This window comes from Saccopteryx bilineata, chromosome 5 (assembly GCF_036850765.1).
Source record: "Saccopteryx bilineata isolate mSacBil1 chromosome 5, mSacBil1_pri_phased_curated, whole genome shotgun sequence".
NCBI classification, from domain to species: Eukaryota; Metazoa; Chordata; class Mammalia; order Chiroptera; family Emballonuridae; genus Saccopteryx; species Saccopteryx bilineata.
The window spans coordinates 122,913,498-123,057,676 of record NC_089494.1 but is presented as its reverse complement, the minus strand read 5'-3'; the positions used below and the strand labels follow the sequence as shown (position 1 = coordinate 123,057,676).

Below are 144,179 nucleotides of genomic sequence, written 5' to 3'. Positions count from 1 at the left end.
CAGCTCCAGGCCTAGCGATGCAGCAAAATCAGACAGCCCTGTCAGGTCAAGAGGGCTGCTCCTGCCTGGCCCTCTACCCCACCCCCGGGAGTCCCAGTGGCCCTCCTCTGAGTCAGTGGTAAGTCAGCGGTGAATCAGAGTGCCCGCAGCCCGAGTTAGGGACCTGGGGACCCAGGAGGGATTGGAGAGGGGAGAGGAGGTGGGGCCGCCTGGAGGTAGGCAGAGAGAAGGCAGAAGCCAGAGCCCAGAGCCCAGATGTGCGGCCTGCAGATCAGCTCTGTCCTGTCTTATGTTTTCGGTACAAGTGCTTGAGAAGGTGTAAAGCCAGTAACCATAGCCACCATCACAGCTACCTGGCCCGTGCAGGTTTGCATTTGATTTGAACAGACAGTAATGAAACAATGGAGCCAAGAGTTGGTGGGCCATCATCTTTATCCTAGCTTGCACCTGGTGGGCAAGAAATACACAGTGGGGGCCCTGGCCGGTTGGCTCAGCGGTAGAGCATTGGCCTGGCATGCGGGGGACCCGGGTTCGATTCCCGGTCAGGGCACATAGGAGAAGCGCCCATTTGCTTCTCCACCCCCCCCTCCTTCCTCTCTGTCTCTCTCTTCCCCTCCTGCAGCCGAGGCTCCATTGGAGCAAAGATGGCCCGGGCGCTGGGGATAGCTCCTTGGCCTCAGCCCCAGGCGCTAGAGTGGCTCTGGTCGCGGCAGAGCGACGCCCCTGGAGGGGCAGAACATCGCCCCCTGGTGGGCAGAGCGTCGCCCCTGGTGGGCGTGCCGGGTGGATCCCGGTCAGGCACATGCGGGAGTCTGTCTGACTGTCTCTCCCTGTTTCCAGCTTCAGAAAAAAAAAAAAAAGAAAGAAAGAAATACACAGTGGGAAAACACTTTCCATTCAGGGCTCCCAAAGTCACTAACTTATCTGAATTTCCTAGAATCAAAGTTTTCTACCTCACCAGCCTTATTCACCTCTGTTCCCCATCACCTTCTCCCTGCACAAACTCTGCACAAACTGGCTTCTCCTTCAGCACTCCGCCATCTTGGCTGCTTCTCCTCTCCTCCACGTGGCCTTTCTCTGCTCTCCTCCAGCATGGGCTCCTCTGCCCCATTTTATAGTGTAGAAATCAAAACCTTTAATCCAATATACAAACAAGGAAGTATCTGATACAAAGTCACTTAGGGTGGGAAAGGCTTAGTCTTAAAACTAAGCCTTAGGGTATAATAACCCTGCCTGCTTACAGCCTGTCTCCCACACCCAATGCAAACTATAAGCGAGCAAACCTATATATCATTTTTACAAACTTATTTGACCAACAGAAGGGTTTTTCCTTTTTGGAACTGTTGAAAAACACCAAAAAAATGAGCATTTTGTAACAAATAAAAATTATGTTAAATTCAAAACTCAGTGTTGTAAGGCCAGCAGCCACGGCCACCATCACAGCCACCTGGCCCATGCAGGTTCACATTTGATTCAGACAGTAATGAAACAACGGAGCCAAGAACTGGTGGGCCATTAGCTTTAATCCTAGCTCACACTTGGCGGGCAAAAAATACACACAGTGGGAAAACAGTTCCCTTTCCATTCAGGGCTCCCAAAGCCACTGACTTATCCAAGTTTCCTAGAATCAAAGGTTTGTACCTCACCAGCCTTATTCACCTCTGTTCCCCATCTCCTTGTCTCTGCACAAACTGGCTTCTCCTTCAGCACTCCACCATCTTGGCTGCCTTTCCTCTGCAATGCTAATGGCAGGAACAGAGAGAGAGAGAGAGAGAGAGAGAGAGAGAGAGGGAGGGAGAGTGCAAGCTCCTGATCTGCTTCATTTTATAGTGTAGAAATTAAAGCCTTTAAGCCAATATACAAATAAGGAAGTCTCTGATACAAAGCCACTTATCTGAGGCTTAATTGAGATTCCTCATAAGAGTGCACCACCCCACATCATGCAACAGTCAAGGGTGTGGGGAAAAGCTTAGTGTTGAAAAGATCTTAGTATTAGAAGGGTGTTGAAAAGATCTTAGTATTAAAAGGGTGGTAAAGGCTTAGTCTTAAAACTCAGCCTTAGGCTATAAGGACCTTGCGAGCTTACAGCCTGTCTCCCACACCCAATGCAACCTTAAGCGAGCGAACATATATATCATATTTGCAAACTTATTTGACCAACAAGTGTCCAGAAAAAGTTCTATCTGGAGAGCGATGCCCATGTGTTAGCTGTGTCCGTGGCTGCTGGCTGCCCCGCAGGACAGTGGTGGAGCTGAGCTGCAGGGAGAAACTGCAGGGCCCCCTCTGGCATGCCAGAGTGTGCTCCGCCCCAGCGTTCAGGAGGCAGTGGCCTGGGTGGGCAGGCCTGGGGAGACAGCCACCCTGGGGAGCATTCCAGCCTGCTGAGCTGCCCACGGTTTGTCAGCTGGCCGGAGAGCCCTCTGCGCCGGCAAATTTGGGCCTGCCCTCTCTGGGGGATGAACTTGCTGGGCTCTGGGCCAGGGATTCCCAACTGCAACCTGGGGACCCAGTTTTGTCCCATACTATCTCTGGGAGTTCTACACTATGTGGTAGGGCAGAGTCCCCAGGGGGTCACGTGCTCCCAGCTGAGGAATGTTGTTACTGATTACCCATTAACCAGCTAGTCCTCAGACAAAGTTCAAGGAAGTCAGGCCTGCCCATTTAGTGCCTGGGGGTTCCCACGGTCAGTGACATGCCCCATCACCTTCAGCCAAGGGCACACTGCCTTGGCATTCAGGTTTTGGTCTTATGACAGTCTTGGCTTGACTCAGTATTTAAAAAATACTTTAAAAAAAAAATCAAAAACAAAAACAAATACCCCTCAACCCTCAGTAAGAAAGCTGAAAGTTTCACAAAAGGACCCCTATTGCACGTGATGGACTCTTGCCATTGTCTTTTCCATTTCTATTTTTTTGAAATGATGATCATGAAAGACCAAATTTATTTTTGGCCTTCTAATAGGTTTCAACCTGCAGCATGAAACGTGTGTTTGATAGTAAGTATCCAGACCTATCTGTCTTTTCTCTTTTTCAATAGGAAGCACAGCAGGGAAGGACCTTGTTGGTCAAATAAGTTCGTAAATATGATGTATATGTTTGCTCGCTTTGGGTGGGGGAGACAGGCTGTAAGCTGGCAAAGTCATTATAGCCTAAGGCTTAGTTTTAAGACTGAGCCTTTCCCTCCCTTCTAATATTAAGATCTTCTCAAAACTAAGCTTTTCCCCACACCCTTGACTGTTGCATGATGTGGGGTGGTGCACTCTCATGAGGAATCCCATTATGCCTCAGATAAGTGGCTTTGTATCAGAGACTTCCTTGTTTGTATATTGGCTTAAAGGTTTGGATTTCTACACTGTAAAATGCAGCAGACCAGGGGCTCTTGCTCTCTCTTGGTTCCATCTCTCAGCACTGCAGAGGCCTCCCTGACCCCTTGACTTCTATAGGAAAAGCAGGTTTTCTGCTTTTCCCTTGGCTTTTCTTGTGGTTTGCCTGTCTTGGTGAGACACCAATAAACAGAATGGCCCACCATCCTCCGACTTCGTCATTTCTTTACTGTCTGCCCAAATTCAACAGAACCTGCATGTGATTGGCCATGACGGCGGCCCCTGGCCATACAGACCTCTTTGGCTTATTGGCCTAGGCTACCTACCTCTCAGTCTCCGTGACTCACCTTCCACCTAAGAGAGAAGGCCCAGTGCAGTGAGTAACACATTGAATCTTAGTAAGGTGATTACCTGGTTGGGGGAGAAGGGGAGGGACTGGGGATACGAAGATTTCTTTTTTATTGTACTTACGACTGTTTGAATTTTGAGACATATGTTATCACTTTAAAATTTTTATTTAAGAACATTTCAAACCTGCAAAAAGGCATCAGAAGCAACTGTAACAGTCCTGTCAGAAGTGAATTAAGGTTGGTTGAGGCCCTGGGCGCAGAAGAAAATATTGGGTCCCTTAAAAAGAGACCAAAAAAATAAAAATGTATGTTAACCATATTTTTAAATAAATAAAAAATATTATGTACTATTAATGTTAAGATTGCACATATGAAACCAAACTTGGTGTCATTAGAAAAAAGTGTAAAGCTAGGGCTTTGCGAGGCCCTCCAGAAGTCGGGGCCCAGGACGCGTGCCTGGTGTGCCCGCTGTTAAATCCACCTCTGAGTCCTTTACCCACCATCAAGGTCATGCCCTCTGCCTTCCTGCCATCCTCCCTCCCTTCCCCCCTCCCCCCAATCTCCAACCAACCTCTGAACTTGCCCCTGGAAATGAATGAAGTTTCCAAATTCTTAACATATCAGGTAGTCCTGACAATTGATCATGTCAAAAGATAAAATTGAGCCTGACCTGTGGTGGCGCAGTGGACAAAGCGTCAACCTGGAAACGCTGAGTTTGCTGATTCAAACCCTGGGCTTACCTGGTCAAGGCACATATGGGAGTTGATGCTTCCTGCTCCTCCCCCCCTTCTCTCTCTCTCTCTCTCTCTCTCTCTCTCTCTATCTCTATCTCTATCTCTCCTCTCTATAATGAATAAATAAAATCTTTAAAAAAAAAAGAAGAAAAGTTAAATTGAAAGTTATTTACTATCCTGTAGACCAGGGGTCCCCAAACTTTTTACACAGGGGGCCAGTTCACTGTCCCTCAGACTGTTGGAGGGCCGGACTATAAAAAAAACTATGAACAAATTCCTATGCACACTGCACATATCTTATTTTAAAGTAAAAAAACAAAACAGGAACAAATACAATATTTAAAATAAAGAACAAGTAAATTTAAATCAACAAACTGACCAATATTTCAATGGGAACTATGCTCCTCTCACTGACCACCAATGAAAGAGGTACCCTTCCAGAAGTGTGGCGGGGGCCGGATAAATGGCCTAAGGGGGCCACATGTGGCCCACAGGCCGTAGTTTGGGGACCCCTGCTGTAGACTGTCCCCTCCTGTCACTGTCTACCAGCACCTAGTCTTTTTGTCTTGAAATTTTAGATTTACAAAAAAAGTTGACAAAATATCACCCTGTTCAGATTCCCAATATTAATGTTTCATATAACCACATGTGGATGAAAAGAGGTTCTATGGAAAATAATCTCACATGGCGATCTCACCATATACAATAATTCTAACTGGGTGGGTCATGGTGGGTAGTCATGCCCCAGGATTGTAACTTTTTTTTCTTAAGTGAGAGGAGGGGAGATAGTGAGACAGACTCCGCATGCGCCCTGACTGGGATCTACCCGACAACCCCTGTTTGGGAATCAGCTGAGCTATCCTCAGCACCTGAGGCTGAAGCACAGGCCAATGCTTAGACCAACTGAGCTACTGGCTATGAGAGGGGAAGAGAGAGAGAAGGGAGAGAGGGAGGGTAAGCAAATGGTCACCTCTCCTGAGTGCCCTGACCTGGGATTGACCGTGGGACATCCATATGCTGGCAATGCTCTGTTCACTGAGCCAACCAGCCAGGGCCTATAACATCTTCAATAAAGGCTTATCGGCCCTGGCTGATTGGCTCAGTGGTAGAGCGTCGGCCTGGCGTGCAGAAGTCCCGGGTTCGACTCCCGGCCAGGGCACACAGGAGAAGCGCCCATCTGCTTCTCCACCCCTCCCCCTCTCCTTCCTCCCTGTCTTTCTCTTCCCCTCCCACAGCCGAGGCTCCATTGGAGCAAAGATGGCCCGGGCGCTGGGGATGGCTCCTTGGCCTCTGCCCAGGCGCTAGAGTGGCTCTGGTCATGACAGAGCGACGCCCTGGAGGGGCAGAGCGTCGCCCCTGGTGGGCGTGCCGGGTGGATCCCGGTCGGGCACATGCGGGAGTCCGTCTGACTGTCTCTCCCCATTTCCAGCTTCAGAAAAATACAAATAATAATAATAATAATAATAATAAATAAATAAATAAAAGGCTTATCTTTCCCTTAAGCTATCTCTGTCCATTGTTTTCTTTCTTTCTTTTTTTTTTTTTTTTTTTTACAGATTTTTATTTACTGATTTTAGATAGAGGAGAGAGAGAGAGAAAGGGGGGAGGGGAGGAGTGGGAAGCATCATCTCATATTAGTTGCTTGTTGTATATGCCCTGATTGGGCAAGCCTAAGGTTTCAGACTGATGAACTCAGCATTCTAGGTCTACACTTTATCCACTGCACCACCACAGGTCAGCAACGTCCATTATTTTTGTCCCTAAGTTAATGTACCTTTAAAATGCCCTCTTTCAGACCCCTCTTTATAAAGCATGCAAGAGGTAAGCTGGTCCCTGTCTTGCTTTCTACCACTTTCATATAATTTTTAGTACCTTTCCTCCTTAAACTCAAGTGCATGAAAAAAAACTGTAAGCTGTTATTCTCAGAAGCATCTATTTCGATCTATTGAGATCCAGGTGCATCCTCTGTTTGGCTCAAATAAATTTTTGTAAAAATTTTCTACAGGTTTGGAATTCTGACATCAACATTTATTTGGCATAGCAGGTCAGGATTCCGAGGACGCTCACTCAGGACCACCCCATGCTAGGTACCAGCGGGGACCCGTTGTGCTCCACTGACTCCCTACTTCACATTCAGTGAACTAGGGTGTCTTTCCTGGGAGTCTAAAACCTAACTTCTTTAGATAGAGGCATTCTTTTTTATTTGAGTTATTCTTATGTAACTGCTTTTAATCCCCCCCCCTTTTTTAAATGACTCAAAAGAAAAATTAAAATTAACATGGGAAATTGTGCCGCCAAGGCTGATAAGACCCACAATGTCATCCTCCCCTTTAGTTACTCTGGTGAGTTTTATGTAGAATTCATATGGAGCCTCAAGTTGTCAGTATCTGTGGAAATGTAAAGATTTAAGTGACATCAGCTTAAGATTGCCAAAATAGGGTTCTTTTGATACCTCCAAATTATTTTTTGTGTGTGTGCACTTCATTGGAAAATTCAGGTTCTAAAATTGAATGGAATGAATGAATGAGTGGGATGCTCACCTTGACTCGGAAACAAGCCTCCAGGAGGAGCACAGATAAACTTTCATCTTTCAAGGAAATTAATAATTAAAATTTAAAGTCTTTCTCTGAACTCTATAAAATTTCCTTGCTTCAAGGAGTGAAAAAGAAACTTTTAGAAACTGTCTCTGAGCTAAAGAAGGCTTCTGAAACTACTTAATGCCAACACCCCACTCTCCCCTCTTCTCCAATAGCCCCACTACTCTCTGAGCTCTGTTTTCCAGACTTGCCCTCCCTTTCTGCCCTATCTCTTCTCTCCTCTCCACCTCCTCCACCACCACTCTCAACTGACTTAGGGAAAACTAAGAATAGAGAGCCAGACCAGGATAGACTAGAAGAACCAGAAATTCTGGCATTCTGGCAGCTTAGTTTAGAACAGGATTTGGGAAACTTTTTGGCTGAGAGAGCCATGAACACCACATATTTTAACATGTAATTCCGGCCCTGGCCGGTTGGCTCAGTGGTAGAGCATCAGCCTGGCGTGCGAAAGTCCCAGGTTTGATTCCCGGTCAGGGCACACAGGAGAGGCACCCATCTGCTTCTCCAACCCTCCCCCTCTCCTTCCTCTCTGTCTCTCTCTTCCCCTCCCACAGCCAAGGCTCCATTGGAGCAAAAGATGGCCCGGGCGCTGGGGATGACTCCTTGGCCTCTGCCCCAGGTGCTAGAATGGCTCTGGTTGAGACAGAGTGATGCCCCGAATGGGCAGAGCATCGCCCCCTGGTGGGCATGCCGGGTGGATCCCGGTCGGGCGCATGCGGGAGTCTGTCTGACTGTCTCCCCGTTTCCAGCTTCAGAAAAATACAAAAAAAAAAAAAAAAAAGTAATTCCGTGAGAGCTATACAATGACCCATGTACATTATGCATTATCCAATAAAAATTTGGTGTTGTCCTGGAGGACAGCTGTGATTGGCTCCAGCCACCCACAACCATGAACATGAGCGGTAGGAAATGAATGGATTGTAATACATGAGAATGTTTTATATTTTTAACATTATTATTTTTTATTAAATATTTGTCTGCGAGCCAGATGCAGCCATCAAAAGAGCCACATCTGGCTCATGAGGCATAGGTTCCCGACCCCTGGTTTAGAAGAAAGCCAGTTTCAGAACAAAGGGAATAAGCCATAATGCTGGGGAACAAAATTTTTGTTGCATACACAAAAACACTTGTTCTTACCTAATTCGAATGTGCTGATCTCAAATCTGACACTAGTTTTTCTCTATAAGCTACAGTTCTTTTGCAATTCAAGATTTTACATTTTTATCTTATTGTAAAATTTTTAACATTTAGTTTAACATAATGAAGTAGAATGTCTTCTTGGGCACCATCTTAGTAAAAATATAATTTAGCCTGACCAGGTGGTGGTGCAGTGGATAGAGCGTTGGACTGGGATGCGGAAGGATCCAGGTTCAAGACTCTGAGGTCGCCAGCTTGAGCGGGAGCTTATCTGGTTTGAGCAAAAGCTCACCAGTTTGGACCCAAGGTCGCTGGCTTGAGCAAGGGGTTACTCGGTCTGCTGAAGGCCCACGGTCAAGACACATATGATAAAGCAATCAACAACTAAGGTGTCGCAAAGCACAACGAAAAACTAATGATTGATGTTTCTCATCTTTCCATTCCTGTCTGTCTGTCCCTGTTTATCCCTCTCTCTGACTCTTTCTCTGACTCTGTTAAAAAAAAATTAAAAAAATTTACCATTTAATTAAAAAAAAAGAAAATATAATAATTTACATAATGCATTAAATACACTAATACACTAAACAATATCATTGCATCAGAATTTGTCTACAATTTCAAAATAGAACATAATAAAACACTTCTTTTAATCATAAAATTTGCACAAGCATTTAAATTCTATTCAGGCAAAAATTTGCATTTTAGCTCTTGTGTTTGTGTACTTGTTGTGGACAATCTCGTTTGAAGCTCCAACAGCAGTCTGTTCATAACTAACAGCTCCAAGATTTTCGGGAAACTTAGCAAGGTGACCATTCAGGAAGTGAATCTTAACGCTCATGTTACATCCAATGTTGTGGAAAGCCAACAGCATCCTTTGAAGCAGTAGTTCATAGTTTTCTGCTTTTTTGTTGCCAAGAAAGTTCTTTGTAACTGCCACAAAAAGACTGCCATGCTGCTTTCTCCTCTTTATTCATCTGCCTGGCAAATTCTTTGTCACATATGAGGGTTTGAATTTGAGGTCCATCGAATACACCTGCTTTTATCTTCTCGAAAGACAAGGCAGGAAAGCATTCACTTTCTCTATTCAAAGTCTGAACAAACTGCTTCATTAAGCCAAGTTTGATGTGAAGTAGGGAAAAATGATCCTGTCTCAATTAACTACAGGTTCATTCACAATATTTTGCATCCCTACTTCCAGAGCTTCATGTTTCGGCCACTTCTTCTGTGTCCAGTGTTTCTCCCGAGCTCGGCTGTCCCACAAACACAGAAAGCAAGGATACTTCATGAAACCTCTCTGTTGTCCTAGCAGGAAATTTACCATTTTAAGATCCACACAAATGATCCAGTTATGCTCCTCATACTTCAGAAAGTCGAGGATGATTTTTATGTCATTATAATCTTCTCGCAGATGAGTTGAATAACCAATTGGAACCGCTGCATAAACATTACCATTGTGTAAAAGAACACATTTCAGACTCCATTTAGAGCTGTCAAGAAATAGCCGCCATTCTGTTGGACTGTAAGTGGTAACACCTAGCTGGCTGAGAAGACTACTGATATCATGACAGTAAACAAAGTTTTTGTCTTCGGAAAAACGTCCACAAAAATTTGTTCACGCTTCCAGAAATGGGATACTTTAGCTGACTGGTGAAGTACATTCTTTTCTTGAAGCCTGGAGGCTAATAACTCAGCTGCTTTCTTTGATAGGCCCAAATCTCTTACTAAGTCATTCAATTCGGGTTGGCTAAACTGCTAAGGGGTTAATGACTGCTTGGCATCAGAAGAAGACTCTTCAGATTCTACAACCATTTCCTTATGCATCTTATCAAATTACACTTGATCACCATGTTCACTTTCTTCGTCCTTAGAAGGAATAAAACCATTGAAAACTGGAACCGGTGTGTCTCAGAGTGTGGGATAGGTTGTATTGCTGAAGGAATATTAGGATATGCGATCATATGCCGTTTTTTCTTGTCGATGCCCTTTGTACGGATCAGACAGAAATAACAGTCGCTACTGTGGTCCTTAGGTTCATGCCAAACCATGGGAATACCAAAAGGCATTCCTTTGCGTTTTTCTTTTGTCCAGTCACAAAGCATTTCCTCACAATTATGACACATGATATAAGGAGCCCAATTCTTGTCTTGATCGCCAAGGGGAACTTGAAAATAGGCAATATATACACGTGTCACAAATGATGAAATATTGCGCCTTTAATGTTGACGTGTGGAACAGCCACATATATAACAGGTGTCAGGACTATTCTTACATTTACATCTTCTTGAGGAAGCCATGATTCAATCTTAAAACAAAATAAGAGGCTGTTTTTATCAGATAATTTTTACATTTAAAAACAACTACAATTATGTAAAAGTGATATTTGTAAAACATTAATTGCCTTGTGGTTATGTTCAATCCAAGAGTCGTTGCCCTTTAACTCCAATTTAAAAACCAATGCATGCCATTAACTGTAACAAAAAGAAATTAAAATTGCATAAAAACTAGAGCATGCATCAAAAAACATAGTTCAGACTTGGAATCAGCGATGCAGAGATATATAGGAACAGTTCTAAAACCTCATACAACAGAAAATGAAAAAAATTTGTTCCCCAGTGTATTTACTTTCCTTAGAAAAAAAACAGAGTTAAGGTAACTAACTAAAGATTCTCATTGATCCTCTCCAAGATCCTTTGGGCTCACAGAAGAATCTGATTTAATAGTGAGAATATCTAATTCTGGCTATTCTGACCTGTTCCAACTAATATCTTTATTGGTTCCTGAGGGAAAAGCGGCAGAATGCCTAGGTAAGGTTCGCTGGGAAACTCTGATAGAGGATTTTTTTTAAAACATAGAAACAAACAAGGAAAAATGCACAGAATTCGACTACTGGCTGCACCAAGCCATCCCTGAGATTCACCCCCAGAATATAAACTGGACAAAAATCCAGCAATGTCCATGAAAACCTGATGAAACTAAACTTGCTTTCCTTGAACATTTTGAGAAAATGTTTCAACAATACTGAGGATTGTCTCTAGAAAGTTTTAAGGATCATCAAAAATAATCCAGTGTTCAATTAGGCATTTATGGAAGGGTTAGATGAGGAGCTTATCACTGATTAAGCAACATGAATAAAACTGTCTGACCACATATGCTGATAAAGTAGTAACTCTGCTGATCAATTATTTAAAATTATTCAAAAAACACTATTCAAATGGAATAAAAGACATAAGGTACTAACATTATGAATTTAGCAGCAACTAAGCAGTCAGGTCGGACCTCCCCAAAAGCTTATTCAATGAATGGGGAAGGAGGTGTATGCTTTTACTGTAGAAAGCCAGGTCCCATTAAGGATTGTAGGAAACTGAAAAAGGATTTAGAAAAAGAAAGTGTTACTGGAGGATATATGTTCTTCTGTGGGGTTGTGGGAAAAGAATTTCAAGGACACTCACATAAGGGGCATTTTAAGCCATCGTGCAAGGTTTATTTTATTTTTATTTTTATTTTTATTTTTTTTACAGAGACAGAGAGTGAGTCAGAGAAAGGGATAGATAGGGAGATAGGGACAGACAGACAGGAATGGAGAGAGCTGAGAAGCATCAATCATCAGTTTTTCATTGTGGCACTTTAGTTGTTCATTGATTGCTTTCTCATATGTGCCTTGACTATGGGGCTACAGCATACCGATTCATTAACCCCTTGCTTGAGCCAGCGATCTTGGGTCCAAGCTGGTGAGCTTTGCTTAAACCAGATGAGCCTGTGCTTAAGCTGGCGACCTCAGGGTCTCGAACCTGGGTCCTTCACATCCCAGTCCGACGCTCTATCCACTCCGCCACCGCCTGGTCAGGCCGTGCAAGGTTTATTAAAGTGAAAAGTGACAGTATACTTTCAGAGAGACGAGAGCAGGCAGGCTGCACTGAGGTCTCTGTTGAGCTTCCTTATATCTTCTTGGATTTGGGAAAGAGCAGGCTTTCTTTCAAACTATCCAGTCTCTTTCCTGGACTTTCCAAGACTTTGCTTATGCCCACCCCCTATCCAATATTTCCCCCAGATTTTCCCAGGCTTGTGCCCTCTCCCCCTTTTATGCTCATCATTTTGGTTCCTACTATGCATGCACTTAGTAAAAGGAATTCCTCTGTGCCATTTTGTCACCCCATCCATAGTTGGGCAGACTCCCAGGGTTGACTGGAAAGCCATCCTTCCGGCCTAGTGGATATTTTGCTCTGTTTGATAGACCAGTGTTGGTTCCTCCCTGGGGTGGCTGTAAAGTTGTTTTCTCCTACTTAATCAGAGGTCTGGCTCCAGTCACTCCCTCCTCCAACTACTTTCACTGAAGAGTGCAGGAGCAAGCACAGAGCTGCTCCAAGGGCTGTGGGAGGGCATTCTTCTTCTTCCCAATACTGAAAGAGAAGTTGAAATGACCATATCCACTGCACCACCACCAGTCAGGCCCAATGCCTATTTTAAAATCAGAACCCATCCCTGTTCAGCTAGGGAATATTATAGGGCAAGATATATTTTTGCTGGTCAAATCAGCCCAAATTCACTGAATAGGGAGAGACTTTCTTGAAACCCATGATGCCCACATATTCCTTTCTTTTCTTTTTTTTTTAAATTTATTTACAGAGACAGAGAGAGAGTCAGAGAAAGGGACAGATAGGGACAGACAGACAAGAACGGAGAGAGATGAGAAGCATCAATCATCAGTTTTTTTCATTGCGACACCTTAGTTCATTGATTGCTTTCTCATATGTGCCTTGACCGTGGGCCTTCAGCAGACCGAGGAACCCCTTGCTGGAGCCAGCAACCTTGGGTCCAAGTTGGTGAGCTTTGCTCAAGCTAGATGAGCCCACACTAAAGCTGGGTCCTCGGGGTCTCGAACCTGGGTCCTTCCGCATCCCAGTCCGATGCTCTATCCACTGCACCACCGCCTGGTCAGGCAACACATATTCTTTTCTTGAAAGGGTGAAATGTATTTAGGACTAAAATTAGATGCTACACCATTGAAAAAATAATGATTTTAAAGGAATCTGTACAAAAGGAAACATCTTAAGACTAAACATTTGCTGCAGGACATTTCTATAGAGCTCTGGGCTCTTTCCAATATAGTCACCCAGTCTCATCAAAATAACTATTGACTCTAACTAATATTCACCAGTATCCTTTAAAAAAACTTAGGTTTTTTTTACTTATTGATTTTAGAGAGAGAGGAAGGGAGAGAGAAATATCAGTTTGTTTTTCTACTTATTTATGCATTCATTGCTTGATTTTTGTATGTGCCCTGGCCAGAGATCAAAACTGCAGCCTTGCCATGTGAGGTGATGCTCTAACTGGCTAAGCTACCCAGCCAGGGCTTCACCAATATCCTATAAGACCTGATGTGCTAGCTGAAATTAAGCCCATCATACAAGACTACTTAAAAAGGGGCCTTATCATTTCATACATAAGTCCCTTTAATTCTCCTATTCTTCCAGTAAAAAATAGCCAGGGAAAATTATTTGACAAAAGATCCCATATATAAATAAAATAGTTATTTCCAGATAGCCTGCGGTTTCAAATCCCCATACCCTATTACCAACTATTCCTGTGAACTGTCAATATATTTCAGTGATAAATTTATATAGTGCTTTTCCAGTGTTTCTATAGAAAAAGACAGTATCCACTTTGCTTTCACCTAGGAATATTGCAAATTTACTTGGGTGGTAATGCTCTAGGAATATACAAAGAGTCATACCTATTTTTCTCAGATACTGTAGACTGATTTAAATGATATTAAATTTCCCAGAGACTCCACTCTAGTCCAATATGTGGACGATTTACTTTTATGCTCTAAGACATTATTAGACTCCCGAAAGGACACAGTTTACATCTAACAACAGCTAGCTATAAAAAGACATAAGTCATCAGCCCTAGCCAGTTGGCTCAATGGTAGAGTGTCAGCCTAGTGTATCAATGTCTTGGGTTCAATTCCTGGTCAGGGCACACAGGAGAAGTGACCATCTGCTTCTCCACCCTCCCTCTTCTCTTTCTCTCTCTCTCTTCCCCTCCCACAGCCATGTTCAATTGGTTCCAGTGGGTTGGTGCTGGGCTCTGAGAATGGCTTCATGGAGGCTTCACCTCAGGTGCTAAAAATAGCTCTGTTGCTGAGCAATGGCAAACATCCCCAGTAGAGGGCTTGCTGGGTGGATCCCAGTCAGAGCACATGTGGAGCATCTTTCTGTCTCCCTTCCTCTCACTTAAAGAACTAAAAAAATAAAAGAATATAAGGTCTCAAAGGACAATTCTGGTTGCCCCAAGTAAAATACCTTGGCCATCTAATCTCTAAAGATAGGCTATCAATTAATCCTGAAAGACTCAAAGGAATCCTACCCTTTCCTCTTCCAAGAACTGAGAAGAAGCTGAGAGGTTTTGTAGAATTGACTGGATACTGTCACAACTGAGTTCCAGATTTTTCATTAATGGTTCAACCTCTGTATGTCTGCTTAAAATCAGATCAACCTGATCTAATCAAATGGACCCCCACAGGTAGATGAGCTATAGAAGCTCTAAAGAAGTATCTAAAGCTCCCACTTTGGGACCCCTTAATTATAAACTTCTTCCCTTTTGTACATGGAATAAAAAGAAATGCTTTAGGAGTTCTAACTCAGCAACACAGAGATCATCATAGACCTACAGGATATTATAGTCATCAATTAGATTCAGTAGCCAAAGGGTTTTCTCCCTGTGGGAAGGCTATTTCTACTACAGCCACAACTATGCAAACAAACAGAAGAGATAGTTATGGGCTCTTTAACCATTTATGTTCCTCATTCTGTTGAATCTTTGATAAAATCTCACCATACTCAGCACTACTCAGTCAGCCAACTGGGTTCTTTTTTTTTTTTTTTTTTAATTTTTTTTAATTTTATTTTATTTATTCATTTTAGAGAGGGGACAGAGAGGGACAGAGAGAGACAGAGAGAGAGGAGCTGGAAGCATCAACTCCCATATGTGCCTTGACCAGGCAAGCCCAGGGTTTCAAACCAGCGACCTCAGCATTTCCAGGTCGATGCTTTATCCACTGTGCTACCACAGGTCAGGCCAGCCAACTGGGTTCTTATAAAGTGTTCCTGCTTCCTGCACCTAACATTAATTGGATATAACAGTAGTAACCCAGTAACTTTGCTACCTTCTTTACAGGATGAAGGCACTCATGATAGCATTTTACTTACTAACCACCTTCTTGCTCTTAGGAATGATTTACAGGAAACTCTTATTGATAGTGCTGAGTTAATTTGGTTTATAGATGGATCTCATCAGAAAGACAAACAGGGCCATTACCCTGCTGGAGATGCAGAAACTCCCAAGGTGGATGTAACTGAAGGTTCTTATTTGCCCGAAATAAGATCTGCCCAGAAAGCTAAGTCAATTGACAAGCTCTAACTCAAGCTTGTCAACTGGCCAAACAGTGATAACCAATATTTGCCCTGTTAGTCGCTATGCCTTTGGTGTAGCTCAAGACTTTGGAATGTTATGAAAGCAGTGAGGCATCTCTACTTTCTCAGGGCTGTCTATAAAGAATGGAAAATTGGTTGTAGAATTATTAGATGACACACAGCAAATGAAACAACCGGCAATTATCAAAATTCCAGGACATTCTAAAGCTACCTCCATGGAAATCAAAGAAAACCATTTAGCTGATGCTGCAACTAGATAAGCAGCATTGAGCAATCAAGTTACCAAGACTTGAGAAGGTCCTTTGCTCCCTGCTAAGTCAATAGAAGACTCTCTTTTACCGTTCCGAAAGAACCACAGAAGAAGAAAATAAGATATGGCAACAAAAAAGGGGAACCTCTGATCCACACAAATAGATACATGGCTTGGACCGTACTGAGACACCAGTCTTACCTATGGAGGCTCAATTGCCTTACTTCACTGTACACAAACTAATCATTGGGCTTCTTAAAAAAAGGATGATTTCATGGAGTAAACAATATTATTGAAAACTTTCTCCCACTGTAGTTCATAGACTGTATAGCAGATGTTTTATCTGTCTAAAATATAACCCTGGAAAACCACCTCACAGATCCCAGGGACACATCATACTTCCTTTAGGTCCATTTGAGGTATGGCAACAGGATTTTATGGAAATGTATGTCCTTTCATTGGGTTGAGGCAGTCCCTTGCAAGAGAGCAACAGCCTTTATGGTAGGTAGATTTCTATTAGAAAAATAAAAATAATTCCCATTTTAGGAATTCCCTTTGATTTATTTATTTATTTATTTATTTTATTTTTGTGTGTGAGAGGAAGGGAGATAGACTCCATAGGCTCCCTGACCAGGATCCACCCAGTGACCCCCATCTTAGGCTGATGCTCAAATCAATCAAGCCACTGGCTGTGAGAGGGGAAGAGAGAGAGATGGGAGAGAGGGAGGGAAGAAAAGCAGATCGTCACTTCTCATGTGTGCCCTGACTGGGGATTGAACCTGGGACATCTACACACTAGGCAAACATTCTATCCACTGAGCCAACTGGCCAGGGCTGACTTTCCTCTGATTTAACTTGTATAAATGCAAGTGCAGAACTAGCCTGACCTTGGGGTAACTTGGAAAGGAAACAGGCAAACTCTGTGGAGCTGAGGGGGGAATTAGAGGGATGAACAGATTTTAAGACCGAGAGAGCGCTGAGTGAGCCCTGGTAGGGAAGGCAGCTGGGATCCTCATTCTTGGCTGGAATCAGCTGTGGGAAGCATGGTCCTAGACAAATAAAAGAACGGACACAAAGCAGCATAGCCTGTGGTCCATTGGGATCCACACAGAACTTGTCTCTGCGGTGTGCCCCTGGGGCCTGGAGTTGGGAGGGAGAGGATGAGTTTTATTTTCTCTCTTGCATTAATATTGTGTGATTTTAAAAAAACCAAACAAAAAAACATAGTCTCTATTATCTTTCAAGTAGTACAGGTAAAGTCTACTTGTCTGGTTTCTCTTTCACAATGTCTGCACTTATTGTTTCCTTTCTCAAACTGAAGAACAATGGAGGCAGTGTAGGTGGATGGTTGCAGAGAAGCTTGCCCACTGCTGAAGTGGGAGCCTGCACTCCAGTTCCAAAGAATAGAATTCTCGGGCACAGAGCGGAAGGGGCTTTTAAACTCTCCTGATTGTCACTCACAGTAAAAAAAAAAAAAAATTTACAAGGCCTTGGCGGGTGCTCAGTTGGTAAGAGCATTGTCCCAGCATGCTGAGGTTGCAGGTGGCTCCCTAGTCAGGGAGCATCCAAGAATCAACCTGTGAATGCATGAGTAAGCAGAACAACAAGACTATGTTTCTCTCTATCTCTCTTTCTCTGTCTCTCTCCTTCTCCCCTCCTCTCTAAAAATAAATTTTAAAAATATATATTTACAGCCTGACCAGGCGGTGGCACAGAGGATAGAGCATAGGACTGGGATGTGGAGGACCCAGGTTCAAGACTTTGAGGTCGCCAACTTGAGCGTGGGCTCATCTGGTTTGAGCAAGGCTCACCAGCTTGAACCCAAGGTCGCTGGCTCAAGCAAGGGGTTACTCACTCTGCTGTAGCCCCCAGTCAAGGCACAAATGAGAAAACAATAAATGAACAACTAAGGTGCTGCAACGAAGAATTGATGCTTCTCATCTCTCTCCCTTCCTGTCTGTCTGTCCCTATCTGTCCCTCTGTCTGTCACACACACACACAAATATATATATTATATATATATAAAATATATATTATATATAAAATACATATATATTATATAATATTTACAATGTGACTTACCATACAGACATATATTCAACTTAAACTTTCATAACATAATATTCACTTGTATTAGGTGTGATACATTCTGTTTTCTGTTCAATGTGGTTTATTTTCCACTAGTTTGATTTCACAACATACTAATATATATATCAAGACCTGCAGTTTGAAAAACACCCCTCTGGGCCAATCTGTTATTGTATAGACAGGAAAACTGAGGCCCTAAGACGGGAAGTGAGTGATCACAATGCTGTGGCTTTTCAGGCTGTATTCATGTATAATCTTGAAAGTGATGCTATAATCTTGTAGCTATTGGAAAGAAATAAGTCTGAATAATAAGAGTATATTTTCTAAGTGTGTTTTTAAATATTTTTCTTTTTATTTATTGATCTTAGAGAGAGAGGAAGGAAGAGAGAGAGAAACATTGACTTGTTGTTTCACTTATTTATGCATTCATTGGTTGATTTCTTTTTTTTTTTAATGTTTCTTCTATTAATTTATTTTTTCAGAAAATGAGTGAGAGTCAGAGAGAGGGACAGATAGGGACAGACAGGCAGGAACGGAGAGAGATGAGAAGCCCATCAATCATCAGTTTTTCTCTGTGACATCTTAGCTGTTCATTGATTGCTTTCTCACATGTGCCTTGACCGTGGGCCTTCAGCAGACCGAGCAACTCCTTCCTCAAGCCGGCGACCTTGGGTCCAAGCCAGTGAGCCCTGCTCAAACCAGATGAGCCCACGCTCAAACTGGTGACCTCGGGTCTCGAACCTGGGTCTTCCGCATCCCCAGTCCGACGCTCCATCCACTGTGCCACCGCCAGGCCATTGGTTGATTCTTATATGTAGACCCTGACCGGGGATTGAACTGGTGACTTTGACATATTGGGAAATTACTCTATCCAGCTGAGCTACCTGACCAGGGCCCAAGAGCAGACTTTCTTCCTCCCTCCCTCCCTCCCTTCCTCCTTCCTTCCCTTTCTCCCTCCCTCCCTCCCTCCTTCTTTTTCTCTTTCTTTCTTTCTTGATTTTATTTATTGATTTTAGAGTGAGGAGAGAGAGAGAGAGAAGGGGGGGAATGGGAAGCATCAACTCATAGTTGCTTTTGGTATGTGCCTTGACTGGGAAAGCCCAAGGCTTCATACAGATAATTTCAGTGTTCCAGGTTGACGCCTTATCCACACTGTGCCACCACAGGTCAGGCCCAAGAGTAGATATATATATATATATTTTTAGATTTTATTTATTCATTTTAGAGAGGAGAGAGAGAGAGAAGGGGGGAGGAGCAGGAAGCATCAACTCCCATATGTGTCTTGACCAGGCAAGCCCAGGGTTTTGAACCGGCGACCTCAGCGTTTCCAGGTCGGGGCTTTATCCACTGCGCCACCACAGGTCAGGCCCCAAGAGTAGATATTTTTAAAGTTTCAAGAGCTGGATGAAATTAGGCTAAGGGTCTTGAACCAGAGATCACCTACTCTTATTCAACAGTCCCAGATTCCTAATATTAAAGGCCTAAATAAATGTTTTGCCTTTCTCCTATTCATTCACCCATTTCCCCAGCTAACACTCTGGTTCCAGGCAGACGCAGGCATGCAGGGTGAAGTTGGGAGGGCCTGTATGTGCGTTCAGTTCAGAGGCGAATTAAGGGCGGTTGAGGCCCCGGGCACAGAAGAAGATATTGGGCCCCTTACATTAGAAAAAAGTGTGTAGTTGGGGTTTTGCGGGGCCCTTCAGAAGTCGGGGCCCAGGGCACGTGCCTGGTGTGCCTGCTGTTAAATCCGCCTCTGATTCTGTCTTGTTAGGAAGAAGACACAAGCTCTCACAGAGGGCACTGCAGTTAATGGAGGAAAGAGTAGGGGCTGGTAGTGTGGGAGTGTGACCCTAAGAGAGCCGTCTTCCTGAGCCTTGTTTTCCTCCCCTGGAAAGCGGGGAAGGTCAAGACCTGCCTGTGAGTCATAGTGCCAGGCGGCACTCAGCACTGCAAAGCGGTCAGGTCTGGGCCTCAGGAGTGCATTGCTGGAGGCCTGAAGAATGAGTGGGAAGAGAGGAGAAAGCATTCTACAGTGGGCCTGATGGCCTGAGGGGAAGGACTCAGGGACCTCCCAAAGTGGGGCTGAATGAGGATTTGGGGCTGGAGAGGAGGGGGTGTTGAGAATGACAAAGAAGGGGTGGAGACAATGAAGGTTCCTGATGGAAGCCTTGTCAGCCTGCCACACAGTACAGTTTTAACTTCACCCTGTGGGCAGTGGGGGGCCACGGAATTGCCCTGAAAAGAAGATTGACACGGCCAGGTTTGTGCCCTTTCTACTGATGCAAACAAGGGAGTCACAAAACCTTAAGGAAACTGTGGGTCAGAATCTGACACTATGCAGTGCTTGGGAGACACCCTGTGAGGTGACTCAGGCATAGAAAAGGGAGACCAGAGTCCCCATTCAATGGATGACAGCAGCAGGTAGGCCGAGGCATAAAGGTAGCCGCACCCTCCCCCCCTCATTCCAGTGCAGAAACCACCAGGCTTTTCTAACTGGAAGGCATGGACCTGACAGCAGAAAGAATTCTCTGACCCTCTGTCTTCCTAGGATCGGCCTCTAGAGTCACAGCAGGCTGAGCAGCAGTCCCTGAACCCTCAAATAAACAAGGCATTGGCGCACAGGAGGTGGGTGGGGTATTAGGTGAGAAGACAAAGGCTCCGTACTGCACAGACATCACATTGAATCCTTAATCTTCCACCTACAAATTAGGTGACTCTAGGAAAGCTAACTCTGTCCTGGGCTATAGTTTCGTTTCAAAGAGGTGTGTGTAAAGGACTTATGTGCTCAAAATTTGTTGTAAGCCCCAATACGGAGTCACTTGTAATGTTGTCTTGGTACTGGGACAAGCTGGGACTCAAGGTGTCCATCGCCTTTTTTCTTTTCTTTTCTTTTCTTTTTTTTTTTTGCCATTTTCACAAGAGACAGATTCTGAATAGGTATAAGAGCATCTTTAATTTAAATTGTAGCCTGACCTGTTGTGGCGCAGTGGATAAAGCGTCGACCTGGAAATGCTGAGGTCGCCGGTTTGAAACCCTGGGCTTGCCTGGTCAAGGCACATATGGGAGTTGATGCTTCCAGCTCCTCCCCCCGTCTCTCTCTCCTCTCTCTCCCTCTCTCTCTCCCTCTCTCTCTCCTCTATTAAAAAAAGAAATTAAATTGTATCAACTTGAGATGGTGAGTGACTCCTGTCCAAAAAAACTGCCTTGCTCTCTCCTGGTGCTGGCAGTTTTTATAGGATTCAGGGGCTGTTAGTAACAGTATAAAAAAATAAGTCTGTGCAATTAAGCCTGTAACAATATACAGGAGATGGGGGCTCACTTGCAGGAATGCCTCCTCTGAAAGTTCTTCTGATGTAGCCCAGGTCCAATCAGCACGGTCCTACCTGGTGTCCTTGGTAAATCTTCAAGGCAGTGTGGACTGGAGTCTCCCAGGACCAGTCAGGACCTCTGAGAACATCTGCCTCTGAATTACCTGTGAAAAGACTCCCTGTTTTCTTAGGATACAAAGTAAAGATTTAAGATTGGTGAACTAAATTTCTATTTAATTCACAGGGCTTAATTTTACACAGTAAATTCTGTGACTAGGCTTTTACCAACAACCACAGAGGGTCCTCACATTACGACAGTCTTGACATATGATGTTCCTAGTTTACAATACTCACTACCATAAAAACTTAAAAAAATTGATATGTGAGTGATTTGGGAGTTGACGTCCTTCAGTACACTTACCTATGTCATTTTGGACTGTTAAAAGTGCAAGTGTTCTGTCTGTGTTAGGCTACGGTGTGTTTTGACTTACACTAAAGCTCAGGTTACATCACTGGTCCCTGTCATAGGAATGGTACTGGAAACTGTGTTATAATTGCACTGTGATTTAAATTCCCCTAATTGTCAGGTCTCTCCCCATGAAAGCTTTCCCTGATATTCTGGCAAAGGTCAACTTTTGCTACATTTTAAAGTAAAGACCTGGGAGCTGTTAAGAGAGAATAGCAAGCAGATGAACTATTTCCTAACCTTACCCAATCTCCTATTCATTACAATGAAAAGCTACTATTACTGAAGCCAAATTTCTAACTTGGGCTCCCCTATCAGTCTCATGTTCTCCATTTACAAATGAGGGGCCAGGTCAGGGGTTGAGTGAGTTTTCCATGGCTACACAGCTGGCAGGCCCAGGAGCCAAGTAGAGGCCTGGCTCAATGCAGCTGTGTTCCTTTGGGAAGCTGGCACAGCTCCACACCATGATCACACAGCAAGGAGAACCCGGCTGCCTGCGCCTCCCCTGAAACCACTGCCTGTGAACCTTGTCCCAGAGGCCGGAGTGTGTACGGATGAATCACCCAACCTGCTTCAACCAGGAGACCCCACCTCCCCAGTCATAGGTAGGCTGAGACCTGGTTGCCAAGCAATAAGACATAACATATATAAATAAAATGCAATCTCTTTCTGTGACAGTGAGGCCTACTTCATGAATGGCTGTTTTTCCCTGTCTCTCCCCTGAGGCCTCAACATTTCCTCCATCTTCTCCTGGGGCTCTAGGTTTGCTTTTCTTGCTAAGAGCTTTCAGACCAGAGTGACAGCAGATTGCTGAGCGTTAACTCCTAGGGCTGGACCTGGAGTTCTGCCCCAGTGATGTCTGGGACAAGGCTGCAGGGCAAGATGGGAGGTGCTGAAGGTGGTGTGGGCAGCAGTGAAAAGGATGGACTTTTACCATTCCGAATGGGAGCAGGCCTTTTTGAGACAAAATCGGGGAAAGGATTTTGCAGATGGCAGTACATACTGTTCTCAGGGACAGGAGGGGCTTCTGCTGCTCTGGGTACCCCAGTGTCTGTGGCAGCTCTCCTTGAACCTGCATTTCTCTTATTCCATCTCAACTTACCTAGTTACCCAGGTTAGATGCAGAACATCTCAAGAGTGTGGCTCCCCTGTGTGGACCCATTGCCTGAACACCTGCCCAGCCCATGCCAAAGACTGTGCCTGATAACAGCTACTATTCTAGGACTTCTTGTGGTCAGGCACTGACTGAACTTGGGGCTCCATGTGTATCATCCCATTAATCCACAAAATAACACTAATGTAGGTATTATTTTTTTTAACCTGCTTCATTAGGCTCAATTTGTGGGCAATAAAATTCACCAATTTTAGGTGTGCAATTTGATGACTTCTGACAAAAGTATACAGTTTTGTCACAAGTATACACCACCACAATGTTCATGACATGGAACATTCTTTTTACCCAAGGAAATTTCCACCTGCCCCTCTGCAGATAGTCCTCTACCTCTGGCCCCTGGCAAGACCTAACCACTACAGTTTTACCTTTTCTAGACTTTCATAGAAATGGAATCATATAATATGTAGATTTTATCTGGCTTTTCAAATTCACTCATGGCATCATTGGTTTGTTCCTTTCTTTGCTAACCAGTTGATGAGTATTTGGGTTGTTTCCAATTTGGAGCTCTCATGAAAAAAGCAGCTAGGAACAAATATGTACAAGTCTTTGTATGCCTATACTTTCATTTCTCTTGAGGAAATTCATAGGAGTGGAACCGATGCTTCATTAAATAGGTGCAGGTATCTCCATTTTACAGATGAAAGATTGAAGCTTAGAGAGGTTAAGCCACTTGCCTGAGTTCACACAGCTTGACGGAAATTCAAAGCCAAGTCTGACCTTTATGTCAGGTGGTCACCCATAGGAGATAGGCATTTTATTTTATTTTATTTTTTGTATTTTTCTGAAGTTAGAAATGGGGAGGCAGTCAGACAGACTCTCGCATGCGCCTGACCGGGATCCACCCAGCATGCCCATCAGGGGGTGATGCTCTGCTCATCTGGGGCTTGGCTCTGTTGCAACCAGAGCCATTCTAGCACCTGAGGCAGAGGCCACAGAGCCATCCTCAGCACCCAGGCCAACTTTGCTCCAATGGAGCCTTGGCTGCAGGAGGGGAAAAGAGAGACAGAGAGGAAGGAGAGGGGGAGGGGTGGAGAAGCAGATGGGTGCTTCTCCTGTGTGCCCTGGCCGGGAATCGAACCCGGGACTCCTGCACTCCAGGCCGACGCACTACCACTGAGCGATAGGTATTTTTTTAGTTAAAAGTACTTTTTGGTTGCCAGTTGCTGTAGTAACTGGCAACACGAGCTGAGTTCAGTGGCATTCAGGTTGTAGTTTGTGTCAGTAACCAACACTGAGCACCAGCTGCTGAGCCCAGCACAGGAGCAGGGACATGGGTCACTGAGGGACTTCAGCAGGTGACTTTGTAGAGTTTTTGTTTTGTTTTGTAAAGGTTGTTGCTAAATTAAGTATCTGGTTCCCCATGGAGCTTTTACCCACTGGAAATATACCCATTGTAAACTTCCTAACTCCACTATTCCTTTTACACTGGTTAATTGGCATTCTTCTGTGAGGGAGAGCTTTCTTCTCTTCCTTATTTAAATCAATGTGCCTCATGGATTATCTTATTGTATGACAGAGCCATCCCCATCACTGCTTTATTATCGTGTGTCCCAGGTTTGACCAGAAGCAGTCTCCATAAGCTGAACCCTGATATCCCTTTAACATGCACTTCCTTCCTATGTGGTATAAGATGTTCCAGGCTCTTGTACTTTGGCAGCAGCCCTGGTCTCTTTTACTGGAGATGGCATTCAGACACCAAGACTGGGGTGCTAGATATGCTTCTTGTTCCTGGGATGTGTCCTGGCTTCTAGGCTCCCTCAAGCTTCCGGGATTTAAGGCAGGAGGTTAACTGAAAAGCAGGGCCATCAGACAGGTCTTGTAAGCAAGGCTCAGCAAAATCAGGTTGAAGACTCTAGAGAACATGTAGTAAGGAGCCAGGTTCACTTGGTGGGTGGGTAAGGGGTCCAGACAAACCCAACCAGGCAGTGCAGTGTCTCTGCTAAGAAGTGTCTCTACACATTTCACAAATGTATAAATCTCCTGGGATGTGTCAATGTAAGAATGTCTATACCTGTAAAGAATTTTTGAGTTTATTTGAACCAAACTGATGACATAAGCCAAATGTTCTCAAATACTCCAGAGAATAAGAGTTTTGTAACTTCTTTTAAATGCATTAGATATTAAGAAGAGGATCTATCCATAGAATTAAGACAGGGACGGAGAGATGAGAAGCATCAATCATTAGTTTTTCGTTGCGTGTTGCGACACCTTAGTTGTTCATTGATTGCTTTCTCATATGTGCCTTGACTGTGGGGCTGCAGCAGACTGAGTAACCCCTTTGCTCGAGCCAGAGACCTTGGGTCCAAGCTGGTGAGCTTTGCTCAAACCAGATGAACCTACGCTCAAGCTGGTGACCTTGGGGTCTTGAACCTGGGTTCTCTGCATCCCAGTCCAATGCTCTATCCACTGCACCACTGCCTGGTCAGGCAAGACCAACACTTTTAAAGTACAATAAGTCTCTGAATTCTTTTTAATAACGTTGTTATGCTGTTGCTAACCAATGATGAATAAAGTACTTCTTACCATTAATGCGACTTCTGGTGCTGCATGGTTTTGCTGATGGCTTTGTAGTCTGGTTGATACGTGGTGAGGTTAAGCTTCATGCAGGCGTTGAGACTTCCATCCGTTAAATGTGATCATAGATTGGTCTTAACGGTCTTTAGATGTGAGAAAGACTGCTCACATGCATACGTAGAGCCAAACATTGTCAGTACAGCAATACTCACATTCTGCAGTGTGTGGTATGTGACAGGAAGTGTGTTCCAAGTTTTGAAAATCAGCTGGTCCGCAGGTTGAAGTTTTTTTTATTTCTCCCCACTTGTGTTTGCTCACCAACTCTGCTTGCTGTCGTGCAAGTCTTTTCAAATCTTCATTCAGTGACTTGAACTTATTCACCCACATGTCTGAGGCCTTCAGATCAGCAGCTTGTAGCTCAAAATCTCTGACGGAGACACCGGGGATGTAACTCATGTCGGCACTGTCCACTGCACACTCGTGTGGATGGGTGATGAACTTAAAAAGACGAGTGCGCTCACAAAATTCTCCAAAGCGTGCTTTGAATGACTGCAGGAGATTAGATGTGAAGCCCACTAGCTGCTGGAGATCAAGATGTTGAGCAGGGTCACTTGCTGTGCATGCATCTTTAAACTCTCCCAGTTTTTCAAAGGGTAGTAAACGACCTGTTTCAATGTCCTCGATGAAGAGTTCCAGCTTGTTTTCAAATGCAAACACTGCTTGTTGAAGGGATAAGATTGTATTTCCAACACCTTGCATTTTCACATTGAGCTGGTTCAGATGTTCAGTCATGTCCACGAGATAGTAGAATTTCAGGAGCCACTCAGTGTTAGGTAACTCAGGATGCTCGACGTTTTTCATTTCAAGAAAAGTTTGATTTCGCTCAGACAAGCCGCGAAATGGCTGAGCACCTTCCCTCTTGACAACCAATGCACGTTGCTGTGCAGAAGCAGACCAGCTTAATTATTCCCAGCTTCATCCAGCAGTGTTTTAAACTGGAGATCATTTAAAGCTTGGTCAACAATAAAGTTGAACACCTGAATGACCAGCAACATCACCTCACCAAGCTGCTTGCCACACATCTGAGCACAAAGCACCTCCTGATGTAGGATGCAGTGAAAACTTAGGATGGGTCTCTTTTCACGTTCATGAAGAAGCGCTACAAATCCTGTGTTTTTCCTCACCATGCACGGAGCGCCATCAGTACACACCGAAATAAGTTTATCCATCGGTAGATTTTTTTCTTTAGCGAACTCAGTTATAGACTTGAATAAATCCTCCCCTCTTGTTGTCTCTTTCATAGGCAAAACAGCAAGACTTTCCTCACATAGTGTGTCACCAACAGCATACCTTGCAATCATGCTGAATTGGGATAAATGGCTCACATCTGTTGACTCATCCAAAGCGAGAGAAAAGAATGGTGCTGCATTTATGTCCTTCACTTGCGTTGCCTCAATTTGATTTGCCATCATGATGGTACGATCGTGAACAGTTCTTGCCTACAGAGGCATGTCTTTTATTTGTTTGATTATCTTGTCTTTATCCGAAAAGTCGTCAAAAAGTTCATTGGCAACATCAAGCATGAATATTTTGGCATACTCCCCATTTGTGAATGGCTTTCCATTTCTCACAATTGCTAAAGCAAAGCTAGCTGGATTCCAGTCACCTTGTTGGGTCCAAACATGGAGTTGCTGCTGATTAGCTTGCACTCTGCACAGTAGCTCTTGGCATGCTTTCTTTCTGCTGTCTCCTGCTGGATATTTTGATGCAAATGTAGTATGGTGTGTGTCAAAGTGCCGCTTTATATTTGACTCTTTCAGCAATGCAATTTTATCATTGCATATTAGACACACTGCAGAACACGCTCTCTCCACAAAGGCAAATTCCTATCCATTCCTGCTGAAAAGTACGATACTCCTCATCTTTTTTACTTTAGCCATCTTCTTCGTCAAAAGGGTTTCTGCAATTAGCTAGCTGACTACTTGATTAAAAGGAGGGAAGTTTACTTCCTGACCTCACAACGACCCGTGTACGTTAGACATTATCCAATAAAAATTTGGTGTTGTCCCGGAGGACAGCTGTGATTGGCTCCAACCACGCGCAACCATGAACATGAGTGGTAGGAAATGAATGGATTGTAATACATGAGAATGTTTTATATTTTTAATGTTATTATTATTTTTATTAAAGATTTTTCTGCAAACCAGATGCAGCCATCAAAAGAGCCACATCTGGCTCGCAAGCCATAGGTTCCCAACCCCTGACCTAGATGCACAAGACAATGACAGGACTGGCTGACAACCTTTCACTAATGTTATAGACCTGGGCACAACTACCCACCATAACCTGCCCAGCTAGAAATTTATGATTAGATCACCCTGTGAAGTTACCTTTCATAGAACTCCTTATTTTTCATCCATGGAGGTAATATCTTTCAGTTCTAGCTTTGGTGTGAATTACTTCCAGGGCAGAGGAGAGATGAGATTGGTTTTCAAAGATGGTGGTGGAAGGTCAGGGAGAGTAGCAACAGCTGTGGAAGGGAAGTGGGCTCTGGAGGGTGGATTAATTGTGTACTGCAACATAAAATCTCATGGGCTTCTCGTGGCAGAGATACGGTACTGTGCTCAAGGCTGGCTGACTTGCTGATGATAGCCTGATCACTGGAAAGAACTTCAGGAGTTAGAGGTGGTGACTCATAATGTGGGACTACAATTTCAGAGTTGGTTTCCATGAAAATAAGTGTGCATTCTGGTCATGTTTGGGCACCCTCCATTATGAGTGGCCTGCTGGCTCTGCCATCTACTGGGGCAGGGCAGTTCTGGGTCTCCTGTGGGCAACCGAGGGGGACAAGTGCTGTCTGTTCCAATGGTTTCACTTACCTTAACCCACTAGTGCTCACCACAATCCTAGGGCAGCATGTGTTTTTCTGTCTTCCAGACAAGGATGCTGGGAGAGCCAGGCCAAGAAGAGCAGGCACCAGTCTCTGCCAACTTTAGTGTTCTTGGTCCAGCCTGGTGAGAGCCGCCTGGCCTGGCCACAGCTAAAGAGTTGCTGTTTAAAAGCACAGGGTATCCCACTCTCTGAGTGACCTGAACAGCCAGAGCAGTCTGTAGGGGATGAAGGGTCAGTGGCATTGCTCCCTCACAGGCTACTGTACCTGCTTGGCCTCAGTCAGGCTGACCTATGATGAAAAAAGGACACCAGCCCTTGTGACTTGACTTATAGGAAGCAGCTGTGAAAGATGCTACCTCACACCAAGTAGAGTGGTGAGATGATTAAAAAATATGAAAATACTTAACTCTTCACTTTTCTCTGCTTGTGTCAACCCCTTGATGGTGTACTGAAGAGGTTTAGGGTCCTGCAAACCAACTCTAGAGGGGGATGGGAGGGTGTGGAGTGAAGGAAGCCAGTGGTTTCAAGAAAAGCAAGGCTGAATCTGGAGAGGAGAACTCCAGGTACTAAGAGGGGCAGCTGGAGGGGCCAGATAGGGAGTGGTACCCTGAGCCCTAGCCAGTCAGGGAGGGGCTATGGGACCTGGCATCAGGGTGAAAACCCTGAGACTTCAGGCACTAGGGAGGGCCAGACAGATGGACTCCCTTCTGAGTTGCTCCACTAGTGTCCCAGGGGCCTGGTGACAACGACCCAACCTTTCTCTGCCACTTTTTCCTCATATGCAAAGAAAATAATAATTCTGCTGACCTACTTTTCAGGATATTTGTGAAAAATAACCAATAAAAATGGTAAATTAAAGAGAGTGGACAAGCCCTGGCCAGATAACTTGGTTCGGTAGAGAGTCATTCCAAAGTTCAGAGGTTGCTCTTTTGATCCCTGGTCAGAGCACATACAGGAACAGGTCAATGTTCCTGTTCTTCTCTCCCTTCCTCTCTCACTAAAATCAATAAAGTAAACATCAAAAGAGAGAGCGTAGACAAGAGGCAGAGAGAGAAGGAAAAAGAGGAACAGGAAGAGAATAAAGAGACAATGTAGCCTGACCAGTGGTGGTACAGAGGATAGAGATAAAAAAAATAATAGACTTGCCATGGATCACTTATATAACACCTGGTCCACCTAAGTGGTCCTCTTCTGGTTCCCCACTTCTCGCCTCTCTGTGTGCTTCTTCGGGAAGACAGCATTGGTTATTACAATACAGCCATCCGTTCTTCATCTCCCCTGTAACCTAGCTGCAGTTCCTTTCTAGACGTGGCCTGGTACCAGGGGCAAACCTCATGTAGGCTGAAGCCATCCTAGGAATGCTGGTTCCTTTCCAGGAGCAGGTGTGCACCTCAGTTCCAGCCAATGAGAGGTTTTTAGTAGTAGATTCAGCTACCAGTGACAGACATGCACTTCTCTCTCCTGTGGAAATATGGGGCCCTGTGTTCCAGACTGGGAACTGGGTTTGCTTCTAGCTCGACCATGCCTGTGAGTGGGCCCTTGTCCTCACTTTCCAAAATAACCTGTAGGTATTTTAGGATGGAAAAAGGGACAAAAATAGAGGGGCAAAAGCAGTGGTCTCTTGAGGAAAAGTCTCTCATGAATGCTCCTAGATGGACACTTCTACTGATTCTTCTTTTGTTAAGACTTAGTCACATGGCCATTCTTAGCTGCAAGGGAAGCTATAATAATAAATTAACTCTATTTTTGTGAGAGGGCTATATGCTCAGCTAAAATTTGATTACTATGGAAAGAGGAGAATGAATTTGGGAGCACCATTAGCAGACTTTGCTGCAAAAACAAAAGGGATAGTCTGATGGGGAAGGGCTGATGAGAGATTGTTCTTAATAATAATAATAAAAAAATCCAGAGGATACCTAACCTCAGATCTTGGTTTCTAATGTTGTTCTCCAATGAAAGGAAGCAGAGATCCTTGGAGAAATGGCTAATTCTAGGGCTGGGGCAGGAAGTATTTAAGATGAGTCTAGTACATCTGGTAGTTCTAGAAAGTAAGGGAGTGTTCAAAAGTAACAAAAATTAAATAAAGGGTCACAGTTGCCAATGGAAAGAGTGCCTATGGCCAAACCTGAAACAATCTGAGCAAAAAATATAAATAATGTAATATTGGGTTATAACCAAAAGTATAAAGCAACTATCTGTGAGTCCAAATAAATTTAAATCAATGATTCCATAAGTAAGTAAGTGAGGAAGAAGAGACATATCTCCCATGCAAAAGAATTCTAAAAAATTTAGGTGGACACTTTTTTTTTAATTTAGAAAATTAAGTTTAACAGGGTGACATTGATCAACAAGAGTACACAGATTTTGAGTAAACATTTCCACATCATTTGAACAGTTATGTTGTATACACATCACCCCAAGTCAAATCATCTTTTATCACCTTATATTTGTCCCTCTTTAAACCCTTCCCCTAACCCTCTCCCCACTCCTCCACTGCCTCCATGTAATCACTGCACTCTTATCTATGTCCATGAGTCTCAATTTTGTATCTCACCTATGTGTGGAATCATACAGTTTTTAGCTTTTTCTGATTTATTTATTTCACTCAGTATAATGTTCTCAAGGTCCATCCATGTTGTCGTAAATGATCCAATGTCATTGTTTCTTATGACTGAGTAGTATTCCATTTTTTTTTTTGTATTTTTCTGAAGCTGGAAACGGGGAGGCAGTCAGACAGACTCCCACATGCGCCCGACCGGGATCCACCCGACGCCCATCTGGGGCGTCGCTCTGCCACAATCAGAGCCATTCTAGCGCCTGAGGCAGAGGCCATAGAGCCATACTCAGCGCCTGGGCAAACTTTGCTCCAGTGGAGCCTTTGCTGCGGGAGGGGAAGAGAGAGACAGAAAGGAAGGAGAGGGGGAGGGGTGGAGAAGCAAATGGGCACTTCTCCTGTGTGCCCTGGCCGGGAATCAAACCCGGGACTCCCACATGCCAGGCTGATGCTCTACCACTGAGCCAACCGGCCAGGGCCTTCATATTCCATTTTTTATTTAATGTGGACACTCTTTTTAAATTTTTATTTATTTATTCATTTTAGAGGAGAGATAGAGAGAGAGAGAGAAGGGGGGAGGAGCAGGAAGCTTCAACTCCCATATGTGCCTTGACCAGGCAAGCCCAGGGTTTTGAACTGGCAACCTCAGCATTCCAGGTCGAGGCTTTATCCACTGCGCCACCACAGGTCAGGCTAATGTGGACACTTTTTATTCAAGAAATTGGAGCACAACTCTCCACTCCTTAGGTGTGAGCACAGGGAGTTTTTTTTTTTTTTTTAAAGAGTACAGTATGGAAAAGGTGGAAAAGACTGGAGAAACCTGACAAAACCTGAACCAGGCAATCAAGGTCAACCTCCAGTCTTAAATCACGTTGTTAGAATATAGCACTTTATCTCTCTGCTATCCATCCCTCAAACACATCACCCTAGTCTAATCATGACAACAGCAGACAAACCACAATGGACGACTATTCTACCAAACACGTGACCAGTACTCCTCAGAACTGTCAAGGTCCTCCAGTCAAGATGGCAGCTAGGTAAATGCAACACTTGGATCCTCTCACAATCACATCAAAATTACAACTAAACTACAGAACAACCATCATTCAGAACTTCCTGAAATCTAGCTGAACACTAGTCCTATAACTAAGGATATAAAGAAGAAGCCACATTGAGACTGGTAGGAGGGGCAGAGATGCAGAATGGTCTGTTCTCAAACCCACGTGTGGCGGTTAAGAATTGGAAGGGATATCTCAGCAGTGGAAGTTCCCACTGAGGAGCCAAGGGTCCCAACCCCACATTAGGACTCCCAGCTCAGGGTTCTAGTGCTGGAATAGAAATCCCCCTAACTTCAGGCTGTAAAAACCAGTGGGGATTGTGACTGCGACAGAGGACTGCTGGAATCCCAGCAGCTCCTCTCAAAAGGCCCACACATGGATTTACCCTGGACTAACTAGATTTGAGCTTCAGCACTGGGGCAGAAACTTGAAAGGCACCAGCCACAAAAGGGGAGGAATTGCATTATCTGGCAACAGGTGAGTGCTAGAAGGGCAGCTTTCTCTGAGAAAGAAGTAATGAAAGAGGCCATTGGTCCTTTTCTGAGCCCTTCTCTCACAGAGCCACCAGGTGGGCCATATCTGTTTTTCCATCCATCTGGCTAACACTGTTTGCCCTGTCCAGGTGATTTCCAGAGACCCTGCCCTACCCAACTTTCAAACCCATTTAAGCCATTTCCAGTGCCTTTTTCATATAAATGGCCTGTCTTGCCTCGTGCTCTGAACTTTCCTAAAATCTCACAAACAAGAAGCATTTGGACTCAGCATGCCTCATACCTCTTGCTAAGTGGCCACGGGCCCATCACTAGCAGCAGCAGGCCTTGGTTCCGGGTAAATTGAAGCCCAGCACAAGTACATAGCAGCCATCTGAAGATCACATTGTAGCTCATGCCAGGTGGCCCTGGGAAGGGCACAGGCAGCAGCTGACCTTGGCCTGGACCTTCCAGGAAGCCCCAGAGCCAGCACACCCTGTGGACAGCTTCAAACCACACTGAAACACCACTCAACTACCTCCATGAGCAACACACTCAAGGTGTGGACTTTGTGTGTATATGGGCCATGCTTAAGTGAGTCCTGCTCCATGGGGTCAGCCCCTGTCAGCCAATCCTCTGCTGTGGTCATGGCTAGTCCTTGCAGCTGATTGGCCTGGGGTGTGTATCTGTCCCATTGATGTGCCAATAGCAATCAAGGCTCAATTACAACAGGAGGGTGCACATAGCCCACACATGGGCACATCTGGAGTACTTAGATGACTGGAGAGGCTGTACTACTGGACTTTACAGGACACTTACTGCCACATCCAAGAGATGTAGTAGCTCTATGTAATACAGAAAACCAAACACAGGCAGGCAGCCAAAATGAGGAGACAAAGAAACAAGTCCCAGATGAAAGAACAGAACAAAATTCCAGAAAATAAACTGAAGGGAGAAAAGCAATCTACTAGATGTAGAGTTTAAAATCTTGGTTATAAGAATGCTCAGTGAACTTAGAGGAAGAATAGATGAACTTAGACCTTCAACAAAGACACAGAAAACATAAAGAGATAAAAAATATTAAAAAAGAATCAATCATATATGAAGACGATAATATCTGAAATGAAGGATATACTAACTGAAGAACACATTACAAAGGACCCACAGTATATATAAAGGATAAAATCAGCAGTTTTCAATTTTTATTTTATTTATTTATTATTTTTTTGTGTGTGTATGTGTGACAGAGTCAGAGGGACAGACAGATAGGAATGGAGAGAGATGAGAAGCACCAACCCCCTGCTGTGGCACCCCAGCCGTCCATTGATTGTCCTCCCACATGTGCCTTGACCAGGGGGCTACAGCAGACCCAGTGACCCCCTTCTGGAGCCAGCGACCCTGGGCCCAAGCTGGCGAGCCCCGCCCAAACCAGATGAGCCCGCACTCAAGCCGGTGACCTTAGGGTCAACCTGGGTCCTTCACGTCCCAGTCCTACGCTCCATCCACTGCGCCACCGCCCTGCCAGGCTCAGCAGTTTTTTAAAAAGAGAGAGAGAGAGAGAGAGAGAGAGAGAGAGAGAAGTGGGGGAGGACCAGGAAGCATCAACACCTCTATGTGCCTTGACCAGGCAATCCCAGGGTTTTGAACTGGCAACCTCAGAGTTCCACGTTGACACTTTATCCACTGAACCACCATAGGTCAAGCTAAAATCAATAGTTTTAAGGAAGCAGAAAACACCCAATCAGAACAGTAAAAAGAAGAAAAAATCCAACAAAATGAGGATAGTGTAAGGGGCCTCAGGAAAAACTTCAAGTGTACCAATATTCACATTATGGGGTGCCAGAAGGAAAAGAGAGGAATAAATTGAAATTCTATGTGAAAAAATGACAGAACACTTCCTTAATGGTGAAGTAAACAGACATACAAGTCCAGGAAACCCAGAGTTCCAAACAAGACCAACCCAAAGAGACCCACTCCAAAACACACCATAATTAAAATGTCAAAGGTAAAGACAAAGAGATAATCTCAAAAGCAGCAGGAGAAAAAGCAGTTATCTATAAGGGAGCTCCCAGGAGACTGTCAGCTGATTTTTCAACATAGATTTTGCAAGACAGAAGGGATTTGTATGAAATTTTCAAAATGATGAAAAGCAAAGACCTACAACCAAGAATACTCTACTTAGCAAAGCTATCATTTAGAATTGAGGGACTGATAAAGAGCTTTTCAGACAAGAAAGAACTAAAGGAGCACCTTGGCTAGGTAGCTCAGCTGGTTTGAGCATCGTGCCAATATGCCAAGGTTATAGGTTCAATCCCCAGTTAGAGTACATAAGAATCAACAAATAAGTGCATGAACAAGTGGAACAACAAATTGATATTTCTCTCTCTCTTTCTTTCTCTAAAAGTCAATAAATAAATTTAAAAATAACAAAAAAAAAAAAAGAAAGAGATTTATTGTGTTAGAAGGATTTGATGCACACAAAATTGTCTGTTGCTGGCTTTGAAGATGGTGGGATCTAGAAGTTGACAGACCTGGCTGACTGCTGGCAAGGAAATGGGGACCTCAACCCTACAACCACAAGAAACTGAATTCTGCCAACAACAAGAATAAGGCTGGAAGCAGATCTTTCCCAGGGCCTTCAAATCAGAACTCAGCCCAGCTGATATCTAGGCTGCTAAGTTTGTGGCAGTTTGTTATGCAGCAATAGAAAAACTAACACAGTTGCCTCTCTGAAGTCTTCCCTTTTTTTCCAGTCATTCCTGTGACATCTTCCTCTCTACTTCTGTGGCACCTTATACGCATCCCTGCTACAGGGAAGTCATTAGCAGAGACCCATTTAGCAGTCTGCTCTCCTCACAAGTTCTTGGGAGGTAACAGGGACTCTCATGTTATCATTGCATTCCCAGGCTCAGAGCAGGAAGGTAAAAAATATTTGTTGAAAGAAAGTTTTATCGAGAAAAAAAAAGTCCCAAGATCATTAATTTGTAATCATATATATTAAAATACCAAGGATGCTGGAGATTTAATGTTTACACAAGAGGAAAAGTCACCCATGTATAAAAAAAAGGAAGGAGGGATGAAGGAAAAAAAAAGAGTATTTTAAATATACATTTGGGGTGTTTCTAAGGAACCTGTAGTGAATGAAATCCCCAGGTGTGGTAGGTAAGGGAAGGAGTGAACAGATGTTTAAGGAAAAATCCATTTCTAGATTACTTAGTAAACAAGTAATTACTAAATGCCTGCTAAGTGGGCCAGGCCAGAAACTGGGAAACAAGGTGGAAGTTTAATTCAAATCCTACCATCTCAAGCATATTGAGATCCTCCTTTCTGTGGCATTTCTGGCTTAGGGTGACACGCCCCAAAGGAATCTTAAAAACCTCGATTTTATGTGTACGTAACCTTTAGAGTCCTACACTATATATATATATATAAATTTATTCATTTTTTTTAGAGAGGAGAGGGAGAGAGAGAGAGGAGAGACAGAGAGAGAGAAGGGGGGTTGGAGCTGGAAGCATCAACTCCCATATGTGCCTTGACCAGGCAAGCCCAGGGTTTTGAACCGGTGACCTCAGCATTTCCAGGTCCACGCTTTATCCACTGCGCCACCACAGGTCAGGCCTACACTTTTGAAACAAGTGAGAACAAACTGATTTTCTAATAGTTAGCTCTGGGTTTCTGACAGGTCCTTCGCTGCCCACCCTGCTTTGTGTCGGTTGCCTAATTCTGGGCAGATCAGACAAACCATCATTCATCAGTTCAGTTTAGCAGGCATCTATGTTGTTTTGAAGCTTTTTCACTATGACATGCACCTGTAAATGAACATCTTTGCACCTCTGCTAGTGGGTTGGTAACAAAAATTCCAGGAAGACTCAGGTACTCTGACAACGCTCCACACCCCTCGCTTAGTCCTGCGGTGCAGACCCTGTGGGTGTCGCGTCCACCTTTGCCATGGCAACCGCGGGAGTGGACTTGTAGTCTGGGATAGGCAGGAAGGGAGTGCGATCCATAATGTACCGAGAGACCAGACACACGTCGAATGAGGCAAGAACGCTGCTGCAAGATGGAAGGGGTATTTTAGGAAAGGAGACCCGGGAGGGAGCAGAGAAAGTGGGTGGAAACGTGGAACGTAGGGGACCTCCTGTGAGCGACGGGGGGGAGCGGGGCCAAGGAAGAGTCAGTGAGAGACAGGCTTGAACTCTGCCATTCCTGGGTGGGCATCACTCTCTCTCGGGGTGAGGCGTCCTCATCTATCACCTAGGGCCGCGACGAGGATCAAACAGAACCGTCGTGCGACTCAGGCCGGTTTGCAGGCGGTGGGTTACGGTTCAGTGACAGGCCGACAGTAATCTACGTCCTTTGGGAGGAAATACAAGATTACGCCACAGATCCTGCTAACGGCCTGCCATGAATTGTGCGTCGGTTGCAGGACCACCTCGCTCCGCCGCTGCCGGAACACAAGCGCAAGCCTACCCAAGATGTCCTTCGCAGCCTCGGTGGGACGCAATTACGCAGACGCTAGCGGACCGAGGTGCGGCTGCGCGTGCGTCAGCGTGCGTCAGTGTGCGGGCGGAAGAGGCTGCTGAGAATCCCGGGCCGGCTAGGGGGACTGAAGCAGTGGGCCTGCGCAGGCGCGAGCACACCGCCCTCGGCCTCCGCTCGGCGCTCTAGGCGTGGCGCGCGCCCGCGGCGGGTAGAGCCAGCGAGAGAAGGGCTGCGCGCGCAGGAGGAAGCCGGTCGTGACGTGTGCCGTGTTACGCGCGACGTCACGGGTCTGTGTGTAGTGGCGGCCGGGCTGCCCTCCGCAGCGGCGCCTGACTGAGGCGGTGCGGCCCCTCGGTGCGGCGTTTGGGGGTCGCCTGGCTCGTGCGGCAGCGGCGACGACGAGGACGACGACCCGGAGCCCGGCACCCCCAGCCGAGGAATCGTCGCCCCCGCCCCGTCTCCGGCATTTGGCGACGCGCCGGCGGCTTCCTCCTTCCTGCTCAGCTCCCCGCGGGCCCGAGGGGCGCCGAGCGGCCCCGGCCTCCCGGTCGGCCGGGGCTGCACGTGAGGGAGAGACGAGCCTGGCCGCTCGGCTTGTGCCCGACTTCTCGCGCGCCCCTCCGACCCCCGAGCCCGCGGCCTTCCCCGGCCGGGGGGCGCGGTGACAGGCCGCGCGGGGCGGAGGGGCGGGCTCCGCAGGCCTGAGGCTCTACACGTTCCGCGGAGCGGCCGGTACGTGCCGTGTGTGTGTGTGTGTGTGTGTGTGTGTGTGTGTGTCTCTTTCTCTCTCTCTTTCTCTCTCTCTCGAGCTGTGTTTTTGCAGTGCCACATCGCGGTCCGTAGTGACGAGGGCGATCCCACTTTTTTCTTTAGGGAACACTTGGGTCGCACCCAGCTGAACCACTACTACGTTCCTGGGAGGGGTTGTGCTCCGTCTGTCCATTTGCACATTATGCAGTCGAGGCTCGGGCTCCGGACTGTGTCCGAGGTCACGCAGCTGCTCATCTGGGAAGCCATGATTCCAATATGCTGTATTTTCTGTATAACTGTCTTTCTGCGTCTTGCAAAAAACACGTATTTAAGGACAATTAGAATAACTGGAGAGTTATTTCCAGGGAGTAAATTCTAAATATATCGGTAGATGTAGTTTACTTGCTCCTGACGTAAAGTGTGTGATGTTTTTTGCTGCAGCCCAGCCAAATCATTTTCTTGGGTTAAAAGAAAATTATTTTTAAAAGTGGTCCCACCTTTTCTTTACAGTAGGGCTGAACAGAAAATAATTTTCTCTCATCAGAAAGAAGAAATTAATTAGGTAAGACTGCATATTTCTTGAAAAGTTCAAGTTTTACTTGTGCAGTTTATTACTGATGCATACAGGAAATTTGCAGTTGAGTTATTTGCTTGATATTTCCTTATTGCATAATTTGTTGCCGGATTATGTGGCAGTGGCAACACACTTAGTAATTTGTGTCTTGTCTTACGCAATATTTCTGAGTTGAATGTCAGAAATTTACAGTGTAGACTATTGTAGAAAGTTGTTTTAATGGTGTGATTTTTTTTTTGTGTGTGTGTAGCCCCCATCAGTGTATATAAACTAACTGCTGAATCTCATTTTAGCATTGGCCTGTACTATTTCTTTGATTATGTTTAGTGAAAAATAGGTCTTGCCTGACCAGGTGGTGGCGCAGTGGATAGAGCGTTGGACTGGGATGCGGAAGGACCCAGGTTCGAGACCCCGAGGTCGCCAGCTTGAGCGCGGGCTCATCTGGCTTGAGCAAAGAGCTCACCAGCTTGGACCCAAGGTCGCTGGCTCCAGCAGGGGGTTACTCCGTCTGCTGAAGGCCCGCGGTCAAGGCACATGTGAGAAAGCAATCAATGAACAATTAAGAAGTCGCAATGCACAACGAGAAACTGATGATTGATGCTTCTCATCTCTCTCCGTTCCTGTCTGTCTGTCCCTGTCTATCTCTGCCTCTGTAAAAAAAAAAGAAAAGAAAAAGTAGGTCTTTACCTTTCTCTTTACAGAGGAAAGTGTTGATAAATTTGAGTCTTTGAAGCTTCATGCACAGTTGCAAATGTTTAAGAGATCTATTAATGCAAAGTTACAATACTCTGTAATGTTCTCTAGTATATTGCAAGGTTTAAGAAAATTTGTAGTTGACCATCTTTGTAATGTTTGTAGAGAAAGTATCAGAGTTAAGTGGATTCACAGATTGACTTACTTGACTAAAATGTAAAATGTTGAGCCTTGTTGAATTATGTTGAATATTGGTTATCTAATCATGCTGTCCATGTGTCTCTTTTGAGAGAACTAGCTGTTAAAGGTTTATCTCATATGTATAATTGGATTACACTGTAGTCTCAATATATTTTTTTAAATAGTTTTATTTATACAGTCAATTTTAACGGGTGACATTGGTCAACGAGAGCACTTAGATTTAGAGAAAACATCTCCAGATCATTTTCACATTCGATTATGTTGCATACCCATCACCCAAAGTCAAATTGTCCTCCCTCACCCTTCATTTGGTTTTCTTTGTGCTCCTCCCCTCTTCAACTTCTCCCTCTCCTCCTTTCTCCTTCTCTTGTAACCACTGCACTCTTATCTATCTATGTCCATGAGTCTCAATTTTGTGTCCTACCTGTGTATGGAATCATACAGTTCTTAGTTTTTTTTTGATTTACTTATTTCACTTCGTATAATGTTATCAAGGTCCATCCACGTTGTTGTAAATGATCCGATCTCATCATTTCTTATGGCTGAGTAGTATTCCATTGTATATATGTATCACATCTTCTTTATCCAATCTTCTATTGAAAGGTTTTTTGGTTGTTTCCATGTCTTGGCCACTGTGAACAATGCTGCAGTGAACATGGGGCTGCTTGTGTCTTTACGTACCAGTGTTTTTGAGTTATGGGGGTATATTCCCAGTAGGAGGATTGCTGGGTCATATGGTAGTTCTTAATTTTTTGAGGAACCACCATACAGTGATACCTTGAGATACGAATTTAATTTGTTCTGTAACGGAGCTCGTAAGTCAGTCAACTTGTATATCAAATTGCCGATACTGGACTCATGCGCCAATGCGCCAACTAGCGGCAGCTTCCCGAATCATGACTCATATCTTGGAATTTTGCTCAGATCTCGAACAAAAATACTGACCTAGTTGCAGCTCGTATCTTAAAAATTCGTATGTTGGTCTGTTTGTATCTCAAAGTACCACTGTACTTTCTTCCATAATGGTTGTTCTACTTTACATTCCCACCAACAACAGTGAATGAGGGTTCCTTTCTCTCCATAGCCTCTCCAACACTTGTTATTACCTGTCTTGTTGATAATAGCTAATCTAACAGGTGTGATCTCATTGTAGTTTTGATTTGCATTTCTCTAAAAGCTAGTGATGATGAACATCTTTTTTTTTTTTTTTTTTGTATTTTTCTGAAGTTGGAAATGGGGAGGCAGTCAGACTCCCACATGCGCCCAACCTGGATCCACCTGGCACACCCACCAGGGGCGATGCTCTGCTTATCTGGGGCGTTGCTCTGTTGCAATCAGAGTCATTCTAGCGCCTGAGGCAGAGGCCACAGAGCTATCCTCAGTGCCCGGGCCAACTTTGCTCCAGTGGAGCCTTGGCTGCGAGAGGGGAAGAGAGAGACAGAGAGGAAGGAGAGGGGGAGGGGTGGAGAAGCAGATGGGCACTTCTCCTGTGTGCCCTGGCCAGGAATTGAACCCAGGACTCCTGCACGCCAGGCTGACGCTCTACCACTGAGCCAACTGGCCAGGGCCTATTCTTGTTTTTTTAATTTTTTTTTTAACTTTTTTTCTAAAATTTATTTTTATTTATTCATTTTTAGAGAGGAGGGAGGGAGAGAGAGAAAGAGAGAGAGAAAGGGGGGAGGAGCAGAAAGCATCAACTCCCATATATGTCTTGACCAGACAAGTGCAGGGTTTTGAACTGGCAACCTCAATGTTCCCATGTCGATGCTTTATCCACTGCACCACCAGAGGTCAGGCCTATTCTTGTTTTTACTGTGCTCCTGTTGGAGCTTTTACTTGTGATTTTGTTTTGTTTTGTTCTTTGTATCTGGTCGGATAACCCCTTTTAGTAGTTTTTGAAGTGGGGAATTTCTGGTGATAAATTCCCTCATCTTCTCTATATCTGTGAATGTTTTTATTTCCCCTTCATATTTGAAGGAAAGCTTTGGTGGATATAGTATTCTTGGCTGGAAGTTCCTCTCTTTCAGTACTTTAAATATTAGGATCCACACTCTTCTGGCTTGCAGAGTTTCTGCTGAGAAATCTAATGGTAACTTAATGGGCCTTCCTTTATATATTGTAGTCTTCTTTTCCCTGGCTGCCTTGAGGATTTTTTCTTTGTCATTGATTTGTGATAATTTCATTATGATGTGCCACGGAGTAGGTCTCTTGAATTTGAACCTCCAATTCTTTCCACAGGCTTGGAAAATTTTCATTGATTATTTGTTTGAATATGTTCTCCATTCCTTTTTCTCTCTCTTCTCCTTCTGCTATATACCCATTATTCTTATATTACTCTTTCTGGTGGAGTCAGACAGTTCTTGTAGGGCTTTCTCATTTTTTTAAATTTGTGAGTCTTTCTCTTCTCTCTGTAGTATCTCTAGTTGCCTGTCTTCTATGTCACTAATTCTCTCTTCTATCTGGCCTGTTCTATTAGCTAAGCTTGTCACCTCGTTTTTCAGTTCATGTATTGAGTTTTTCATCTCTGTTTGGCTCCTTTTTATAGTTTCAGTTTCCTTGATGAAGTATTCTTTTTGTTCATTAAATTGTTTTTTGAGCTCACTAAATTGCCTTTGAGAGCTTTATTATATTTCACTGAGTATTTTTAGGACTTCAATTTTGAATTCCCTGTCATTTAACTCCAAGGTTTCAGCGTAATTGAAATTTTTTTCTAGAGATTTTTCATCATTTATCAGCGCTACGTATCTGTCTTTTGTATTCATGATATTTGATTTCTTTCTCCTTAATGGCATTTGAGAGTGGTGTTGTTAATAACACTAATAAGAGATAACTAAGAAAGTAAAATAAAAGTTGAAAAAATACAGTGAAAAAATGAAAATTCGGTAATGATAAGTAGAACAAAAACTACAGAGAACAAGGAGCAGGAACTGAGGACTGATGAAAGAATAGAGAAAAAAATGAAGTCAAAAACAAGCAAAATATTACAAAGAAAAGTATGAGTCCAAACTAAAATAATTTGATGATAAATGACAATTGGATGAGAGCAAAAAAGGAAAAGAAGAAAAAAGGAAAAAAAGATAAAGGAAAAGAAACAACAAGGGAGAATAAAGAGAAAAAAAGAACAAAAACCAAAATACAAAACAAAGAGAAAGAAAGAAAAAAAAAACAAGTAAAGGTGTCTGAAATGAAACCCTCACAAAAAACAAGAATGAAAAAATGTAACAACTATGGATAATGTAGTTTAAAAGGAAAATAATAAAAAAAGAAAAAGGAAAGTAAAAATGACTAAAAGTGTTAAATGTAATTTTCTGGTTTTGAGAGTTAGCTTCTTTTTTTTGGGCAGGTGGTGCTGTACTCTGAGTTTTGCTTCTGTGTGGGTCTTGGGTGGAGGTCTGCTGTTGTGTCACTGTCGCAGTGATGTAGGCTGGACCTCAGTCCCATTGGCAGGTAGGGCTTGTTAGGGCTTTGCAATTATATGGCTCTAGTAATGGCAGTCTTTCAGTTTTCCAGGCGCCTCTCTGCATGTCCCTCCCACTGGAGCTAGAAGCCTGGAGACTTAGCTGTGGGGTCTGCCTCAGCTACTGTCCTTGCAGTAAGGGAATATATGCATAGCCAAGTCCCCCCTCCAGTGCTGCTCAAAGCATAGTTCTGGGGAAGGCAGTGGGAACCAGAGCTGCCAGCAAGAGCAGGCAGGGCAGGATACAGACCAATGGCCAAGTTCCTTTCTGTTATACACAGGCAAAATTCTATGGGTTGGTGGGCGTATCTGCATGCCTCAGTGTGCCATGGTTTTAATCTCTATGGGCTTTTCCCACTTGCACTGCTTGGTAGCCCATGACAGGCCATGTGTGTGTCCAGCTCCCATGACTCTAGCAGTGCTCATAGACGATTGCAACCACCAGTCAGGCACCCAGCGAGGGCATTCTCAGGCCAAGGGTCTTGGCCCATGTGCGCACCTGGCACTGGAGATCGTGGAGCCAGGAATGCCTAAAGATGCTGGTGCCCCCACAGGTGCCCAGCGCCGACAATCTCGAGCTAAGCACCCTGGTCCCTGCACATGCCCTGTGCTGTGGATCGTGGAGCCAGAAGTGCCCAAAGACGCTGGTGCTCACACAGGTGCTCAAGGTTGTTAATCTTGGGCTAAGCACATCAGGCCTTGTGCGTGCCGGCTCGCTACCCAAGCTGATGATGCTAGGTGGAGCCGCTAGCACTGCGCCGGTGATCGTGGAGCACAAAGATGCTGGTGCTGGCCCACGTGGGCACCCTGTGCTGGTAATTTTAGGTGGATTCCACTGCCCTTGTGCATGCCCAGTGTCTGCGATCTCAGGCAGAGCCAGTGTGTTCTTTCCTTTGTTTGGGCATCGACCCTAACTCAGGTCCATCCCTACTAGCCCAGTCCCTCCTCTTAGCTGGCTCCAAACAAAATTGTCCCTACCTCAGATCAGCACAGAAAGCGAAATGCCCGTCCTTCGCCTTATACAGGGTAGTCAACCTTTTTATATCTATGGTCCACTTTTGTATCTGTTAGTAGTAAAATTTTCTAACCGCCCACCGGTTCCACAGTAATGGTGATTTAGAAAGTAGGGAAGTAACTTTACTTTATAAAATTTATAAAGTAGAGTTATAGCAAGTTAAAGCATATAATAATAATTACTTACCAACTACTTTATATGGGATTTTCGCTAAGTTTGGCAAAATAAATCTTTATAAAACAACTTACTATAGTTAAATCTATCTTTTTATTTATCCTTTGGTTGCTCCGCTACTGCCCACCATGAAAGCTGGAATGTCCACTAGTGGGCGGGAGGGACCAGGTTGACTACCACTGGTCTTATATATTTAGCCACTTAGCCACTTTTTCACCCATCATACCTTTGTCTGGTGTGTGTAAATTTTTGGTGCTCCTAAGGTTTTTTTTCTGTGTTTAGTTGTTGAATTTGTTGAAATTTCAAGGGGACAGATTGGGAGTATCTCTCACGCCGCCATTTCTCTGACATCACTCTCATAGTCTTAATCTTTAAAGCAGTGTTTTAGGTGGAGCTTTCATTTCTCTTAACCTTATTGTCACCAAAGGGGTATACTATATTTGACAGATGGTAAAAATGAAGTCATGCTAGTTCTTGACAGTTTCCACAGCTTTGGTTTCAGGCTGTTTTCCCCCCCTTATAAAACTGGTGCTCTCTAACCCTCCTTTCCGTTTTATTATGAAGCAATTTCAGACATACAGGAAATTGGTAGTAGTGAACATTCATATGATAACCCTCTAGATTCAACATTTATCAACATCTTGCCATATTTGCTTTATCTGTAAATATGTAAATTATTTCTGGCTGAACCATTTGAAACTAAGCTGTAGATGTCATGATATTTTATGCCAAAATATGTCAACATGCATCTTCAAAGATGACCTTATTTTATTTTTTATTTTTTTGTATTTTTCTGAAGTTAGAAACCGGGAGAGACAGTCAGACAGACTCCCTCATGCGCCTGACCGGGATTCACCCGGCACACCCACCAGGGGGCAACGCTCTGTCCCTCCGGGGCGTCACTCTGCCGTGACCAGAGCCACTCTAGCGCCTGGGGCAGAGGCCAAGGAGCCATCCCCAGCGCCCGGGCCATCTTTGCTCCAATGGAGCCTCGGCTGCGGGAGGGGAAGAGAGAGACAGAGAGGAAGGAGAGGAGGAGGGGTGGAGAAACAAAAGGGCGCTTCTCCTGTGTGCCCTGGCTGGGAATCGAACCCGGGACTTCCACATGCCAGGCCGACGCTCTACCACTGAGCGAACCGGCCAGGGCCTACATTTTTTTACATATGCAAAATACCATTATTGTTAATATGTTTTTAATTGATTTTAGAGACAGAGTGAAACATTCATTTTGTTGTTTCACTTAGTTGTACTTTCATTGGCCCCTTCCCATGTGTCTCATGGCCAGGAATCAAACCCGCAACCTTGGTGTTTCAGGATGATGCTAGCCCAGTGGTTGGCAAACTCATTAGTCAACAGAGCCAAATATCAACAGTACAACGATTGAAACTTCTTTTGAGAGCCAAATATTTTAAACTTAAACTATATAGGTAGGTACATTCCTTATCGAGGTAGTGCCCGCATGTGGTATTTTGTGGAAGAGCCACACTCAAGGGGCCAGAGAATCCCTTAATGTAATCTCATGCTTATCCATATTTAAATGTCCCTATCTGTATTGAAGGGTCTTTTATGGCTTTTTATACCCAACCCCATCATACCAGGATTCCAATAAAGGTTTTTGCTGCATTTGGTTGTTAAATCTCTGGTCTATTCTAATCTAGAACAGCCTCATCCCCACCCTTTTAAAATCTGAATTTTTAAGAGATCAAACCTGGTGTTCTATAAAATGAATCACACTCTTGGTGTTTTTGACTCCCCCACCCCCTCCTGCATGGCGTCAGTAAGAGTTTTCCAACTATTGCCACTTTATTAGCTAACTGCAAGAGATTTAAAGGGTTGGTGAGTTTCAAGTGAAATCTTTTTTGGGCAAGAATAACTACTAAGTGATGCTGTGTACTTCATATTGTTTTCCACCAGGAACTTGATATATACCATCAAGTTTGTTTATGATGCTGAGTTTGATCACTTGGTTAAGGGGGTAAAGTATTTTTTTCTCCACTGCAGTTAGCATGTAAACTGTGGCATGATAAATTAGCACTATAGTGCTGGCCTCCTTGCCATTCATCTTTCATCTGATAGTTGTAGCATCTGTTGCTGATCCTTGTAAGGCTAACTTCAATTTCGTTTGTTGGTCTATAGATGGAAGCAGAATCAGAGGATTTTGTAAAATACCCTGTGCAGCTGTATGTATTAATCAGATTCTGATTTTGTGGATTTTTAAGATTTTTAATTATGAATTTAAGTCTCCTGTTATGCATTAAAGAAAGACACCTAGCTTAAAAAATGGTAAAATTCTTTTTTTTTCTTTGTATTTTTCTGAAGTGAGGAGTAGGGAGGCAGAGACAAATTCCCACATGTACCCAACTGGGATTCACCTGGCCTGCCCACTAGGGGGCGAGGCTGTGCCCATCTGGGGTGTTGCTCTGTTGCAACTGGAGTCATTCTAGCATCTGAGGTGGAGGCCATAGAGCCATCCTCAGTGCCTGGGCCAACTTTGCTACAATGGAGCCTTGGGTGTGGGAGGGGAAGAGAGAAATAGAGAGAAAGAAGAGGGGGAAGGGTGGAGAAGCAGATGGGTGCTTCTGCTGTGTGCCCTTAAATGGGAGTGAAATCACAGACATCCACATACTGGGCTGACACTGTATAACTGAGCCAATCGTCCAGGGCCAAAAATGGTAAACACCCCCCCCCCCCCTTTTTTTTTTACAGCGACAGAGAGAGTCAGACAGGGACAGGCAGGCAGAAACGGAGAGATGAGAAGCATCAATCATTAGTTTTTTGTTGCGCGTTGTGACACCTTAATTGTTCATTGATTGCTTTCTCATATGTGCCTTGACCACGGGCCTTCAGCAGACTGAGTAACCCCTTGCTCGAGCCAGCGACCTTGGGTCCAAGCTGTTGAGCTTTTGGTCAAACCAGATGAGCCTACGCTCAAGCTGGTGACCTCGGGGTCTCGAACCTGGGTCCTTGGCATCCCAGTTCGACGCTCTATCCACTGCGCCACCGCCTGGTCAGGCAAAAAATGGTGTTTCTTTTAAATTTTTCTTAGCCAATATTTGTTGCACAGGAATAACCAGAAATATAATAAAGGAAGAGTAGATTTACTAAAAAACTTTTTTTTTTTGTATTTTTCTGAAGCTGGAAACGGGGAGAGAGTCAGACAGACTCCCGCATGCGCCCGACCGGGATCCACCCGGCACGCCCACCAGGGGGCGATGCTCTGCCCCTCAGGGGCGTCGCTCTGCCGCGACCAGAGTCACTCTAGCGCCTGGGGCAGAGGCCAAGGAGCCATCCGCAGCGCCCGGGCCATCTTTTGCTCCAATGGAGCCTTGGCTGCTGGAGGGGAAGAGAGAGACAGAGAGGAAGGAGGGGGCGGGAGTGGAGAAGCAAATGGGCGCTTCTCCTGTGTGCCCTGGCCGGGAATCGAACCCGGGTCCCCTGCACGCCAGGCTGACGCTCTACCGCTGAGCCAACCGGCCAGGGCTACTAAAAAACATTTTGAGAAACTGTCCATTTTCTGGTGTAATGGGGGAGTACTGGATTAAGAGAAGATCTAAATTGTTTTCCTGATTCCAACACTATGTGGTTTTCTTTTTAAACGTTATTCTGTTCTAATTTCATAATGATTAAATTAGTAAACATGAATTTCTGATAACAGATGATGTTGATTACATTTGGAGGTGAACCTCATTTTAATTAAGTCAGATCAAAATAAATCAAAATACATGTAAGTTTATTTCCCAACTAATTAACTGACATTTGGTAGGTAATTATTTTTAAAAAGGGTTAATAATAGAATTTACTAAACTAACACATTCTTATTAATAGTATGATTTAATTAGTGGTACAATTTACATGAAATTTTCCCACACATCCTTTGTAAATCAGGATTGAACTGTGTATGTGGAAATAAAAAACCTTTTTTATAATCCTGAAGTGTTTTGTGAGGTATATCTACATCTGTATATACACACAATTATAAGACATGTGTCTGTATAACTTCATCTTTTGTCTTGAATATTGAATATTCCTGGGATTTATTGGGAACATTGGCTGACTTCCTTTCTCTTGGTCGTTAATTACATTATTATTTTTTTGTAACATTGAATTTTTGCCTTTATTGTTAGTTGTCTTAGATTTATTGACTTTTATTGATTTTAATTTTTTAAAAATTTTTATTAGCCCTGGCCGGTTGGCTCAGTGGTAGAGCGTCGGCCTGGCGTGCAGAAGTCCCGGGTTCGACTCCCAGCCAGGGCACACAGGAGAAGCGCCCATCTGCTTCTCCACCCCTCCCCCTCTCCTTCCTCTCTGTGTCTCCCCCTCCCACAGCCGAGGCTCCACTGGAGCAAAGATGGCCCGGGTGCTGGGGATGGCTCCTCGGCCTCTGCCCCAGGCGCTAGAGTGGTTCTGGTCACGACAGAGCGAGGCCCCAGAGGGGCAGAGCATCGCCCCCTGGTGGGCAGAGCGTCGCCCCTGGTGGGCGTGCCGGGTGGATCCCGGTGGGGCGCATGCGGGAGTCTGTCTGACTGTCTCTCCCCGTTTCCAGCTTCAGAAAAATACAGAAAAAAAAATTAAAAAAAAAATTTTATTTATTCATTTTAGAGGAGAGAGAGAGAGAGGCTGGGGAGGAGCAGGAAGCATCAACTCTCATATGTGCCTTGACTGGGCAAGCCCAGGGTTTTGCCAGCGACTTCAACATTCCAGGTCGTCGCTTTATCCACTGCGCCACCACAGGTCAGGCGAGAATTTGTAGCTGCCTCTTCTGAGCCCTGAGGTTGTTTTAAGTATCTGCTGCACTCCTAGTCTGGCTTTTATCTACTCTTGGCCAGTGTGTGTGGCCTCTATTCCTGATACGACATTGCTCTTCCCCCTACCTCACCTGGCACTTAGGCACTGATGTGGTTTCGCTGGCTGCAGCTCAGGCTACTCTGTTGTCATGGGGGGCCTCCTCTCCTCACTGGGCTCTCCCCCCACGGCGGGTGTGAGGGATGCCTCTTCAGGCTCCGCTCCTGGCTGTTGCTGTGCATTGCCTAGTTCCACCCCCTGTTGGCGCGGCAGGATCCCTTGCTGGGCTCTACCACCTCTCAGTCTGCTGGATTCCTCATCCCACTGCACCCTCTTCCCCACAGGAGGCCTTCCTGTCCTCTGAGTGGACCAAGCTTCGGTCCCCCAGCCGGCTCTCTGGCTCCTCGGGGGGTACTCAGCAGGTTGAGGGAGCTGTGTAGCCCAGACCTCAGCACTCAAAACCTGTGTCCCTGATGCGCCTTTTGCTTCTAAGTATCTTTTTGCACTGACTGGGGCAGGAGAGCCTCTGGTGGACAGGATAATTGCTTCCCTCTGCTGGCTTGGTTCTCCCAGGAAGAATGGGCACTTTAGGTTTGGGGAGTGACCCAGTACAGGGGTCAGGGTGGCTGTCACCCACAGTCTCTTCCTGTGCCCCTGAGACTACAATTCTCTTCTCGCAAATCCAGTCCTCTAAGCGCTCTCGGCTCCAGGAGCCCCAGGTATGGTTGTGAACGAGGTTTTCTGCATGATCCCTTTAAGACAGTGCTTGGGGTTGAGAGTTCTGTCTCCCTCTTTTTTTTTTTTTTTTAACAGAAACAGAGGGAGTCAGAGAGAGGGATAGACAGACAGGAACAGAGAGAATTGAGAAGTATCAATCATCAGTTTTTTGTTGCGACACCTTAATTGTTCATTGATTGGTTTCTCATATGAGCCTTGACCGTGGGCCTTTAGCAGACCTAGTAACCCCTTGCTCGAGCCAGCGACTTTGGGTCCAAGCTGGTGAGCTTTAAGCTCAAATCAGATGAGCCCGCGCTCAAGCTGGTGACCTCGGGGGTCTCGAACCTGGGTCCTCCACATCCCAGTCTGACGCTCTATCCACTGCGCCACCGCCTGGTCAGGCGAGTTCTGTCTCCCTCTTGCAATCAGTGTTCCAGCTCTTCTTTCAGCTAAATACTGTCTGTGTGCCTCCTATAGTCTCTGGGGATCTAGGTTGGGGTTCTGGTCCTGTGGCTGAGGTCCCACAACTCTTTGGGCAACCCACTCTGCTGTGAGAGACCCTCTGGGCTGCTCTCTTCTCCGCCTTTACTACCAGCTCAGTGTGGTTCCTTCGGTGATGCTTGATTATAGATTCCTCTTAATTTAGTCCAAAGTTGGTTTTTCAAGATGATTGTTCCTAAGTTAAGTTGTAATCCACTTTGGTTATGGGAGGTGGGAGTTGTAACATCCGCCTACTCCCTCGCCATTTTCTCTCTCCTTTATTTAGATTGTTTCTTAAATTTTTTGTTATACTTTCTTTTTCCCATTGACGTGAGGATAGGAATAGTCTTTGGAGTCCTTTTTGTAACTACCACACTGCCTTTCTTAAATGTCCTCAGTGTCCCAGTCTGATGCTCTATCCACTGCACCACCGCCTGGTCGTTAAATGTCCTCAAGAGTGTTTTGTTTGAGATTCATAGTATCATAAATTTAAAAAGCACTGTATGGTTTATACACTTTGAAAGTTTTTCTAATTGTAGTTTTTTCACCCATATGTGCAGGTAGTCATTTCGTGTGGGACTTAATAATTAATCATGACAAATCAAAAGAATAGTTTTTTTTTTTTCCTTAGGTGAAAGGACTCCTGCATGTACCTGACCAGGATCCACTCTGCAACCCCATCTGGGGCCAATGCTTGAGTACAGAGCCATTTTAGCATCTGTGGCTGACACTCCCAGCTATCCCCAGCACCTGGGGTGATGTACTCAAACCAGTCAAGCCACTGGCTACAGGAGGGAGAGAATGAAGAGAGTGAAAGACAGGGAAGAGGGAGGGGTGGAGAAGCAGAAGATCACTTCTCGTGTGGCCTGACTGTGAATTAAACCTGGGAAGTCCATATGCTGCACCAATGCTCTATCCACTGAACCACTGGCCAGGGCCCAAAGGAATAGTTTAATGTGTGATTTTATCAGCATTCTTTTGGTAACTTCCAAATTGGGACCCCTAGTGGGCACTACCTTGGGACAGATGTTTCTAGAGCACTCTGCATTTGCCTCTACAGTTGCACTTACCACATTACTCTATAAGAGTCTCTGTGTACTCTACCAGGAATTTAGCTCTTCAAGGGCAGAGGCAGTGTTTTGTTGATTTTGGTGCTCCAACACCTAGAACAGTGCTTGGAACCAGATGTTTATAAAATAGAGAATTGGCAAACAGAAAGGACTACCCTTTGCAGTGTTACAAGATTCTTTTTTCCCTCCAAGATTCATAAAAGATGTTGCCTACCAAATCTCTGATTTATGAAAGTTTTGTTTTGTTTTATTTGCATTTACTGGGTAGGCACTTAAAAATACTCAATCTTCAGTAGCAACTCATTGAATTAGTTACCGTTATTATAACCGTGAGGGAACTGAAACATAGACAGTTAGCTGCTTGCCTGTGTTCACATTTCTTGTGTGTGAGGGAGCTGGGACTTGAATGCAGGTAGTGGCTTGGGAACCTATGCTCTGAACAGCTGCACCATGCTGCTTCTCTGCTGTGTCATGGCAGCCAGAAAATTGGGTTTGCTTTACCAAAGTAATACTATCATTTATGGAATACCTACTGTGTACTCTGGTGGGGCGAGCATTCCAGGAGGCTTTGAAGATGAGGCAAGAGTTGAACTAAATTAGCAAACCCTACATATTGACTGATTGTGATTGTAATGTTTATTGAAAAAAACACCGTAAATACAGAAAAGATACGGAAGAAAAATAGAAGTAGTAAGCAATTAAGAGTATGAACTTGAGAGTCAGACCTGAATGTGAGTCCCAGCTTTACTATTTGACCTCTTTAAGAGCCTCACTTTCCTTATCTGTAAAGTAGAGATAAATGTACCTAATTCATAGATTTTAATGAGGTTTAAATGAGATAATATATTTAAGTGTTTTTCAATTGCTGGTCCATGGATCAGTCACCAGAAATTTAATGCTGGTCTGCAAAAGTTAACCACCCTGATGTTGTATGAAGATTATAGACCCAATGATCTTAGTCAAATTTGCTTATGCTCAGGGTGATCTCTGTCTTAGTGGTTCCTAAAATAATTCTTCTATTTTCACTGATTCTCAAGTGTAAAAAAAGTTGAAAACCACTGATAAGTTGAGTATGTGCCTAGTATATAATAAATGTTCAAAAGCGTTATCAGTTATTATAGAAATCTATAGTCTACACAGGTGTAAACCAAAATTAATTTTAGACTGTAATGAAAATTAAAAATGTGTATTTGAACAAAAGGATCTGCAGCCCAGGATATAGATTCAGGTAGCAACCTAAATTGTGCTCCACTGAGACAAAAGGGAGGCTGCCTTTTAGAGTGAAAATTCCTGCCCAGGTCCCAATTAGGTTTGTTTTATGTAAATAAGGTATCAAAATTGTGCAGTTCCTATTGGACAGGGTATGTCTCAGTCTCTTAGTAGAAAGATGAAGCCAGGGTTTCCTCCTCTTCCTCCCCCTCCTCTTCTTCCTCCTCCACTTCTTCCTTTTCCTCCTCTTCTTCCTCCTCCACTTCTTCCTCTTCCTCCTCTTCCTCCTCCTTCTCCTCTTCCTCTTCCTCCTTCTCCTCTTCCTCCTCCTCCTCCTCTTTCTCCTCCTTCTCTTCCTCCTCCTCTTTCTGCTCTTCCTCCTCCTCCTCCTCTTCTTCCTTCTCCTCCTCTTTCTCCTTGTCTTTCTCTTCCTCCTCCTCCTCTTCTTCCTTCCGTTCTCCTCCCTCCTCCTTCCTCCTCCTTTCTCCTCCTATTCCTCCTTTCTCCTTCCTCCTTTTTTCTCCTTTTTCCTCCTTCTTCCTCCTTCCTCCTCCTTTCATATGTGCCTTGACCATGCAAGCCAGAGGATTCATACTGGCAACCTTAACATTCCAGGTTGACGCTTTATTCACTGCGCCACCATAGGTGAGTCAAATGAATCTTTTTTTTTTTTTTTTTTACAGGGACAGAGAGAGAGTCAGAGAGAGGGATAGACAGGGACAGACAGATAGGAATGAAGAGAGATGAGAAGCATCAATCATCAGTTTTTTCTTGTGACACTTGAGTCGTTTATCGATTGCTTTCTCATATGTACCTTGACCGCAGGCCTTCAGCAGACCGAGCAACCCCCTGCTCGAGCCAGCAACCTTGGGTCCAAGCTGGTGAGCTTTTTGCTCAAGCCAGATGAGCCCGTGCTCAAGCTGGCAACCTCGGGGTCTTGAACCTGATTCCTCTGCATCCCAGTCTGACGCTGTATCTACTGCGCCACCTCCTGGTCAGGCCAAATGAATCTTCTTGGCATTTGTATTTCCCCATTGGGGGAAAGCCCCAAAAGTCTAAATTCAGGATCGATTCTGAAGGACTGACATAGTCTTTTTTTTTCTTTTTTTACAGGGACAGAGAGGGATAGATAGGGACAGACAGACAGGAACGGAGAGAGATGAGAAGCATCAATCATCAGTTTTTTGTTATGACACCTTAGCTGTTCATTGATTGCCTTCTCATATGTGCCTTGACCAGGGGGCTACAGCAGACTGAGTGACCCCTTGCTCAAGCCAGCAACCTTGGGCTCAAGCTGCTGAGCCTTGCTTAAACCAGTTGAGCCTGCACTCAAGCTGGCAACCTCAGGGTCTCGAACCTGGGTCCTCCGCATCGCAGTCCGATGCTCTATCCACTGAGCTACCGCCTGGTCAGGCTGACACACGGTCTTATTCAAATTGATAAGAGCTTTAATAGGAGAAATTTACATACAAAGGCAAAGCAGCTGCTCCTGGTGGTGGCAGGCTGGGGAAAATCTGTACTCCTCCCAGAACAGGGTCCCTTTTTATAGGGGTTAACACCATAAAGGGGGTTGGTTAATAGCAAAACCATATGATGGGTAGTCACGTAGACCATCAGGAAGAACAGTGCATCTCGAAGTTAAAAGATAACAGGGAGTTACTATACTTATAACATTCATTAACTTCCCTCCTGGGGCATGAAGTTTGACATCCAGCTTTCAGAGCAGTCATAGGAAGTGCAGCACCTCTTAGTTGCCATTGCTGCTGGAGCCATATTGCATCTCTAAGTGAGTTCTACACCTCACCCCCGATGTAATATGGAGTCTTTCATTCTATGCAATGATTTTCCTTAAGTTCCCTCAGACTGTTTGTGCCCTAACGGGGTGGGCATCTGGGTAGAGGAAGGCATTTCTTCTCAGATCCAGCAGTCGTTCTCATACTAGAGTAATGACAACTTGTGAGCACAGGTGGCAGATAGGTTACTTGGCACACTATGACCGGAAAGACAGAGGAATTACAGGCACCAGCAACAGCCAATCATAAGCCTCAGGCAAAATATGGGCTACTTTGTCATCTGTACTAAGAACTGTAGCTGGGAGCAGTGTCTGCCCTGATTTGCAAAACCCATGGAGCAGTTGGAGGCACTAACATAGGGGAGGAATGATATCACTGAAAAGGTGTGCCCTTAGTGTTTGGTCTTACAGGTTCTGCACCATCAGCTGACAAGTGGGTGTTGGAAGCAATCAAGGTGTTATCTGCAAGTTAAAATATTTTCCTTCCCTATAGGCTCCAGTGAGCCCAGACCATCTGGGGGGAACCTGCCATATCCAGGGGGAGATTGGTCCCTGGTCCTAGGTCATGTGGAGTGGTCATTATGTGGCCTCAGGTATGCGTCCATTCAGCAGCCAAGCTCTCCAGCTGCATCCTCTTTGCTGTCAGTGGTCTACTGGTTAAATGTGGTACACACTAGGTTGTGCTTGTCTGGTGTAGCTGCTGAGTTCCAGCAGAGCTTCTGGTAGCCTGTGCATCCATCCCTGCAAGGAATGAATCTGTCTTTGCAAAGCCTGCGTCAATAGTTCATTCTTCCTCTCAATCAATCCAGATGCTTTAAGATTATAGGGCAGACGTGAGTGCCATGTTACATTGTCCTTGGTTCATTCCTGCATCTGGTGACCAGTGAAATGAGTCCCTGTACAGTAGCCTTCTGGGTTGCTTGCAGTAGGCCAGTGGCAGTGTCGACACTTGTCAGAGTGTACCTGCAGTTGTGAGACAGTAGGAAGGGCCCCATGTAATATAACTGCCATCTCATGGCCAATGCTCCTGCACTTGCTGTGTGCCCAAGATGCCGTGGCAACTGTCTGTTGTGTTCAAGAGAACAAGGGGTACAGTCCTGGCAGGCTTCCTAATATGGGCATATGTGAGGTGCATGCCCATTTGGTGATTTCCCAAAGAGTGTGTGCCCTCTTGCATCCAGTCTTTCTCTGTAGCCAGTGAGCCACTTCGTGAGGGTCACTTCCTTCCTCTATGTATTGGACCTGGGCCAGTTGATTGCCTCCTGATCTGGAGGTGACTTTATACTGTGGGCCAGCCCATGATTCACTGTGATCTCCAAGCCTCTTGTCCTTTCCCATATCTTGTCTCACATTTCAGGTCTCCAAAGTGGGCAGTGCTGAACTTCCCAGTTGTCTATTTTCCATTGTCCCATCCACAAAGTGAGGCCTTTGTACATAGCCCAGCTGTCAGTCACCAGAATGATGGGGCTCCGTTCTTGCATCAGTTTCATCCAAGCCATTCACATCTCTGCCCATTGACTGCTTTGCTGGCGTCCTCCATCCAGCCCTATAGTGTCTGTCCTGGGCTCTGTGGCTACTGTGATTCAGTGGGGCCAGTTCCCCTTAGCAGACCTATCAGTGTACCAGACAGTGACAGGAATTGATGCCCAACCTTTAATATGTGACTCTTTTTAGTGAGAGAGCAAGTGAGAGGGACAGACAAGGGAGAGAGATGAGAAGCATCAACTCATAGTTTTGACACCTTATTAGTTCATTGATTGCTTCTCATATGTGCCTTAACCAAGGGGCTTCAGCCGAGCTAGTGACCCCTTGCTCAAGCCAGCAAACTTTGGGCTCAAGCCAGCGACCCTGCACTCAAGCTGGTGAACCTGCGCTAAAGTCAGATAAGCCCATGCTCAAGCCAGCCACCTCAGGGTTTAGAACCTGGGTCCTCAGCATCCCAGGCTGATGCTCTATCCACTGCACCACTGCCTGGTTAAGCTGATATGTGACTCTTAATGGTGGGTGTGTCTGCAGGCCCATGTTAGTATCCTCAGGATAATTAATATATTCATTAATATATGTGATGGGCCCAGGATGGCATGTAGCTCAGTACTGAGTGGACTAGTAGATAGGGCACATCGTTGCTGCAGATGGGCATACCACTTGTGCAGGGTAGTGAACTGGGCCACCCCTGACTGGGGTTAGCAAACTCATAGACCCATTGGCAATAGGTTATTGCAGTGGTAGTCAGCCTGGTCCCTACTGCCCACTAGTGGGCGTTCCAACTTTCATGGTGGGCGGTAGCGGAGCAACCAAGGTATAAATAAAAAGATAGATTTACCTATAGTAAGTTGTTTTATAAAGATTTATTCTGCCAAACAGCAAAAATCGACATAAAGTACTTGGTAAGTATTATTATATGCTTTAACTTGCTGTAACTCTGCTTTATAAATTTCATCAAGTAAAGTTACTTCCCTACTTTCTAAATCACCATTACTGTGGAACCAGTGGGCAGTTAGAAAATTTTACTATTAACAGAGATACAAAAGTGGGCAGTAGGTATAACAAGGTTGACTACCCCTGGGTTATTGTGTTCTTTGTGACACTGGCAGGGCTTTTGTGAAGCTTACTACATGCTGTAAACTAAGGTACACTGCCAACACTTGTTTCTTCATGGGTCTGTACCTCTCAGCTCCCTTCCATTATTGGGACCAGGAACCTAGGGGCTCCTTTCTCTGATTTTATTTTAGCTATAAACCCCACACAAAGCCTTCTGGATAAATTGAAACATCCAATTCACAAGGGTAGGTTGCACCCACCACCACCAGTCCTGAGTTTAATTGCCACCTTTGCACTGGTAAAGGCATCAGTGTGCTCTTGTCTCCAATCACAATCTGTACAAGGACCCAATAGCTGCAGTAGGTGGAGAAAAGGCCTCCAATATTTCAGCAATGCCAAGATTGATTGCAGTTGTACCGTTGATTCTGGCATAGGGTAATTCTGAATGTTGTCCAGCATAGCAGCTGGAATGAATTTTATCTTACTAGACCAGACAACTCCCAAGAATTTGTTGGAGGACCCAGACCTTTGCACTTTGGCTGTGGTTTATGGCTCATCTGTTTTCTAGGTGCTCCACATCGATACAGTATATATACTGCTCACAAAAATTAGGAGATATTTCAAAATAAATATGAAGTGATAAAAAAAGAAGCATTTGATTTTTTTTTTTATTAAACAAGAACATCAGAAAAGCAAAAAACAAGTCAAAGAAAGTTGTTCAGTTATGCAGATGAGATGCAAAACTAACTTTTATATCATTGGTGAAAACGCACTATACAAAAGGCTGAAAGTACTGGAGTATCTGCATGTTCCCTGATCCTCTAATTTTTGTGAGCAGTATACTTTGCTCTTAAACCATGACAGATGGCAGGACTATGAGATAGCCTTGCAGAACACCTGAAATGTCCAGTGTTCTCCTTTCCAGTTGAAGGCAAACTGGTCTTGGCTTTGCAGATCTGTGGAAATAATGAAGAAGGCATTAGCATCTAATACAAAGTGAAGTGTCCCCAGAGACTGACAGACTTCATTTAGTAATTGAGCAATGTTAGGGATGGGGTGTGGATTGGGGGAACTTTTATTTTTTTATTCACTTTAGAGAGGAGAGAGAGTGAGAGAGAGGGAGAGAGAGAAAGGGGGGGAGGAGCTGGAAGCATCAACTCCCATATGTGCCTTGACCAGACGTGCAGGGTTTTGAACTGGCAACCTCAGCATTCCAGGTGGACACTTTATCCACTTCACCACCACAGGTCAGGCTGGGGGAACTTACTTTATTAAGCTCCCTGTACTCCACTGTCATTTTCCATGATTTGTGTGGCTTATGGACTGGCCAAACAGGGATGTAAAAAGGACTATTGGTGGGGCAGACTATGCCCACTCTGTATAGTTCTTTAACTGTATTGGTGATTTCTGCATGTCCCCTCAGGTGACTGATATTGATTGCCTCACTCATATCACCTGCTTCTGTGTGAGGAACTTCTCTGGTGTCCATTATGCCTTTCCCCTAAACCATGGGCTCTTACTTGCAAATGGAGATTTGCGATTGTTGTGGATATTTGACCTAATTGAGCTAAGATGTCAATGCCCAATTTATATTCAGCAAGGTGAAATAAAGACTTGATAGGATCTTGGTGGCAACCAACAAGACAAATGTGCATGCAGAGCGAGACTTCCTTCACCTTTAATTAGGTGACCAATCATCCTCCATTAGGAAGTTTTGTCCTCCCTTGAAAATAGCCCTCCTACATGTCCTCGTTTTTGATATTGGAAGACTAACCTGTAAATGTCCCTATACGATCGATGCAGAGTTGATTCATTGAGTGTGATATGAAATATTTGTATCTAAATTAGTACTTTTTTCCTTACAATTATTATTAAAAATTAATAGGCATGTGAGCATAATTACCATAGAAAATATTACAAATGTTTTTATTTTTATTTTTTAAAATTTATTAAATTTAATGCAGTGACATTGATAAATCATGGTACATATGTTAAAGAAAACATCTCTAGATTATTTTGACATTTGATTGTGCTGTGTACCCCTCCCCCAAAGTTAAATTGTCTTCTGTCACCTTCTATCTGGTTATCTTGTGCCCCTTCCCTCCCCGAACCCCTCTCTCCTTCTTTGCCCCCTCCCCCTCCCCCACTCCCACCCCAGTTACCATCACATTCTTGTTCATGTCTCTGAGTCTCATTTTTATGTCCCTTCTATGTATGGATTCATAAAGTTCTTAGTTTTTTTCTGATTTACTTATTTCACTCCGTATAATGTTATCAAGGTCCATCCATGTTATTGTAAATGATCCGATGTCATCATTTCTTATGGCTGAGTAGTATTCCATAGTATATATGTACCAAAGCTTTTTAATCCACTTGTCCTCTGACGGACACTTGGGCTGTTTCGAGATCTTTGCTATTGTGAACAATGCTGCCACAAACATGGGGGTGCATTTCTCCTTTTGGAGCCGTTCTATGGTGTCCTTGGGGTATATTCCTAAAAGTGGGATAGCTGGGTCAAAAGGCAGTTCAATTTTCAGTTTTTTGAGGAATCTCCATACTGTTTTCCACAGTGGCTGCACCAGTCTGCATTCCCACCAGCAGTGCAGGAGGGTTCCCTTTTCTCCACATCCTCACCAGCACATATTCTGTGTTGTTTTGTTGATGAGCGCCATTCTGACTGGTGTGAGGTGATATCTCATTGTGGTTTCAATTTGCATTTCTCTAATGATTAGTGATGTTGAGCATTTTTTCATATGCCTATTGGCCATCTGTATGTCCTCTTTGGAGAAATGTCTATTTATCTCTTTTGCCCATTTTTGGATTGGATTGTTTATCTTCCTGGTGTTGAGATTTACAAGTTCTTTATAAATTTTGGTTATTAACCCCTTATCAGACGTATTGTCAAATATGTTCTCCCATTGTGTAGTTTGTCTTTTTATTCTGTTCATGTTGTCTTTAGCTGTGCAGAAGCTTTTTATTTTGATATAGTCCCATTTGTTTATCCTGTCTTTTATTTCACTTCCCCATGGAGATAAATCAGCAAATATATTGCTCCGAGAGATGTCGGAGAACTTACTGCCTATGTTTTCTTCTAAGATTCTTATGGTTTCACGGCCTACATTTAAATCTTTTATCCATTTTGAGTTTATTTTTGTGAGTGGTGTAAGCTGGTGATCTAGTTTCATTTCTTTGCAGATAGCTGTCCAATTTTCCCAATACCATTTGTTAAAGAGGCTGTCTTTACTCCATTGTATTTCCTTACCTCCTTTGTCAAATATCAGTTGTCCATAGAACTGTGGGTTTATTTCTGGGTTCTCTGTTCTGTTCCATTGATCTATATGCCTGTTCTTATGCCAGTACCAGGCTGTTTTGAGTACAATGGCCTTGTAGTATAACTTGATATCAGGAAGTGTGATACCTCCCACTTTATTCTTCTTTTTTAAGATTGCTGAGGCTATTCGTGTTCTCTTTTGGTTCCATATAAATTTTTGGAATATGTGGTCTATATCTTTGAAGTATGTCATTGCTATTTTAATTGATATTGCATTGAATTTATAGATTGCTTTGGGTAAAATAGACATTTTAATGATTTTTATTCTTTCTAACCATGAACACGGTATATGCTTCCACTTGTTTGTATCTTTGTTGATTTCTTTTATCAATGCTTTGTAATTTTCCGAGTACAAGTCTTTAGTCTCCTTGGTTAAGTTTACTCCTAGGTACTTTATTTTTTTGGTTGTAATTGTGAAGAGGATTATTTCCTTAATTTCTCTTTCTGACTGTTCATTGTTGGTGTATAAAAATGCCTCTGATTTCTGAGTATTGATTTTATATCCTGCCACTTTGCTGAATTCATTTATCAGGTCCAGTAGCTTTTTGACTGAGACTTTAGGGTTTTCTATATACAATATCATATCATCTGCAAATGATAGTTTTACTTCTTCTTTTCCAACTTGAATGCCTTTTATTTCTTCTTCTTGTCTGATTGCTGTGGCTAGGACTTCCAGAACTATGTTAAATAAGAGTGGTGAAAGGGGGCACCCCTGCCTTGTTCCTGATCTTAAGGGGATTGCTTTTAATTTTTGCCCATTGAGTATGATGTTGGCTGTGGGTTTGTCATAGATGGCCTTTATCATGTTGAGGTATGTTCTCTGTATTCCACTTTGCTGAGAGTTTTGATCATGAATGGGTGCTGGATTTTATCAAATGCTTTTTCTGCATCTATTGAAATTATCATATGGTTTTTCTCCTTTTTGTTTATGTGATGAGTCACATTGATTAATTTACGAATATTGTACCATCCTTGTCTCCCCAGAATAAATCCCACTTGATCATGGTGTATGATTTTTTCCATATATTGTTGGATCTGGTTTGCTAATATTTTGTTGAGGATTTTAGCATCTATATTCATCAGAGATATTGGCCTATAATTTTCTTTTTTTTTTTTTTTTAACTTTTCTGAAGCTGGAAACGGGGAGACAGTCAGACAGACTCCCGCATGCGCCCGACCGGGATCCACCTGGCACGCCCACCAGGGGGCGATGCTCTGCCCATCCGGGGCATCGCTCTGTCGTGACCAGAGCCACTCTAGCACGTGGGGCAGAGGCCATGGAGCCATCCCCAGCGCCCAGGCTATCTTTTGCTCCAATGGAGTCTCGGCTGCGGGAGGGGAAGAGAGAGACAGAGAGGAGAGGGGGAGGGGTGGAGAAGCAGATGGGCGCCTCTCCTATGTGCCCTGGCCGGGAATTGAACCCAGGACTTCCACACGCCAGGCCGATGCTCTACCACTGAGCCAACCGGCCTGGGCCTATAATTTTCTTTCTTTGTGTTGTCTTTGCCTGGTTTTGGAATCAGAGTTATGCTCGCCTCATAAAAGGAGCTTGGAAGTCTTCCTTCCTCTTGAATTTTTTGAAATAGTTTGAGAAGGATAGGAGTTAGTTCTTCTTTGAATATTTGGTAGAATTCCGTTGTGAAGCCATCGGGCCCCGGACTTTTCTTTGTTGGGAGTTTTTTGATAACTGTTTCGATCTCATTTGTTGTAATCAGTCTGTTTAGGTTTTCTGATTCTTCCAGATTGATTTTTGGAAGATTGTATGTTTCAAGGAATTTGTCCATTTCATCTAGGTTGTCTAGTTTTTTTGGCATACAGTTCTTCATAGTATTTTCTTAACAATATTTTGTATTTCTGTTGTGTCAGTTGTTATTTCTCCTCTCTCATTTCTAATTTTATTTATTTGAGTCCTCTCTTTTTCTTGGTGAGTCTAGTTAAAGGTTCATCAATCTTGTTTACCTTTTCAAAGAGCCAGCTCCAAAAATAAATAAAAATTAAAAAAAAATAAAAAAAAGCCTGACCTGTGGTGGCCCAGTGGATAAAGCGTCGACCTGGAAATGCTGAAGTAGCCGGTTCGAAACCCTGGGCTTGCCTGGTCAAGGCACATATGGAAGTTGATGCTTCCAGCTCCTCCCCCTTCTCTCTCTCTGTCTCTCCTCTCTCTCTCCTCTCTCTCTCTCTCTCTGTCTCTCTCTCCCTCTCCTCTCTAAAAAATTGAATAAATAAAAAATAAATAAAAATTTTAAAAAAACAAAGAGCCAGCTCCTAGTTTCATTGATCCTCTGTATTGTTTCTTTAGCCTCTATGTCATTTATTTCTGCTCTGACCTTTATTATTTCCTTACTTCTACTACATTTGGGCTTTACTTGCTGTTCTTTTTCTAATTCTTTTAGATGCAGGGTTAAGTTGTTTATTTGAGCTTTTTCTAGCTTTTGAAAATGTGCCTGTAGTGCTATGAACTTTCCTCTCAGCACTGCTTTTGCTGTGTCCCATAAATTTTGAGTTGTTGTATGCTCATTGTCATTTGTTTCTAGGAATTTTTTTATTTCTTCTTTAATCTCATTCTTAATCCATTCATTATTGAACAACCTGCTATTTAGTTTCCATGTGTTTGAGAATTTTTGAGCTTTTCTGTTGTGATTCATTTCTAGTTTCATGCCATTGTGATCGGAGAAAGTGCTTGATATGATTTCAGTTTTCTTAAATTTGTTGAGAGTACTTTTGTGCCCTAACATGGGGTCTATCCTAGAGAATGTACCATGAGCACTTGAAAAGAATGTATATTCTGCTGCTTTAGGGTGAAAGGTTCTGAAGATATCTATTAAATCGAGTTGATCTAGTGTTTCCAATAAGTGTGCTGTTTCTTTGTTAATTTTCTTTCTTGAGGATCTATCTAGTGATGTTAGTGGGGTATTGAAATCCCCTACTATTATAGTTTTGCTGTTGATCTCGCCCTTTAAATCCATCAAAGTCTGCTTTGTATATTTGGGTGCTCCTATATTAGATGCATAGATATTTATAATAGTTATATCTTCCTGTTGGATTACTCCCTTTATCATTATGTAGTGGCCTTCTTTATCTCTTACTATATCCTTTGTTTTAAAGTCCAACTTGTCTGATATAAGTATTGCTACCCCAGCTTTTTTTTCATTTCCATTTGCATGAAATGTTTTTTTCCATGCTTTTACCTTCAATCTATGTGTATCTTTTGTTCTAAGGTGTGTCTCTTGTAGACAACATATGTATGGGTCCTGTTTTCTTGTCCACACAGCTACCCTATGTCTTTTGATTGGATCATTTAATCCATTTACGTTTAAGGTTATTATTGATATGTAGTTGTTTATTGCCATTTTCTTCTTCAAAGGTGTATTCCTTTTTTGCTATATTGTTTTCCCACTTTGATCTGTTTACAACAGGCCCATTAACATTTCCTGCAGCATTGGTTTGGTTGTAATGAATTCCTTGAGTTGTTTTTTGTCTGGGAAGTTTTTTATTTCTCCTTCAATTTTAAACAATAGCCTTGCTGGATAAAGTAGTCTTGGTTGTAGGTTCTTGTTCTGCATTACTTTGAATATTTCTTGCCATTCCGTTCTGGCCTCAAGTGTTTCTGTTGAGAAGTTGGATGTCATCCTTATGGGGGCTCCTTTGTAGGTGATTACTTTTTTTTCTCTTGCAGCTTTTAATATTTTCTCTTTATCGCTTAGCTTTGGAATTTTAATTATGATGTGTCTTGGTGTAGGTTTCTTTGGGTTTATCTTTAATGGAGTCCTCTGTGCTTCTTGGACTTGTGAGAGTTTCTCTTGCATTAATTTAGGGAAGTTTTCAGCTATGATATGATTGAACAAAGTCTCTATCCCTTGTTCTTTTTCTTCTTCAGGAACCTCTATGATGCAGATGTTATTTCTCTTCATGGTGTCACAGAGCTCTCTAAGGGTTTCCTCTGACTTTTTGAGTCTCTTTTCTCTGTTTTTCTCTGCTTTCATGCCTTCATTCCAGTTGTCCTCCAACTCGCTGATTCGATCTTCAGCTCTATCTATCCTGTTTTTAATTCCTTCCATTGTGGTCTTTATTTCTGATATTGTATTTGTCATCTCTGACTGATTCTTTTTTATACTTGCTATTTCTTTATTTAGGTGTTCATAATGACCATCCATTGTTGTTCTAAGATCCCTAAGCATCCTTACAATCATTATTTTGAACTCCGCATCTGGAAGTTTATTTCCATATCACTGAGTTCATCTCCTGAAGGTGTCACTTGTGGTTTCATTTGGATTGCACTTCTTTGTTTTCTCATTGTCTGTTTTGGGGTTTTTTATTTGTAGAGTTGGTTGAGTCTAGGCTTGGTGTTGTCTGCCTCCAGTTTTCAATTATTTCTAGGTTTTCTTGGGTTGGTATCAGCTGTTATCTGTAATCCACTTTTGGATTTGGGCAACTTTGAAGTCTTGATTTGTTTGTTTTCAAGGCCTCTTTAGCCAATTGATCTCTCTGGGGGGCAGGGTGTTTTCTCAGCTTCTGTAGGGGGAGGTGTATCTCAGATCTCCATGGAGACCTGATTTACTGCCCCTCCTCCCCACTTCTTGTTTTCAGCTGTGTCTTGTTGCCCTGATTGGAGCGGGATAGATGTCTGGAGATCTCTGATCCGGAAGCAGTTCAGCTCTGTTTTGTGAAAGGTTCAGTCCCTCCCCCAGCTATGGCTGCCTCCAGCATGGATGAGTCAGCTTTTTTAGGTCGTTTCCTTCATTCCTTAGCCCCTCACAGTCTGTCCCTCTCTCTTTCCTTTCCGCTTGGGAGATAAGCTGGTCTTTTCAACACACCTCACTCTCTGGTCGCTAGGCAAGTGGCTGTGAGCAGTAGTTTCTGCTCTTTTCCCTTGTGTGAGATCCCCTCTGGGCTCTCAGCCTCACCCCCCCCCCCCATTCCTGTAAGCAGGGGAGATTCAGGTCCTTCCTACCAGGTTTGTTGTGGCTTCTTCTTTGCTGCTTGGTTTTTGAGTGCTGTTCTTGTAGTTCAGAGTTGGTTTTTCATGCTGATTTTTCCTAAATTGATTTGTATTCCAGTTTGGTGGTGAGAGTTGGGCGTCTGTGCATCTTCCTACTCCGCTGCCATCTTTTCCTCCTCACAAATGTTTTTATTTTGCATTTTTTATATTATAATGTATTGTTGCAGGGAATAAAATGTTTCTTTTATTTATGATATTTTTCAAGTTATTTTTGTCCTCCTTTTCTTATAAAAAAGTTGGTCACCTTAACCTTTAAGGAACTTCCCTCATAGCCATCTATAGCAGCAACGCATCCTGTAAACTTATGCATATTATTATCAATCAATGTGCATTCTGCTCCAGTATATGCTAGAGCCAAGACCCATTGTTTATTTTGGGATGTCCAGTGGATGGTTGGTTCTAAACATGGCCTCTACACCATTCTTACTGAGGGACATTGGTCATTTCCCTAGTCCAGCTGCTTAGCCGCCTCCAATAAAGTGGGAGTGGATGGAGGAGCAGATAGCGCCGCCTGGTTCCCATCTGTGCAAGAGCCCTTCTCAGGTAGTAGTTTCTGAAATTGCTGCTCAGGCTTTAGCCTCTGCCACAGTAATAACCAAAAGAGTTTGTCTGCCTATCAGGTTTCTCTAAAGGTGTGCCTGCCTTAATTAAATCGAACCATAGATGTCAGCGGCAGACCCGATCTGGCCCTTCTCTCTGCACTTATCACCCTTCTTGCTGGTTGCCTGAATATTAGCCAGTCTTCTGTCTCTCTCTCTCTTTCTCCTAAATCCACAATAGCCTGGGCTACTTGATTTGATTGCTGTCAAACCATAAAGTTCAGGATCAACACTAGAAATTTATACTGATTGGGAGAAGACTGTAAAATAATGTCATTCATGCGGGAGGTAAAGAGCTCATTATCAGGCTCTCTGAAATGCTGCATATAAATAGCATTCTTCATTTGTAACTTTCTAATCAATTTCTGTAGCTCTTCTATTGTCTTCCAGTGAGGTGGTGGTGGGGGGCAGATTACCCACATTTGGCCAAGCTCCCTGGCATGCCCTTGTATCCATGTCAGCAAGGAGACTACCTGCTCTTCCTCACACCTCCAGAGAGGCGCTGTCTCAGAGATGGTGGTGTGGTTACTGAGGCTAATTTTCACCTTTCTCCCCTTGTCAGGAGGATACTCCCACAAGCACAGCCTATACGTGTTTCCTAATTTGCCTGACTCGGCTCCAGTCACAAGGAGACCCACAGGGTTCACCTGCTGCGCCTGGAGCTGTTCTGTCTTAATCTTTGTTATTAATCCCAGTCGTGCTTGTAAGTCTGGTGTTTCTCTTCCTTCTCTGGTGAGGGGAAGAAGAGGGCTGAATTTCTCTTGGGGTTCCCAGTCTTGGGATCCCAGTTTGCCTTCACCATGACCACCTGATTTGGTGGTATGGCACTCTTCCCTTGCAGTTTTGCTACCCTGCGGGCTAAGGTTTCTGCCTTCTCATCACTTGCCTGCAAACATTGCAAGAGCTCTTCCGTAGCAGCTGCCTGTGCCAGGCTGGCTTCCCTTTCTAAGTAGAGGTTGGGTAGGGAAAGCCTCATTCTATTGCTTGAAATACAATTCCAGGAAACATTATAAGGGCTCAGGTGACAGAAACAGAGTAAGCATTCACTGCAGGCTTCTACGCTCTCCCTGAAGTTTGCGTGACAGGACCCTGTTTAGAAATGGCTACTAGGTTCATTCTATATCTATCTATCTATCTATCTATCTATCTATCTATCTATCTATCATCTATCTATCTATCTATCATCTATCTATCTGTGTGACAGACAGAGAGAGGGACAGATAGGGACAGACAGGAAGAGAGATGAAAAGCATCAACTCTTTGTTGCAGCACCGTAGTTGTTCATTGATTGCTTTCTCGTATGTGCCTTGACTGGAGGGCTCCAGCCCAGCCAGTGACCCCTTGCTCAAGCCAGCAACCGTGGGGTCATGTCTATGATCCCATGGTCAAGCCAGCAATGCCTCGATAAAGCTGGTGAGCCTGCGCTCAAGCTGGCAACATCAGGGTTTCGAACCTGGGTCCTCTGCGTCCCAGTCCCATACTCTATCCACAGCGCTACCACCTGTTCAGAGGGCTACTAGATTCTTTTTTTTTTTTTTTTTTTTTTTTTTTTTTTTTTATTTTATTTATTCATTTTAGAGAGGAGACAGAGAGGGACAGAGAGAGACAGAGAGAGAGGAGCTGGAAGCATCAACTCCCATATGTGCCTTGACCAGGCAAGCCCAGGGTTTCAAACCAGCGACCTCAGCATTTCCAGGTCGATGCTTTATCCACTGTGCTACCACAGGTCAGGCTACTAGATTCTTTTTAATATTTGAACCCAGTTAGTCATCTAGGAGTCCTTCCTGGTATCATCTTTCTTAGGGTCCACAGTTGGCTGTGCTTTTGGTGTCACTTTTAAGAAATTATTGCCTAATCCAAGGTCATGAAGATTTACACTTCTGTTCCCTTTCAAGAGTTGTATAAATTGAGCTTTCCATTTAGGTCTTTGCTCCATTTTGAATTGGTTTTCACATATTGTGTGAGATTGGGGTCTAACTTTATGTTTTGGCATGTCAATATCTAGTCCAGTACTATTTATTGAATTCTTTATTTATATCCTGGCACCCTTATGAAAAATCATTTGGCCATAGATATTTGAATTTATTTTTGGAATCCCATTTCTATTCCACTAGTCTAGATTCTTATGTCATTAACCCCACTGTTTTGATTGCTATAATTTTTTAGTAAAATTTGAAATCAGAAAGCGTGAATCCTCCCAAGTTTTTTTCCTCCAGTATTTGAGGTTTTTATCTCTATATATGTAAATTAAGGATCAGCTTTTCCATTTCCGCCAAAAAGAAAAAAGCCATTGGAATTTTGATACAGATTACATTGAATCTGGAGATCGCTTAGAGAGTATTGCTGTCTGAAAAGTATTCTTTCAATCCATGAGCCTAGTATGTCTTTCCATATATTGAGATCTGTTTCTAAATAAGAGTGGCAAGACTGGACTGACTACCTTGTCTGTTTTTAATATTAGAGGGCATGCATATAGTCTTTCACAATTAGGTATGATGTTAGCTGTGGTGGATGCCCTTTACCAACTTGAGGAAATTTCTTTCTATTCATAGTATTCAAGTATTAAAAGGCAGTTGTATTTAGGCATGTGCATTTTCTATGTCTATTGAGATGATATTGTTTTTGTCGTTTACTACATTGATTTTTGTATGCTGAACCTACCTTGCTTTTGTGGGTTATATCACACATGCATTGTGTATAATCCTTTTTTTTTTTTTTTATGTTCCAGATTAGTTTTGCTGGTATTTCATTGAGGATTTTTGTATCTATGTTCACAACGGTATTATTGAACTGTAGTTTTTCTCTTGTAATGTTGCTTTCGTTTGGTTATAAGAATACTACTGGCTTCAGTATTCTCTTTTTAAAAAAATATAGTTGGTGATATCTGGTCAGGGGCTTATTTGTGGAAAGTTTTAAAAAATTTTCTATTTCAATCTTTTTTTATATATAATTCTATAGTTTCTAGTAATTTGTTTCATCTAGGTGGTCTAATTTGTTAACATAGTTGTTTATACTATTCTTTTATAATTTTTTTTCTATGAGGTTGGTAATAATGCTACTTCTTTAATTCCTCAGTTTATTATTTGTGTCTTTCCTTTTTTTTCTTGGTTACTCTAGCTAGAAGTTTGTGGATTTTATTGATCTTTTCAGCAAACCATTTTTTTTTTTTTGTTTCATTGATCTTTAAAATTTTCTATTTTTTATTTTATAGTTTCATTTTCACTTTAATTGTTCATTTTCCTTTGGGTTCAGAACATTCTTCTTGATTCAGTGTCATAAGGTAGAAGTTTAGGTTACTGAGTTGAGATCTTGTTTTTTAATATGAACTTTTACAGTTATATATTTCTAAGTTCTACTTTAGGTGCATCCAGTAAGTTTCAGTATGTTTTGTTTTAATTTTTATTTATCTCGAAGTATTTTTTAATTTTCCTTTTGACTTGTTTTTTTGTTGTTGTTTGTTTTCTTGTATTTTTCTGAAGTGAGAAGCAGGAAGGTAGACTCCTCCATGTGCCCGACCAGGATCCACCCGGCACGCCCACCAGGGGCGATGCTCTGCCCCTCCGGGCATAGCTCTGCCGCGACCAGAGCCACTCTAGCGCCTGGGGCAGAGGCCAAGGAGCCATCCCCAGTGCCCGGGCCATCTTTGCTCCAATGGAGCCTTGGCTGCAGGAGGGGAAGAGAGAGACAGAGAGGAAGGAGGGGGGATGGAGAAGCAAATGGGTGCTTCTCCTATGTGCCCTGACCGGGAATTGAACCCGGGTCCCCCGCACGCCAGGCTGACGCTCTACCGCTGAGCCAACCGGCCAGGGCAATTCTTCTGTTATTAATTTATAATTTCATTACAGTTGCCAGGGAACATAATTCATATGACTTCAGCCCATTTGTAATTACTGTGATTAGTTTTATTGCCTTAACTTTTGGTGTCCGGGAAAAATGTATTCCTTGCATTTGAGAAGAATATGTTTCCATCTATTATTTTTAAATTGTCTACTTTTATATCTGTCATTTTTTTCTTTACATATTTGAAAGTGTTATGTACATACATATTTATAATTACTATATCTTGTTGATGAGTTGGCCTTTTAATTATAAATATTTTTCTTTGTCTCTAATAACAATTTTATACTGTGTTCTATTTTATCTGCTATTATCACAGCCACTCCCAAGTATCTCTTGGCACTGTTTGCATGGTCTGTTTTTCCCCAGCTTTTTATTTTCAGCATATTTGTCTTTGAAGTTAAAGTCTTTCTGTTATAGTTGGGTCATGTTTTTAAAATTTATTCTGCTACTCTCTGTCTTCTGAATGATTTGTACATTTCATTTCTATTTAATGTAATTACAAATAAAGTAGGATTACATCTATCATTTCTTATTTTATTTTCTGTGTTTTGTGTTTTTTGTTCCTTTCTTCATTACTGCCTTCTTTTGTGTTAGGTATTTTTAGTATGCTATGTTAGTTCTCTTATTTTTTTTTGCTATTTAAAAATTATACTTTTTAATGGTTGACCTGTGATTAAAATTAAGGTGTCAGATAAAACAATGTATCTTGACTCAATATCAGCTTACACAGTGGTGTACAGTCTTCTTTTTATATAATTTCATCTTGCCTCTTTCCTTTGTGCTGTTATTGTTGTACAAATTGTATCTTTATGTATTGTATGCCCAACAACACAATTATGATTATTGCTTTATGCAGTTTCTTTAAATTTGTGTATTAGTTTCCTGTTGCTGCTTGTGTAGAAAAGAGTTAACATAGCAGGCCTCACTGCTTATCTGAATGAACTACCAGTGAGGTTCACTCTTGACTTTCATCTGAGAACTTGGATTTCAGAAGGGTTCCCACCTGCATAACTGCTAAGCATGGCTTACTATGCTTCTGTTGCTTACAAACAATATAGTTTATGCTGAACACCAATTTTTTGTCTGGGAATCTGAAATTTTGGTATGTGCTAGGCATAAGGTGTCTATATAATCAGCCCCTATATTTTGAGTTCTTTGGGTTCCTCTAGCAAGTCATTGAAACTGAGTGGTCTTAAATACTCCCTAAATATTGCTCTAACAGATTCCGACAAATTTGGTGGCTTAAAACAACTTATTATCTTACAGTTTTGGAAGAAATCTGAAATGAGTTTTAGTGGGCTAAAATCAAGGTGCCAGCATTGATGTGTTCTTTCAGGAAGTTCTAGAGGAGAATTCATTTTCTTGCTTTTTCCACTTTCTGGAAGCTTTCTTCATTCATCCACTTATGGCCACCTTGAATGTTGGTGGCCCATGCTAGGAGGTTTACATTGGATTCAGGCAGACAGTAGAGGAACTGAGCTGGAAAGTATTGGGCCATTCCCATTTAATAGATTCCCATAACAGTGGACGAGCTAACAGGCAGGGAAAAACTGCTTCTCATGGCAGCAAGCAAATGAACAGCAAAATGGCCCCTCGTAGTGGTGGGCAAGCAATTGTCAGTCTTCCCTGAGGGCAAGCCCCTTAGCCTTATGTAAGCTATACACATGCAGCTTTGCCACATGCGTATGCACTAATCATGCAAAAGGCAAGCGAGCAAGCCTAATATAGCTGTTTTTCCTAAATTTCACGACTTTAGGGTTGCTTGCCTTGAAATCTATGTGATAGGTATCTTCCGTAATGGTTCCTGTGTGAGGAGTGAAGTCCATTACATCACAGAAATAGTACAAACTATAGCAACCAAGTTACACAAGCTATACCAATAATGACAGTAATTACAAAGTTGCTTTTCACAATTTCTCTCTGAGGACTCTTTCCAGGGAGTTAACCGGAGGCCCACGTCTAGCCCCCTACCCCATGGTGTCAACAAGGCCACCCATTGTAGGTGGGGGGGTTTGTACAGTCCCGGGCCATGTCCATTGAAGAAAATGTTCTTGGTGCATCCCTGCAACTAGATGGGAGCAGCTGCATGGTGCAAGAGGGCCTCCACAGGTGCTGAGCCCCTTGTCAGGGTCTCACACTGTCCACACGTGGCATGTTCATCCAGCGAGGGAGCTAGTGTCCCCCCCCCCTCCCCCGGTTGTAGTCCCTCCTTCAAGAGTTCATTACATTGCTCAATGATCAGTCCATGATAGACGACATCCCAGTTGTCTGTGCAAATCACCAAAGTTGAAGGTTCATTACAGGCAACTAACCATACATCTCTTTATTAACAGACCTCAGTGCTTTTCCATAAGCACTCTGTCCATTGCCACAAGCCCCTTCCAAACCCCTTGGAGACCAGGTCCTGGTGGCAAAATGAGTTTAAGGCATTATATACTAGCTTGCTTGCTTTCTTTAAATACATTTTGTAAATTAAGACAAAATGGTTCTTTTTAATGAAAGATGCATGATGTAATTTAAACACATTTAAGGCCTGTGCTGTTCTCTTAGCTGAACCTTGCAGCTATGCAACATGAGCCTCAGCTATTTTTTTTTTTGGTAGCTGCGGGGCAACCTGCATCTCCCCGCTTTTTCAGAGGCTGGAACCTCTGTTTTGGTTCAAGCTGCTGCCAAAGCTCTAATAGGCCTCTATTAGACCTGCTATTTAATTTCTCTCTGTCTGCTCCAGAGGCAATTAAATCTACCCATATCTGTGTTTGGGTAACCTCTACCAGCCCATTTCTCTTGTTAGTTGGAGGGTCAGCATGGGCAGCAGCCCACACAGCCTTATGATGCTGTGCTGCCTCCACCTCCCCCAAATCTGCCACCATCTGTTAATGGGGTGCCCCAGATAGGGGCTCAACATAGCTACTAGTGACCCCAAAACAGCTAACAATATGCTACAGAGAATAAGGTCCCTCATTTCTGCTGTGAATACTTTCTTATTTGGCCCACAGGATCTCAGGTTGAAAGCAGCATTCTTCATACCCAGTTTCTTAAGGATCTGCTGCAGTTTAGTATATAACTGCCTCTGACCCAGTGCTCCTGGCAAGTCTCCAGCATTCTGCCAGATCGTATGAATGGCAGCCATCACCCATTCTGACAGGGTATGATTTCCTGGGTTGTCATGGCAGTTTTGAAGGCGCTGCCTTGAGGAGTGCATGGTAATGGCAGCTAATTTCTCCATCTCTGCTCCATAGAGCACAATACCATCCACCCCTACATCCCACAACTGCAGCAACCAAGCTGCCAGAAAGTTGGTGGGTTTCGGTCTAAATTTCGCCCCTAACACTATATCAACTCTGTATGGGTATAGGGCCCAACCACAGAGTGCTCCACTACTTGCAGAGGGTGTTGTACCTGCCCCTATGGCACTCTTGGCTGATCAGTTTTTACTTTTTGGGTGACCACTGGCTGGTTTCTTGAGTCTGCTGATGGAAGTTTCAGCTCAAACCTCCTCTTCCTCAGAGGAGTTGGAAATGCCTGCTACCACCAACTCAGAGTCACTTTGCCTACACGAATGCAGCTCCTTCTTCAGCACCCGCTTCAGCTCTTGTGGCTTCCAGCTCTCAGCCTAACACTGAAACTCAGGCTCTTGAACCTGTAGCTGTGTCTCTAATAACTGCTTATGCCAGTGTTCAGCTTCTTGGGCAAACTGGAGCTCTCAAACTCGGGTGGCCTCTTGCATAGAGCTTTCAGTTTTTTTTTGCAGGGCTGTAAAAAACACTCAGCCCAAGACCCCCAACAAGGTAACTACAGGGAACCATGTGCTTAAGAATTGCTACCCCTCTATCCCACCATTCAGGGGTGTTGGTGGCTCCATACTGATCTGATCCTAATCCTGCCCACTATGCCAGATATAATGCCGGTGACCAAGGCCAGGCAGGTCACATTGGATTCAGGGAGACAGTAGAGGAACTGTGGAGCCGGAAAGCATTGGGCCATGCCCGTTTAATAGATTCTTGCAGTGGCAGATGAGCAAACAGGCAGGGGAAAATGCTTCTCATGGCAGCAGGCAAATGAACAGCAAAACGGCCCCTTGCAGTTGTGGGCGAGCGCTCAGCAATTTGCCCTGGTGGCAAGTGCCTGTAGCCTTACATAGACTAAACACATGTGGCTCTGCCATGTGCTCATGTGTTAATCATGCAAAGTGCAAGCAACGAAGTGTAACACAGCTTTTCCCCTACACCATGCCATTCCATTTGCAAAGCTAACAGTGACTAGGCAAGTCTTTGTTATGCAGCATGACTCAAACACTCAACTTTCCTTATTGTTTCTGTCATAAGGACCACTATGATTATGTGCGGTTCAACCAAATAATCCAGGTTAATCTTCACATCTTTAATTACTTTTTTTAGCAAGAGAGACAGGGACAGAGAGGGACAGACAGGTAGGAAGGGAAGAGATGAGGAGCATCAGTTCTTTGTTGCGACACCTTCGTTGTTCATTGATTGCTTTCTCATATGTGCCTTGATGGGGGCGGGGAGGGGGCTTCAGCAGAGCAGGTGACCCCATGCTCAAGCCAGAGTCCATGAGGTCATGTCTATAATCCCATGCTCAAGCCAGTGACTCTGCACTCAAGCTGGTGAGCCCGTGCTCAAGCTGGATGAGCCTGTGCTCAAGCCAGATGAGTCTGTGGTTAAGCTGGAAACCTTGGGGTTTTGAATGTGGTTCTTCTGCTCCCCAGTCCGATGCTCTATCCACTGTGCCACCGCCTGATCAGGCATGATTTCTTTATTTTCCTGTATATGGAATCATGCTGTCCTTGTATGATTCATGAATTTTCTTGAAAACTGGACATTTTAAATATAGCATGCCACCTTGGAAATCAGATTCTCCTCCCTTCCCAATTATTTTTGTTTGTTTATTCTTATTTATTCATATAGTGGTTTTAAGAACTAAATTTTTTTTTTAATAAATTTTTATTAATGGTAATGGGATGACATTAATAAATCAGGGTACATATATTCAAAGAAAACATGTCTAGGTTATTTTGTCATCAAATTATGTTGCAAACCCCTCGCCCAAAGTCAGATTGTCCTCCGTCACCCTCTATCTAGTTCTCTGTGCCCCTCCCCCTCCCCCTAACTCTCTCCCTCCCTCCCTCCCATGTCCTCCCTCCCCCCCCCCCTTGGTAACCACCACACTCTTGTCCATGTCTCTTAGTCTCATTTTTATGTTCCACCAATGTATGGAATCATGTAGTTCTTGTTTTTTTCTGATTTACTTATTTCATTCCTTATAATGTTATCAAGATCCCACCATTTTGCTGTAAATGATCTGATGTCATCATTTCTTATGGCTGAGTAGTATTCCATAGTGTATATGTGCCACATCTTCTTTATCCAGTCTTCTATTGAAGGGCTTTTTGGTTGTTTCCATGTCTTGGCCACTGTGAACAGTGCTGCAATGAACATGGGGCTACATGTGTCTTCACGTATCAATGTTTCTGAGGTTTTGGGGTATATACCCAGTAGAGGGATTGCTGGGTCATAAGGTACTTCTATTTGCAGTTTTTTGAGGAACCACCATACTTTCCTCCATAATGGTTGTACTACTTTACAGTCCCACCAACAGTGAATGAGGGTTCCTTTTTCTCCACAGCCTCTCCAACATTTGCTATTACCCGTCTTGTTGATAATAGCTAATCTAACAGGAGTGAGGTGGTATCTCATTGTAGTTTTGATTTGCATTTCTCTAATAACTAATGAAGCTGAGCATCTTTTCATATATCTGTTGGCCATTTGTATCTCTTCCTGGGAGAAGTGTCTATTCATGTCCTCTTCCCATTTTTTTATTGGATTGTTTGTTTGTTTGTTGTTGAGTTTTATGAGTTCTTTGTAAATTTTGGATATTAGACCCTTATCTGAGCTGTCGTTTGAAAATATCAGTTCCCATATAGTTGGCTGTCTGTTTATTTTGATATCAGTTTCTCTTGCTGAGCAAAAACTTTTAATTCTGATGTAGTCCCATTCATTTATCTTTGCCTTCACTTCTCTTGCCATTGGAGTCAAGTTCATAAAATGTTCTTTAAAACCCAGGTCCATGATTTTAGTACCTATGTCTTCTTCTATGGACTTTATTGTTTCAGGTCTTATATTTAGGTCTTTGATCCATTTTGAATTAATTTTAGTACACGGGGACAGGCTGTAGTTGAGTTTCATTCTTTTGCATGTGGCTTTCCAGTTTTCCCAACACCATTTGTTGAAGAGGCTTTCTTTTCTCCATTGTGTGTTGTTGGCCCCTTTATCAAAGATTATTTGACCATATATATGTGGTTTTATTTCTGGGCTTTCTATTCTGTTCCATTGGTCTGAGTGTCTATTTTTTTGCCAATACCATGCTGTTTTGATTATCGTGGCCCTATAATATAGTTTAAAGTCAGGTATTGTAATGCCCCCAGCTTCATTCTTTCTCCTTAGGATTGTTTTGGCTATTCGGGGTTTTTTATAGTTCCATATAAATCTGATGATTTTTTGTTCCATTTCTTTAAAAAATCTCATAGGGATTTTGATGGGAATTGCATTAAATTTGTATATTGCTTTGGGTAATATGGCCATTTTGATTATATTTATTCTTCCTATCCAAGAACAAGGAATATTTTTCCATCTCATTGTATCTTTTTCGATTTCCCTTAACAATGCTTTGTAATTTTCATTATATAGGTCCTTTACGTTCTTTGTTATGTTTATTCCTAGGTATTTTATTTTTTTTGTTGCAATCGTGAAGGGGATTATTTTTTTGAGTTCGTTTTCTAATATTTCATTGTTGGCATATAGAAAGGCTATGGACTTTTGTATGTTAATTTTGTATCCTGCGACCTTACTGTATTGGTTTATTGTTTCTAATAATCTTTTTGTGGAGTCCTTCGGGTTTTCGATGTATAGGATCATATCATCAGCAAAAAGTGATAGCTTTACTTCTTCTTTTCTGATATGGATGCCTTTTATTTCTTTGTCTTGTCTGATTGCTCTGGCCAGAACTTCTAGCACCACGTTGAATAAGAGTGGAGAGAGTGGACAACCCTGTCTTGTTCCTGATTTAAGGTAGAAAGTCCTCAGTTTTATGCCGTTTAATAGGATGTTGGCTGATGGTTTATCATATATGGCCTTTATCATGTTGAGATATTTTCCTTCTATACCCATTTTGTTGAGAGTCTTAAACATAAAATTGTGTTGTATTTTATCAAAAGCCTTTTCTGCATCTATTGATAAGATCATGTGGTTTTTGTTCTTTGTTTTGTTGATATGGTGTATTACGTTAACCGTTTTGCGTATGTTGAACCATCCTTGAGATTCTGGGATGAATCCCACTTGATCATGATGTATTATTTTTTTAATATGTTGTATTCGGTTTGCCAGTATTTTGTTTAGTATTTTGGCATCTGTATTCATTAGAGATATTGGTCTGTAGTTTTCTTTCTTTGTGCCATCCTTGCCAGGTTTTGGTATGAGGGTTATGTTGGCCTCATAAAATGTGTTTGGAAATATTGCTTCTTCTTCAATTTTTTGGAAGATTTTGAGTAGAATAGGAACCAAGTCTTCTTTGAATGTTTGATAGAATTCACTAGTATAACCGTCTGGGCCTGGACTTTTATTTTTGGGGAGATTTTTAATAGTTTTTTCTATTTCCTCCCTGCTGATTGGTCTGTTTAGGCTTTCTGCTTCTTCATGACTCAGTCTAGGAAGGTTGTATTGTTCTAAGAATTTATCCATTTCTTCTAGATTGTTGTGTTTGGTGGCATATAATTTTTCATAGTATTCTACAATAATTCTTTGTATATCTATGATGTCTGTGGTGATCTCTCCTCTTTCATTTTGGATTTTATTTATTTGAGTCCTGTGTCTTTTTTCCTTGGTGAGTCTTGCCAAGGGTTTGTCAATTTTGTTGATCTTTTCAAAGAACCAGCTCCTTGTTTTATTGATTTTTTCTATAGTTTTTCTGTTCTCTATTTCATTTATTTCTGCTCTGATTTTTATTATCTCCTTTTTTCGGCTGGTTTTGGGTTGTATTTGTTCTTCTTTTTCTAGTTCCTTAAGGTGTGACGTTAAGTGGTTTACTTCGGCTCTCTCTTGTTTGTTCATATAGGCCTGAAGTGATATGAACTTTCCTCTTATTACTGCTTTTGCTGCATCCCAGAGATTCTGATATGTCGTATTTTCATTTTCATTTGTCTGTATATATCTTTTGATTTCTGTGCTTATTTCTTCTTTGACCCATTCATTTTTTAGAAGTATGTTGTTTAGTTTCCACATTTTTGTGGGTTTTTCCCCCTCTTTTTTGCAGTTGAATTCTAGTTTCAAGGCTTTATGATCAGAAAATATGCTTGGTACAATTTCAATGTTTCTAAATTTGCTGATATTGTCTTTGTGGCCCAACATATGGTCAATTCTTGAGAATGTTCCATGTACACTAGAGAAAAATGTATACTCTGTCGCTTTGGGATGAAGTGTCCTGTAGATGTCTATCATATCCAGGTGTTCTAGTATTTCGTTTAAGGCCACTATATCTTTATTGATTCTCTGTTTGGATGACCGATCTAGAGCCGTCAGCGGTGTATTGAGGTCTCCAAGTATGATTGTATTTTTGTTAGTTTTTGTTTTAAGGTCAATAAGTAGCTGTCTCATATATTTTGGTGCTCCTTGGTTTGGTGCATATATATTAAGGATTGTTATGTCTTCTTGATTCAACTTCCCCTTAATCATTATGAAATGACCATTTTTGTCTCTGAGTACTTTTTCTGTCTTGTAGTCAGCATTATTAGATATGAGTATTGCTACGCCTGCTTTTTTTTGGGTGTTGTTTGCTTGGAGTATTGTTTTCCAGCCTTTCACTTTGAATTTGTTTTTATCTTTGTTGCTTAGATGTGTTTCTTGTAGGCAGCATATAGTTGGATTTTCTTTTTTAATCCATTCTGCTACTCTGTGTCTTTTTATTGGTAAGTTTAATCCATTTACATTTAGTGTAATTATTGACACTTGTGGGTTCCCTACTGCCATTTTATAAATGGCAGTTTTCTGTTAGTTTTGTATCTAGTTTGATTCTTCTCTTTTGTTTTTCTATCATTTGTTTTTGTTTGTTTGTGTTCCATACTTCTTTCCTCTGTTGCTACCTTTTTTAAGTCAAGTGTTTTTGTGGTGGTTTTTTTAAGGGTGGTTACCATTAAGTAATGAAAAGGGTACCTACCATATTCATTGTAGTACCCTATCTTATAAGTATTTCTGCACTTCATCATCCTTTGCTACTGTTAATCTCCATCCTCTCCCTCCTTTTTTTCCTTTGTTGTCACAGTTTAAGTTTGGTTTTATTGTGTTCTTGGTGGAGCTGTTACTTGTGGTGTTGTTTTCTTTTGTTCTTTGAATCTGGTTGGAAAACCCCCTTTAGTATTTCCTGGAGTGGGGGCTTTCTGTTGATAAATTCTCTCATCTTTTCTGTATTTGTGAATGTTTTTATATCTCCTTCATACTTGAAGGATAGCTTTGATGGGTATAGTATTCTTGGCTGAAAGTTCCTCTCTTTCAGGGCTTTAAATATTGGGGTCCACTCTCTTCTAGCTTGTAGAGTTTCTGCTGAGAAATCTGATGATAATCTAATAGGCCTTCCTTTATATGTTGTACTCTTCTTTTCCCTGGCTGCCTTGAGAATTTTTTCTTTGTCATTGGTTTGTGCCATCTTTATTATGATGTGCCTTGGAGTGGGTTTGTTGGGGTTAAGAAAACTTGGTGTTCTGTTTGCTTCTTGAATTTGAGGCTTTAGTTCCTTCCACAGGCTTGGGAAGTTCTCGTCTATTATTTGTTTGAGTATATTCTCCATTCCATTTTCTTTCTCTTCTCCCTCTGATATACCTATTATTCTTATGTTATTCTTTCTGATGGAGTCAGACAATTCCTGTAGGGCTTTCTCGTTTTTTATTATTTTTGAGTCTCTTTCTTCTTCTCTCTGTTGTGCCTCAAGTTGTTTGTCTTCTATTTCACTAATCCTATCTTCAATCTGGGCTGTTCTGTTAGCTAAGCTTGTTACCTCATTTTTCAGCTTGTGAATTGAGTTTTTCATTTCTGTTTGATTTGTTTTTATAGTTTCAATTTCCTTGGTAATATATTCTTTGTGTTCATTGAGTTGTTTTCTGATCTCCCTATATTGCCTTTCTGTGTTTTCTTGTATATCTTTGAGTATTTTTAAGATTTCTATTTTAAATTCTCTGTCATTTAGCTCCAAGGCTTCCAATATGTTAAGTCTTTTCTCCATAGATTTTTCCACATCTATTTGTGTTACCTCTCTTTCTTTTGTATCCATAATATTCGATTTCCTCTTTCTTATTGGCATCTGAGGGTCGTCTTATTGATAGCACTAATTAGAATTAATAAAGAGTAAAAAGTAAAAAAAAAAAAAAAAAGGTAAAACACCCCACAAAAAAAAACAGTAATAATTTATTATTTCCCCCTTTTTTTCTCTCTTCTCTTTCCCTCCTCTCCCCTCCTCAGGGAAATATCGTGCCTATAATGGAGGGCCTGATTTGGGGTGAAGAGTTCAAGGGGCAAATAAAAGGGAATAGGGACCTACTAAATGCAAAAAAAAAAAAAAAAGGGAAGAAAATCTTAGACAAGCATAAGATGATTTGCTTGTAAGTGATGGTCAACTAAGAGATATAATGAGAGGGATAAGAGGGAACCAGAAAAAAGGACCAAAAAAGAATAATAAAGAAGAAAAAATAAAAATAATAAGTAAAAATCTGTTGTATTAAGTGGAGCGAAGACTAAATACAATGGAGACCTTGGGTTGGGAGGACCCAGAATGCCACAAAAATAAACAAACAAGAAAAAAAAAATAAAAACAAAAGCAAAAAAGAGAAATAAAGCCAAAAAAAAGCCTTGAGTCCCAAATTAACTAATTTGTTCGTGATTTAGGATTATATGGGAGGAAAGTAAAATGAGAAAAGAAAAAACGAATAGAAAGGAAAAAATAAGAAAAAGAGAAAAACAAAGGAAGAAATAAAATAGGAAGAGAAAAAAACAAAATAAAGCAAGACAAAAAAAAAAAAAAAAGAGAGAGTGAGAGTTAAGTGTTTTGGAGTATAACCTTAAAGGAGGGTGAGGATAAAGAAGAAAAATAAAATGCAACACTCATGGGTAGTGTAGTTCAAGAAAGGGGAAGTATAAGATGGGCAGAGAATAGAAGGACCGAGGTGGAGGAAATAAAGGCAAAAAGAAGAAACAAACAACAACAAAAAAAATTAGTGGATCAAGTTGTAAAGTCTGTGGGTTTTTCTTGATTTTGAAGGGTTAACTTCTTCCTTTTTCTTTTCTCTTCCTCTTCCTGGTCGGTGACTCTGTACCCCAGGCTCTGCCCCTGTGTCACTCTTAGGTAGGGATTTGCAGTTGATGGGATTCTATGGCAATGTCATATAATTGGCTTTAGTCTTGCTGGAAGTAAAGGCTTGTTGGCGTTTGCAGGGTCCAACGATGAGAGAGTTTGCTTTCCTGGATTCTCTCTCCTAGTCCCCCCTTTCTGAAGTAGCAGCCTGGTGATCCAGCTATAAGGCTGCAACTGCTTCTGCCTGGGGAGTAAGAGGCTCAAAGAGCTGGGAAATCCCCACTCTATCCCCACTCAGTGCAAGGCTTTGGGAAAGGCTCTGAGAGTCAGGGCCTCCAGTGTAATCAGGCGGGGGTGGGAGTCAATTGTTGTCAAGGTGACTGTTCAGCGCCTATCATTTAGTTGGACCTCTCAACCCAGGCTTTCCACACTTTGTAGCCTGTTTTTGCAGGGAAGAAGAGGCACTAGTCTCTGCTTACGACTAGTGTAGTATAGACCTTATTATCTGCCAAGTCCTTCTTGTTAGCGTTTATCCCTGAATATGGAGGCTCTATCAATCAGAAGTTGCCCCCGCCCCTTTAGCGAGAGGCACTAAAAAATATCACGCCTCTTGTCTTGGATCGCTGAACTGAGAGAGATCTTATCAATTAGAACTGAGGGTGCGCAGATTTTATGGGTTAAGCTAATTTCAGTGATTGGGTCGCATCTGTGCTTCCGAAGGTATTTTAGGCTGCCTGCGCGCGCCCCTCCCCCAAGGCTTGATTGTTAGCTTGAATGGCTGGGTGAGGTGCCCCGCCCACGGAGAGAATCTCCCAAGCCTCTCCCGCTGGCCCCCCGCCGCTGGCGCTGGACCGCACCAGGCGCAGGATAATGGAGCCCCCTGGGTGTGCGGGCCAGCAGGGCGCCCTGGGCGTGTGGAATGCCCAAGGCACGCGTGCGAATGGGGCGCTCCGGGCACCGGTGGCGCTGGGATCGTCAGCGGTGCTCAACCGGACCGGGCGTGCGCGCGGCTGCTCGCGGTGGCTCGCGGCGAGGGCTCGCAGCGGCTCGCGGCGGTGGCTCGCAGTTCCCAAGTATATGGGCTGACTCACCACAGGCGCACTTCCTTGCGGTTTGAAAGAACGTCCCTGTGGTAGATTCCTCCACACCCTCGTCTCTCAGATTCAAGTGATAACAGTCCTTTCGCTATCAGTTTGTGTGGAACTCCGGAATGCTCCGAGGATAAATTTTTCTGTTTCTAGTTGATAAATTTGTTGTGATTTAGGGGAGAGCTGTCGGACGCGCTGCTCACGGCGCCATTTCCGTGACGTCACTAAGAACTAAATTTTTAAAGTCCATATTTTTTGTTGTGTGTGGTGACTGAAGACTGCTCAATTAGTTTAATTATTAATTAGAGATTTCCTTAGATGCCTAGAACCAATAAGTCTCACAGGTTTTTTTGAGAAGCTCTCTGGTGTGTGTTGGGGCTGGCCTTCAGCATTCTTCTAGGCATTCACAATTCCACTTATGTCAATTTACTGCTGTACAGAGAGCCTCAAGGTTAGCTAGAGGTGAAAGCCTCAGGACCTTCCTAGGCCTTTCTTCAGTATGCAACAGCCTGGACATTTCTGTGACTTCTAGCTACCTAGGAATCTGTTGGAGCTTCTCAAAGGTTTCTATTGACATCTCGTTCCTCAGCTTTTCTTAAAAAATTTTTTTTTCTTAACATTGTTTTGCCCCCAACTGTTTTCCCCTTCCTTAGACAGTTGAAATAATATAATAATTTCCTGATTGGTTTTTAACAAATACCCCAAGCTTTTTGCACTGGAAGAGCTTTGAGTTGGGTTAAATAAAGATAGCCTTTCAAATGGGGTTTACCTTCCTACTACTGGAGAGGTCAGTCAGATAATGACAATTTTGGGAGAGTTGGACTTTGAAGGCATTCCTGCCCCATTCTGTCCTCTCCCATGGCTTCCCCGCTGCTCGTTTTCATGGTGACTCTAGACTGTTGGTTTACCTTGTTGCTCTGGAGCTGGGAGTAGAGGGCAGGGGGATGGGAATAGGAGCCCTCAGAAACACCACAAGCCTCCCTCTTTGTATTGAGTTACTTACATGCTGCCTAGATGGGTGCAAGCCTTTGGTTATAGAGTTCTGAAAAAGCTGATTGTGATAATTTTTTCCTTTATGGAAGAGATACGTTTTGTAGGTCTTTACTGTTTTTGTTGAAGCTCTCTCTTTTGTCTCTAAACATTACTTTTTTACTTACTTTATTTCTGCCATTGTCCTGTAGGAATTTGACTTGACTAGATTATCTTAAAATTTTTGACTCTTAAAAATTATTTTTTTAGCTTAGATAGACAAAAGCCTGAAAAATACTGAGTTAAACTTAATATAAAATAATAATGATTTTTTTGGTTCATTCTCAGTAATTGAGTGGGAAAATTAAGGAACTCTTCAGCAAAATGTATAAAGTATTAATATTGTATGTTTCTCATTGATGTTTTTTATACTGCCTCTTCTGTTTCTTCTCATTTTTGTTTGTTTTTTACCTCGTAATGCAGTCAAGAATGCTGATGGAAGAACCATTTCCCTAATTTTCAGACTGTTGAGCTGGTTGCCATAATGGGTGAGTTCAAACTAAAAGAATTTTCTGTCTATAATCATAGGATAAAATAAGAGAGAAAAAGCTTTCTCTGTGTGCATGATACACTTGCAGCCACTATGGGAAACAGTATGGAGGTTCCTCAAAACATTAAAAATGTAACTACCTAACGACCAGAGATTTTACTTTTGGATAATATACTGAAGAAACTCAAAACACTAATTCAAAAGAATATTTGCCCCACTATATTCATTGCATTATTTACAGTAGCCAAACTATGAAAGCATTCTAAGTGCGCTTCAGTAAATGAGTGGGTAAAAAGACACACACACACACACACACACACACACACACACACACGAAATATTACTCAGCCATAAAAAGGAATGACACGTTACCATTTGTGACAGCATGGATGGACCTAGAGTATATAGTGCTGAGTGAAATAGGTCAGACAAAGACAAGTACTGTACCATACAATTTTACTTATGTGTAGAATCTAACGAACAGTATAAGTGAACAAAGAGTGACTCGTAGATACAAAGAACAGACTGATGGTTGTCAGGAGGGGGTTTGGGGTACTGGGTGAAAAAGGTGAGGAAGTGAGAAGTACAGATTGGCAGTTACAGATTAGTCACATTGCTGTAGGGATGTAAAGTACATCACAGGGAATATAGTTAACACTAGTGTAATAATGATGTATGGTGTCAGGTGGATACTGGAAACATCAGGGGGAACACTGTGTATATGATTATCTATAATCATTGTGCTGCACACCTTTAAAACAAAATAATGAATGTAAAATGTAATTGAAAATAATTAAAAAGATAAAGATGTAAGGTGTAATAGATTTTCACTCAAAGCATGTCTTATATTAATTGTTACAGTTTTGGAATGACTGTTTTATGCAGGACATTGAAAGGGCATTCAAAATAAACTATTAAGATGGATTTTCTTAGAGTCTGATGGCCAGAGAGATTACTTGATAAATAAACTGACTTTTAAGGATTAAATAAATGCTGAGGAATTGTTATAATTACCCAACAGTGTAATGATATGGACTATAGAAAAGCTGCCTTAAAATAATAAATCAAAATATTATAATGGAATAGAGCAACAAATCATTGGCACTCAGATAGGATATATTTTGCAACTCTTGTGGATATCCTATGGTATCATAATGTTTATGGACAAGGAGGCTAAAGAATGGGAATGGATTGTGGGTGTTCAGTTTACCTATCAGTTTTTCTTCTTTACCTCTTTTCTGTATTACTTGGGTTTGAGGTTTCCAGTTTAAGTCAGGGATTGAACAGGGAAACACTAGACGGAGATATGGGGTAAATGGCCCACCCAAGCTAAGTTTTTAAACTCAGATTGTTAATATCTTAACTCTGACGTATATTTGCCCATGTTTGTCGTAGTCACACTTTTCCTGCTACTTGCTTAACAAATGTATATTTACTCTTTTTTTTTTAAATTTTTTTACAGAGACAGAGAAAGGGACAGATAGGGACAGATAGGAATGGAGAGAGATGAGAAGCATCAATCATTAGTTTCTTGTTGCGACACCTTAGTTGTTCATTGATTGCTTTCTCATATGTGCCTTGACCATGGGGGCTTCAGCAGATTGAGTAACCCCTTGCTCAAGCCAGCGACCTTGGGTCCAAGCTGGTGAGCTTTGCTTTCAACCAGATGAGCTCGCGCTCAAGCTGGTGACCTCGGGGTCTCGAACCTGGGTCCTCCGCATCCCAGTACGACGCTCTATCCACTGCGCCACCGCCTGGTCAGGCTGTATATTCACTCTTATGTGTATGTATATAACATGATATGGGCCAAAGAGCTCAGCTTCATCCATGTTCTGTAATGGCAGCACTAGTGCATTTTCAGAGTGTTTACTTATGAAAGTGCGTAGGTGAAGTGCCACCTTCTACTCTTAAATTGCTCCTCCACTTGTTCTTTGTAACCATGAATGTGCAGTGCCATCATGTGGTCCAAATTCTCCACTTCAAATTGAAAATCCTTTTATTGAACTTATATCAACTTTTCATTTTGGTTTTTCTTACTTGAAATCTAAACTGTATTAATCAAATTAATTTCTACCATATTTCTCAAATAATACTTCCCCATAGTAAACAACAAAGCAAAGAACAACCATTGCTTAAATGTCTATCAAAGTAGTCATTGAAAAACATGAATATTTTATAGTGTGACTCACAGATATTTGAATCTTTTATTGGAGATGTTCTATAATTATTTTTAAAGTACAATGAATAAGCATATACAGTATGTAATTAAAGTTGTCTAATAAAATATTTTATTTGAAATTATTTTACAAATATTTTCTGGTTTTGTGCTCAACTAAATGTCCTTTCAGCATGTGTCAGAAACCAACTGCTTTCTCTGTGTGACTGTTCGTCAGACTGTGGGATCCTCTGGGCATCCTTACTGCCTATTTAATCAGTCCATGACCCTTATGACATTTATAACTGTCTCACTTGCTTAGTACCTGTGACCATAACAGAGATTCTTTTTTTTTTTTAAGTCTTTTAAAATTTATTCATTCTAAGGAGAGGATAGAGAGAGAAAGAGAGAGAGAGAGAGAGAGAGAAAGGGGAGGAACAGGAAGCATCAATTCCCATATGTGCCTCGACCAGGCTATTCCAGGGTTTCGAACTGGTGACCTCAGCATTCCAGGTCAACGCTTTATCCACTGCATCACCACAGGTCACAGAGATTCTTAATAAAATAGTTTAAGAATTGTTAGAATACTGCTCCTGGTGTATCTCAGTTTATCACTTTGCTTGATCTTTTGAGGATTTGTTAGCTTACATCTTGTTAGCTTCCAGAAAGTAAGTTTTCTTCTGGGTTTTATCTACTGTGTGATTCTTTTTCAAGCTAGAAGAAGAATGAACTCAATTAAATTGCTCTTTATAGTAATCATCTCTCTAAGAAGTGACTTTTATTCCAGTGGTCCTCTTCACTTTAGTACATGTACAATAGAAAATAATAGTAGTGTACTCTTTTTTTTTTTTTTTTAAACATGGAAATCAGTGCCTGACCTGTGGTGGCGCAGTGGATAAAGTGTTGACCTGGGAATGCTGAGGTCGCCGGTTCAAAAAAAAACACCCTGGGCTTGCCTGGCCAAGGCACATATGAGAGTTGATGCTTTCTGCTCCTCTCCCTTCTCTCTCTCTCTAAAAAAAAACTGAATAAAGTTAAAAATAAAATATTTAAAAAAAAACACATGGAAATCAGTATATATAAATGTGAAAAGAGATTTAAGCTAAAGCCTTCCCAGGCATGCATGTATTTTCGCATGGTAATATTTATCATGTGAAAATGCCTAAATTCAAGTGTTTTAAGTTTTTTCAAATGAAGAAAATAATAAACATACAGATATATTTAAGTATTAGAATTCCCTTTACCCAATGCTGAAGTAAGGATCTTACATTTCTCAAGAGGGTTACATCAGATAATTTTATTCCAGTAGAGTCATTCTCAGGTAATTTTTTTCTAAGGGAAGTATATTTATCAATAAATGATATAGTCTGGCTTGGCTGCAAGAACAGTGCACACATAGTGATTATATTATACCCACTGGCTCAGTTACTCTTTGGCTAAGCTTAACATAATGAAATTTTAATTTAAAAAGGTTACTTACAAAATTTTTACCTAAACCTGGAATTTCTTAGTAAAACCCTTGGAGCTATTAATCTTAATTTTAATATGCAAATAATTTCACTACAGAACAGAATATTTTGAGTGTCACAAGAAATGAATACATTAGAGAAGTCAGCTATTTGTGTGTTTGGGAGATGGATGAAGCCATTGAATTGCCACTTTTTTTTTTTTTTTTACAGAGACAGAGAGAGAGAAGAATAGATAGGGACAGACAGACAGGAATGGAGAGAGATGAGAAGCATCAATCATCAGTTTTTCATTGTGACACCTTAGTTCATTGATTGCTTTCTCATATGTGCCTTGACCACAGGCCTTCAGCAGACCTTGCTGAAGCCAGCGACCTTGGATCCAAGCTGGTGAGCTTTGCTCAAACCAGATGAGCCCACACTCAAGCTGGCGACCTCAGGGTCTTGAACCTGGGTCCTCCTCATCCCAGTCTGATGCTCTGTCCACCGCGCCACCGCCTGGTTAGGCGCCACTTTTTTTTTTTTTTTTGTAATCTTAGAGGAGGGGAGGAGGGGAGGAATGGAGAGACTCCCACATGCGCCCCAACTGGGATCCACCCAGCTATCCCACTAGGGGGTGATGCTCTGCCCATCTGGGGCCCATGTTCCATTGCAACTAGAGCCATTTTTTTAGCGTTTGAGCCAGAGGCCATGGAGCCATCCTCAGCGCCTGGGGCCAACTTGCTCTAATTGAGCCTTGGCTGCAGGAGGGGAGGAAAAGAGAGAGAGAGAGAGAGAAGGAAAGAAAGAAGCGAGAGGGGGACAGGTGGAGAAGCAGATGGGTGCTTCTCTTGTGTGTCCTGACTGGGAATTAAACCCGGGACTTCCACATGCAGGGCCGATGCTCTACCACAGAGCCAACCAGCCACATTTTTAAAAGTGATTTTTCCTTACAAGGTAAAGCATGTTTTCATTATTACTACTCTGGAACACAAATTATTTCTCTCCAGAATTTCAAAATGTCAGCTGTCAAGTCCCTCAATTCCTTAATTTACCAATTGTTGATTATTATTAGTAGAATTGATTTACTGGTAAAAATCAATTACATTGTCCCTGAGGTTTTCCAGAGAGCATGTAATATACATTATGAGGGGGTTCATGCTTATAGTCTTAGAAGAAATTTTTGATATGTTTGGACAAAATTAAAAGTTTATAGTTAATGATTCGTTTTATGGGTTTAGTATTATTTTCTTTGGAATGGATTTTTCTTGTATTCTTACCTTTTGTTAAGATCATTAAATAGCCTTAAATGTTTGTAGTCTTTTAAAATATATTTATTGGTTAATTTTAGAGATAGAAGAAGGGAAAGAGAAAGAGTGAAACATCGATTGTTGTTCCACTTATTTATACATTCATTGGTTGACCTTTTTTTTTTTGTATTTTTCTGAAGTTGGAAACGGGGAGGCAGTCAGACAGATTCCCGCATGCACCCGACCGGGATCCACCTGGCATGCCCACCTGGGGGTGATACTCCACCCATCTGGGGCATTGCTCTGTTGCAACCAGAGGCATTCTAGCGCCTGAGGCAGAGGCCACAGAGCCATCCTCAGCGCCTGGGCCAACTTTGCTCCAATGGAGCCTTGGCTATGGGAGGGGATGAGAGAGAAGAGAGGAAGGAGAGGGGGAAGGGTGGAGAAGCAGATGGGCGCTTCTCCTGTGTGCCCTGGCCGGGAATCGAACTCGGGACTCCTGCCAACTGGCCAGGGCCATTAGTTGACTTTTAAATGTGCCCTGACCAAGGCTCAAACCAACAACCTTAGCATATCAGGACAGTTTGCGAATCAACTGAGCTACAAGGCCAGGACTGTTTGTAGTCTTTCTTGAAACTTTTGGGGAAGAAGTTCAATAGAACACTTCATAAAATCAGTAGGCCATTATCCACAAATAAAGTCTTTTGTTTCTGACTTGAAGTTCTGATAAAAGAGAAAACTCTAAAAGGAGTTCTGTACTTTGAACATATTCAATATAAATGTAAGTAGTGATGGTATTTATAGAAAGTTTTTTATTTCCCTCCTACTTGTTTTGTTTTCGATGTCTTGTAATGTTTTGTTTAGATGTCATAGAAACAAATTTGTCCTAACAAAGCTGTTTTGACCCATATCCCAGTACGTTACATCATTAGAAGAAGCAGAAGGACCTTTTCTTGCCTGTAGTGCTTGAGTCCAGTGCTATTTTAATGTTACTGGCCTTTAGTTTATAAATAATTAAAATTTTATTTTACCATAATAACAGAAGCAAAGACATTAAAAACATTCTAGATGCATTTTTGCATTAAATTTCATTATAAATTCTGTGTGTGATGTTATATTGAAATTATAATTCTGAGTATGTTATTTTAAAAATACCTAGATGATCAGCAAGCTTTGAACTCAATCATGCAAGATTTGGCTGTTCTTCATAAGGCCAGTCGACCAGCATTATCCTTACAGGAAACCAGAAAGACAAAATCTTTATCCCCCAAAAAGCAGGTATTGGTTTCAATAATATTTTAATAAATTTATATTATTGTTCTATGAATTATTTTTCTTTAATATCTTGATCTTAGAGAAGTTTTGTTTAAAGTGTTTAGCTTTTATACTTTTGGGTCAAATATTTTGTTAAACATTTTTTCCATAAGGGTGTGTGTTTTCTAAAAAATGGTAGTTTGATTTGTTGTGGTAAGTGAGGCTGGCATTTCATTCATTCCCTTTTTTTTTTTTTTAAAGATTTTATGTATTGATTTCACAGAGAGTGGAGAGAGGGACGGGGAGCGAGAAGTATGAAATAATAGTTGCTTCACTTTAGTTTTTCATTGATTGCTTGCTTGCTGTATGTGCCTTGACTGGGCCAGTCCAGGGTTTTCAGCTGGTGATTTCACTGTTCCTGTTCACCGCTGCATCCATTGTACTCCCACAGGCGAGGCTCATCCATTCTTAAGGCACTTAAAATAAACAGTTGTTTTTGATTGAAGTAATCTATTTTGTATATATACAATTGAGGATCATTTTGATTTTTATAAATAAAATGGAATATCGTCATAAAAAGTGGAACTATAGTATTCTATATTTCCCTGTAACAGGGCTAGCAGTTGTCTCATACCCATGAGGCCATTACTAGCAGATCATGGTGATCTTTCCTGTTTAGCCCAGATTTAGCAACATAATTTTCAACTTGGCTCTTTGGCAGACCCTATCAGTTGATTGGAGTTGATACTGAAATGAAACCTCTTTACCCCCCTCTGCTTTGTTTTAAGTGAGTGATTAAGAAAAAAATGACTTAGAAATTCTAGAAATTTTATCTGATTTCTGAAATGATTTATCATTTTATTACAGAATGATGTCCGAGTCAAATTTGAACATAGAGGAGAAAAAAGGTAAGAGAAAAAAAACATTGTATTTCAGATTACTGATTTGTGAGTTTTAGTTAAAGCTATTAGAGGTTCTTTCTATATTTAATGAAGGTTCATGTTAGAAATTGAGAATGGAATAATCCTTGGTAATGTGTAACATGTATATGTCGACTTAAGATAGAAGCTGTCAAAATTCAGGTTAAACATTAGAAATGATAAATGTTTTCACTTTGTAATTACTCTGTGGAAATTAACTATATTTCCTGTTTTCTAAATTATATTATTGCTTCAAACAGTATACAGAATTTATGTACGTGGACTTGACATTCATAATTTTGATTATTCTCAAGAGGTATCAGTTTATTTTGATTAGTTACATTGAGGGAGGTGAGTTGGAATGGTAGCTGTGAAGCATTTAGCAGAGGAGAGATTCTGGTCCTACTCCAGTTCCTATGTCTCACTCAGAACAGTAGTGGAGGTGAGTGCTGATAGTTAACAGCAGAATTATTAGCACGCCTCATAGGAGTTGGAGAATATGGGACTTCATTTTTGTCTGGACCCTTTTTTTATTTTTATTTTTATTTTTTTACAGAGAGAGTCAGAGAGAGGGATAGACAGATAGGAACGGAGAGATGAGAAGCATCAATCATTAGTTTTTCATTGAGCGTTGCTACTCCTTAGTTGTTCATTGATTGCTTTCTCATATGTGCCTTGACCGTGGGCTTTTATCAGAGTGAGTAACCCCTAGCTGGAGCCAGCGACCCTGTGTCAAAGCTGGTGAGCTTTTTGCTCAAACCAGATGAGCCCGCGCTCAAGCTGGCGACCTCGGGGTCTGGAACCTGGGTCCTTCCACATCCCAGTCCAATGCTCTATCCACTGCGCTACCGCCTGGTCAGGCGGGACTTCATTTTTGTTATTCGTGTCTTATTAAATTAATTTAATGAAAAATCTATTCATTTTAAGGACTTTTAAAAGGCTCACAGATCATATAACCTGAGATGTAAAAATGTTTTTACACAGAGATGTTTAAAAAAATGGGATATACCAGATAATTTTACAAGTGTTGTCCAATCTACTTTTTTTCTTTTATAATTCTTTTATGGGTATTTTCACAAGTCCCCCCCCCCCTCCCCAATTCATGTAGCACTGTTTATTGAGTGCTTACTCTATGCTGGGCTATGAAGGAATCCCTTTGCAAAGCTTAGTGCTGCAAAACGGTCTCCCAGCAGGCTCCTCCCCAGGAGCAACACAGGCCAATCCATGCAGTGTAGGAAGAAAATACTAGTTAAAATATGTTAAGTGTTTAAAAATACTTACATTTAAATGTTGAATTGATAAGAGTACAGAAATAGAAATTTGAATCTCCAAAGAACAGTTTCGGTTCATTCTACTGTGTGGATGTCACATAGTTTAATTACTTTCTTCAGTGAACATTTTGTATTTCTCTTTATTTATATAACAGTTTCAGTGCAACTTATAAACTGCAGAACATTTTGAGAATTTTTTTTTATAATTTTTATTAGGATAGAACAAATTTCAGAGTTTTTGAACTTTGTGTAGAGAATTAATGCACTTGATCAAAAGTAAGCCATTGTAGTGTTCAAGTAAAGTATATCTATTTTACCTAATTTCTCTAAGAGATAACTGTTGTATGTTATTTAACTATGCGTAAGAAAATAAAATATTTTAAAACTCTGTTTATACAGAATCCTTCAGTTTCCACGACCAATTAAACTGGAAGATCTGAGATCTAAAACTAAAATTGCCTTTGGGCAGTCTATGGATCTACATTATACCAATAATGAGGTGAACATGTAAAGTTTAATTTTAAGTAGTTCTTATTTTGGAAAGTATTGTATTCATTTCAGAGATTGTTTTAGGATTGCTGTGCTTTTTTAATTTTTGGACTGATAAGAATATGTTAGACTGGAATGATGCACAATTAACTTTGTAAATTTTAACTAAAGTGGATTTTTTTCTATTGTCAAAAATGGTAAAGGTATAACTATGAAAATGAATGAGAATCTATTAAAGGAGGAAATTATTTAGAACTTTGCTGCTTATTTATATTTTATTTTACTCTATATACTTTGTTGATAAATTATTTTTTCTCATACTCCATACTTGGTTATCGAGATGACAGAGCTTTGGTAGTGAGATAGTTTAGTTAAACCTACAGGATTATTTTCATGTTGAATAAGACATGATTAGATCATGTTTATATTTGAAAATCAGTCCATGACCATAAGGGCTTGCTGTAGCACTGAGAAGTTCTGGGTTCTGGGCTGATGGACAAGCAAAAAACTCATTTAAAGATTTTATTTATTGATTTTAGAGGAGAGAGAGAAAGGCTGGGGGAGGAGTGGGAGGAGGCATCAACTTGTAGTAGTTGATTCTCATATGTGCCTTGACCAGGCAAGCTTGGGGTTTCTTTTTCTTTTTCTTTTTTTTTTTTAAGCTTGGGGTTTCAAACTGGCGACCTCAGCATTTCAGGTTGAGGGTTTATCTACTGCACTACCACAGGTCAGGCAAAAACTTCATTTATATTGCTTGTTATTTGATGTCTATAAATATTTTTTTCCTAGTGTAATATAAATTTTTTTCCAAAAGAATTATCATTTTATAAATTTCTAGCTTGCCAAAATCAAAACAACCAGAAATTTTAAGCCAGAATTGATTGGATTTGTTGGACTCCTGTTTATGAGTGAAGTATCAGGTGTGCATGTGTTTGTGTGTGCGTTGTTGTGGGGGATATGTGGGAGTGCACATTGAAAATAAGTGGGTTTTTAAGATTGTTCCCATTTTAGATGGGCAAAGGAGGAAATTTTTTTTGTGGAATGTTTTCATTTCTTTCCAACTTAGGCTCTAGTTAGTGGGTTTTTTAATTCAATTTTTAGCTTTCTTTCCATCAGGGATTTATATTATTAATACACAACTGATTTTAGTGGTGATAGAATTGGGAGAGCAAAACAGTGTAAATACATATATTCATTCAGAATTTCATGTAGAGAAAGGCATTTCATGAATGAGGTTAAAATGAATTTATGAAGCAGGAAAACTGTGATTTGTTCAGTATAATTTAGACCAGCAGGGACGTACTTTAAATTTCGTAATAGGTGACTTAGAACATGTGAAGGATCATAGCAGAACGATAGGCCCTAGTCCAAACCCTACCCCAGGTACTCCTCCAGAATGTCCACACTGCAGGTTTGCATACTGGGAGGAATAGCATAGTTTTCCTTAGGTTTTGTTACTGTGCATTTGTTACTGTCTTTCCCTCCAAAGCAGATCTTGCAGAGGAGAACCTTCCGATTATTAACAAGTGTGTAGTAAAAGTAACTACTCAGCTTTCCCCTCAAATGAAACATGGCAAAACAATCTTCATCATTTCTCTAAAATGTTTTCTGGTGCTTAGAATATAATGAAAAAGAATATTAACGATAGAAACAAGATGTACCAATATGGTTCATAATTGATAGGATAATGAAAAGGATTTAATTAAGGAGATCAGGCTTGTTCTGTGATACTCAACATTTAATTTTTCTGTTATTAGAAAAAAAATTATAGATTAAAAAAGGGTCTGTTAAATTGATAAATTGTAACGTATAAAATCAGCTATATACAGAAATTGGGACTGTAATCTCAAGCACAGATTAAGTAAGCGTAAGCATTTTGTGTGATGGAATTCTTACTAGTTCTGCTCTATATGGTGGGTCCTTACTTAACAGTGTAGACATATTCTGCAACTTTAAGTGAAACAACTTACAATGAAACCAGTTTTATCTTAGGCTAATTGATAAAACAAAAGTTATTATGCATTAGGACCTGCTGTATTTGTGTCTGGCAGCCTTTCTTCAAACAAAGGATTTTTTATAAAGAAATCTGTAGACGGTGAATTGCACACCATGTCAGCTATTGAGTTTGGCTGCAGATGCAGCTTTCACCCTATGATAGTTACTGAGCAACACTTAGGTGTTTCTCTTCTCTGTCAGTGCTGGTATGTGTGTTAGGGGTGTCTTTATCTTCAAGGAATTTATACTGTACAGGACCCAAAGTCAATGAGGCCTTTCCATTTTAATGGTTCAGATGCTATGCAGGCTAAGTGTAGGTAGGTTCACTTATTTTTATTTATTTATTTATTTATTTTAATGAAATGGAATATTCTTTGAAGGTTATTGAAGGGGTCGTCTTATGCTACTAAGTTTGCATTTTTTTAAAAAAGGAAAGGTATTTTGATTTTGTTAAAGTGTATGAATGATACTTTGTTTTCATATACTTCCCCAGTGTTTTTGTCCTTTATAATGTCTGACCATTTAGAAGACTAATGAAATCAGATTTCAACATTCAGGATTCACTGTGGGATGGTTGACTTATTTAGCTTATATTTGTTTAGATTGTAGTGGTCAAGTCACCAGGGTTAGTGATATGAGCCCCTCCACTGTAGTTGTCACAGATGCTCATGGTATTTGATATGTTGATAAGCACACCCATTGAGAATGTAAATCCATGGTTACTACTGGAAAAAAACCCTGAAAGTTTCATGAGTGCAGATGATAGATAGTACCTTTTATTTTATACAGTTTTTGTGTGTACTCCTTAATGCGTTTTTGGAGTGAATATACTGTACCTTAAGTTTACCAATAGTATGGGTATCCTAGAAAATTAATTTTCAAGTATGTTTTCTAAAAGAATTTAATAATTCATAAAGCAAAAAGGATGTTCATATTTATCCTATGATTTTAGCAGTGGTTGAATTGGAAGAGCAAAACAACCTAGATACGTATATTCATTCAGAATTTCGTTATATTAACAAGTCAAAGAGGAAGGAGTTTTGAAAATTAAGAGTGATAATTTCATAGTAATGAACATACTCCTGGAGGAACTTGCTGTGTAAGATGGCTTCATGATTCCCAATGTTCCTTTTTACTTAGTTGGTAATCCCATTAACTACTCAAGATGACCTGGACAAAGCTGTGGAACTGCTGGATCGTAGTATTCATATGAAGAGCCTCAAGATATTACTTGTAATAAATGGAAGTACACAGGTATGAGTGGTGATTTTTTTCAGTAAGGATTATAGGATTTATACCTGTAAAAGTCAATATATGAAACGTAGTTACTACATTCTATAGTCATTGATATATTTTCAATATGATTAAATGAAAATTCACACATTGTAACTACTGTAGTTAATATCCTTCTCAAAACTATATAGCCAAAATTACAAGTATATTGTACACATGAAACTAGCAGAAACTAAGAATTTGGGAAGAATTATGTTAAAATGTCAAAGAGTAGGTTTGGTAAGACCTACAAACATATGGAATATGTAGGTTTTTTTAGTAGGGGAGAGGATTCTGTTTAAAGCTATAAAGGGAAAAAGAATAACATTAATTATCCTTTTTCCTCTGTAGGCTACTAATTTAGAACCATTGCCATCAGTAGACGATTTGGATAAGACAGTATTAGGAGCAGAGAGGAAAAAACGGCTTTCTGTAATAGGTAAGAAAGCTAGTGTCTGAATCATGAAATGGGTGATTGCTCAGTTTCTTCTCTATCCTTTTATGCAACCTGAGCTAACCTTGATAAATAGCAGCCTATCTCTGTACTCTCTGTAATTTATCTCAGTTAACCATATTTTAGTATCTGATAATCCTTGAAAAATTATGTCAGTATTATAGGATTAACAGTCTTTACCTTTAATATTTTCTTTCTTTATATACTGCCAGGGCATTTTAGTGTTGAACAAATTCAAATTACTCAAATTTTAATTATGCAGATAAACTGGAGGGAAATAATTAAAAGCAGTATTTTAATCTATTAAAATTAATGTATGGACTATGTTCATATGGCTTTCTCTAAATTTTAGTACCATGAATGTTATCAAAATAAAGATCACTAAGAGTTTCCAGATTATGCTTTATTATATTATTACTTTATTAGTATTCAGTTTTTATTTCTCACTGATAATGTACAGTTATGATTAAGCTTGTGGTTTTTTTTTTTAAAGGAGGCCTATCAGAGGGGCAGTGGGCTGGGCAGAGATGTTTAAACTCCCCACTCTTCAATTTACATAAAACATTGATAATCTATATTTTATATTATAAGAGCATTACATTGCTCAAAACCCACTGGAATCAATGTTTTTAACAGATTGATCAGTAACTGTTGTCATTAAAGATAGTATGAAAACATGTTTGAATGATAGGTTTGAAGGAAGAAGTAAAGGAGGGAAAACAAATAGGGAAGAAGCAGGAGAGGATGACAGAATTAGATATGAGATTGGGAATCTGATAGCAAAAGAAGAGAGTAAATTCATTTTGAATTAACATTGTATAATTAACATTGAATTAACATCTCACTCCTGTTCTGCTAATAAATATTCTTGCTTGACCTTACTACCAGCATAAGAAGAAACTGGAAATTGTAAAGTATAAAATTACTGGTGTTTCATTGGCACCTCTTTAAACTTGGAATGGCTTTGATAAATATGACCATCATCTCTTTTCCTTATTTACTAACAGTCCCTTTAATTATTTTCATAAAGGATAGCTAGAAGGAGATTTCCTCTTGGATAGGAATCTGCTGATGTGTAGGTCCTGACCAAGAGCACATTGGTATGCCCATTACTAACAAAGTTAAGAAAGTGGGTTATTAAGTAAGGGGATAAAAAATTTTCAGTCTTTTTTCTTCCTTATCTCCTTTTAGTAATGAGCATATTGGTTTTCTTTAATAATGAAGGATATATGGAAGGAATAAAATGTTAGGGATTATATTTGCTATTATTAAACTATATACTATTCACAAAAATTAGGGGATATTTCAAAATGAGTATGAAGCAATAAAAAGGAAGCATTTGTTTTTTTTTTATTAAACAAGAACATCAGAAAAGCAAACAAGTCAAAGAAAGTTTGATTATGCAGATGAGATGCAAAACCAACTTTTATTTCATTAGTGAAAAGGCACTATACAAAAGGCTGAAAGTACTGGAGAATCTGCACATTCCTCGATTCCCTAATTTTTGTGAGCAGTGTATTAGGGATCATATTTGTTACAAAGCCTAAATTAGCCCCCTACCCACTGGTCTAGAGTTAGGTCCCTAATCATTTCAGCATGAAGTGTGCAAAAGTCTCTGTTTTGTGCACATCTCTTAGTAATCATTTTATTTCCTTTTTTCTGATCTCATCACTAACAAGTACTGGCATGTACTCATTGTGACCCCTTTACATAAGGCAGAACCTGCTTTGTTTCAACCTGACCAGAGCTTTTAATACTGATATAACTTCCCCGTATGTTTTTTATAGTTTAATTTCCAAAAATTAGGAGCAAAGGGAGAAACTGTTAATAAATCTAGCATTATTTCTGTAAAACCAGGTGAAAATAAAGTGAATTATCGTCTAGTAAGAAATTAAGTGATTACCGTATTTCCCCATGTATAAGACACTCCCAAGTATAAGACACACCTTCATTTTGGAGCCTGAAATTTGAAAAAAAAGTATTACATAAAGTTATTGAACTCAAGTTTTATTCATTATAAATTTCATACAACTCACCACTGTCAAAACTCCCATCCATTAGCTTGTCCTCATCTATGTCTGATAACGAATCGCTGTCTTCATATATTGCCTCGTCCTCAGTTCCATCTATGGCATTTTAAATGCCACAGCCACTGTATAAGACACACCCAGATTTTAGACCCCAAATTTTCTTGGAAAAGGGTGCATCTTATACATGGGGAAATACAGTAACTAGGTAAACTATGTTAGCTTCTCTGATTTTCTAAACTATGGAGAAATGTACATTCCAGGAGCATGGCTTACCACGAAAAAAGCCTAATTTTAAGTACTCAAGACTAAGCTGAAAAATTCTAATATGGGTTAAGTAATTAAGAAATCTTCTCACTTTTGGTTTCTAATGATTAAAAAGAGAGAATGGAAAGAAAATCTTGGAGCCAAATATGCATAGTGTGTGTGTTCATGATGAATAATTTTACAATCACAATTATCTTGCAGAGGAAAGACTTAATCCTATCTTTAAAGGAGTGGAAATAGGTTTCTGGAGGTTGGATAACGTCCCAAAGACATACAGCTGATAAGTAACCAGAACAGGGATTTAAGCATAGATCTGACTCTAAACCCATATTCTTTCTACTATATCAGTTTGCCTTCCCTAAATTATGTTGAGGGGTAACACACTGGAGTACAAGTACCTCTGGAAATTTAGAAGCAGTGAAATTTATCTAAAAACCTTTATTATATTCTCAACCCCATAATGCAGCTGTCAGCAGTCAGTAGAGCATTCCACCTAATAAGTATATGTGAATATTACAGTGAGGTTAATACACTAAGGTGGGAGTTTAGAAAGGTATAAAAATACTTGAAGTTTTGCAGATATGAATGTTTTGATAACTTTTTTTTTCTTTTCTTTTTTTTTTTTTACAGAGACAGAGAGAGGGATAGACAGGGACAGACAGACAGGAACGGAGAGATGAGAAGCATCAAATTATTAGTTTTTCATTGCGCGTTGCAATTAGTTGTTCATTGATTGCTTTCTCATATGTGCCTTGACCGCGGGCCTTCAGCAGACGGAGTAACCCCTTGCTCGAGCCAGCTACCTTGGGTTCAAGCTGGTGAGCTTTTTGCTCAAGCCAGATGAGCTGCGCTAAAGCTGCGACCTCGGGGTCTCGAACCTGGGTCTTCCACATCCCAGTCCCACGCTTTATTCACTGCGCCACCGCCTGGTCAGGCAATGTTTTGATAACTTTTAATAAAATCTCAGTTTCAGGTGCTAAAATCATTGGTACTATAGTCCAGAAATTCTGTTTAATTAAAATCAAAATTGATTCCATGCTGATATTTATAAAACCATGTAATTTTCTTCTTTGAGGTCCCACTAGTAGAGATCAAAGCTCCCCTCCCCCAGGATACATTCCAGATGAACTACACCAGGTTGCTCGCAATGGGTCATTCACCAGTATCAACAGTGAAGGAGAGTTTATTCCAGAGAGCATGGACCAAGTAAGCAAAGACTGGGTGTGGTTTTACATTTTATTCAAAAGGATGCTGGCATGGGCAGTGTGGTATGGAGTGTGTGTGTGCGTATGTGTGTGTGCATGCACACCTTTTTTCTAATTCATATCTCCCTTAAGTGAACAAAAACAGTAAAAGATGTAGGAAAATACCCACTCATGGACACGTACTTGTGTTCATTCATGCACAAAGAAAGCTGCGTTGAGACGGACTATCTTTGTTGCCTGCCCATAAATGATCGAATGCATATGTGTATAATCCTGGGGTTAATACTCAGATTTTTAAATTAATGTTTGAAAGATACAGTAAAATTATCAACATTTAACGTTGTGCAAGTGAAGTTTGTCAACTCTCTAAAACATTTGAAAATGTTATTAAGTGCTTACTTTGGTAGCACATACACTAAAGCTGGAACCATACAGAGAAGATTAGCATGGCCCTGCGCAAGGATGACATACAGATTCAAGAAGCATTCCATATTTTTGTGGAATCTAATGAACAAAATAAACAAAATAGAACTAAATGCTATTAGACATTTTGTAGTATTGAAGTATTTCTGTGAAGTTCCTGTTGTTTCCTTAATGTTACATTGGTGGCTTACTATTGCAGTTTTCATTTCTTGATAGTGAAGCACCATGCTGTCATTAGTCTCATTTCCCTGGGGCCTTTATGCAGTTTACAGTGAGCAGAATTAAGTGAAATCTTTTAGCTTTTGATTGCCTATATAGTAGTCCATAGATAAACAATATTTTTCTCTTAAGAAAATTTGAATTTGTTGCCTACTGATAAGGGATAACTACATTTTAAACATTTAAAAATGAGTACTCTTGGAGAGAGGTGACTGCTTTTGGGCATGGGGTTTCTGTTTTGGGTACTGAAAGTGTTCTGAGATTGTCGTGAAGGTCACGCAATTCTCAGTATACTAAAAACCATTAAATTGTACACTTTAAATGGGTGAATTTTATATTAAGTGATTTATATCTCAAAACTTTTTTAAGAAAAACAGTGACTTCTGGTTGTATCACATTAAATGGTCAAACTCTATTTTTCTAGATGCTGGACCCATTATTTCTAAGCAGCCCTGAAAATTCTGGCTCAGGAAGTTGTCCATCACTTGATAGTCCTTTGGATGGGTAATATTAATTGTCGTCTTTGCTCTTAGTGTATGTGGTGCACGTACAGTGCGTGGGACAGCAGTGTTTCTATGCTGCATGTAGAGGGGTGTTTTCGATACTCATCTGTACTTGGGATGACGGAGTTTTCTAGTATGTAGTCTGGACAAACCCTTAACCTCATGGGGCTCAGTGTTATTATTAATTAAATCATACCTCGTTACCATATATTGAGTATTCCTGCTTGCCAAAATTGCGTTTTGAAGCTAAACGCAAACTTAGAATTTATGTAAGTTTACTTTTAAAACTGTATCACTTTTTTTATTAATATGTTTTGGAGATTTTGTGAGTTGTTTCACCTGTTCAGGATTATGTTAATTCTGGACCAAATTATTAGTAATTTAACATTCTTGGTAGTTTTTGCCCAGTATATTGATTGTGATTTAATATTTAAGTACTTTTGCTTAGAAATATAAGGCGGGTCAAGTTGCAGCTGAATCTTTTTGTTACAAGGCTCCTCCCTCCTGTTCTCAGTTAGGAGAGTGTTCACTGCAGCACACACAGAATCAGTATCTTCATTACAGTCTCCACCTAGTTAATGTCCTCTCAGATTGCTTTGTGAAAGCAGTTGTAAAAATATAGCTAATGTTGTATGGGAATGTACATTTAATTTTGTTACCTGTGTACATGAAGCCTTTGCCCACATCTACTTCAAGGTAGACATTGAAAACATTCAAGGAATTCAAGGAAATAGTAATGTGAACTATACATGATGAGTTAGGAATAATCTGCTTTTTATAAAAGCTCTGGAAATAGTCTCAGAACAGTGATTTGCCAAAGGTAATAACAGCTAGTTAAGTGGTAGAGCTAAGATTGAAATGAAGGAATTTTCAAACACCTGTAATTCCAAAGTGTATCATTCTTTACCACTGTACTCTGTTCATTTTAAAAGCCAGGCTTTTTGCCAGCATGTACCAAATTAAGCATTTAGGAAAAGTTTTATCTTTTTTCAGTTAGGTTAGCATTTCAGAGTGAGCTCCTTTACACACTCACATACACACAGATATACATACATACATCTATATATTTATAGTCTCCACACATACATACAGATATTGATACTGCGTAAAATTTTTTAAATGTCTTATTTACATTCTCTCAATTTAATGTGACATTTTCTACTTTTAGAGAAAGCTATCCAAAATCACGAATGCCTAGGGCACAGAGCTACCCAGATAATCATCAGGAATTTTCAGGTTAGATTGTCTACATTCTAAATGCTTAATGTTTATGTCATTGAATAATATTTTAGCTGGGAGGGAGAGGGGAGTTTTTTTTAAAAACAAATAAAAATTTGTAAATTTGGTTTTCATCATTAGAAATATTTGACTTTTTTTAATAACGTAAGTTTCTTATGTGTTTTAATAGACTATGATAATCCTATCTTTGAGAAATTTGGAAAAGGGGGTACATATCCAAGGAGATACCATGTTTCATATCACCATCAAGACTATAATGATGGTAAGTTGCTGGCAGACTATAAGAACAGTTTGTGAAAATTCCCAAAAATAATAAAAATTCCCTTGGAAATAAAGTTGTTTCTCAGTCATTTAGTTTTCTGCCTAGAAAAAATTTTAAGATGTTGGATAATAACTAAAACTATAATAACATCTTAGCTTTATGCCAACTTACCTCATAATATTTATTTTCCTTGAGAAGAAAAGGAGTAATTAAAAATGATATTATTTTTTAAAAAATGATATTATTTAGAAAATTACTCTTTCATGAAATTCATACTTGCATGGTCATTTTAAGGAAAAATAAATACACTTACTAATTTTGGTTTATGTTTTAAATCATAATTAGAAGTGAGAATAGAATACATTTTACACCAGAGTGAGGGAGTTCTATTTTATGGTTTTATGAATGTGTGTTAGCAGAAGAGATTATTTGAATTTGTTTCTTTTTTCCCTACTTTCCATTTCTGCTTTCATCTTTTTTTCTTCCTTGTATTTTCATCATTGACTTTATGATTTACTGTTAATAGGGCTATTTCCTTGAACTCTTTAAAAATACTAATCTTAGGTTTAAAACATACAGTAAAAACTGTTTCCTGGCCGAGTCACAGGACATATTTCTGTTCTTTACATTACAAATTTTGAAAACATTCAATTACAACATACAGTACTAATAAAAGTTGTAAGGTAATTATATTTTCATTTCATAGGTCGTAAAACTTTTCCAAGAGCTAGAAGGACCCAGGGGACCAGCTTCCGGTCTCCTGTGAGTTTCAGTCCTACTGATCACTCCTTAAGTACTAGTAGTGGAAGCAGCATCTTCACCCCAGAGTATGATGATAGTCGAATAAGAAGAAGGGGAAGCGACATAGATAATCCTACTTTGACTGTAATGGATATCAGCCCACCCAGCCGCTGTAAGTACTAGAAATTGGCGTAGTGAGATGTGTGCAGGATTTTATAGTACTAAAAGAAATAAATACCAAACCAGTCCTCAGTGTGAGATCAACTTCTCAAAAGAGATAAAAGTGGTATTTCTAAAGGTGATTGCAATGTCAGGTATGAGCATGGTATTACTGCTAAATTACTTTATCATTCTGTCCTTCACTTTTATTAGGAAAATTGTTACCAATTATTCATTCATTCATTTCACATTTCCTTCTTGAGTTCCTGCACTGACATTTCAAATACGTGCTTTAAGATACAGTCTAGGCCCTGGCCAGTTGGCTCAGTGGTAGAGCGTCGGCCTGGCGTGCGGGGGACCCGGGTTCGATTCCTGGCCAGGGCACATAGGAGAAGCGCCCATTTGCTTCTCCACCCCCCCTCCTTCCTCTCTGTCTCTCTCTTCCCCTCCCGCAGCCAAGGCTCCATTGGAGCAAAGATGGCCCGGGCGCTGGGGATGGCTCCTTGGCCTCCGCCCCAGGTGCTAGAGTGGCTCTGGTCGCGGCAGAGCGACGCCCAGGAGGGGCAGAGCATTGCCCCTGGTGGGCAGAGCGTTGTCCCTGGTGGGCGTGCCGGGTGGATCCCAGTCGGGCGCATGCGGGAGTCTGTCTGACTGTCTCTCCCCGTTTCCAGCTTCAGAAAATTTAAAAAAAAAAAAAAAGATACAGTCTAATGGGGGAATGATGTCTAGAGCAGTAATTGTAGTTTAATTTAAGCTATAATTTAATCTAGATCTTAAATATGGGTAGGAATTCACCAGTTAAGGAGATGACATGTACAAGAGGCCATGGCATATTCTGAAAGTGAGGATAGTTTATTTTTTGGCCGAAGTAGAAGGTATCTTACTTGAAAGAGGGGAATAGGACTAGAATGGTAACTGAGGCCAAATTGTGAAGTATTTGGACTTGACCATGGAAGCAGTGCATACACAGGTTCTAATAATATTGGCATACTCTGAAGTCCTTCCTTTCATTACAGTGTTGATATATTTTACTTTTACATCTGTGACCTCACTACCTTGCTGCTATTTTTGCTTTAGACAGCTATCTTTTAAAGTGATTAAAAATATGAGAATATCTTATAAATATACTGTTTATTTCTCTACATCTTTATTTATGTAGATCCAAAATTCTGCCAGATTATCAAATTTCTTTTGCCTGATAATTACTTGAAGCTTTCTTGTAATACAAGTCTGCTCGTGATAAACTCTTTTATCTTTTGTTTGTTTGAAAAAGGTCCTCTTTATTTTTGAAAGATTTTATTTTTTGGGTGTGGAATTCTGGGCAATTTTTTTTTCCTTCAGCACTTTAAAGCTACTTCTCTATTGTTTTCTAGCTTTTCTACTTTGTAATTTTTTTTTTTGTATTTTTCTGAAGTTGGAAACGGGGAGGCAGTCAGACAGACTCCCGCATGCGCCCGATCGGGATCCACCTGGCATGCCCACCAGGAGGCGATACTCTGCCCATCTGGGGCATTGCTCTGTTGCAACCAGGGCCATTCTAGCACCTGAGGCAGAGGCCACGGAGCCATCCTCAGCGCCCAGGCCAACTTTGCTCCAGTAAAGCCTTGGCTGCAGGAGGGGAAGAGAGAGACAGAGAGGATGTAGAGGGGGAGGGGTAGAGAAGCAGATGGGCGCTTCTCCTGTGTGCCCTGGCCAGGAATCGAACCCAGGACTCCTGCATGCCAGGCCGATGCTCTACCACTGAGCCAACCGGCCAGGGCCTGTTCTGTAATTTTTAACTTTGTCCCTCTGCCTGTTTGCTTCTTTCCCACTGGCTGCTTTCAGGATTTCCTCTTGTTATATTGTGATAGTGCTCTCTAGCTTTCTACATCACAGGCAGGTGGAGACTTACTTACAAGTAGTATCTTACAGTCTTAGGTTGCATGAAAGAAACAAGAAAGAAAATACCTAATCTCATTGGAAAAAATGAGTTATGGTATTATGAACGTTCTTTGGGTTTAGAATTCTTAGAAAATTGACAGAAAAGTTTTCAAAGGTGATAATTATTATAAACTTGGATGATCATGGTTTCCCTTACACCCAAGCAGATTCAATTAAGGGTAATCGTTTAATTCAATTAAGCATAATCATTTAGTCTTTAACCATTTTTTTGCTATCTAGCTATTCCATTTTAAGCAAATATTCTCTTTTAGCACCTCGTGCTCCTACCAACTGGAGATTGGGCAAACTCCTTGGCCAGGGAGCCTTTGGCAGGGTCTACCTCTGTTATGATGTCGATACGGGAAGAGAGCTGGCTGTTAAGCAAGTTCAGTTTGATCCTGATAGACCTGAGACCAGCAAGGTAAGAATCACGGCACAGACTGCAGTCACTGCCCACAGAAAAAAGCAATTTTAATAAAATAAATATCACATGATAGAATTTTTGTTTTCTAATTTTATTGGCTCCCTGGAAATGTTAAGGAAAGAAATGAGCCAAGAAGGGGCCTTGGAGACAGGTTCAGGGGGTTAGCCTGGAACGAGCTGCCACAGCCCACTGCACCCCTGGTTGCAGGTCTTGTGGGGTAGCTTCGTGCTTAGGAGATATATACATGTGGGGGAAGAGGAGAGAAAAGGGAAAAAAGAGGGAAGAAAAGACATGAGCATGCTCCATGGAGGGAGCAACACAATAGAATTATTAATATTCCTTAATTCAAGTTATTTGCAAAACAAATTGATAACTAGATATGTTTACTTTGCACTGTGGATGCTGCTCTTTTAGTGCTCAGGTATGTTCCTGTCTGATTTTGTGTTGCTCTATCATACAGTCAAAGGCTGTTATAAAAATTATTGCTGAGAGACTTTAAAGTGTTTATTTCTTAAGAAGTAAAATTTCAGAATTAAATCGCCTTGATGGTTAATGAAATTTGAATTTTTTGCTTTTACTAACAGTACTGTGAAGAATTAACAGTGAGTTCTGTCTTTTAGGAAGTGAATGCACTTGAGTGTGAAATTCAGTTGTTGAAAAATTTGCTGCACGAGCGGATTGTTCAGTATTATGGCTGTTTGCGGGATCCCCAGGAGAAAACACTTTCCATATTTATGGAATATATGCCAGGGGTAAGTTCATATATACCCTTTGAAATTAGAAAAATTCTATTTACAGGATTAGTTGAGGAAAGAAAAACAATAAAACTTTGATTATAAAATGTTAAACTTAATGATATTTTGAAAGAGTTTTAGATTTGTATTGTAATTTTATTTCTATCTTCTTCACCTATGTCTTTTTTAACTCACTTTTTAAAATGCTGACATATACTAAAATAGATAATAGACATCATAGCAGTCCATGCTCAAATTTCTCTAAGAGCCTTAAAAATACCCATAAAAGCTGATTTATCTGAACCAGAATCCAGTTCAGGACTACACATTACATTTAGCTAATCTATCTTTTACTTTTTTTTTTTTTTTAAGATTTTATTTATTGATTTAAGAGAGAGAGAGAAAGAGAAGGGGTGGGGAGCAGGAAGCATCAACTCGTATTATGTAATTGCTTTTCATACTGCCTTGACCAGGTGAGCCCAGGGTTTTTAATTGGCACCCTCAGTGTTCCAGGTCGACACTCTGTCTACTGCACCACCAGGTTGGGCTCTTTTACTCCTCTTTAAATCTAGAACAATTTTTATATGACATAGATTTGACAGGTAGTCCAGGGTATTATTCTATTACCTCATGGCCTTGTATAATTTGTTTTCTTTATCCCCTTATTTTCTATAAACTCCAAGTTAGATCTAAAGTCTAAAGTAAATTCAAATTCAACATTTTTTATTAGAATGTATCATAGATGATATTGTGTACTTTGTGTTGGATCTCATCAGGAGATAAACAATTTTAGGTTGTTGTTTGTGGTGCTAAGATTGACTGCTAGATTAAGGGTGCTTGAAACTCTGATTCCTCCATTATAAACTTTTATTTTTTTCCCTGCAGACCAGAACGTAATGAGCTATAGCAGTAGCATATAGAAATGTCCAGTTCCTTTTCAGCCATCCATGTAATGATTTTAGCACAGGTTAATGATCATCACCTCAGCCAATAATTTCATTAGGTGCTACAAAATGTGATTGCAAACTCTGTTATTCCTTCTATATTATTATTGTAATATGTAGAATACATTCTAAAACTAATGATTTTCCATGTGGTGGTACATTTACTCATTTTAAAATACATGTATTCCCATAGTTCATTTGGCAGTATATGATAGAATAAAGGTTTGCTTTATGGGTCCTTGGAGTAGCTTATTGGAATTACATATAGGATGTGCAAGATTGCAGTTTAAGTTTATGGATATGAAACTGGACCACTGTCTGATAGTAATGGTCTTGACTATCCTCAGTCTCACAAGAGCAACAACAAACTTTACTTTGTTTCTTAGCTTTTTTTTTTTTTTTTTTTTTGGTGAAAGAGACAGAGAGAGGGATGGACAGGGACAGACAGGCAGGAAGGGAGAGAGATGAGATGCATCAATTCTTTGATGCAGCACCTTAGTTGTTCATTGATTGCTTTCTCATATGTGCCTTGACTGGGGGGCTACAGTAGAGTGAGTGACCCCTTGTCAAGCCAGTGACCTTCGGCTCAAGCCAGCAACCTTTGGGCTCAAGCCAGTGACCATGGGGTCATGTCTATGATCGCATGCTCAAGCCAGCAACCCCGTGCTCATGCTGGTGAGCCTGCACTCAAGCCGGATGAGCCTGCACTTAATATGGTGATCTCAGGGTTTCGAACCTAGGTTCTCTGCATCCCAGTTCCATGCTCTATCCACTGCGCCACTGCCTGGTCAGACTGTTTCTTAGCATCTTGAATTATTATTGTTTATAGTCATACCATTGTTACCCATTATTCTACTTTTTATTTTCAAATATTCTGTTAGCAATATAAATTAGTCTTTTTTGAAAAATCCCCTTTGGAAAACAAATTGGTGGGATGCATTAAAATTTATAAAAATATTGAAACTTTTTGACCTAATCTCACAGAAATTTATTTTACAGAAGTAACACAAAAGAAGGACAAAGCTGAACACATTTATTTTATTTACTTCAGTATTGTCTGTGATAGAAATAAAAGTAAATTCATTGTCCAAGGCAGAAATAAATTATTATGGCATTGTCCAAGAGAATATATGTTAAGTATTAAAGTTGTGAAGGCTATGTGTGTAGTATAGTTAGAGGAAGTACTTACATAAAAGAGGAAAAAAGGAACATAAAGTGCTTTTAAAGAATGATTATGATATTTAAAATATCTATTTGGACAAGGACAGCAGAAACTTAGAAAAATGAAAATGTTATTTTGGCATTGCAATTTATTTAATTTAGGTTTTCATTACTGTTTGTGCAATAAATATTTAAATTAAAATAGAAAATAATTATGAATAAGGGTGAATAGAGATGTAGATGTTGAAGAAAAGGTTAGTTAAAATGGTTATTGGTTAGAACTGGTTTATATCACAAATGGAGATGGGTAATCTTTATGTAGTTAGCAATCTTAGGACTAAACCAGGACTATTCAGGAAGAGGGTTAGATCATGTTTCTACTAGCTACACTTGGTTTTGCGAGAGCAGCTATCTCCTCAAAGTATAGATTGTCATTCCTTGAATTTGAAAAGTACGTTATCAAATTAGTAATAGTTCATTGACATCTAAATGAATTGTACATATGATAAGCCCTTGGCTTGGGTTGGACATACATGTTCCTAGACTTTCCTGAATCTCCAAGCTTTTGAAGGATGGTATATAATTTCTCTCATTGCTCATGAATAGTGGTAACAGCAATGGTTTAATCTATAAAATTCAAGGATCTACTTTTGTATGACAAAGTACATTTTACCAGAATTCAAGGAAAGGCAGAAAATTTTGAATATATTGTTTAAAAGAAAAGATTTGCCTGACCAGGCAGTGGTGAGTGGATAGAGCGTTGGACTGGGATGCAGAGGACCCAGGTTCGAGACCCCGAGGTCGCCAGATTGACCACGGGCTCATCTGGTTTGAGCAAAAAGCCCACCAGCTTGAACCCAAGGTCACTGGCTCCAGCAAGGGGTTACTCGGTCTGCTGAAGGCCTGCGGTCAAGGCACATATGAGAAAGCAATCAATGAACAACTAAGGTGTTGCAATGCACAATGAAAAACTAATGATTGATGCTTCTCATCTCTCTCCATTCCTGTCTGTCCCTGTCTATCCCTTTCTTTCTCTGAAAATAAAGAAAAGATTTGTCCCAGGAAACATTTCATTTCTACCTTTTAAAGTGGTTGATTATTCATCAGATTTGTACTTTGGAATCAGTAGGGAAGCTTGTGTAAAATTCCAGTGTCTGTGACTCACAGATGGAGTCAGCATTCTCAGAGATGGCACCTCCCCCTGCCTTAAAGACACTGTAGAAAATTTGAAATTCCTTCTTAATATATTTTCTCATGTTTTGAACTAGAATGTCAAGTATATAAAAGAAAAACTTAAAAATCACATGTGTTCTGATTTTCTAATCATACCCATTCTTTCCCCTGAGAAATAAATTAGCAGATATCAATAAAACACTTTTAAAAACGGAGGAAGAAAAGAAGTAAATAAAAAATAAAATTGAACATAATGTAGAAGAGTAAGTAGGAAAAACAAAAATACATTTTGGGCAAAAAAACAAACAAACCCCTGATGAAAAAATACTGGAGAATTTTTAAAAACATGGTTGTAAGGAATAGGAGATAGTTAGAACTAACATACTCAAAGAAACAAAGGTATTGGTCAAGAAACAGTTTTATAGGCTTCCTTTAGCTGTAACCCAGTGATTGGCAATCTTTTGAGCTTGGTGTGTCAAAATTCACCAAAACGAGTATAGCTCTGGTGGTGTGTCACTTCGAGAAAAAAACCATAATTTCGCGATATTTATAGTTTAAATAACAAAAATGTATAATTGTAATATATAACTGTATTTAATAAACCAAAAACTAATTACTTAACTTACCTGCTTAGTGACTTCTTTGTCTATTAGTCGGATTCTTTTGTTGGTCTTGATATTATTTAACTTGTATGGGGTGCTGTGAACTAAGATAAGTGAGAGGGAGGGGGAATTCTTTAACTAACCTGCCTATTAGTGACTTTTTTGTTGCTGAATTTCACTGGCTAAATCAGAGGGAAAAATTGTGAGTAAAGCCATTGCTATATTTTTCAGGGTGCTTAAAGTATCTGGTAATCAGTTCCAGGCACTCCAAATTTTCTGTTCATAGTGGCACTCCTCTTTTTTTTTTTTTTTTTTTTTTAAAACAATGAGGCAAGCTTCTGTAATGTTTGACTAGTTAGGAAATAGAATGGGGGTCTTAAACAGGGGATTCCTCCTAGGGGTAGGGATGTCATTTCCCTCCTATTGTGTTACAGAGACCTTCTAGGTGCCGTTAAACACAGTTCCATTTTGATTCTAAAAAATGGACGTAGGTCCATGCACGTGCCCTTCCCACAAAGGTCCCAGCGTCCAAACAAGAAATGGATGGCTTGCCGTGGGCTGCGTACTGCATATGGTTGCAAGGCACATTACACAAATTACAACAACATGACAAATCATACAATTTCAGCAATTACAAAGATACACTTCACCAGTATCTGAGCACTTTGCCAAAAGCACAAAATCTCCTTGGCCTTCTTTCTAGCCATGGGAAAAGCTTCCCGGGACAGGGGAAGGGCCTCCAGCAAAGCCATCCCCCGCCCCCACCAGGGCATCCCACACTGTCCAAAATCCGCAAGTCCATCCAACAAAGGAGCCAGTGCTCACTCGGGTTGTAGTCCAGGAAATCAGTCCATGCGCATGAGGCCTCAGCCACCCTCCTCATCCCTGCTGTCCTGGCAGGTCTTACACTTTCCCAAAGAGGAGCATGTGGCACTCCTCTTGATTCTCCAAACGGCACCTTTCCAGATTCTCAAGCTTTGACCTCAAGTCAACAAACACCTGAGCCCAAATGCTGTCTTGTAATTCTGCAAGTTTTGCATCTTATGTAAATTAAGATGGCTGCCGCTATTTCTAATGGTGGGAAACAGCACCCATAGCACAGGCCCTCGCCTCTCCCAGCCTCCCCCTCACTTATCTCAGTAATGATGGTCAATTAGAAATCCACGACACCCCAGAACAGTATATTGGATGATGACTGCTGTGGTTATGTGGTTGCTGGTAATGGTGATCACAGGGCCCCCAGAGATGCGTCCCCTGCGCGGCATTCCGCTGCTCCCTTCTCTGCCTGCCGGAAGTGAGGTCAAAGATCCCCTAACAGCCTAACCAGAAGTCCCAGGACCAGACGCTCTATGCCAGAGTTCTGTTGTTTTGGCCTACAGACCTCCAGCACAGAGTGTCTACACTACAGCAAATGTTTTATCCTCAGCTACTGCACCTGGCCGTGCAGGAGCTGAGGATGAAATGTACTTCTCGGCATGCAGCTCCATACTTCTCTGGTTAGCGGCTGCATATCATCGAAAATGGCTAAATGTGACAGGGCTGACACGTGTGTCATAGGTTCGCCATCACGGCTATAACCTGTACTTTTCCCCAGTCTAGTCAGGGAAGATAAAGACTTGTATGTAAAGGACATGTCCTATGTGTTCTTCCTGAGAATTCTGGTGCTGTCTAGCTGAAGCCTCCCATTGATGAAGTAGGAGTCTATCTGTTCAAGTAAAGATTTAATATAGTGGTTTTCATTTCAAACTGTAGCAGTTTTCTTTTGTTTTCTTTTAGGGTTCCATTAAGGACCAATTAAAAGCATATGGAGCTCTGACTGAAAATGTGACTAGGAAATACACCCGTCAGATTCTGGAGGGTGTCCATTATTTGCACAGTAATATGATTGTTCATAGAGATATCAAAGGTAAGTTGTGAGGTATTTTTTGAAGTATTTTATTTTAGGTTTTTGTGTGTAAATGTGAATGAAATGAATAATATGATTAATACATTTAACATTTAAGTTAATACATCTACCCTTAAAACACCAATGGAAGGCAGTCTGCTATCTCGTGGACTTGGCAGTCTTCCAACTAGTCCTGATGCTTGGTCTCCATAGCAGAAAGTTCCCCTGCAGGGTTCATAGAGTCAGTAAAGTTCAAATGATCATAAAAATAACATTGTATTTTCATATACAGTGGTACCTTGACACACGAGCACTTTAAATCACGAGCAATTTGAGAGATGAGCAGTCACTAGCAGGATTTTTTTTCTTTAAGTCACAAGCGGATATGTGAATCATGAGCTTCTGCCACACTCCATTAGATGACCTGCCGAACATTCTGAAAGGGAGGGAGAAACAAACTTCTATGCAAAGATTTTTATTGAGACAGCCTCTTAAGTGAAAGCGAGGAAAGTGGCGAAAAACAAAAGTCAGTGAAGAAAATGATGATTATGCAAAGTAAAAAAATAGCAATTAAGTTTAGTGATAAAGTTACATATTGTATGTAGTCTGTAAGTTAAAATTTGCAATTAAATATAGCGTTAAGTGTGTAGAGAGTAAGTTATCCAGTGGTCTGCAAACCGCGGCTCACGAGCCACATGCCCCTTGAGTGTAGCCAGCTTAGGAGTATGCTAATTAAGTTAATAACAGTGTTACCTACCTATATAGTTTAAGTTTAAAAAATTTGGCTCTCAAAAGAAATTTCAATCATTGTACTATTGATATTTGGCTCTGCTGACTAATGAGTTTGCCGACCACTGTGTTAAATGATAGCATACGAAATGAAAACCTCCTCTGGCAGTCTCCTCCCCCTCCGCCAGCATCTTCACCTGACCTTGAAGGTAAAGACACTTCATAAACCAGTTTATTTCTTTTCATTCTCTCTTATTATGTGTGTTTGTGTGTGTGTATTTGTTATTTGTAAAGTACATTTTCTTATTTAAAAGCATTTAAAACAAAAATTTTGTATGGTTTTTGGGGGCCGGAATGGATTAATTGCATTCCCATTAATTTAAATGGTGAAATTTGATTTGACATACGAGCAAATTGAGTTATGAGCTTGGCCACGAAACAAATTAAACTCGTGTGTCAAGGTACCACTGAATAGAGTAGTCATTAGATTAGTGGTTAAGAGAAAGGGCTCTGACATTAGATGGCCCGGTACAAGGTTAGGCTTTATCCTCCATAAACCATGTGACCTTGTTCAAGATATATAATTCCTCTGTGCCTCAGTGCCTCATATTTAACAAGGGTGATAATAATGCCCAACTCATAAAATTCTTGTAAGGATTGAATGAATTCATGCATAAATATGCCTAAAATAATGTCTGCTATTTAGAAAGCATTCAGACAGCTATGAATATGATGTACTTTATGTTGAGATTCCATTTAATTAAAGCCATTGGAATGGGAGAAAATAATATGAGGGAGAAAGAGAGCCTCAGATTGTGCTTTGATGAACTTCAACTAAGTTAAGTTCACTTTTGAGAGCTGTTCTTGTAGTCCAGATTTGGTTTTTCATGCTGATTGTTCATAAATTAGTTTATAATCCAGTTCGGTGGTGTGAGCTGGGAGTCTGTGCATCTGCCTACTCCGCTGCCATCTTCAGGTCTCTAAGTTCACTTTTTATTTATTATTTTTTTGAGAGAGAGACAGAGACCAAGAGGGACAGGAAAGGGGAGAGATGAGAAGCATCAGCTCATAGTTGCAGCACCTTAGTTGGCTCATAGTTGCAGCACCTTAGTTGTTCATTGATTGATTCTCATATGTGTGTTGACTGAGGGGCTTCAGCCAAGCTAGTGACCTCTTGCTCACGCTTGTGACCTTGGGCTTCAGCCAGCGACCACTGGCCTCCAGCCAGCAGCCATGGGGTCATGTCTATGATCCTTCGCTCAAGCCGGTGACTTTGCACTCGTGCTGGTGAGCCCACACTCAAGTGGGATGAGCCCATGCTCAAGCCTGCAACCTTGGTGTTTCGAATCTGTGTCCTCAGCGTCCCAGGCCAGTGCTGTAGTTACTGTGCCACTGCCTGGTCAGGCCAGTGAAGTTTACTTTTTAAAACTCAGCTGTTTTCAGGGATCAGGTATGTAAGGTAAAATGCATGAAGTAAGACTGAAGTGAATGGTGGAGATGTGTAACATTTGAGAAGGCTTAAAACTCTGTACTACAAAGTATACCTGATGGATTCTACCTGAAGTTTGGTTCCATAAAATTTGGGTTATGATCCCATATTTAAAGACTGAATAAAGACTCTATTCAGTCAACTGATAAGAACAATAAATACACACATATATAAATAATGAATAAAAGTATTTTTTTCATTGGTCTTTCTGAGGATTCCTATGAGGTATTTATTGCCTTCCTGTGGTGAGCCACATCCTGAATATGGCCATATGTAGGCTAAAGAGACCATTCCTAACCAGTGTCTGGTGACAGAATGAATCCACTGCAGGATGCTGAACCAGGCCTTATGTGCTCGGGTGGAGCTTCTGAGTGAATCTGAGAATGAGTACAGGGCTCACGATCAGAAGGAAGTAGGAGCCTGTCTTTCATTTCAAGGTCTACCCAGCTCAAGCAACTCAATTGTCAAGTACAAAAGCCGAGAGCTCACTGAACCACATCGGGAGCTTATTTGAATATGAGTTATTCTATTAGGAATGAGCTTTATTCAAGACAATTTCTCTTTAGCTGCCCCCAAGTGGACCTTGCCAGAAAGCATGACAAACTACACTGGTAAATGAGGAGGTTGGAAATGTGCTGACTTAAAGTCATTATAGGGCAACTGTATTAACGGGAGAAAAGTAAGACATAACATTAGATGTGCAATATGATCTCAAGATTGTGAAATTAGATCAGTGATTTTCAACCTTTTTTGAGCCACAGCACATTTTTTACATTTACAAAATCATGGGGCACACCACCTACCAAAATGACACAAAATGACACTCTAACACAGGAGTGTCATTATTAGAAACTATAAATACATATAGTTTCTAAATGTATTTATACTCACACCTGACCATGTCTCACGGCACACTAGTGTGCCGCGGCACACTGGTTGAAAAACACTGAATTAGATGACCTAGAAGAAAAGTGTTCATAAAATAAACCGCTTATTTCTAAATGGCAGGATGCGTGATCATTTTCTTTGGAGTATTACTTACTTTTTTTATATTTCCCAAATTTTTATAATGAGCAATTTTTAAATTATGAAAAAAAGAAATTTAATTGATGACTTTTAAATTTAAACCCATGAGTTTATAATGAAACTTAGGATAAAAACTAAGCATGTTGCTAGGAAACCAACTCGTTATTTTATAATAGTGGTTCTTTATTCTGCCTTTCTGTTACTGACTGTGTTAGTGAGCACTAATAGTGGATGAAAGGAAACTCACCTTCATAGAATTATTTTGACTAAAAAATGAAGAAAGAGTAATGGAATAGCACCATTTTGCAACCACTACTGAATAGGTATGAGCATGAAAAGTGAACAACTGCTGACCTCACTAAAACAGAGATAGTTAGGGCCTGACCTGTGGAGGCGCAGTGGGATAAAGCGTCGACCTGGAACACTGAGGTTGCCGGTTCGAAACCCTGGGCTTGCCTGGTCAAGGCACATATGGGAGTTGATGCTTCCTGCTCCTCCCCCTTCTCTCTCTCTCCCCTCTCTCTAAAAATCAATTAAAAAATCAATTAAAAAAAAAAAACAGAGATAGTTAATTATGACCTACTTTCTATCCTTGGAATACATCATCATATTTATGAAGTAGTTTTGCATTAAAAAAAAATCTGAGTGGCCCTGGCCGGTTGGCTCAGTGGTAGAGCATCGGCCTGGCGTGCAGGAGTCCTGGGTTCAATTCCCGGCCAGGGCACACAGGAGAAGCACCCATCTGCTTTTCCTCCCCTCCCCCTCTCCTTCCTCTCTTCTCTCTCTTCCCCTCCCGCAGCCAAGGCTCCATTGGAGCAAAGTTGGCCCAGGTGCTGAGAATGGCTCTGTGGCCTCTGCCTCAGGCGCTAGAGTGGCTCTGGTTGCAACAGAGTGACGTCCCAGATGGGCAGAGCATCGCCCCCTGGTGGGCGTGCCGGGTGGATCCGGTTGGGCGCATGCAGGAGTGTCTGCCTGCTTCCCCATTTCCAACTTCAGAAAAATACAAAAAAAAAAAAATCTGAGTCTGACTAAGCCTCTAGATTCAGCCACCAAATTTTAGAATTATGGAACGTCGTATATACTAGACAGATGAACATGTTCTATATGATCTTTTGGGATGAACTCAGCAAAATCTAGACAATAGGAAAGCTACAGGCAAATAACTTAGATCCTTCATAAATTGCAAAGGCAAAAGGATTAGAGAGAACTTTAGGAAAGACCTAAGGATGTAACATTGAGTCCTATTGTGTGGAACTTACTTGGATTCTGATTTTTAAAAAACTAAAAAGTAGCCTGACCTGTGGTGGCGCAGTGGATAAAGTATTGACCTGGAATGCTGAGATTGCTGGTTCAAAACCCTGGCCTGCCTGGTCAAGGCACATATGGGAGTTGATGCTTCCTGCTCCTCCCCCTGTTCTCTCCCTCTCTTTTCTCTCTCTCTCTTTCTCTCTCTCTCTCTCTCTAATAAAAATGGATAAATAAAATCTTAATAAGCCTGACCAGGTGGTGGCGCAGTGGATAGAGCGTCGGACTGGGATGCGGAAGGACCCAGGCTCGAGACCCTGAGGTCGCCAGCTTGAGTGCGGGCTCATCTGGCTTGAGCAAAGAGCTCACCATCTTGGACCCAAGGTCGTTGGCTCCAGCAGGGGGTTACTCGGTCTGCTGAAGGCCCGCGGTCAAGGCATATGTGAGAAAGCAATCAATGAACAACTAAGAAGTCGCAATGCGCAACGAGAAACTGATGATTGATGCTTCTCATCTCTCTCCGTTCCTGTCTGTCTGTCCCTGTCTATTTCTGCCTCTGTTAAAAAAAAAAAAAGAAAAAAAGAAAAAAAAATCTTAATAAAAAAAACTAAAAAGTATTGACTATATATTTAACATTATTAAGGAGTTACTGTTCATCTTGTTAGGTGTATTAAGAGTGCTTTTAAAGCTATGTACTGAACTATTTTATTAAATAATTTTATTTTTTTAATAGGGCGACATTAATAAATCAGGATACATATATTCAAAGATAACAAGTCCAGGTTATCTTGTCATTCAATTATGTTGCATACCCATCACCCAAAGTCAGATTGTCCTCTGTCACCTTCTATCTAGTTTTCTTTGTGCCCCTCCCCCTCCCCCTTTCCCTCTCCCTTTCTCCCCTCCCCCCGTAACCACCACAGTCTTATCAATGTCTCTTAGTTTCACTTTTATGTCCCACATACGTATGGAATAATGCAGTTCCTGTTTTTTTCTGATTTACTTATTTCACTTCGTATCATGTTATCAAGATCCCACCATTTTGCTGTAAATGATCCGATGTCATCATTTCTTATGACTAAGTAGTATTCCATAGTGTATATGTGCCACATCTTCTTTATCCAGTCATCTATTGACGGGCTTTTTGGTTGTTTCCATGGCCTGGGCACTGTGAACAATGCTGAAATGAACATGGGGCTGCATGTGTCTTTACGTATCAATGTTTCTGAGTTTGGGGGGTATATACCCAGTAGAGGGATTACTGGGTCATAAGGTAGTTCTATTTTCAGTTTTTTGAGGAACCACCATACTTTCTTCCATAATGGTTGTACTACTTTACATTCCCACCAACAATGTATGAGGGTTCCTTTTTTCTCCACAGCCTCTCCAACATTTGCTATTACCTGTCTTGTTAATAATAGCTCATCTAACAGGTGTGAGATGGTATCTCATTGCAGTTTTGATTTGCATTTCTCTAATAACTAAAGAAGATGAGCATATTTTCCATATATCTGTTGGCCATTTGTACTTCCTCCTGGGAGAAGTGTCTGTTCATGTCCTCTTCCCATTTTTTTATTGGATTGTTTGTTTGTTTGTTGTTGAGTTTTATGAGTTTTTTGTATATTTTGGATATTGGGCCGTTATCTGAGCTGTTGTTTAAAAATATCATTTCCCATTTAGTTGGCTTTTTATTTTGTTGTTAGTTTCTCTTGCTGAACAAAAACTTCTTAGTCTGATGTAGTCCCATTCATTAAGTTTTGCCTTCACTTCTCTTGCCTTTGGAGTCAAATTCATAAAATGCTCTTTAAAACCCAGGTCCATGAGTTGAGTACCTATGTCTTCTTCTATGTACTTAATTGTTTCAGGTCTTATGTTTAGATCTTTGATCCATTTTGAGTTAATTTTAGTACAGGGGGAGAGACTGTAGTCCAGTTTCATTCTTTTGCATGTGGCTTTCCAGTTTTCCCAGCAGCATTTATTGAAGAGGCTTTCTTTTCTCCATTGTGTGTTGTTGTCCCCTTTATCAAAAATTATTTGACTATATATATGTGGTTTTATTTCTGGACTTTCTATTCTGTTCCATTGGTCTGAGTGTCTATTTTTCTGCCAATACCATGCTGTTTTGATTGTCGTGGCTCTATAATATAGTTTCAAGTCAGGTATTGTAATGCCCCCAGCTTCGTTCTTTTTCTTTAGGATTGCTTTGGCTATTTGGGGTTTTTTATAGTTCCATATAAATCTGATGATTTTTTGCTCTATTTCTTTTAAAAATGTCATTGGAATTTTAATGGGAATTGCATTAAATTTGTATATTGCTTTGGGTAATATGGCCATCTTGATTATATTTATTCTTCCTAACCAAGAACAAGGTATATTCTTTCATCTCATTATATCTTTTTCGATTTCCCTTAACAATGGTTTATAGTTTTTATTATATAAGTCCTTTACATTCTTTGATATGTTTATTCCTAAGTATTTTATTTTTTTTGTTGCAATCGTGAAGGGGATTAATCTTTTGAGTTCATTCTCAATTGTTTCATTGTTGGCATATAGAAAGGCTATTGACTTCTGTATGTTAATTTTGTATCCTGTGACCTTACTGTATTGGCTTATTGTTTCTAGTAGTCTTTTTGTGGATTCTTTGGGGTTTTCGATGTATAGGATCATATCATCTGCAAAAAGTGATACCTTTACTTCTTCTTTTCCGATATGGATGCCTTTTATTTCTTTGTCTTGTCTGATTGCTCTGGCTAGAATCTAGTACCACATTAAATAAGAGTGGAGAGAGTGGACAACCCTGTCTTGTTCCTGATTTAAGGGGGAAAGCCTTCAGTTTAGTGCCATTTAATATGATGTTAGCTGATGGTTTATCATATATGGCCTTTATCATGTTGAGATATTTTCCTTCTATACCCATTTTGTTGAGAGTCTTAAACATAAAATTGTGTTGTATTTTATCAAAAGCCTTTTCTGCGTCTATTGATAAGATCATGTGGTTTTTGTTCTTTGTTTTGTTGATATGGTGTATTACGTTAACCGTTTTACGTATGTTGAACCATCCTTGAGATTCTGGGATGAATCCCACATGATCATGATGTATTATTTTTTTTAATATGTTGTTGTATTTGATTTGCTAGTATTTTGTTTAGTATTTTAGCATCTGTATTCATTAGAGATATTGGTCTGTACTTTTCTTTTTTTGTGCCGTCCTTGCCAGGTTTCGGTATGAGGATTATGTTGGCCTCATAAAATGTGTTTGGAAGTATTGCTTCTTCAATTTTTTGGAAGACTTTGAGTAGAATAGAAACCAAGTCTTCTTTGAATGTTTGATAAAATTCGCTGGTATAGCCGTCAGGGCCTGGACTTTTATTTTTGGGGAGGTTTTTAATGGGTTTTTCTATTTCTTCTCTGCTTATAGGTCTGTTTAGGCTTTCTGCTTCTTCTTGACTCAGTCTAGGAAGGTTCTATTGTTCTAGGAATTGATCCATTTCTTCTAGGTTGTTGTATTTAGTGGCATAAAGTTTTTCATAGTATTCTACAATAATTCTTTGTATATCTACGATGTCCGTGGTGATTTCTCCTTTTATTTTAGATTTTGTTTATATGAGTTCTTTCTCTTTTTTCCTTGGTAAGTCTTGCCAAGGGTTTGTCAATTTTGTTGATCTTTTCGAAGAACCAGCTCCTTGTTCTATTAAGTTTTTCTATAGTTTTTCTGTTCTCTATTTCATTTATTTCTGCTCTGATTTTTATTATCTCCTTTCTTCGGCTGGTTTTGGGATGTTTTTGTTCTCTTTTTCTAGTTCCTTAAGGTGTGAAGTTAAGTGGTTCACTTGGGCTCTCTCTTGTTTGTTCATATATGCCTGAAGTGATAAGAACTTCCTTCTTATCACTGTTTTTGCTGCATCCCATAGATTCTGATATGTCGTATTGTCATTTTCATTAGTCTGTATATATCTTTTGATCTCTGCACTTATTTCTTCTTTGACCCATTCATTTTTTAAAAGTATGTTGTTTAGTTTCCACATTTTTGTGGGATTTTTTTCCTCTTTTTTGCAGTTGAATTCTAGTTTCAAGGCTTCATGATCAGAAAATATGCTTGGTCCAACTTCGATTTTTCTGAATTTGCTGATGTTGTTTTTGTGGCCCAACATATGGTCAATTCTTGAGAATGATCCATGTACACTGGGTATACTCAGTTACTTTGGGATGAAATGTCCTGTAGATGTCTATCATATCCAAGTGCTCTAGTGTTCTGTTTAAGGCCACTGATTCTCTGTTTGGATGACCGATCTAGAGCCGTCAGCGGTGTATTGAGGTCTCCAAGTATGATTGTATTTTTGTCAGTTTTTGTTTTAAGGTCAATAAGTAGCTGTCTTATATATTTTGGTGCTCCTTGGTTTGGTGCATATATATTAAGAATTGTTATGTCTTCTTGATTCAGTGTCCCCTTAGCCATTATGAAATGGCCATTTTTGTCTCTGAGTACTTTTGCTGTCTTGTAGTTAGCATTATCAGATATGAGTATTGCTACGCCTGCTTTTTTGTGGATGTTATTTGCTTGGAGAATTGTTTTCCAGCCTTTCACTTTGAATTTGTTTTTATCCTTGTTACTTAGATGAGTTTCCTGTAGGCAGCATACAGTTGAATTTTTTTTTTTTAATCCATTTTGCTACTCTGTGCCTTTTATTGGTGAGTTTAATCCGTTTACATTTAGTGTAATTATTGACACTTGTGAGTTCCCTATTGCTATTTTATATATTGCTTTCTGTTAGTTTTGTGTCTTGTTTGATCCTTCTCTTTCATTTTTCTATCTTTTGTTTTTATTTGGTTGTATTCCATACATCTTTCCTCTGTTGCTATCTTTTTTTATCTCATGTGCTTCTGTGGTGGTTTTTTCAATGGTGGTTACCTTTAAGTAATGAAAAGGGTTCCTACCCTGTTTATTGTAGCGCACTATTTTCTGAGTACTTTTGTACTCCACCGTCTCCCCCCTTTCTTTTTGTTGTTGTCACAGTTTAAATTTGGTTTTATTGTGTTCTTCTTGGAGCTTTTACTTGTGGCTTTTTTTTTTTTTTTTTTGTTCTTTGTATCTGATTGGAGAACCCCCTTTAGTAATTCTTGGAGTGGGGGTTTTCTGATGATAAATTCCCTCATCTTTTCTGTGTCTGTGAATGTTTTTATTTCTCCATATTTGAAGGATAGCTTTGATGGGTATAATATTCTTGGCTGAAAGTTTCTCTCTTTCAGGACTTTAAATATTGGGGTACACTCTCTTCTAGCTTGTACAGTTTCTGCTGAGAAATCCAACGATAATCTAATGGGCCTTCCTTTATATGTTATATTCTTCTTTTCCCTGGCTGCCTTGAGAATTTTTTCTTTGCCGTTGGTTTGTGCCAATTTCATTATGATGTGCCTTGGAGTAGGTTTGTTGGGGTTAAGAAAACTTGGAGTTCTGTTTGCTTCTTGAATTTGAGGCTTTAGTTCTTTCCCCAGGCTTGGGAAGTTCTCATCTATTATTTGTTTGAGTATGTTCTCCATTCCATTTTCTCTCTCTTCTCCCTCTGATATACCTATTATTCTTATGTTATTCTTTTTGATGGAGTCAGATAATTCTTGTAGGCCTATCTCATTTTTTTAAAATTTTTGAGTCTCTTTCTTCTTCTCTCTGTTGTGCCTCAAGTTACTTGTCTTCTATTTCACTAATCCTCTCTTCTATCTGGCCTGTTCTATTAGCTAAGCTTGTTACCTCGTTTTTCAGCTCATGAATTGAGTTTTTCATCTCTGTTTGATTTGTTTTTATAGTTTCAATTTCCTTGGAAATATATTCTTTGTGTTCATTGAGTTGTTTTCTGAGCTCCCTAAATTGCCTTTCTGTGTTTTCTTGTATATTTTGGAGGATTTTTAGGATTTCTATCTTGAATTCTCTGTCATTTAGCTCCAAGGTTTCTAATATATTAAATTTTTTCTCCATAGATTTTTCCTTATCTAGCTGTGCTATCTCTCTTTCTTTTGTATCCATGATACTTGATTTTCTCTTCCTTAATCGCATCTTGGGTGGTTTTGTTGATAGTATTAATGAGATTTAATAAAGAATAAAAAGTTAAAAAATAAAAAATTGAAGAGTTGTTTTTTTAAAAAAAAATTAATAATGAAATAAAGAAAAATTAAAATTAAAAAAAGGAAATTATTTCCCCCCTTCCTTATTTCCTCTCCTCTCCTCTCCCTTCTTTCTTGAGAAAATCTTGTGGTGAATTGTGAATTATATTGTATTTAATAGAACAAACAATCCCTGTAATGGAGGGCCTGAATTGGGGAAAAGTAATAAAGGGGCAAAAAAAGAAAAAGAAAAAAAGAAAAAAGAAAGATGTGTGGACCCACAAAAAGCCAATAAGGAAAAAATTTGTGTCAAGAATAAAATGATTTGGTTTTAGGTGTTGGTTAACTAAGAGTTATGATGAGAGGAATAAGGGAAACAGGTAAATGGGGGGCAAATTAAAAAATTACTATTGTATTTAGTGGAACAAGAACTAGATAAAATGGAGAGCAAGGGATGGGAGCACTGCTAGTGAGTTAAAAAGGTGAAGTAAAAACCCCCCAAAATGCCACAAACATAAGTTTGAGTCCCAGATAAGATAATTTGTTCGTTATTGAGGTTTGAATGAGAGGAGACATAAAGGAGAAAGGAAGAAACTAATATAGAGGGAGAAAAGAAAGAGAGAGAGAGAGAAAAAGAGGGAACCACTCAAAAAAGAAAAAAGAGGAGAGAGAGAGAGAGAGAGATAGAGTTAAGGGTTTAGAGTCCAACCCTCATAGAGAGAAACAAAAGATAATGGGAGATGTAACACTTATGGGTAGTGTAGTTCAAGGAGAGGAGAGAGTAAGACCGGCAGAGAGTTAATCGACCAAATTGGAGGAGGAAAAAAAAAAAATCAAGAATGAAGATAAGAGAAACAAACGAACAAATATAATAAAATGGGATAGGTTATAAAGTCTGCGGATTATTCTTGATTTTGAGAGATTATCTTCTTGGTTTTTCTTTTCTCTCCCTCTTCCTGGTCGGTGACTCTGTACCCCATGTTCTGCCCCTTTGGCACGCTTAGGTAGAGGTTTGCAGTTGATAATTCTCTATGGTGATGTCATGTATTGTGCTTTAGTCTCGTTGGCATTTGAGGCTCATTAGCATTTTTCGGCTCCGCCAGTGAGAGAGTCCGTGTTCCTGGAGCCTTTCTCCTAATCTTTGCTTTCTCAATTAGTAGCCTGATAATCCAGCTATGGGGTTGCTGCTGCCTCTGCCTGGATAGTAAGATGCTCAAAGAGCCAGCAACTCCCCACTCTATTCCCACTCAGCACAGGGCTCTGGGTAAGGCTCAGTCAGTCAGAGCTGCTAGCATAATCAGGCGGGGCTTCCGCCCACTCAGAGACCTCTGGCTCTACCACTCTGTTCGGTAACACAGGTGGGCACCCACTCCCGGGGCGCTTGGAGGAAACTCTCACTCACTATCTGCGCTTGCAGACCAGGATATCAGGCCGGCAGTCTCACACTCTGAGTGAAACCCCCACCCGCATGGAAAAGTTGCAGCGTTGGAATTGACTCTTGCTCCGTCCCCGTGTGTGGCTTTTTCAAGGCGCTGGGGCGGCCCGAGATTCTGCTTTCGGCCCACACAAAGGCCTCTGACTCTGCCTCTCTGTGGCGTAACATGGGCGCCCACTCCCTGAGCTTTGGAAGGAATCTCTTGTCCACTATCTGCGTGCGCCGACCAGGGGATCGGGGAAAATGGCTGCCCCACTTGTCTTTCTTTGTCTGGGTTTGGCACCAGTGTTAGCTTATATTGCCCAGGTTGCCACAGGAACAGTTTTTCCTCGGCTTGGATCTCCGTGCCACAGCCTGGTTCAGCCGTTTGTGCCGCAGCCTGGATCTATTCACCCCCTTTGCCCACCTTAGTTTCTATATTCTCAGTTCCCAGTGAAAGCCGCCCTGTTTAGGTTAGTGAGGAAGGTGGAGCACTTCTTACTCCCTGTTTTCTTCGGGGTTTGATTATATATTTAGCCAATTTTTCGCTCGTCCATACCTTCGGGTGTATTGCGAAACATCTGGAGGCTCCACGGATAGGTTTTTCTGTTTCTGGTTGACTATCTTGTTGAGTTTTGGGGGAGATTTATCGGTATTGCTTCCTACCCCGCCATTACTCTGACGTCATCTGTACTGAACTATTGATCATTATGTCTTGAATTTGCTTTAGATGATATGAGGGGGTGGAGTGAGTGGCTGGCAGTGTGGCTGGGGAAGATTTTCAGGTGATTACTGGGGCTGGGTGATGGGTCTGTATACTGTTCGCCCTGCTTTTGTATACAGTGGTACCTTGAGATACGAACAGTCCAAAATACAGAAAAAAATTTTTTTTTTTAAGATACAAGCTGCAATTCAGTCCATATTTTTGTTCAAGATCGGAGTAAAATTTGAGATACGAGTCATGATTCAGGAAGCTGCCGCTAGTTGGCACGTTGGTGCATGGGTCCAGTACTGGCAGTTTGATATATGAGTTGACTGACGAGCTCGGTTACAGAACGAATTAAATTTGTATCTCAAGGTACCACTGTATGTGTGAAGAATCTCCTTAAGAGTTTACTTTTAGGGAATACAAAATAAGTTTTGAAACATTAGGAGACTATGTTGGGATCCTGGCTAAACATTTTCTCCTCAGCACTTTGTATTGGTGGGCCTTGGTTCAGCATTGGTGATTCCTCTGCACAGATAGTTCTCACCTGTGACCTGCCTCAGATTGTTCCTTTTCAGCTTGCAGCCATTAAGCTTGCTTGCTCTTCCTCCCTTGGTTAAATATTGTATTTTAGAGATAGGGTCTGTTTTTGAAAGGGTCCTCTTTATGTATTGGATAGTGAGGTGTTAAGTAGGGTAGACAGTGCTGCTTTATAGGGTCCCTGGTGTTGTGTCTAAATTAAGATTATGGCATGCAGAGTGGATCCTGTACCCCTGCCCCGAAGAGAAGATTCAGAGAAGCTGTCATCCACTGGAGGTGGGGGAGAGGGGAAGATTTGCTGGGAGTACAGAAACTCATGGTGGAAATTGGCAGTATACATTCTCATTCATCTCCAGTGTAGCTTTTCCCACTATTAATTTTTCTTCTTAGAGACCATTACAGCTAGGAAGGAAAGAAGGGGGAAAGGAAGGCAGGGATAAAATAAGGATTTTAAAACATGGTTAAGGTACAGGAGATTTAAAAATAACAAAGTTTAAAAATTAAAATTAGACGTTAGGAGGATTCCAAAATGGTGATGGAGTAGGCAGCTGTTCCAATTCACACCTCTTAGGACAGAACTGGAGTTATAACTAAGGTAGGAACAATCCTTTTGAAAAACCAACTTAGGACTAAATGAATAGGAATCTATAACCAAGGAGTCATAGAAGAATCCACATCAAGACTGGTAGGAATGGTGGAGATGTGAAAGGGTTGTCCCCACTTCCAGGAGCAAACTGTGATTGAGGGTATGAAGGGACTCTCAGCTGGGGGGAGGTTTTCCTTTAGAGGTTTTCCCTGAGAGGTGTGAGTCCTAAACCCCAGGCCTGGCACCCCAGCCTCAGGCACCAGATCCTAGAAGAGGTGCCCACATAGCATCAAGTGGTAAAAAGAAGCAAAGTTTATTTTTTGTGTGGGACAGAGACAGAGGGACAGATAGGGACAGACAGGAAGGAGGAAATATGAGAAGCATTAGTTCTTCCTTGTGGCACTTTAGTTGTTCATTTATTGCTTTCTCGTATGTACCTTGACTGGTGGGCCACTGCAGACCGAGTGACCCCTTGCTCAAGCCAGCGACCTTGGGCTCAAGCTGGTGAGCCCACACTCAAGCTGGATGAGCCCGTGCTCAAGCCAGCGACCTTAAGTTTCAAATCTTGTTCCTCCATGTCCCAGTTTGATCTATCCACTGCATCACCACCTGGTCAAGTGAAGCAAAGTTTTTGTCTGTGAGAAAGACGAGGCTTCTTAGAGACCCAGGTACCCTTTTAAAGGGCCTGCACAGGAAATCTTGTTCACACCCCTTACCCAGGGGCTCTGGCAGAGGGAGGCCTGAGAGGACTAGAGTTGTGTTAGGAGAGTATGGCGGCCTCAGGTAGAGCTGCAGTGGGAGACGGCCACCAGAACCCCTGTACTAAATCATTCTCCAGTTCTCCAGATGCTGTCTTTCTTAGGTAGAGCAATCCCCTCCATGTGGCAGCACCTTGGGGGAAAGCAACTGCCCCACCCTTGGGAATCTCTCCTGTCCCGCCCTATGGAGATTGGGCTTTGCTGAGAAATAAGCAGCCTTGTCCAGGAAGCAGGGGTGGGGGGTGACAGTGACTCAGTTGTCTGGCGTTGAGGCTGGAACTTTCCCCCCACTTTCCCGAGAACATGACTGGTATTTCTGCCTCACAGGATATTTAATAGAGACTGCCTGGACAGTGGGCAGACCAAATCTCTGGGTTTCATAGCCACACCCACTGAACTCTTAGTGGCTACACCCTACCAGTGTAAAAAAAATTCAGTACAGACTGGCACTTGGGGCACTGAGGTGGGAACCACACCTATCACCTTTCCTAATCCCTGAATTGCACCACCCTCCACACTCTACCCAAGGTTTTTTCAAGGCCTGAGCCCAACAAGTAGCCAGTAGAGGAGGCAGCAGGAGGTGGAGAGCAGGGAACCTTGGACGTTTTGCTGACTTGCCCCCAGGCCCAGTGCTCGTAAAAGCCAGCCTTGGTTTGTAGCTTGTTCCTTCCATGTGCACCTAAGCCCAGCAGAGACAGTTTATAGCTCCAAAAAGGTTGCTGAGGGTCAGTGATGGGCAGTATCTTCTACTGGTCTGTACCACATTCCCTTTTAAGAGGTCCAGAACCAACACATTCAGAGGCCAGCTACAGAGAACATCAGAGCAGGACCCAACCAACCTTACAAACAGCATATCCAAAGGGAGAGCACATCAGGCACCAAACCCAGCTGAGGCTAGTTCTCTTTTCTGCGGTCAGCACCTACACAACAGCTTGCGTGCATTGGATGAGGTAGAGCCTCAGAGTCATCTAGCTGAAGTCCTGGATATCCTGCCCAATGGGGCTAAGATCCACAGGAGGAAGGGAGAGAGGCTTAGAGTTCAGGCATTGAAACTGAGTTCCTTGCAGCTTGTTATTGGGACTGGTTGAGGAGCTTAGCCACTATCTGGCGGGGCACAATCAGCCCCAATGGAATACTGAATCTTTCTCCCTGAGACCAGAGGCTCCCCAGCTGAAAGAACTTCTGCAGAGGGGACTCTTGGCCCTACTCTATCTGAACCTGCTGCTCACTTTGCTGGGAAGAAATAAAATTTGAGTATTCAGCAGTGGCTGAGGAATTAGGCTCTGGAGTAGGGGGTACTTTCCTCATTCTTAGCTCCTGATCAAGAGACCCCTGAAGTAGGAGGTCCCACTAACATTGTATTCCGAACCTCAGCTGCCCTAACCCATCAAGCTTACAACCTGTAGAGGGAGTGGTTGATTAAGGCCAGTCGAGCCCACACTACAGTCTTTCTACAGAAAACTCCGTGGGAAGACTAGGCAGCTGCTAAAGGAGGTGGAGCAGCTGAAAAAGGAAGGCAAATCTTGTGGAGATTGGGCCCTTTTACGGAGCTGCTGTCACCTCTAAGCAGGAGGAAACTGATCCTTATACATAAGTTGGCCCCTCCCACACTACCCAGGCACAGAAAGCACAGACACAAACAGTGAACAGGGCGGTAGCTCCAGACAGTTGGTACAAACAACGTCTGACAACCCGTATCCAAACCCCGCCCAAGAGGACTCAGGAACAACACAACCAGTAGTGAGTGGCAGACACCAATGCTAGACTTAGTTAACTACAGAAGCAGCACGCCCAAAGGAGGAGTACAGCAGGCACCAGATGCTGAAGAATACGCCCCATAGGACAGACACTGCACAGCATCTAATACATGTGATCGAGGTTGACCCTTAGAGCCAGCCGGCCAGGTTAACCACCCACAAAAGGACCAATAGTATTCAAGAGTCACACACAACAGGAGGGTAAATATAGCCCTCAAGAAACATTCTTAGAGCAAGGAGCTCAGGTGGCCCAGAGGTTTATACCACTGAGCCCACCTTCCTCATAAAGACATCACAGAACATTTAGGAGTCAGAGTAGAGATCCTAGTGCACAGACAAAATAGGCAGACAAAGAAGTATGACCTAAATGTACCAACAAGAGAAATCCCCAGAAAAAAAGAATTAAATGAAATGGAAGTATCCAAACTACCAGATGCAGAGTTTAAAATAATGGTTATTAGGATGCTTAAGGATCTTAGAGTAAGAATGGATGATTACAATGAGAACTTAGTAAGCATTAAAAAGGACATTGAAACCATAAAAAACCAGTCAGAAATGGCATATACAATAGCTGAACTGAAGACTGCACTAGAAGGAATCAATAGCAGGCTGGATGAAGCAGAGGATTGAATCAGTGATTTAGAGGATGAGATAAATGAAAGCACATAAGCTGAGCAGCAAAAAGAAAGGCTCAGAAAGACTGAGGAAACTCTAAGAGACCTCTGTGATAACATGAAGAGAAACAACATTTGCATCATAGGGGTTCCTGAAGGAGAAGAGAATGAGCAAGAGAGTTTGTATTGAAGAAATCATAGCTGAAAATTAACCTAAACTGATGAAAGAAAAAGTCCTGCAAGTTCCAGAAGCACAGAGAGTTCTTATAAAGAGGAACCCAAGGAGGCCTACACCAAGACACATAATTAAAATGCCAAAGATAGATAAAGAATCCTAAGAGCTGCAAGAGAAAAGCAATTAATTACCTCAAGATGAGCCCCTCTAAAGCTGTCATCTGACTTCTCAACATTAACTCTTCAGAAGGGGTTGGCAAGAAATATTCAAAGTAATGTAAAACAAGAACCTACAACCAAGACTCTATCCAGCAAGCTACTGTTTAAAATTGAAGGAGAAATAAAGAGCTTCCCAGACAAAAAAAAAAAAAACAAACAAACAAACAAAAAAAAAAAAAAAAAAAAAAAAAAAAAAAGAAAAGAAAAAGAAAGAAAGAAAGAAAAGAAAGGCTCAAGGAGTTTATTACCACCAAACCAGTACTGCAAGAAATGTTAAAGGGCCTGCTATAAGAAAAGGAAAGAGAAAAGAAACCAAAGAGAAATCAAGAGGATTATAGGTTTAAAGAATAAAATGGCAATAAACAATTACATATTAGTAATAACCTTAAATGTAAATTGATTAAATGCTCCAATCAAAAGACAGGGTAACTGCATAGAAAAGAAAATGACCCATATATATGCTGTCTACAAGAGATCTACCTCAGAACAAAAGATACACATAGACTGAAAAGTGAAGAGATGGAAAATAGTATTCCAAACAAATGGGAATGAAGGAAGAAAAAAAAGCTGTACTTATGTCTGACAATATATGCTTTCAACCAGACTGTAGTAAGGGACAGAGAAGGTCACTCACTACATAAAATGATAAAGGGAGCAACCCAACAAGAGGATATAACAATTGTAAATATCTATGCAGCCAATATAGAGTACCTACATATACATATAAAGCAGATTTTGATGAACATAAAAGGGGAGATTGACAGCAATAGAGTAAGTAATAGGGGATTTTGGTACCCCACTAACATCAATGGATAGATCTTTCTGACAGAAAACAAAGAAACAACCTTAAATGACCCACTAGATCAACTGGATTTAATTGATATCAGAACATTTCACCCCAAAGCACCAAACTGAAAACATTTCAGTGTTGAAAAACATTCAGAACACTTGTAGGCTAAATAGCATGTTATTAAATAACAAGTGGGTTAACAAAGAGATCAAGGAAAAAATAAGTTTCCTTGAAATAAATGAAAATGAACATACAACAACCAAAAATCTATGGGACACAGCAAAAGTAGTCCTGAGAGGGAAGTTCATAGCATTATAGGTATACCTTAAGAGCAAGAAAATCTCAAGTAAACAATCTAACCCTGCACCTAAAAGAACTAGAAAAAGGACAACAAAGCAAAGAGGAAGTAGAATGAATGAAATAATAGAGATCACAGGGGAAATAAATGGACACAGGTGTTAAAAAAAACCCCAAAAGATCAATGAACCAAGAGCTGGTTCTTTGAAGAGGTAAACAAGATTGAAAAACCTTTAACTAGACTCATTAAGGAAAAGAGAGGACCCAAATAAATAAGAATTGAAAGAGGAGAAGTAACAACTGACATCACAGAAATTCAGAGGATCTATGAAGATCTATATTCCAAAAAACTGGACAACCTGTGGGAAATGGATAAATTCCTAGAAACATACAATTTTCCAAAACTCAATCTGGAAGAATCAGAAAACTTGAGACCGATGACAACAAATGAAATTGAAACAGTTATCAAAAAACTTCAAGCAAACAAAAATCCTTGACCAAATGGCTTCACAGGTGAATTTTACCAAACATTCAAAGAACTAACACCTGTCCTCAAGCTATTCCAAAAAAAAAAAAAAAAATCAATAGAAGGGGGGACATTCAAGCTCATTTTATGAGACAAGCATTATCCTAATTCCAAAACCAGGTAAAGACACTACAAAGAAAGAAAACTATAGTCCAGTATCCCTGATGAACATAGTTGCTAAAATTCTCATCAAAATATTAGCAAACCAGATCCAGCAATACATTAAAAAGATCATACATCATGATCAAATGTGAGTTATTCCAAAGAAGCAAGGCTGGTACAATATTCGCTAATCAATTAATGTGATTTATCACATAAAATGAAGGATAAATATTACACGATTAGATGCAGAAAAAGATTTGATAAAAGCCAGGTCCCATTTATGATCAAAACTCAGGAAGGGGGGAGTACAGGGAACATGCCTCAAAATATTAAAGGCCATAAATGACAAACTGACAGCCAACATCATACTCAATGGGTAAAAATTAAAAGCAATCCTGTAAGATCAGGAACAAGATGGGTGCCCCCACCCCCTTTCCCCACCTTATTCAAAATAGTTCTGAAAGTCATAGCCACAGCAATCAGACAAGAAGAAGAAATTAAAGACCACTCCCATTGGAAAAGAAGTAAAACTATCATTATTTGCTGATGACATGATACTGTACATAGAAAACTGTAAAGTCTCAGTCAAAAAAGTAGTAGACCTAATAAATGAATTCAGCAAAGTGGCAGGATATAAAATTAATATTCAGAAGTCAGTGGCATTTTTATACATCAATAATGAACTGTCAGAGAAATAAAACAATCTCACTATTGCAACAAAAATAAAGTGCGTAGGAATACATTTAACCAAGGAGGTAAAAGACTTGTATTGGAAAATTGTAAGACACTGAAAAAAGAAATTGAGGAAGATACCAACAAGTGGAAACATATACATATGGTGTTCATAGATAGGATGAATTAATATCATTAAAATGTCTATACTCCCCAAAGCAATCTATAGACTCAATGCAATTTCTGTTAAAATACCAGTAGCATACTTCACAGATCTAGAACAAAGAAAAGAAGAAAGCTGGCCCTGGCCAGTTAGCTCAGTTGGATAAAAGTGTCATCTGAAAACACCAAGGTTGCAGGTTCAATCCCCGGTTATGGTACATACAAGAAGCGACCAATGAATGCAGAATAAGTGGGATGACAAGTGTATGCATCTCTTTCCTTCTTCCTCTCTCTATCTCTGAAATCATCAATAAAAAAACCAACCAATGAATGGATAAACAGTGCAACAAATCTGTTTCTTCCTCTGTAAAATCAATCAAAATATAAAAATTAAAAACAAAAAACAGTTGAGTTTGGGGCATCTAATAGGGCCCAAAAGTAAGAAAATGCTGAAAACAACTCGAAAGGCAGACAAGAACGCAGTGTTTGGAGTGGAACAAAGGGACACAGGAGCCAGTAGAAAGAATTCCCAGTGGAATGACTAGAGCAAAAAGCAAACCAGCAAAAAGTCACATTGGTTTATAACCCAAGATACAAAAAGTACTCATGTGTTCATATTGATATGAATGAATGGTTGAATAAATAAAATACATGGAAGAAAGGATACAATACAGATTTCCTGTGCAGAATAATTCCAAATAATTCATGTGTCTAATCCTGGAGCAGAGGGCTGTGCATAGTGAACTCTCCCAGAGAATGCAGTATGAAAGGGGGAAAGAGGAACATTGCTGTAGAGAATTCAGCACACTTCTTCAAGCCAGACAGGCAAAGTCTATTTATAATAAATAAATTAAGGTTATTAATAAAAGTAAGTGAAATTTTAAAACAAAGCTCATAGCTTCCTTAGAAGAGATTTAAAATATGTAGAAATTTTGAAGTAAAATTTTTTTTTTAATTTTTATTTTTTTTACAGAGACAGAGAGAGTCAGAGAGAAGGATAGACAGGGACAGACAAGAACGGAGAGATGAGAAGCACCAATCATTAGTTTTTTGTTGCGCATTGCGACACCTTACTTGTTCATTGATTGCTTTCTCATATGTGCCTTGACCGCGGGCCTTCAGCAGACCAAGTAACCCCTTGCTGGAGCCAGTGACCTTGAGTCCAAGCTGGTGAGCTTTTGCTTGAACCAGATGAGCCCACGCTCAAGCTGGCGACCTTGGGGTCTCGAACCTGGTTCCTCGTCATCCCAGTTCGATGCTCTATCCACTGCGCCACCGCCTGGTCAGGCTTGAAGTAAAATTATGTGAAACAAAACCCAATATTTAGAAAAACTGAACTGTCAAGACAAAAGCAGGGGGAAAGTGCTGAAAGTTTTGGTTAGGAGGGTCTCAGGAATTTCTTCAGAAGATAAACTTCAGCTGTGAGCCTCCTGCTTTATTAAGTATCACAGGGCAGTGGAGCCCGATAGCCTGCTGTTGCTTTCTGTCCTCTGGGCCGTTTCCCCTTTCTCTTTTTTGTTTCATCCTCACCTCCCTCCACATTGGTCCATTTTAGTGGGAGAAACGTTCTTAGTTTTAAAAGCACAGACCTGACTCATACAAGGTTTGTGTTGTAAACCCTTAGTGAACTCCCTCTGTGTGACTGGCATTATGACAGTGACAAGTACTGTTTGGAAGATGAAAAGCAGCCTCTTTTACGAGACAGATTGAAGAGTCTGCTAAGACAATTTGCTGCTGTTCTTTTATATTACATTACAAATTGCCAATAAAAATAATGAAATGAGGATGTTTCTTATTTTTAGGTGCAAATATTCTGCGAGACTCAACAGGCAATGTCAAACTAGGAGATTTCGGGGCCAGCAGACGACTTCAAACCATCTGTCTTTCAGGGACAGGAATGAAATCTGTCACAGGCACACCATACTGGATGAGCCCTGAAGTAATTAGTGGAGAAGGCTATGGCAGAAAAGCAGATATCTGGTAGGTTTTGATGCTAGGTTTGCCTGAAAACATTTCTCTGAAGAACTTTAGAAGTAATCAGTTTTATTAAAGATTTATTGATTGATTTTACAGAGAGTGGAGGGGGGAGTGAGAAGTATCAACTCATAATTCCTTCACTTTAGCTGTTCATTGCTTACTTGTCATATGTGCTTTTACCAGGCAAGCTCAGGGTTTCGAACCAGTGACCTCAGCATTCCAGGTCAATGCTCTCTATCCGCTGTGTCACCACAGGCCAGGTTAAAAGTAATTAATCTTTATTGTTAGTCTCTTATAATTCAGTTAATCTTTAATTGCTTCATAATTTTAAGCTAGAACATAAAATGGCCATTTTCTGCTTCTCACCAGAACAGTTTTTAATGGATATTCCTTTTAGGTACCTAAAGGCAAAAATAATTTTTAATGTCTGTATTTGTAAGATAAGGACAAAAAATTATATTTAATATCAGGTTAGAAAATTACGTAAATCAGAATTTATAAAATGAGTCATACTTTTTGCTTAACTATTTGAGTCAGTCCTTAAATTGTGGTTTGTTTTTATTGACTTTTATGTTTAAATTATGTCATATATATTTACAACCTTTTAATGAAACTGAACTTGAAATCAAGTCATACTTATGTATATATGGACTTTACTCCTGTTTCTTGTTTTATAGTTAACTGGCTTTCTTTCATGATGATATTGTTTGTGTAATTAAAACAATTTTTTTAGGAGTGTGGGCTGTACTGTGGTAGAAATGCTAACTGAAAAGCCTCCATGGGCGGAGTACGAAGCAATGGCTGCCATCTTTAAAATCGCTACTCAGCCAACAAACCCGAAGCTGCCAACTCACGTCTCAGACTATACTCGAGACTTCCTCAGGCAGATCTTTACAGAGGCCAAGCTGAGACCCTCCGCAGATGAGCTCTTAAGGCATGTGTTTGTGCACCATCACTAGCAGCCAGCAGCCTCCTCATATGCCTCTGCCTGGCACACTCTGTTCATCTACCTTCTCTCTGACTGCACTTTTCTTTTTTATAAAAAGAGAGATGGGGAGAAAAAAAGACAAGAGGGAAAGTGTTTCTCTTGATTCTTGGTTAAATTTGTTTAATAGTAGTAACCTAAATTTTTATATTTAATATTTTTTTTCCTTACAAGAACTTGAAACTTAAAAACATTTTTTTTTATAATGTACTGATGTGGTTCAGAGACGTAAAGCACTTTAGTACATGGTCACTCTTTTTCGTACAAACAAATCATGGAAAAACCTAAAGATTGTAGTCTTTCTCTGGGTCACTGACAACTTAGCAGTGATGGGGAGACATGGAAAATGAGAAGAAAATGATGTATAATTTGTTTTTAATGATAGTATTTAAACTAGAGTCTCATTTGTGGGTTTGAACCCTAAACTTGAGTTTAGAGTAGGTACTCAACTTAAAAGAATATAGGTTCCTTCTTATATCTGTATTCTTTAGATCCTAATCTCTTGTCTACCAAGCTTTTGCTTTGTAGGAATCTTGATAGAAAACATGAATCTCTAAGAGGTATGTTTGTTTGTTAATTCTAACCAGAAAAATAAGCAAATACACTATAAAAGATCCATGTTATTGGAATCTATAAATCTTAAGGGATAGCTTTCTGTTTAAAATATATATATATATACTATTTTATTTTAAAACATATATGGAAAGTCAAGGAGCAAATCCAAATTAAAAGACAAAGGAGGTTGCTTTAAATGTGTGAACAGTAGTAGAGACCATGTTTGCCAGTCAGCAGAAATAATGAAAAGAAGAGCTAAGTGTTGTTTAGTGTATTTTAAACTGTGTTCTTTACCTGAGGAGAAAGTCCTAAAATGAAGGGAAAGGAGAAATAGTCATATTATATCTTCCTACTTCTAGATCCTGATTCCTCATGGATAACATTTCTTAAGTGCTAAGAGTATATAACCTGGAGTGCCATAAAACTAGTGTTATAAGATAAAGCCCTTGTTCTCGGGATCACAAAATACTAAAGCACCTCAAAAAGCAGTAAGACAGTTCAGAAGGATGAGGTACATACAGCTTACTTCTCTTGGCATTTGGCAATGCCTGGAGACAGTTTTGTCACAACTTAAGAGGATGCTAGTGGCATCTAGTGAGTAGAGGCCAAGGATGCTGTGAAACAAACAGTGTAAAAGGACAGAGTCGGCTGCCCCCAACAAAGAATTGTCCTGCTCAAATGTTAACAGGGCCAAGCCTGAGGAACCCTGCCTGTTATAAAGACCAGCCTCAGTGAAAACTGGGAACAGCCCTTGGAAAGAAGTTCCTTGCAAAGTCAGTTTCAGAGAGAAAGTAGTATAACACACAGTGGGGGTTTTGCAGGAGCAGACACCACTACTTCAGGTTAAGGGCAAATGATCCCAGCAGCAAGCAGCAGTCTGTTCCTCACCAGCTGCATGGTACGCCCAAATCAGTAACTTCAATTTTAGAAACAGAATGAATATAATCACACAGCTTAGTGAACTCATCTGTCTGTATATATTCTTTCCTTGGCTCAATTTATAATTGTGGGAAAAGAACCAGGTATTTCAAGTATAATGTCTCTACTAAGAGCAAGGACATTAAATGGAAGGAGACAAGTAGGAGAATTACACTATCTCTCATGGACTTGTGCTACTGAAAAATATGAATGATACCAGTAACTTGGCCACTCGCCATTTTTTTCAGTATATTAAAGCAAAGTGCTGAAGAGCTAGAAAATAGTATTCTTTCTGGAGGCCCTAAATATAAATACCTTTTATGAGATTCATAGGGGACTCCAGTATTTTATTTCCTGCTAAAAAGTGTGATCTTTAGGGACTCTTAAAATACTGTTTCTGAAGTTAAGTAGATTTTGGCTTACTGTATTAAGAGTCCTATCTGACGTTCCCTGTAGGAAATACGAAATTCCTCTAGCTAGTTTGAGAAGCAGTCCAAGCACAAAGGTTCTCCCATACTCTTAATCGAAGGAAGCGGTTCACCAGGAAGATTATAAATGAGTGGCCCCTTCCCTAGAAAACCAGCTGTCAAATCCTGTTTTGTAAACAGTCCCCAAGGGTATGGATATGTTGCATTTCTTTATCTGTTTTGAGTGAAGGCATCTCTTCTGCTTGAGCAAGACCATGGTGTCTGTCCTTTGTTTCTGTCTTGTGTGACTGTAATTTCCTTCTACTCATTCTTGGTCTTGGTCTGTCAGGGTAACCAGTGGTGCAGAACATGAGACAAACAATCTTTAGAAAGAAATCTTGGGGGACTGGGAAACCCCAAGCAAGACTGCAGTCTCTTTTTCCTTTTTAATGCTATAGAAAGTCAGTCACCTGAAAGGAAACGACTACCTTAACACTGCTGCAGAAGACCTTTGTTGTATAAGAGAAATATTGTTCTTTATGTAGAGATTTAAAGATAGACAAATAGTTTACAGAATTATTATATAAAGTGATGTGAATTTATTTTAAACAAGTTGTAAAGGTACCAAAACCACAAGAAAAGTTAATATATATAAAAGCTACTAGAACAAAAAAGCTTGAAGTGTGATGGGGTATGGAAGACCAAAAGTAAATTTAAAAAAGAAAATTTTGAAACAAAACACTTCTATTGGGGCAGTTATATGTAACACTCCCAACTTTCTCTTTTTAAGAACAGTGTGGATCAACAGATGAAATTTGAACTTTTTAAGATGACTGTAAATGTATTTTGTTTTTTAAATGCACAACTGATTCTTCTATACTGTAATGTTCCTTTGCTGAGGCTGGAAAATGGTCAGACTGCTGACTTTGTGCCTTTAAAATGCATTCTGCTTTGATTGTGGCAGACTTTCTGGTGCTGGAGAAGATTCACTAGCAGTCTTACTGTGCTTTTCAGGAAGTATCTTTCTACCTAGGCCTTGAGAGAGTCAAAATGTCATGACTTAAGTTTGGGCCAAATACAAGATCTTTTACATTGCAAACAAAGTGTATTGAATAAAGGGTTGAAAACTATAATGACTACTGGGAATTTTGATGATTGGTAATTATTTCAAATGTATTTAAAAGTATACAGACTTTGAAATTTTCAGTATATGAATATCTTTCAATTTTTTCTCATTTACAAAACATTTCTAACTTGAAAAAATGGTTAAAGACTGTTGCCTTAATTTTCAAAGGCATTGTCAACCTTACATAGTTAATGGGATTGAAATGCAGAGGCTGAACTACAAAAAAATTAAAACTTATTTCAGAATAAATTGAATTGGCTTTCACTTGAGAGTCTTTATCTTGTTCTCAATAGAAACTACATTAAAAAGTGATATTTGTTTACAGTAGCTTTCTGCTCCTTTACCTCTTACATGTGTCAAATCTGGTCTGTTGTATTACGGAGATGGAGTTATGATAAGATACGTGCAGTCATTAAGAAAATTAAGTCTGAATAGTTTATCAAAATGACCAAGGTTGGGTTCAGAGGCCCAGAGGTTTGCCACATGCAGACTCTTGGCCCACGGCAGAGTTCTCAGCGAGTGATTTCATTTGGGATCTAGGGACCAATAGCTTGGATGTGAAATCACCTGGTGTCGATCAAGTATAGTAATCTATAAACATTTTAGAAGCAGGGCGAATCTTTTTCATTTGCTTATTCAAAAATTGTGGCTTATTGTGTCAGGTACTAAATTAATTTATTCTTGAGGTCACAGTATAGGAGGAGACATGGGCATACCCTGACTCTGAAAGTTCAGTGGCTGTTTTAAAATTTTACTATTTTTTGTGATAAGGGGGAAGCAATTTTGGATAATTATTGGCTGTTATAAACGAAAATGTCACTAACAACATGAATTAAAAGTATCCCCAAACTAGAGGGACCTCCATGGGCCAGGCAGCCTCTCTCTCTCTCTCAGGACTCCCTCTTCTAAAACCCAGCCTCTGCTCAGCAGTTCCGTGATGGAGGGCATTTATTCATAATATAGTGTTTTTTTCCTGCTCTTTCTTTTAAAGAGAAAAGAAATGCTTTCTTTTGGTGTAAACTGTTAAAATACCTAAAACATTTTATAGAAATTGAATTCTGTAAACAGTGTTATTTATATTAAGATTAGGACAATTTCTCGATACTGTTTTCCATTAAGTTTGATCTTTGTTACAATTGTAATGTTCATATTTTGAATTTTAAGATTGGTTAAATATTAATGAAAAGCAATTTAATTGTTAATTTTTGGTAGTGCCTTTTTCTCTGTATGCCTTAATTTTATTTTATATCAGTAATTCATATTATCCACCGGAATGAAGATTTTTCTCCAAAATCAGTAGTTTCAAGAGTTGATTTGGCCTTAAACTGTGTATTGGCCCTTAAATATTTCTTAATGCCTGCTCCTTCTCCTACCCTTTTTTACCTCTTAGTTTTTTTGCATGAAAGCAAAGACATTGTCGTTAGTCTGTGATAGACAACTGCAGTCTCCACTAGATTAGAGCTCCTAAGATAAGGACAGAGGGATTCACATTCTAAAGAGACATAGAGTCGGTTGTTTTCCAGGCTGATTACTTGATTTTCAATCACATTGACACTGTCCAGGTTCTTTGTACATCATGGTTTAGTTAGGGTTTTCATAGCAGAGGTAGGATGGTTGTTTTGCCCTAAAGAGGTTAAGTGGTTTACAAATGTTAAGGCAATGAAGCTTAGGACAGTGAGCAAGAAAATTCAGGGGTAGCAAATTCTAATCTAACATTTCGAGGAAAATTCTAGCTTTTCTGTGAAGTGTGTGTGTGTGTGTGTGTGTGTGTGTGTGTGGAGTTGGGGCAGGGATTGGAAGAGAGGAAAGGTATGAGTGTTCATTAGATTAGTTTCTGTTCTTGGAGGATCAAAAATTTGTGTGACCTACTGATGACCGGTGAGTATAATCGTCCTCAGGTGGGAGTGCCAGCACATTTTCCACAAGTCACTAGTATAAATGATTGTTTAAAAAGGTATTTATTGTAAATTGCCAAGTTCTTGGTTGGTAAAAGTAGATTAAAATAGAATTTGTATGTGTTGTGTAATAGTATATATATAATCCTTAAATAGAAAGTAATTGGTTTTGCATAGTTCTTCATGAACTCTTTGGAATAGAAATTCTGCTAGACATCATCAAAACAAGCTTCCTTAGTTTATGAAACATTCAAAAGGAAATTTTCTTATACCTCTTTTGGTTGGCTAGGGAAGAAGTGCTGTAAAGCCACTGTCCCTACTTCACAGTTGTCTCAGCTTTGCTCTGACTTCTGCCGACATTTGGAACAGGACACCATAACAGGTGTGGGAAGTGCCAGAGCCAACCATTTAGCATAATCGCCTTTCAGAGCTGTAAATGGTAATGAGCTCTCAGGGGAGTCCAGAGAATCTTCTCTCAGTGATAGTCAGAGTGGACATGATTTAGTTTCTGAAAGTTGAAGGGAGGGGTCATAGCTATTGTAGAAAAGAAAAGGAATAAATTTTATCTGTTGTCTGCATAGTCTTTTATGTAATTCTTCATGTTTTTCATAATTCATTTAATAGACAGTAATGTGATATCTTTATTAATAATAGTGAAGGTATAAATCTGTCCCTATAGCTGATTACTTCTTCTTTGCTTTCACAATCTGTATTATTAGAATCAATTTAAACCAAAGCTTTTCTATTCCATGCACCCATTACCAAAATGATTATCACTGTTACTTCTGTCCACCTGTTTGTTAATAGGGTAAAAATGATAAAGCTGATACTAGTAGAATTTGTATTTCAATCTGTCCTTCAAGTGAAAGGAGAGGTGCTTAGTGTTTGCATTTAGACATGCAAAATTTCAACTATGGAACTGAATAGACATTACAAACTTGAGCTTTTACATGTGCCAATCTTACTAACATTGGTTGACAGTCAATGCATTGAAACATGATGCCTCGGGTTGGTGGTGTACTTTCTAGTGTCTTAACATTCATGAACTTATGTTTGACTTGAGGGGCATTTCAGGAAAGCTTTGAGGAAAATTAAATTATAGACTGATGTCTGCTTTGTGCCATAAGCATTTTGGAACATAAGGAAGGATGCATTCCAGAATGCGTGCAGAATTTGTCTCCAAATAAGGTTCTGAGTCCCTTAATGACCATTGAGAACAGTCGAGTTTGTGACTATACTGAAAAGCACTTTTATGTTCATTTATTTATTTATATTTTTAGATTTTATTTTTTAAAAAGGATATATGGTGATGATTTTAGCGTTAGCATTACTTGGAGGGGAGAGATAAGTAACAAAATTACATTTTAAACTCTAGCAGGTACTTAGACTTCAAAATGGAATTGACATATTCTTATTTTTCCAAAGACTTTTCTTCCACCTGGAATAAGAAGAGAGGACTAGTGGAAATGTTTGAGCTGAAAAGGGTTACGAGCACAAGAAAGTGGGCCAAACTCTTAAACCATACCCTCTCCAAGTGAGAGCACAGTGTCTAAGGATGAGAGTACTTTAAAAACATGGTTGTTTTTAATACAATCTTAATTAGTAAAAGGTTTACATTTTTTTCTATTGCTGTTGGTTTTAAATTTTGCTACCCTGCATTCAGAAATAGTATAAAAGAGTTAATACCAAAAATACTTTTCAATGTCTGACATCTCTTATATTTCACATGGTTCTTTTTATTCAAATATCATTGTAAATAAAAGTAAACTTGGATAAATTTAAGAATAAACTTTAATTATTTCAAACTATGATTATCAATTTGTATATTTACCTTTTGGCTTAATGTACATTTTTTAAATATAGCTATTCTTTATATTTAACCTTATTAGTTTCTCTCTGTAAACATTTTTAATCTCAGTTGAATGCTGGGCAGTTTATAATTATGTACAAAGGTTTGTTGTTTTTTTTCATATCAAGGTTGACTTTTTTGCACATTTTGGGAAATGTGTCATGTGTACACTGATTTACTACTCTGACCAATACTTGTTGATTTGTGTATGAGCATCATGAATGTGTGCATTGAACTACTGTCTGTGTCTCTGTCTTTTAACTTTCTTCAAGATGTAGCCATCAGTAACTGCATTGCTGTTACCGACTTCAGTGGACCTTATTGCTTTTACAAAGTACACTTACCTATGGTTCTGTCTTTGTTGAAGAACTCAGGAGTTCACCATCACTTTCTGATTTAATATGTATTTTAAAATCCATGACTAAGTTGAAAGTATGCTTGTAACTCTGTGTATCAGGGGATATGTGTGTGGAAATGTCTAGTCTGTAGACACATTTGTATATTTCAGTAATTTCTATTTTCATTTTAATTCTACATTTTTATGAACTTGTTTTATATAAAGGTACTGTTTAGTTAGAATTAAATATATATAAAAGCTTTTTGAGAGATTATTTACTATATGAAGATATTTTCAGCTGGCTGATCAAAAATATTTTTAAAATTTTGTTTTTAACCATTCAAAATATGTATTTCCAGAATTTGATGAATATTTACTTTGCTATCAGAATACTCTTGCAAGGAAGAACATTGACTTCTCTTGAGAATTCTCTGAAATGCAGTTAAAAAGGAAAAAATTGGTTTTAAGCAGTAGCAAAAATATGCTGTCCACTAAAAATGGCCGTTGAATTCTTAGAGCTATGACAAATGTGAGAAACTAAATTGTCTTGGAAAGGTGCCAAGATTTATATATCTCCAGTTTCTCTTGGCTGGTCCTACTATTGTTTTAAATGTTTCTTTTATTGTGCCCTAAAATTTCAACTCTTAGTTTTTTTCTTACTGGGCAAGGTCAGATCTTGTTTATGAAACAACACATTGATATATTGTGATTCTCTGCAATTGACTATAAATTGGTTCAGAAATGTCCAAATATGTATTGAGTGTCTTTATACTGTGCTGTGTATGTTAAGTAACTGGCAGACAAAAAATTGGAAATTAAATTTCCAATCTGACAATGTTATTGTACTTAAGAAAAAACCTGTTTTTAATATGCGGTACCACATAAAATTACTTGTGTGAGAAATAAAGTCCACTGTTGCAGTTGAATGTCATGTAGCTTATTATGTTATAAGGAGCCAGTATGATTAGCAGAATCTCCCAGAGGCCAGATACAGTGTGGTATGTGCCACTTTTCATGCATATTTTGACTTTGTGTTGTTTACTGAAAGTTGTACTTGTAAAAATGTATAAAATTTCTGAGTTTAACAGTTTTTATGTATCTGTTTTTCTTGCTGGAAAATAGCTTTTTAAAAATCTAATGTGAAAAAACCATGTTTATATTTTGTTAGTAATCAATTTGTTTATATGGAAATTCGTATATTGTTGGCACACATCTTTGTTTAGGTTTATCATGCATGAAGGCCTGCAATAATTAGCACAATGAAAATTGCCCTTTTTTTTAACATGTTAATTCAGTTTTTGAAAGATTGTGGTGCGAAGGGTTACTTTTAAGTAACCTGGATTATGGAATATAAATGAATGGCACTTTCAGTGTTAATAAAGCTGATATTTATTTCCACTATGATTGGTTTGTCCAGATCTGTTCTTGGACACAGTGTATTCCCAAGTGTCCCTCCTCCACCTGTGTTGATCATTTTCTAGGAGACCAAGCATATACTAACCTGGAAACATTGCAATGGAATCTTTCTAGAAGATTCTATACTGTCTTACCCAACATGCTCTGGCATATCTTCTTCTGGATACTTTGATTACCTAAATTAGAAATTTACAGTGATTAAAAATAGCATATAGAAACAGTGCTTTGGACCTGATGTGTCGTGTTGGCAACTTTATAGGCCTGGCAACAGTGCTTTAGAGCTCAGGACTTATTACAGTGGGGCTTTTCAGCATTCATTGAAGTGTTCTTTTAAAAACAAGATACCCTGGCTGGTTGGCTCAGTGGTAGAGTGTCGGCCCAGCGTGTGGATGTCCCGGGTTTGATTCATGGTCAGGGCACACAGGAGAAGCACCCATCTGTTTCTCCACCCTTCCCCCTCCTTTCTCTCTATCTCTCTCTTCCCTTTTTGCAGCCAAGGCTCCATTGGAGCAAAGTTGGCCCGGGTGCTGAGGATGGCTCCATGACTTCCACCTCAGGCACTAGAATGGCTTCGGTTGCAATGGAGCAATGCCCCAGATGGGCAGAGCATTGCTCCCTAGTGGGCATGCCAGGTGGATCCCGGTTGGGAGCATGCGGGGGTCTGTCTCTCTGCCTCCCTGCTTCTCACTTCAGAAAAATACACACACACAAAAAATAAAAATAAATAAATAGCCTGACCTGGCGGTGGCACAGTGGATAGAGCGTCAGACTGGGACGCAGAGGACCCAAGTTCAAAACCCCAAGGTGGCCATCTTGAGTATGGGCTCATCTGCTTTGAGCAAGGCTCACCTGCTTGAGCCCAAGGTTGCTGGCTTGAGCAAGGGGTCACTCGGTCTGCTGTAGAGCCCTGGTCAAAGCACATATGAGAAAGCCATCAATGAACAACTAAGGTGCCACAATGAAGAATTGATGCTTCTCATCTCTTTCCCTTCCTGTCTGTCCCTATCTCTGTCTCTGTCACAAAATAAATAAATAAATAAAAACAAAATAAACGAAGCCCACTGTCAAGGTATAAAGAATGGATGTTCCCACAGTATTGCAGATCATTTAAATGAATACTTTTATAGAGAGGGCAACTTAGCAATCCAAGTCAAAAGCCTCAGAATTTGTGTTCTTTCTGACCCATCAGTGGTGTATCTAGGAATTAATTCTGTGGAATGATTACACGTGTTAAGATATAGCTATAAAAGCCCCAAATTAAGGCTGTGCCCAACAATGGGGGTTAGTATAACAAAGTACCACACACTGGGTGGCTTACAACATCAGAAATTTGTCTCAGCTCTGGAGGCTAGAAGTCTGAAATGCTTCCTCTGGAACCTGTGGGGAAAACCTCCTGGGCTTCTTCCTAGG

The 144,179-nt window shown here is 40.7% G+C and overlaps 1 protein-coding gene and 1 non-coding gene across 5 annotated transcripts; both read left to right on the top strand.

Moving 5' to 3' along the window:
* Nucleotides 1-37,081: 37,081 nt before the first annotated feature.
* MAP3K2 (mitogen-activated protein kinase kinase kinase 2) lies at nt 37,082-141,820 on the top strand. 4 transcript variants are annotated; one of them, XM_066233128.1, is made up of 18 exons: nt 37,082-37,561; nt 38,090-38,141; nt 82,943-83,007; nt 89,019-89,137; nt 89,981-90,021; nt 91,704-91,803; nt 94,929-95,042; nt 95,412-95,499; nt 98,884-99,014; nt 100,080-100,159; nt 101,327-101,394; nt 101,567-101,659; nt 102,366-102,572; nt 104,752-104,900; nt 105,524-105,655; nt 111,294-111,423; nt 133,107-133,284; nt 134,015-141,820. In XM_066233128.1, exons 3-18 carry the CDS (start codon nt 83,004-83,006, stop codon nt 134,238-134,240), a joined length of 1,860 nt encoding a protein of 619 aa, XP_066089225.1. In that variant the 5' UTR covers nt 37,082-37,561; nt 38,090-38,141; nt 82,943-83,003; the 3' UTR covers nt 134,241-141,820. The 4 variants fall into 4 exon arrangements, with proteins under 4 accessions (XP_066089225.1, XP_066089224.1, XP_066089226.1 ...); XM_066233127.1 differs by lacking the exon at nt 38,090-38,141; XM_066233129.1 differs by lacking the exons at nt 37,082-37,561; nt 38,090-38,141 and adding an exon at nt 54,276-54,336.
* Nucleotides 99,405-99,510, top strand: LOC136307091 (U6 spliceosomal RNA). Its single transcript, XR_010725783.1, has one exon. It is a non-coding gene; the product is annotated as a U6 spliceosomal RNA (small nuclear RNA).
* Nucleotides 141,821-144,179: the final 2,359 nt, after the last annotated feature.

Bases quoted from the DNA above. Each gene is read 5' to 3' on its own strand.
- MAP3K2 (XM_066233127.1), top strand. The intron at 95,500-98,883 runs GTAAGAAAGCTA...TTCTTCTTTGAG, and splicing joins AAAACGGCTTTCTGTAATAG to GTCCCACTAGTAGAGATCAA. The intron at 100,160-101,326 runs GTAATATTAATT...TTCTACTTTTAG, and splicing joins CTTGATAGTCCTTTGGATGG to AGAAAGCTATCCAAAATCAC.